Here is a 144,179-nt window from a genome sequence, read left to right as displayed (position 1 = left end):
GGTTATAAGCAAGCATGCTCTCACGTCTATATGTTCTAGACTCTCGAGCCATTCGGTCGGATTATAAATGAGTTTGCTCTCGCGTATATATCTTATTCATATTCCATTCGATTTAACTTTTTGCTCGGCTCGGTTGGGTTGTTGGAAAAGCAGATAAATTATTTCATTCATTACATCAGTGGATTAAATTAGAAGCGAGTTGGTCCACGTGTCTAAATATTGAACTCCTGCTCCATTCAGAATAATTTTTCTGCCTAGTCTTATTATTACTTCCGGCCTGATTATCCTGCTCGATGTAATTATCCTACACAGTCTATTATTCAACCTGGCCTCATTATGATTATGAGCACTTATGCACTTAACTTCTGGATCTCTGAGTTATTGGACCTTTCTTATTGGGAAGCATTCATGCGGATTTTATCTTACAAAGGAGGTATTAACATATTGTGAAAATACACAAGATGGACATGATTTAAAAACGATCAAAGCAAATTTTGCATTTAAATTCCATTAACTCATCTTAGTAATCACAAGGCACTAGGCTAAGTGTGTTACACATTTAATCAAATTTCCCTAAGATGTCTTTCATGAGCTCTTTCAAAAGTCACTATTGATCTATAAATCTTTTCAATGGTTCCGTTGATAAATAGTCACCATCACATAATGTTGGACTGCCCCGTGCTCCCAGAGTGAGCATCCTTATGGTGCATGCGACAACTTTCGCCGAATTCACAAGACTCAAGATAGGCTTTCAGCCTAATCTTAAAACGCTCATCCTCTCCGGTCTTGTAAGCTATCACCTCAGACTTAGCAGACTCTAATTTAGCATGCATTGATTCCGGCCTAGCCTCATGCGTAGCTAAGTTCCATTGTTGCTCCAGGATCAATGTATCCTTAGTCGATAATTCTTTGGTTTGCTTAGTTGATCCTGAGATGTGAGAAATCTTCATTCTTCTTGCAAGGCGGTTTTGTGTGCCAGTCTACTATTACTTTGATTTTAATGCAATTTCTTCTTGGAGTCTAGATTCACCGGTACTTAGCAGAATTTCCAATTTCCTTTTATCTACCTATTGAAAAGCCAGTTGGGACTCTCTCATAGTCTGCTCTATATTTGAGAGTAGCTTGACATGGACGCTCACTTCTTTCTGTAGATTACACACCTCGGTGCTTGGATTGGATGAAGAGAGTTCTAAGTCATCCACGCGCTCTCTTAGGATTTTATTATCTCTTTCCAAGTCCACCATTAGGAGGCTCAAGTTTAGCCTAACAACATAATCCTGAAAGAAAAAGGATTGTATTGAGAGATTTTACTCATTAAAGGAGGGCACTTAAAAATTTACCGCGGTAGCATTTTAGGCATATTCATCCACACGCTCAGAGACTAACAATTCCCTCGGTCGTCATCTAGCACTCGTCTAGAGTTCGACTAGTGATCCCTTTAACTTCACCACCCCGTAAGATTGTGAGGAGGTGGAGATCATCGCCTATTGAGATGGCAAACCAAAGGTGAAATTGAATTGGAAATTTGAGTCAGGAGGAGAGCCTGGCCTGGAAGAAGAGGCGCTTGGAGTAAGGTCGGTTGATGGTGCCGGACAGATATAGGGGAGTCTGTAATTTGACTCGGTCGGGGCTATCAAGCGGATGTAGAGGGCACAAAAGAAAGATCGATCGGTCTTAAAACCAGGGGCCCGGCCGAAGGTCGATCAGTTATAAGTAGGCTTTTTCCTTGAGCAAGGAGAGCCTAGGATGCAGTAATAGTGGATCACTTAGCCCTTGGTGGTTTGGATGATGTCGAGGCGTCCGATCGACGTCTTTTATGCCTAAATGATAGTGGCACATCTGAGTCAGGAGACACATGTGTTGCGCCTGAAGCCCGGGGATGATTGGGCTGTGAAGCTCACTCGGTTTCCCTCGCCTCCAAAATTGCTTTCCCCAGTCGATTCAATATAGCTTTATCTAGCTTGGTGCTCGTCGAAAGAACAGCCTTAAATATAGTCTTTGTTGTAAAGAGAAGCATTAGTTCTCAATTATACTCAACATGAAAAGGGAAGTGGAAGTTTCTTACCAAAAGAGGATTCCAATCCCATCAGGATAGGATTTAGCCCAAACATGTACAGTATACCCTTTTAAAATAAGCTGGGAATGTCAAACTGCAAGAAGGATAATTTGGTGGTAGCTGCACTGAAGGTTTGATCCATGCTAGGGTCACCCAGAGCAGGTGCAGCAGGAAGGCGTGACTACTAGGCGTCAACCAGGAGATTGGAGTGGGAAGTCTAATAAAAAGTACTTGTTCCTTCTATCGTCCCTTGAGAAGAAATCTTATCAAATATGGTAGTGTTAGGACGAGCACGGAAACAAAAAAGACCTTTGATTATTTGTTGAGGGTAAAAAAGATAATAGAACATTCGAGGGCTTAGGGGGACCCCGAATAAGCAAAATACAATAATGATGTCACACAGAAGGCAAACAGAGTCAGGGACTAATTGTTAAAGAGAACTGTGGAAATACCGATTCACTTTAACAAAAAAGGATGGGATACCGATTCACTCCAAGAAGCGAGGCGAAGGTTCGGATGCTAGGTAGCCCCCCTCTTGAAGTTGAGTAATGGCCCCCTCGGCCCCAACAAGGAATGCTTTGTTAATGGAGATGACGTTGGGGAGGTTAATTGGAGGAGGGCCACTTTCCTTGCCTCGAACCGCTCGTCCTCCCCCGCTTGGTAAGCAGTTAATTCCGCCCTAGGAGGCTATCAGCTCAGAGGAGAGTCCCGCCATCTCAGATTTAGAGGTAGTTAGGGTGGTTTGGGTGGCCTCTAATTTCATGAGGAGGGACTATAGTTCAATTTTCTAGGCGCCCAAGTTTTGTTGCTACTCGGATATTAGTTGGGTTTTAGCCAACAGCTCGACTTCTTTAATAGTCACTTCTAATGCATGAGCAACCTTTAGTTCCTCCAGTTGGGTGGAGAAGCTCTGAACCTCAACAATCTTTTTATCTAGATCCTCCACCACTTTAGTCTATCGAGATGTCTCAAATCGCACCTATGCTCCGCTGTTTTTAGGGAAGCCTCTGATTTGTTGGCCGTTGTGCCCTAGCCTTCATTGACGTCTGAGCTTCTTGGAGTTGGTTTTCTAGTTCACTTAGCCAGTCGAGTTGGGCTTGGTTTTCCTATGGTGGATAGGCAGGAACATTCATGGAGCCTACCTCTAACAGACACTCTTTTAAAGCTTCATTTTCCCGAGCTAGATCCATTAACTTTTGAGTCATAGCCATCCTGACTCCCTAGTTCTACAGAACATACATCATCAAAGGTATTCGGAATAAAAGAAATACGGAAAGTTACAACTTACCATGGGTGTGTATTCCTTCGACCTACTCCTTGCTAGCTCCCAAGCCTCCATTAACTAGCCTCTCAGTAATATTCGACCGCAAGCCGATCAAGGGGCCTTGGCAGAAGATATAGTCTGAGCGGAGGGGAGGTCGTAGATTGCTGAGAATTGATAGAGGCATTTTGGCTCCCCGAAGGAAGCTTCAATAGGTTGCGCCTCAGCAAGGGGGGTAACAGAGAGAGCAAACGTTGAATGCGAGATGGAAACTGGAGAGCTGCCTTGCTAAGATGTGAAATCTCAAGCTCGACTATTAGAGGGAAGAGCGAACAAAGTCCCCTCGGAAGATTGGGTCAGGATTTTCTCCCGGACTACTGTGAGACGTGGTGAAGGCACCCCGATTAGAGATGCTCGCCCTTCAGGAACTTGGGTTGAAAGAACGAGTCGGCGCCTCTTGTGCCTCCTCTTTAGTGGTGCCTCTAGATCGGAAGGAGAATCTTTGGAGGTCAAAAGAGGATCGAAGGGTAGCTCCTCTATTGCAGTCGTTGCACTGGATTCAGTCGCCCGACTACTGGATGCCTCGCCAGTAGCGTCGGTCAATTGTTGCATTCATTCAGCCAAAAGCATATGCTCCTGCCGAGCGAACTCTTCATCCTCCAATTGAATGTGCTAAAAGACCAGAGCCTCATAGAGAGTATCCACTGCATAAAAAACACCTTAATAAGTAATAACATAATGAATAAGTTGATAAGGCTTGCCGAAGGAACAACGAAGTGACGCTCAAACTGGGCTTAGTTCGAACAAATAAAGCAGACCCTCTCTTAGCAACTTGGGAGCCTTGAATTGTCAGCCACTCAACTTCCTCGAGTAGGAAACTAAGGCTAGATCTTGTTTAAAGTTCCCAATATCCGAAATGGGTGAAAGGGTGGATTGCCATGCAGTCGGCCAAGAAACGGACTCAGATGTTTGAATAAAAAAGTAACGGGATTTCCATCCCTTATTCGACGAGGGCAGATCCTTAAGGAACGCCGCTTTGAGGTGAGATTGAAACAGAAATACCCCCGGCTCTGATTTTTAGGGGTAAGCAAATAATGGAAGTTATGGGGGATCGGGGGAATGCCATATAGGCGGAACAAAATGAACATCCCGCACATAGTGCAGAATGCGTTCGAGGCAAGCTACCGGAAGAGAAGGTGGAAGTAATGATTTATCTCAGAAAGAAACGAGGGGATGGAAAAGCGTAAGCCGGCTAAGATTTGATTTTTAAAGAAAGTAATATAGCTAGGAGGAAACTAATGAGGGTGATCTTGAGGATTTCATATTGAAGGCGGAGCACCTCTCGATCAAAATTATCAAAATCAGACCGAGTGAAGGTATACCAGGGAGCAAAGATTTCCTGTGCCATGAGGAAGTATAAAGAAAACAGAGGAAGATCAAGAGAGGAACTTACTAGCACCGGAGGTGGAGATTGCCAGAGAGAAGGTTAGAGAAGACGAAATGCAAGTGATTGGTTTCGTCATCACTTAGAGTTTTTTTCGTCATCACTTAGAGTTTTTAAACAAAAGTCATGAGCTACTTTCCAATCTCAACCGTTCAATCAAAACAGTCCACTCACTGGTAATCGTTGGATTGCAAAGAATAGAGTGTCGTTGGTCCGTAAAAAAGGCATATGTCAACTGTCGCTTCAAAGAATAAAGTAGTGGGGCACGTGGCGCTTACCCATAATAGGCATTTATGATGGATAAAACAACCATATCATTGCGCTGAAAAATACCTTCCCGTGTATCGTCAGCGCATTGCTTGTCTTGTCAAATGCCCGACATGTGTCTATCCAAGATAAAAGTTAATCGCAATATTTAAAGGGCGAGTAGGAACATGGTTGAATGGTCAGATCAAAAACACATTCAATTGGTCGGACCAATAAGTTCGGTGATCAAACTAAGATGAGACTCGGGTCCAGTCAGTCGGCTACAAGCCTCCTTCGACTAGACTTGAAGGGGAGGCTAGTGATACGGGATGTTATGAGCGGACCTAGAAGTGACATGGAAGTCAAAGTCAAGGTAAGGTAGCAGATAGGGTGTCACCCTCATCAGGGCTCAGTTGCTCACTTCACATTAAGGCCTTCGATACAAGGACGGCCAGCCTAAAGGTCGGTCGTGTTCAAAGGATCTAGTGCTCCACTTGTGAATAATTGACCGACGTAAAGGTCGATTGAAATCATGACCCACACCACATAACTCTGTTATATACTCGGTCGGCCCAAAGGTCGGACGGGCATATTTAAGCTTAGTGTTCGCTCTCAATATATGACCGAACATCTCTATATCTAGGCGGGCTCAATAGGCCTACCTTTCCATTCAACGCCAAGACATACAGAACAAAGTTGAACAGCTCTGAAGTCGATAGAGCATATGGGGTTCAGTTCTCCACTTCTGCAATATTACTTTCAACTTACAGATGTCATCCTAAGGTGTAGAACAACATTCAGTATATATCAAATCATCACAAGGTCGGTCGTACCTACGAGTCCAAGCGCCTTGTCATCCAACAGTTAGTCTCTCATCATACAGTCAGTCAATCCTAGAGCTAACCGGACCCGCGAGACTTGACTCCTCATTTTTTATCAAATCTTCAGCATGAGCATACGAGCATATTGTCGACTGGACTTATAGTCGATCATATTTATGGGATTCAACTTCCTTTTCAAATGGAAAATTACCAAAGTCGGTCAAACATAGAGATGGTAGAGTTACCCCGTTCGTCCAAGTATTTGTCCGGGTTATATTCCGGGAGACAACATTATCAGGAAATCCTAACAAATTGTCAGAATAACAACTATCCGTCAAAGAGTGTTCTTCAGTTACAACATATACATTCAATGGAACCTTCTTGCGAAGGTTACACAAGATTATTCATACGCATATAACAAAAAATTCCTTGGAAGATAACTGTATAAATTTCAAACTATACACCTTCCTTTACTCAACCAATACTGACACCCAATATTCTCTACCACTTCATGATTACGAAAATTATGAAATGTGGTATATAAAAGAAATTCTCTCCGTTGGCGAGATACACTTGACAAATTATTACGCATCACTCCTTACTATGCCAACTCAATTTTACTATAATTCTTCTTCACTTTTCGCCTAATTATCTATTGATTTGAGCGTCGAAGGATTTACGCCTCTTCCCTAATTTTTTTCCTAATGTTCTGTTCTGTCGGTTCTTTTAAGCGTGCGCAGAGAGATGGAAGGCACTCGCTTTTCAAATCTAGCTTATCATCTTCTTCTCTCGAGCAAAGTCTTCTCCAAGTCAACAACGCCGTCAACTACCCAACGTGCCATCTTCTTCAATTTCAAACCGGATCAATCAAATATCTTATAATATCTTTCGAACAATTATATATAATTGAATATCTAAAATTATAATTTTCAGAGTGACTACACTCATTCACATAAGTGAAAAAAAAAATTGTAGATAGGTGCTTGCTTGTGAATATTGAAACAAAAAATTACTGTGAAAAAAAATTAAAAAGAGGCCGATAAATATTTTAGCATGCTTAATACCATTTCTGGGTGCCAACAAGCTGCAATGCTAGGATCCTACAAAAACAAGTGACCAGATTAGTAACTTAAAACATCGAAATAAACAGGCGCATCAATGGAAACTGAAATCGGTAGCAACACAAACCTACAAATCTTTAAAAATCTCACAGCATAAGGTATCTAACAAACCAATACCAAAAGATTATTCATAGCAGACCACAGTTTAGATATAGTTAAACAGGGAAGCATTGTACGAATCACATAGGGCACGACCCAAAACGTAATCTGAAACTAATTTTCTGTGAAGATATTCAACAGGCATCGATTTTTTTTCCCCTCTTCTACATGAGGAAATCTCTAGGATCAGTGACGTATCCAGACAAAGCCGAAGCTGCAGCTGTATACGGCGAAGCCAAATATATCTGCCCTTCCTTGTGACCCATTCTGCCGGGGAAATTTCTGTTTGTGGTGGATACACAAACCTGCATGAAGCAAAACAAAGAAACAAGTTAGAAATCGTAAGAACCACCTTCCCAGGAATGAATCAACATGAAACTTAAGGTCATTATGCCAACTTACTTGTGGATCGTTCATCCGAGCATATGTATCTCGTGGACCGCCCAAGCAAGCACCACAACTCGGACTAGCTGGGGTATCACAGCCAGCCTCCTCGAATATCTGAGAACAAGTCTTCCCACCAGATCCAGGAACAGGGAGGCTATAAATATCCATCCATACCTGCAGAAGTTTAAACGATAAACAACTAAGTGAGCCTTTGTTAACATGAGTCCTAATCTTGATTGTGGCACTAATACTACCTTTTGTGTGGCAGGAACTAGAAATGTTGGAACTTTAACCCTTTTGCCCTGGTAATAAGCATGACAATGACATAACAGATAAGGTTTTCAAAAAGAATGCAATCCATCTCAGCTGCATGAATTCTGATATCTGATGATATTCGAAGCAGAAAAACTACAAGAGAATTATATGCTGAAAAGTTTTGAAATATTATCCACCTCTAAATCACTATTTTTGAAGCATTTTTCCAGGCAGGCTATCCTTTTTTTGTGGAAAACTTAAACAAGTTATCTCATTACCAAAAACAAAAAAAAAAGTGCTTCAGTTTCAGAGTGGACAATGATTTGTAAGGCAGAAATATTTGATCTTTTTCCAAGCAAAAAATTTATTCACATCAAGGCGATAAATCCTGACTCCAAATAAAAGTATTCATTTAAAACACCATATCCATTGTCATCAATAAAATTTCTGAGGCTCCAACTGAAAAAAAAAAAATATTTTTTTGTGCAAGAGCAATAGAGCTCTGTTTCATATATCCAACAAATGGCAACCCATAGGTGTTAAATGCTATCTATTGTAAATATTACAAATTGGAAGTTGATCAAACATTCCAGCAGACTTAATATTGCTTGCAAGCACATCTCTTGAAATATGGGCCACAGATACAATTCAAACTTTTTGTTTTTTCCATTGCTATCTAGTCCCGTAAAATAAAACCAGAAATTATTACAGGTAACAGATGTAAATATCAAACAAATATCACCATTTTCTTCAGTCATCATGCTTGGTACTTGAAAAGGAACTTCTAGAAAAGGTTGTCCCAATATGTATATTTGTTATTCTATAAGGAAAAAATAAAATATGGTAGAACACTGTGGACAATTAGCCACAACAACAATTCCAAGCGGCTCATTTTAGAACATAAGTTTGTGGTTTATAAACAAATGAAGGCCTTATCTATCCCAAAGTCTGTTTTGCTTTCTCCAATCTACATATTCATGATTCATTGGCTATTAATTAATGATTGGCAATGAGTTAACGACTAACAAACATCCGCAACTGTAGTAATACCAATGGATTTTGATTCCACTATAAAACTTTGGCCATTTTGTAGAGGAAAGATAACAAGCTTTCTAGCTGAAGGAAGATAAATAGATAGTTATGCAGCCGAAGTATTAGTTTAAAATTTTTGAATAAAAAACAGCTCTTTTAACATTATAGTATGACTTTACATGCAAAACAAAAGGAACAGCAAGCAGCTAGCTTGTGCAATTTATTGGTCATCTTTCACACATAGGATAGTTTACTTGAGTTGAGTTCAGAGTTATATAACTGGATTTCTATGAAGTTAATGGAACACAGATATAAGTCATTTTGACTTCCACCCCATCGAAATTCCAAAACAACCATCACATTAAAAAAGTTACACGAATATGTAATCTAAGGCAGGGAGAGTCAACTTTAGCATTTTGTTAAATGGCACTTTTCATGGATCTAAATGAAATAGAGAAGCCAAACACAATATAAAGCGCCTTACTGAAGCTAGGAACACTTTAGCCGCGGCTAGGAAATCCTCTGTCTTTCCGCCTGTGCAAGAACCTATGTAGACTCTATCAATTTTCACATCCTTGCATTCTCTTGCTAAAGCACGATTATCAGGAGAATGTGGCTGGATATTAGCAGCACAAGGTCAAGAATGGTTAGCAGGCCAAGAGAATGATGAATTTTAAAACTATAAAAGTAATAAGATTCTGTTGTGAGAAGATTCAAAATCAACGTCCAAATTAACCATGAGTAACAGACAAAGAAAATGAACAATTCAGTACATTAACTACACACCTTTGCAACCAATGGTTCCAACTTAGAGACATCAATTCTATATTCTTGAATAAATCTGTGAACACATTTGAATGTATCAGCTACCAAATTTTAAATACCTTACAACATCAAACTAATGCAATACATGTTTTAAATTAACCTAAAATACAGAAATCACAGACACAAATTAAGTCACTGGAACCTTTAAGGTCAAGACAGTGCTTATATAAATAAACCAATAAAAGAATATTTCTGGTGATTGGTTTTATAGTAATACAATGCGTGGAAAAAAAGTTATGCAGCGACATGTTTCAAAGGACAAAATAAGACCAATATGTTAACAAACTTAAATTAATAATTACCTGGCATTGTCATCACTGTATACAGGCTCAAAGTTCTTGGAAGTTTTATCCTGTAAAGTTAATAACAAGTGAGTGAAAAATTATCATTCAAGAATTTTGAACTGGCAGAACTTGAATAACATAGCAGTGCTATATATATATATATATATATATATATATATATATCTCAAAGAACAAAATCCAAAAAAACAATTCACAATCAACTCGCTAAGAGCAATTACGTAGTTAACTTGAAACATTGAGCATAAAGAGTAAACTTCAGAACCTCGAGATACTTGAATGTAACTTCATCAGCAGGTACAACCCCGTTCTTTCCGCCAGCTTCAACAACCATGTTGCACAATGTCATCCTTTCCTCCATCTTGACGAGAAAAAAAATCCATCACTTCCACCCAAAATCTGTTAAGACTATGTGAAGTAGGACTTACATTTAGTCCTTGGATAGTAGATCCAACAAATTCCATTGATTTATATGTTGCACCAGCAACAGTTATTTCGCCAATTATCTGGACATCAATAAGAAGATCCAAAAGAACAAACAAGGGGAAAAGGGAAAACATATCTCAACTATTGCTAGGAAGAAAATAACAACAGACATGGACACATCAAGATGAAAAGTAATTTAACTTACTTGTAAAATTAAATCCTTGGCAAGTAAGTAGTTTGGCATTTCTCCATCCAGTACAAACCTCAAAGTAGGAGGAACCTGAAATTAAGTAGTCTATAACAAGCTAATGTCGAGGAATTATCAAGCAATTAATTTGATTGTTAATATAAGGAAAAGTATTATGGCAAGCCAACATTGTCTAGATGAGCAACACTATGCAAGAATTTAACCAAACATAGCATCTATAAAAGAACTCAGCGCTATGTTTGAACACAGCTTGTTTGTATCTATTTTCCATAACAAGGTAGATATAAACATAACCAAGATCATCTCTAACATTTATGCATGGAATTCGTGAACCCCTGGCATTATGTAGGAATCATGCTCGTGACCATACTCACTCATGATAGACCAACAGTGGTGGTTGACCAAGGACAAAGAAATCATAAATCTATGTATCCTTAAAAATATATGCTTATTTATATAATCAATGCTTCCTATTTGAAAATTTATCTTATCTTTATACAGATATAGCCCAATTCGGCTTGACAGAATATTCGCCTATTAACCAAATAACAAATATACTTAAAAGCTTATTAACAAGATAAATACTATGTTTGCAGACACAATATCATCAAATACTAAGTTTATGCGTCTCTTTAAATAAAATGAAGATATCTTACATCAAGTTCGGCTACCATTGAAATTTTAGTGCATACCAATCAGCGTCATGGATCTACAAGAAGCCAGAGGGGGAACAAGGTGGGGATCACACATATGTGCGATGCTATCTCTGAGAGCATGTCGGTGCACAGGGCATCAGCAGCAAGTGCTGTCGTGCAAATGCGGAAGAAATGTCTCGACGACGAGACAAGTTATCCAGAGGGGAACAACAACAGGATTGTGAGCAACGATGCAATGATGAAAACCGAGCAGGATCACACAGGTGCATGATGGCTCAACTAGGATTTGGAGCTGCGGAGGCAGGCCAACTTCAGATGTCAAGCTCCACGTCACATGAGTGGAAGGGATGAAAGGAAAGGGTTTAGGGATGCGAACATAAAGGAGAAACTCACACCAGAGGCCAAACCAAGAATTCAACCCAGATATCAATTTACGCAACATGAATTAAATGTGTGGTCAACAAATTTGAACTCACAAAAATAAAATATTATAAAGATGAACATATATCAATAACATGAGATCCTAACCACTTTTATAAGCTGGAAATAGAACCACCTAACATATTCTTTGTAAAAATATAGGTTGGCTGTCTTAAAATTCGAGCAACTTCCTAATAACTATAAACAATTTTTTTTAATAACAGAAATAAAATAAAACACTACACTATATCATGATGTTGATCCAAAGTAGTAGAATTGTTTGCATAGGTGAGCATTAATACTAAATTCTACTAGCCTATTATCATAGTTCCTATAAGTTGTAGCTTCTATTCAAAGAAAAAGATCAAATTGTTCATATAGAAAATAGATACACTGGTCAACGTTAAATATCTGAATACGCATATGTTCATCTAGTAAAAGAGTTTTGAGACCTTCAGCAGAAGTTTCCCAGTTCCCATCACAAAACCTGCATCAGTATTACCAATTCCAGTAGCAAATTGCCCAAAAGCACCAGCATTACATGTGTGGGAGTCTGTGCCAAGTAAAACCTGTGAATCTAATGATTTTTAGAGCAGAAAGATACATATTGCCAACTGCACATTGGATGAATATCCAAAATTAATACACACCTCTCCAGGCCTGCAATGGCCCTCTTGTGCAAGTGCAATGTGACACACACCCTTATAATCTGGATTAGCCTGCATGTTTAAAGAGAAGTATAAACATAGGAGCAAGCTTAGTGGCAAAGAGTTGAGATCCAACAAATTCAAGATATCTAGACCTTAAAGTTACTTAGATCTATGATATCATAAAAATATTTAATATTCTGCTCCAAGCAAAAGTCCCGCAAGATATCCACATTTCTGTTTGCGCGTTCATCACTAGTAAATATGTAGTGATCTGGTATTATAACGATCTTTTCACGATCCCAAACCTGAGATTGACAATTCAACCAATGTTAAAAAGAGAGAGGATACATGTCGTCACAAATAGGTAAATGAAGAATCAAGTAATGAATACAGTCACCAAGTTACCACCGAACATAAAGTGAAACAAAAAGTTACACTTCCAAAATCTACACTATACATTTTGAGAACCATATAATGAAAAACTCAAGTTTGGAAAATTTAAATCATTATTAGTAGCTACTTAAAGGATTGTATAAAAAAGCAAAAGTTGTAACCTGCAATTCTGCAATTTCTAGTAGTTTGCTGTCATCCACTATTAGCCAATGTATCCATATTTGTTCCAAATCATACACTAGATTATAACAAAGATTGTTAAGAAAAGAAGGATAACATTCCTATGAACTTGATAATAAATAGACAGAATCCTTGTTACCAAGGAATCAATCCTACTGCATGCTGAATGTTTTACAGGCAAAAGATGTTAGGTCAACAAACTCTGTGGCCTCAAGATTTGTTGCTCTAGGTTCTATTTTAAGTATAACAGATTCAATTAAAAAACTATTCATTTTAAAAATAGTACGAAGGTAGGGGTTTCCCTTATGGGCTCTCCTCTCGATGAGATCAAGTGAAAGGAAAAAAAAAAAAGACACCTATGTTAATATCAGGCATCTTATGTAGAGAAAATGGACCAGGGATCCTGCGAGATGAAGGAAATCATTTCTTTGAACCCTTGTAAATAAGATGGGCATAGCCATTCATGTCGATGTCCAAAATCAGCCAAATCCAATAACAACTTTCCTCCCTTGTCAATGTACTACATCCTTTACTGAGGGTGAATAAAGAAAAAGAGCAACCCAGTGCACAAAACTCCCGCCAATGCGGGGTCCTGGAGAAGGGTTTATTATCCGCAGCCTTATCCCGCATTGCAAAAGGTTGTTTCCATGACTCGAACCTGTGACCACGGGTCATATGGCAACAACTTTACTGAGGTGAATGACAACAAAAAAATTCATTAGATCAACTTCTTGACATTTAAATACTTCTATTTATGGTAACTTCGTGTGGGACAATTTTACAATTAGGATAGAATAATATAGTACATATCAGAGACTTTCACAATTTACGAATAATAATAGATTATAAATATTCGGCTCAAAAATGTGCCTCAAAAGAATGTTATACAGTTAGGAAACTAAACGCAACTGCAAGTATAATTTTGGTAGAATGGATACGACTGGTAGTTTCATGGTTTAAAAAAAACAGCATGCCAACAAATTATCATGGATGATATCTTATATTACCATTTCTTTCCCTACCAAAGAACATCCCATTTCTAGTTAGTAACTTCTATTAATATATTTTTGGTTTTCTTCTTCTACAGCTCAAATCAAAAATGGAAGAGTTAAGTCAATACAAAATTCAGAGAGGACTCATGGCTATGGGTAAGGAAGTAAGCATCATAGGTATATTGGAATGCATCAATATAACTATATTAAGGAATTGCGGGATATTACTAGATATTACTCAAAAGAAAGAATCAGCACAGTAAGAGCTATCATCACAAGCATAAGTGCTATTGACATAAGCATACGGTTTAAGGGAAAATTAAGAGAATATAAAATACAAAACAAATTATAAGTCATCTTACCTGTGCATTCTGACCAAATTCTTTCTTAAAGATCCCAATCGTCCCAGGGCCACAGACATCATGAGTCATCAAGACATCAACATTCACCCAAACATTCTCACCAGGTTCCAAATGCGACTTCTCTGATGCTCGCGCAAGGATCTTCTCCGTCATTGTCATTGCATGCTTAACCTGAATAGACGAATGTAACGAAATAAAAAAATCTTAATCACGAAGAAAAAGAGCATCATAAGAACTCAAAGAGTAAGAAACGAATCCCCAACTGAACCGCTGGCCGACGGAGTTCGAGGAGATTGTGCCGGCGCCATAACTGCAAGAACTTTGTTCGAGGCGTGCCTTCGGGAACGATGAGCCATCGAAGAGCACGGCGCAACGCATAATTCCTTCTGTATCAAAGAAAAAGTAATATATCATATACTCAGCAATTCGCACCAGTATGCAACTTAAGCTTATGAACAAAAAAAAAGTACCTTTGCTCCAAAAATCGCAGAGCTGGAAGCATTAAGCAGCGACGCCATCTTCGAAGATCAAAATTTTCTGTTTCCAACAACAATTCAGAAATAAAGACACTTCACCGTGATGATCTCAACCGCGGATTGAATGGATCCTAGCGATGAGCTGCTGAGTACATGAAGGAGAAGGAGATGGAGAAGGGCAGCGAGTAGGTTGCTTGCCACAAATGTGCCCACATGTAAACCCGTTAAATCCGCGCTTAAGTTAGTCAATCGAAACCCTAGAATGATCCACTCAAGTTGACCTATATCCAACCCAATAACCCCTACCCAACCCAATAAGTTCCATGTAAAGTTTGATTTTTTTTTTTTTTTTTGTCTTTTTAAAATTAAAGTGCTTAGGACGGTAAATAAATCAAATGAGTAATCTTTATTGTATTCAAATTTATTTATTTATTAGATAATTAAATTAAACTTAAAATAAATTAAGCTGTTAAAAATTTGATTTGATTTTTTTATAAGATTGAGCTATGTTTAAATTTGACTTAAATTTAATTTATTTAGATGTTATCGGGTTTATTTGATTATTTGAAAAAAAAATAACCTTGAGTTTGATAATACAATTTATTTATTTATTTTAAAATTTTTCTTTTTTTATTTAACATGTTCATCAAAATTTTATTAATAAATTTAAGTCATAAATATTATTTATGAATATTAACCAATTGAATACATGTTCAAACTTATTTCTTAATTTAACAAATAATTTAAATTTATTTATTTAATTAATTTTATATATATATCTATACGTGTTAGATTAATAAAAGTATTCCGCAAGAGTGAAAATGGCAACACGAAAGGCTATATAAAGTTATCTATTAATTAGATTAAAGCATTATTCTGAATGAATATACCAGAATTTTTTTTTAAAAAAATATCTTTTACTTATTTATATCATAAATTTTTAAAAATTATTAAAGAATATTCTATATTTATAATTTTCTATTTAAAATACTCTTTTTGACCCACCTAAAATATGATTAAAGAGACTCTTTATATTCCACAAGTCGATGTTGAGAATAAAAAGTGGATGAGCTTCCCAAATTATATAAATTATTAAAAAAACGTATTTCATTTTTTAAAAAATCAATGCTACATTGAAGATTTTATGTCTAAAATATCTTTTATTCCAATATTGCGGTAGTAGCTGCTCGATAGCTCCTAGCTATGTATCAACTACAAATAAGTATTATAATATAAAAGGTTAATTATTTTATTTAATCAAAATGTATATATATAAAATATTATTATATTAAAATACTCTGTTATCCTCCGTGACAATGATGCTAAGATGCCGATCATGTTCGAAAGTCTAAGAATAGAAAGTCGAAGATGTGGCGCTTCTGCTAATCATCTGTAGATTTCATTCTGACTTACAACACAGATGATGTCAGTATCGAGTTAGGGCAGGGGTCCCCGATGTTAGCCCTTCGACACTCAAGTCAGTCACCGACGATGAAATATAAGGCGGAGCAACAAGAAGACTGTAGCGTAAATAGTGAATATCGCATGTATTGTGTACCTCCGCTGATGCTTGGAACCCTTTTATATAAAGCTCCTGTAGTGCACGTGCACGCTCCCCAAGGCGAGCATGCTTCCCCAAGTTTTCCCTGAAAAGATTTGCCGGCAGAGTGCCCCTAACATAATATCTTAACAGGTCAAGCATATCTATGAAGTAATAGTGGAAGCTTCCGTTGTACAATCTTTTGATCGTCCATGTCCGGTGTCGACGACACTAACTCCCAAAAGGATGTCGTTGGATACCAGAGAGAGTATGCTACTAGGCCGAGCGGGTTGGTCGCTCGACAAGTCCCTTCGCTGTTCCTTGTGTCTCGTCCGCTCGACCAAAAATCCAATTTGCCAATGTGGAGTCCTGCCGCCTGGTCGAGCGGGGTAGCCGCTCGGCCGAAGTTTCGCTATGCCAATGTCGAATCCTGGTGTCTGGCCGAGAGGGGTAACCGCTCAGCCGAAGTTTCGCTACGCCAATGCCAAGTCCTACTCTTCTCGGACCGACTTCTGCACATCGTTTTCTCTTTCGTCCACGTCCCTTACTTCATTGAGCGTCGGGTGTTCGGCACACGTCTAAGTCAGAGGCAGGGTTGGATCGGGCATCCTTTCCTCCCGGTCGGGGCATCTCCGCCCGATCGGTCGATGATATCTGAGCGTTGACCGCTTTGACTTTGACCTCCACCATGACAGTTGTCTTCCGCGGGGTGGAGCCCCTCCTCATCACCGCATGAAACGCCTTCTTAATTTTCAAGTAATCTGAGAAGTGAGTCGTAGTTTCGGTGAATTAATGAATGAATTTCTTTTAATAGATGGCTATTTAAGAACGATGTACTTATAGGTCGTCCTCTATGAGCACTTTCTGATTTACCCCTAATGGTTGATAGGAAATTTTTATAGAGTTGGATCGGTCATCTTAGAATTAGTCAGTATAAGTTAAATATCTAATATCAATCAAAAAATATTCTTTTATCAATTGTTCAAAATTATTTAAATTCTATTAAAATTATTTTAAATGGGTCAAAATTACTTTAATATAGTTATAGAAATTATTAAGTAGCCGATGTTGAGTTCTGTGTTTTAATTCAAACTATTTTTTTTTTGTTTTTGTTGTTGTTCTAGTAATGCATGTGTATGCATTTAGTCTCACATTACTAAACTAAGAAGGTTGGAAGACCTTATATATGGAGCTCTTCCATCCTTGCTTAGCAAAGTTAAGGGGACCTACACGCATGCGCGGGTCAAGCCCAAATCAGGTGGTTTCAGCGGTTCGAGCCGGAAATCCATAAACAGGGCGCAACGCACGCGATCATCGCACGCAAGGAGGGTGCAAATCCCCAGCTCGTGGGCCTCACGCTCACCCTTCTTTTCCGAGAGTTTTCATTGTCCTGAGGCTTGGTGTTCCGCGATCTGAGGTTGGGTCCTGAGTGCGACTTTCATCTTGGAGTGCACCTATGGACGATCGCGAGTGGTTGTCGGATCTTAGGAGAATTTTGCCGGAGAGCCTCTACACCATGGGCGGTAATATATTCTCTAAAGACAGTCGGCACGCCGACGCTTCAACCGGAGGATAACAATTTCTGGACCTTACTTTTATTTACCTGTCTATTGCATGCTTGCTGTTTTTGTGCAAATATATTACTGTGTTAGTGCTCTCAAACAACAACAATTTTAGAGAATATATTGCTAGCATCAATAGACATGATGAATGATAGGATAACGGGGTCTAATGAGGTTAGCGCCAGACCCGAAAGATTTTTCGGGCAAAACTTCAAATATTGGCAACAACGGATGAAATTTTGGCTTACTACGCTAGGGTTATTCTCCGTTATAGAAACAGATCCTCCTTCACCTGATGAAGAGGAACCTGCACATAGCGCTGCTTTACGGAGGTTTAAGCAAAGGGATTATCTCTGCCATGGGAGGATCATGTCTGTCCTCTCAGACGCACTATTTGACGTGTACTGCTCAACATCTTCGGCTAAAGAGCTGTGAAAATCTTTGGATAAAAAATACAACTCCGAAGATTCTGGTTTAGAAAAGTACATTGTGACAAAATTCCTAAACTTCAAAATGGTTGAAGGGAAATCTGTGGTTGAGCAGACACATGAATTCCAAGTTTAAATTCATGGTTTTGCTGAAGGAGATATGTCATTACCCGAAAAATTTCAGGTCTTGTCTATCATCGAAAAATTACCTCCGAGTTGGGAAGATTTTGGCATGACTCTTAAACATAGGAGAGGTAAAATCTCGCTAGAAGATTTGATGATTACCTTAAATATCGAAGAAGAACATCGGAAGCAACATAAAGATGATGATAAAAGAATGCCTATGGATTTTATTCCAAAGGCAAACGTAGTAGTCTCATCTGACAAGAATAGATTCAAAAATCAGAAAATAAAGAATAAGATGAAACATAAATCAAAGGTTCAAAAGAAAAATGGAATCAAGCCGTGCTGGGCATGTGGACAAGTTGGACATTATGCCAAATTCTGCCATAAGCAAAAGGACAAGAAGAAAAACCAAAGCAATACGTCCAACACTAAGGCACAAACAAATGTTGTGACTACTAGTGACGACACCAGCAATAGGTTTGTTACCTTCAAATCCGAACTAAACTTGATCTATCAACCCAATGAATTGTTAGTTGATACAGATGCTAATGTGTACTGTTGTGTTGATCGCTCTACCTTCCTTACTTATCAGGTAATTGAAGGCACTTCCGTGACCATAGGGAATCATTCTGCAGCCAGGGTGTTTGGGATAGGACAAGTCGACCTGAGGTTCACCTCTGGAAAAGTCCTATTATTGCATGAGGTGCATCATGTTCCAGCGGTCCGTTGGAATTTGATTAGCGGGTCAAAGTTAGTCCGCGCTAGTTATGAGTTGAACTTTAAATGTAATAAAGTTGTAATATTACATTTAGAAACATTTATTGGGAAAGGTTACCTTAATGAAGGTTTATTTAAACTCAATGTAGAAAATGCTACCTTAAATAAATTTACTGATATTGGTTGTTCATATAACATTGAGTCTTATGATATATGACATGACAGATTAGAACATGTTAATTTTAATACCGTAAAAAGGATGATGAATCTAGACATGATTCCTAAGCATGCTATAAATGATAAGAAAAAATGTGAAGTTTGTGTGCAATATAAACAACCCCGTAAACCCTTCAAATCAGTTGATAGAAATTCTGATATTTTAGAATTGATTCATACTGACTGTTGTGAGTTTAACGGTGTAATAACGAGAGACCATAAAAGATATTTCATTACCTTCATTGATGATCACTCTCGTTATTGTTATGTTTATTTTGCTGAAAACTATGGATGGAGCTTTAGATAAATTTATGATTTTTAAATATGAAGCTGAGAATCAAACAAATAAATCTATTAAGAGGTTAAGGTCTGATAGGGGTGGAGAGTTTACCTCGAACCTGTTTAAAAATTTTTGTCAAGATACAGGTATAATTCACGAGGTAACTGCTCCATATAGTCCTCAATCCAAGGGTATAGCAGAACGAAAAAATCGAACCTTTGAAGATATGATTAATTCCATGTTAGGCACTGGGTTACCCAACTTCATGTCAGGGGAGGCTCTATACACTGCATGTCATGTGTTAAATAGAGTCTGCATGAAGTTAAGGGATAAAAACTCATATGAGCTTTGGAAAGGTCGGAGGACAAGTTTGAAATACCTTAAAGTGTGGGGATGCCTTGCAAAGGTACTAGTACCTGAACACAGAAGAAAAAAACTTGGTCCAAAGACCGTAAATGATATCTTCTTGGGTTATGCTCAAAATAGTATTGCATATAGGTTTCTGATTATTAAATATGAAATTTCTGGAATAGATGCAAATACTATTGTAGAACTTCGCGATGCTACATTTTTTGAGGATATATTTCCTATGAAGACGAGAACACCTTAGTTTATATATGGTATTCCTACTAGAGATAAGTCTACTATCGCAGAGGTCTCATTATCCGTGGTAGGTACACCTTCCTCAAGTCACTCTAGACTAGATGAATCTAGTGATTATACAGAACTGAGAAGGAGCAAGAGGCAACATGTGTCTATGGATTTAGGCCAGGACTTTATCACCTATAATATAGAAGGTGACCCTGTGACATATAGAGATGTTATGACTTCTCCTGAAGCTAAGCACTGGAAAGAGGCCATTAAAAGTGAAATGAACTCTATTATCTCTAATGCCACTTGAGAGTTGGTAGATTTATCTCCTGGGTATACCACTATAGGATGTAAATGGATGTTTAAGAGAAAACTAAAACCTGATGGTTCAATAGATAAATTCAAAGCCCGCCTAGTTGCTAAGGGATTCAAACAGAAAGAAGGGATTGACTATTTTGACACTTATTCTCCTGTTACCAAAATTACTACAATCCGAGTGTTAATAGCATTGACATCCATATATCATCTTGAGGTCCATCAAATGGATGTCAAAACGACATTCCTTAATGGAGATATTGAAAAAGAGATATATATGGATCAACGTGAGAGATATGTAGTTTCTGGAAATGAGAATAAAGTATGTAGGTTAGTCAAATCTCTTTATGGTTTGAAGCAAGCCCCAAAGTAGTGGCACGAAAAATTTGATAGAGCTATGCTATCGTTTGACTTTAAAATGAATGACTCTGATAAATGTGTGTATGCTAAAATGAAAGGTGATAATTATATTATCTTATGTTTATATGTAGATGATATTCTACTTTTTGGTTCTAACCTTTCTATTATTAATGAGACTAAGGCCCTCTTAAGTGGTAAGTTTGATATGAAGGATATGGGTCATGCTGACATGATTTTAGGGCTGAAGTTGACTCGTTCAACTGATGGAATAACAATTTCTCAGTCACTCTATGTTGAGAGAGTATTAGAGAAATATGGTTATAGCCAAGTTAAATCTGTTGCCACACTCTATAATCCTTCAAAAACTCTCCACAAGAATAAGAGTGGTGTGGCAGTGTCTCAATTAAGATACTTAGAAATAATAGGTAGTCTAATGTATTTAGCAAATTATTCTAGACCTGATATTTCTTTTGTTATAACGAAATTGAGCAGGTTTACCAGCTGTTCGGACAGAACGCATTGGGATGCATTAGACAGAGTACTCAGATACCTAAGAGGCACTATATCCTTGGGCTTGTGGTATGGGAGATTCCCTGCAGTCCTGGAGGGATATAGTGATGCTAGTTGGATAGATGACACTACTGAGTGTAAAGACGTTACTGGTTATGTCTTTACACTTGGAAGCGATGCAGTTGCTTGGAGGTCTGTTAAGCAGACGATTATAACCCATTCTACATCTGAGGCAGAATTGTGTGCTTTGGATACCACAGTAACTGAAGTTGATTGATTTAAGGGTCTTCTTTATGAAATTTCTTTGATGATGAAGTCAATACCTTCTATTTCAGTACACTGTGATAATCAAACAACAATAGCTTAGATTATAAGCTTCAAGTATAACCAAAAACAGAAGAGACATGTACGAATAAGATTAAAGTCTATTCGTGAGCTAGTGTCTCTTGGAGTGGTGTCATTGGACTTTGTAAGTTCAAAGGACAATATTGGTGATCCACTTACTAAAGGACTTGATTCTGAGAAAATCAAGAGATCCAGTAAGGGAATGGGATTGAGGCCTATCCTGGTTTCATCTATAGCGGCAACCCAACCTATCTGATCCCAAGAAGTAGGTTCAATGTGCTATAAACAAGTTATAAGGGTGAACCGTAAGCATCAAATTGATTGAGATGTAATCTCATAGTCTCTTCCCTGGATAGATGCTTGACTGCTAGTAAGGATGAGCTTAGGAGCTCTTAATGAGTTCAAGGTCTTAATGACAGGATTCTTGCAGTACATCCTTGGAGAACTCACCTATGTAAGTGTAACTGTGGGGCCGTAGTGTGGGGGGTATAGGCAACTCTCCTTAGCACTTATGAAACAAGATTCAGTGGCATAACCGTAATGCACCAACCCAGAAGGATTCAACCGTCGCCCATGATGTGTTGTTACCAATTAATTTTCACATATAAAAAGTTTAAGTTCAAGTCTGAGTTCTCTTCAAATCTATGTGAATAAGATTGGTGTACTCAGGTGAAAATTCAAACTGGAAGGTATTTTCACTAAAAGCTCATTGCAACCAAGCCTCAGAACATATCTTTGCTTTCAATCAAAATAATTTGAATTAGTGGGGGATTGTTGAGTTCTGTGTTTTAATTCAAACTATTTTTCTTGGTTTTTGTTGTTGTTCTAGTAATGCACATGTGTATGCATTTAGTCCCACATTGCTAAGCTAAGAAGGTTGGAAGACCTTATATATGGAGCCCTTCCATCCTTACTTAGCAAAGTTAAGGGGGCCTACACACATGCGCGGGTCGAGCCCAAATCAGGTGGTTTCGGGGGTTCAAGCTGGAAATCCATAAATCGGGTGCGACACACGCCATCATCGCGTAGGGGGGGTGTAGATCCCTAGCTCGTGGGCCTCACGCTCACAGGCGGCCTGATTTGTTTTTGCCAGTCTTTGGTTCACTGGCAAAAGTAGTAGCATTAGTTCTGAACCGACTCTTTGGAAAGCAGTAGCATTGGTTCTGTCCCGCGTGTGAGGGAGGGAACCGACGCTTTGGTTCGCTGGCGAAGCAGTGCTACTGCTTCAGGTTGAATAAATGCCTATGCACTCAAGCAGTCTGTTTCATACTCTCCTTCCCTCTCTGTGCGTGCGCTGCCTTCTTTTCCGAGAGTTTTCCTTGTCCTGAGGCTTGGTGTTCCGTGATCTGAGGTTGGGTCCTGAGTGCGACGTCGTCTTGGAGTGCACCTACGGACGATCGCGAATGGTTGTCGGATCTTGGGAGAATTTTGTCGGAGAGCCTCTGCACTGTGGGCGGCAATATATTCTCTAAAGACAGTCGGCACGCCGACGCTTCAACCGGAGGATAACGATTTCTGGACCTTACTTTTATTTACCTGTCTATTGCATGCTTGCTGTTTTTGTGCAAATATATTACTATGTTAGTGCTCTCAAACAACAACAGTCGGTATAAAGTATAACTTAATCATAAACCCTAAAATTAATCTTAAATTTTAAATACTATTATATCAAGGGAAACTTTGTATGTAGTCCCCAATCATAACTTAAACTTTGTATTTAGTCCTCATGTCAATTTTTTTTTTTTTTTCACTTCCTAACCAAACATAATGGATACCAATTTACCTAATTATCCCTCATATTTTCAGGTATAAAAAGTAAAAAATAAGTATATATTTTTTTTAAATTCAACACACTAAACTAGAATCTAATATATTTTCTATCAAATTGAGCACGATTCTTTTTCCACCTCAATTGGATGGGAAAAAAAAATACTAGATTCACTTTAAATGATGCTCAATTGAATAGAAAATATACTAGATTCTCTTTAAATGATGTTGAATTTAGGAGAAATTATATTAAGTGGGAAAAGAGTCGTGCTCAATTTGATAGAAAATACACTTAATTATAGTTTAAAGTATTAAATTTAACAAAAATTATATTTATTTTTGGATTTTTTGTACCTAAAAAATATTAGGAGTAATTTTGATAGAAAATATACTCGATTCTAGTTTAAAGTGTTGAATTTAAGAGGACTTATACTCATTTTGGGCTTTTTATACCTATATGAGGGGTAATTAGGTAACGATGTTTACATGAGAAAGTTGAAACAAATAAAACTTTACATGCATAAAATGGAAATAAAATTTTTTTTGGACCTAGGGACTTCATGTAGAGTTAAAGTTGTGATTGAATTTTTTTTTCCAATTAATTGTTATATGAATATAAATTTATCAACTTAATCAAAATTATTTAAGTTTTATTAAAATCATTTTAAAACAGCTATAGTTATAAGTTACTTAGTTAAACATCTAGCGATTATAATATTAAAAGTTAAAATATTTTCAAAATAACAATTTAAAAAAACTCACTCATTTTTTTCACTATTAAAAAAAAATCTCTTAATATTTTTGTTATGGATCTAACTCTTTATTTATGACATATTAACACAATGCTTAAGCTTCCATTGTTGATGCTCTGAGTAGTACAAAGTTAAATATTATAGTTGAATTAGTTGTTAGAGCATTTACAACGCCATTAACGCGTCACGCGTTAATGACAATATATATATATATATATATATATATATATATAATTTTTCAGCGCTGTATCCATTTTAACGCGTTGAATTCGTTCAACGCGTTAATGCTACAGTGCGTGAATAGTACAACCACGTAATGTTACAATATGTGGACAGTACAACCACGTAAATATTAACGTTGAAACTTCAACAGCGTTACAGATGCTCTTAGAGGTTATAGTAGTTACATGTACTCCTTATAAGTAAGGATATTATCAATATTTCTTTTTTTAAAAAATAAAGAGATTTCTATACATCTTTATCTATACACCCTTAATATTCTTCCAAATATGTGAGGGGTGTTTAGAAGTGTGCAAGATAAGGATGTGTAAGTTATCAAAAATATAGATTACACATCTTCATATATTTGGACATCCAAATATTTGCGTCGGCACCCGACATGTGAGGGCGGTCAAAAGTATACAAAATAAAGATTATCGGATACCAAACGAGATCCTTTTATCTGCATTTTACGGATCAAAGAATGGACCATAAAAATAATTAATTAATTTAGATAGATCTTATCTATTTAATAAATGAGATCTATTCAAATTAATCAATTAATACAGTGATCTATTTTCTACACTGCATTTTGGGTATAGAGAAGATGCTCTCGTTGGGTACTTGCGTGGGTATCTAGACATCCGCCTGGAAATGTGCAGGATAAGTTCGTGCATGCTAAAATTACTCTATTAGTATATATTCGAAAACCCTAGCTTAAGTGGCAGTGAACGCTTTCTCCCGATTTCGTAGCTGTCAAACTCTCGTCCCTTGGGATAATCCTAAAAGTTCGGTTTAGATGTTTTCCCCTTCTTCTCCTTTCATCTCGATCTCACCCGATTCCGTATTGTTAAACTTGGATTTGGCCGTCAGTTCTGGCCTTACAACCATCTGCAAATTAACTTTTTTTTTTATTTGTATTTTTTTTTTTTGGCTATATTTTCACAATGTGACGCTCCAATTCCTTGAAATTCTAAGATTCCTGGCGTGCTTCTTTCAGACAGAGTGAAGTTTAATCGAGAACGATGGCTCAGATGCATGCAGTCGGAAGTTCTTCATCTCCCAATATTGCTCACCATGGTAAACCAAAATTTCCATGAAAATTTATAATATTATGCTTTTCAACTGGTTTTGGTCGTGTCACCATTCACCTTTTGCTATGCGGAGTGCGATTAACGACTGGAATTTAATTATCTTGCTTGTTGAAGATATGTATCTCGCAGAGGAAAATTTTGCCATTTATGTGATGCTGGGATTCATGAAAATTTATAATATTATGCTTTTCAACTTGTTTTGGTCGTGTCACCATTCACCTTTTACTATGCGGAGTGCGATTAACGACTGGAATTTAATTATCTTGCTTGTTGAAGATATGTATCTCGCAGAGGAAAATTTTGCCATTTATGCGATTCTGGGATTCAAAAAGATAAATTAAAGTTCAAGGATTTGAGACCAAGTTGTAAGTTGAGCCCTAATGGCAAAGGGATTTAAGAAAGATTTTAGACAGCCTAAACTCAAATGTATGTAGTGTATGTTTAGCTACATACGGGATTGATGGTGGCCAATTTTATTCAGCAGTAGGCAGCAAGAAAAAAAAACGTAGAATATATGTTTACACAATAAGGATACTGAGACAGATGCATGACATTAGGTGTTTCACCAACACAAAAAGTGAAGGGAAACTAATTGCAATGAAGTTGACATGTCAAAGAAGACGTAATTCCTTTGAAAAATGAAATCATTATAAAGAGTAAATTCTATATAGTGAACTGGTAATAATCTTTCTTTGAAAAGAAATTTCACTTTTCTCTAATTTTTCGGATTCAAAATTGTTGTTGCATTCATCTAGTTACTTGTTGATTTTATACTTAATTTTCAAGTAGTGATATTGCACTAAACATGGTTTGATGGCTTAAAAATTTGAAGTTGGTGGCTTCTTGTTGTTCCAACTTGTACAATCAATGAACGTGATGTGGTACATGCCCCTTCTAAATTTTCTATAACTGCAATGCTACCAGTTCTTTCACTTTGATAGCCATAAAGAAAGTCAGTTAACGAATCATGGAGTAAACTCTGATAGCTATAAATAAAGCAAGTTAATGAATCATGGAGTAAACTCTAATAGCCATAAATAAAGCAAGTTAATGAATCATGGAGTAAACTTTAATAAGTATCAGACCTCCTGCCACCACTTGTGTTTTGAATTTTCAAAATTATAATCCTTGAAGGGTTTTCAGTTCGTCAAGGTAATTGTGGCTGCCAGAGGAAGCGCTGCTTCTACAAGGAGGTATTAGGACCATTTATATTAATGCTTCATTTTCTGTTTCTTAGATTTATATTTTTTGCTATTAGAGTAACATGCTAATAGTTAAGATAATATGTTGGTAGATCAATGCAAGAGTGATAGGATTCTGTGGTAAAATATCCAGTCACTATGACTTTCAACAAAAATGTGCAGTTAGGTGCCAAGGTATCGGGGATGCCTTGAGCTTTTTCTTGCATTTGATCTGAAAAGCTAACACCATGTCTGTTCTGTAATCATCTCAAGTGTGTTATTCTCTAAATCCTTTTCTATTATGTTTGCAAGTGCAGGTACTCTAAATGTTATGGGCGGTGGCACACAGGAAGATGTAGTGAATTCCAAGAGGACTGATGTCATGGGTAGCAACAATGGTGGACTGCGTGGTAAGCTGAACAAAGTTGTTTTAGCTTATAGTGGTGGTTTGGACACCTCGGTAATAGTCCCTTGGCTAAGGTATGATGCTTTTCTTACATGAAAATGGATTTTGGTGTTGTTCTTGCTTTCTTGCTTTTATATATTCCATAAGTACATTTGGCTTCTTGAAGTATAATTTTTTTCTTTCCTGATTCTTTCATTACTATCAATCAGTCATAAACAATCAAAGGACTGCTTTGCCAAGTATTAATATTAGTTTACTGTGCCATGTATGTTTATCTCATTGTTGATGCAGCATGAATGGGATGGAAAGTTTATCTTCCTCGGCATTCACTGTAGATCAAAGGAAACGGGAGATAATTGGTTGTCTGTTAGGAGATTAATTAATTGAAAGAAATATGATGGGGTGTTCTTTAGATGGCAGGATGTTTGTATGATGGATTTCTATTGATCAACAGAAGATATCTATGGAAGTGGGCAGAAGATGATAGATTTCTAGGTTATTTTAGATCGTCTATAGTAACCCGAATAGGACAACACACATCATCAAGGGAAGGGTGGAGAGATCATGTGGTTGTGAGCATTTTATTTAAAAAAAATATCTGCTTTTTTGGATATGTAAAGGGAAAGAGAGGTAGAGAAGTACGGTGAGGCTTAGGAGTGATAATATTCTCTCTCTCTTAATTAATTAATTTATTTTGGTTGAGAGTGGAAGGTAATGGTATGAGTGTTAGAGTGTATACTAAAAGCCTAGCTTTTGGTATAAACATTTATCTAGAAATAAGAATCACATTGGTCAAATGTCTACATTTGTGATAAATGTAGTTGTTCAATTAATTTATATTGTAGATAACATGGTGTGTGGTGTCACACATAGAGGATCATGTTATCAGTACCTTATAAATTATAAACAGTAGCTCACGACCAAAATGGAAAGGAACAAACCATTAGAAGGTCGTAGTGTAATTAGGTATCAGTTTATCTTGACTGTATAATTACACTAGTACACTTAGAGTGTATTGAGTAGGACCATTTGAGGTCGTTTCTTTTATACTGATTTCATAAAGAAACAAAGACCTCGGTTATTATGGAAGTGTGTGCTCTTAATCCTAATATAATAACAATACATATATTTGATATTTATTTCTTTAATTTATCAATGGGTGAGATTTAGTTCGATGAATCAATAAGCCCGATAAGTTGGGAAATGGTATCACTTATAGTGTGTGTTGTTGATTATAGAAGAAGCGTGTCCTAGAGATACTAGGTTGATAATGTCCTCGAGAGGAGCTCATAAGGATTGTCGTGTTAAACCCCGCAGGTGGACTTAGTCCGACGTGATGATAAGGTTGAGTGGTACTACTCTTGGATTAAGATATTAATTAAGTGAGTTGTCGGTAACTTACTTAATTAGTGGACATTGTTATCTTAAACACGGGGAGACTAACACACTAATAAGAAGGAGCCCAAATGTAATTTGGGATTGGTGCGATAATTGATAATAGTTCTCTAGTGGAATGAATTATTGATAAAATTAAGTTGTGTGTTAGGGCGAACACGGATGCTTAATTTTATCGGAGACCAAACCAATTCCTCCTCTCGGTCCCTATCGTAGCCTCTAGTATATAGAGATTTATACCCACCGCATACCCACCTTCTTACCCATCGACCAAGGTAGCTTGGAACCCAAGCTAGGCCGGCCAAGACCAAGTGGATGAGTGGCTGGCCAAAGCTTGGGTCCCAAGCTTAGGTGGCCACCACTAGAATATTAAAAGGATTTTATTAAAATTATTTCTTATGTGGATATCATGTTTTTAAAGAGAGTTAAAAAATTAAAAATTTCCTTTTATAACTTTCTACAAAGATTAAGAGAAGAGATTAATCTCTTTCCTTGTTTGTAGTTTAAAAGGATGGTTTTAATTTTTGGTAAAACTTTCCTTATTTGTAAATCATCTACATGATTAAAGAGAGTTTAAAATTTGAAATCTTTCCTTATTTGTTGATTAAAGGAGGATTTTAAATTTCAAGAAAACTTTCCTTTTAAACATGTTCATGATTTAAAGAGAGTTTAAAAATTAAATATTCTCTTTTATAAGTTTCTAAAAGATTAAGAAAGATTTGATATCTTTCCTTATTTGTAGATTGAAAGAGATTTTAATTTTAGAGATAACTTTCTTTTATCCACATGTTTAAAGAAAGATTTTAATTTATTAAATTTCCTTTTATAAACCAATCATGGGGATAGAATTATTGGAGAAATTTTTATAAATTTCGGAACAAATTAGGAAGTTTTAATTCTTGTTTAATTAAAACTCTCCTTGATGAAATAAGTGGCCGGCTATGTTTTAGTGAGAAGAAAATTATTTTAATTAAAATAAAATTTTCCTTTTCATGGCAAAAGAATTAAGGAAGTTTTATTAAAATTTCCTTATTTGCCAAGACCAAGGATTATAAAGAGGAGGTGGCTTCAGGTGAACGACCTCTATTATTTTCTCCTCTTTTCTTCCTTGGTGTGGCGGCCTCCTTCCTTTCTCTTCTCTCCATCTTGTGGCCGGACCTCTCTTCCTCCTTGAAGATCAGTGGTGGCGGATTAGCTTGGAGAAGAAGGGAGAAAGCTTACATCCCTTGGAGCTTGATTGATGGAAAAGATCTTCATCTCTTGGGCATAGTGCTTGGCGAAACTTGAAGAAAGGAGAAGAAGGTGCTTTGGTGGTTTCTCATCTCTAAGATCGTTGCCCACACAACGTCAGAGGTTAGAAGAGGAATACGGTAGAAGATCAAGGGAGTTTTCTATAAGGAATAAAGAGTAATTTATCTTTCTGCATCATGCTAGTTAGTTATGGAACTAATACTAAATACAAGAGGCTTACGATTCTAGTATTTCGAATATGTTTTCAAGTTGTGTTCTTTTATTTTTCTTTTCCTTGTGATTTGATTGTTCCTTTTGGTTGACCTAAAGTTATTTTAGGAAATTAAATATTAGCTTTCCATAAAAGGTTTTGTCTAGTCGGTGGTGGTTGTTCCCATATCCAAGAAGGCCATGTGCCTCGCCACGTCAGTACTGGGAACCAATTATGGAAATTAATATTTAATGGAATTAATAACTTAGGTGATTTGGATCAAACGTGTTAAGTTCCGCAGGAGATCCAAGTCTAAACCTTAAAGAACAAATAGATTAAGTTTTGGATCAAACGTGTTAAGTTCCGCAGGCGATCCAAAATTTAATTTAAAAGAACACATGGTAGCTAGGAAAAGGTTCAGACCTTTGTACAAAATTTTTGTACAGTGGAACCTCTAGGTTTTCCGAGTAGCAACCAACAATGAGGACATTTTCAAAACACAAAATTCTTTGTTGGGTTTACAGGAAGGAAGTGGGTTTTGATGGTCCTTTGGTTGTTGTAAAAGGGGTGGGCAATTAATTAAGTGTTGGATTAAATGAGTGATGAAATGATTGGGATTAGAAGGTCGTTCCATACAATTTTACAAAGGAAAAAGATGAGTAACAGTGTAGGATGATGGAAAGGAATTGGATCACAAGTAAAAAAGATGGTTGGACTTTGATACTACTTGATGTAACATGAGTGGGATGAGATAACTTTTTGTGCTAAGCTAATCTCAAGGGGTTGTTCCTCAATCAGCAATCTTGCAAGAGAGGGAATAGTTTTAGAGCAATTAATACTTTAATAAAAAATTTGAACAATGAAAAAAAGGAGTTGAATATCTTATATACAATAGCCATTATATAGACCTAATAATAGCTTAATCTTCTAAGATCCAGTGCAACACAGACTAGGTAAGCTATGAAAAATAAAAATAATAAAAATGCTAGTTTTTAAGTAAGAGCAAAATAATATGGAAATTAGACCAGGACCCTGCTTATTTTGCACTGGTTTGTTTTCAATTGACCCATAATTTTGCATCACTTGTACTTCTAAGTGCCTTTGTCTTGGATGTTTAAGATAAAACCAAGGTTACTGCACTCTTGTTATTCCAAATCCATATCTTGCACTGATTTTTTTGATCTCTTTGATATAATTGCCCCACAATCATTTGACTGTTTACCATCCCTGACTTGCAGGGAGAACTATGGATGTGAAGTTGTATGTTTCACCGCTGACGTTGGTCAAGTATGTGATCAACATTCCTTATTCTGTTTCTTGTTATAGTAGATTAATGTGCACTTTTTGTTCTTCACTTCAAGCTAACAATTGATTGCTCAGTTCTTGATTCATACATTTTTATTGGTCGTTTGTGTATATGAGTTGAATGTATTTACTAATGTCAAACTGACTGATTTTCTTTCATCTTATCTGCTAATTCTTCTCTCCACCAGGGTGATTTAGAGTTGGATGGTTTGGAGGAGAAGGCTAAGGCTAGCGGTGCAAGTCAACTTGTTGTGAAGGATTTAAAAGAGGAATTTGTCAGGGAGTACATATTTCCTTGTTTGCGGGCTGGTGCAATTTATGAAAGAAAATATTTGCTTGGAACATCAATGGCACGACCTGTTATTGCTAAGGTGGTGCTTATACAGATACTTACAGTTTGAGTGCTAGTAATAATAGTTTTCTCTCAAGCATCAATTTCTTTAATCACCTGCTGGATATTTATCATTTTTCACTACAGATTCTTTATTTTTCATTAATTGTGCCTCAATGTTATGTTATTTTTCATGTTAGCTAAATGGTGTTTGAATTTCAAGGCTGGTGATGTTTGGTATGAAGAACTTGGCATCTATATGGCTGAAATTATTAAATTTAGAAATATGTTCCTATAGGATGATTTTATTAACCTCTCTCTCTCTCTCTCTCTCTCTCTACATTTAGGGAGACTAATGCCAAGAATCTGTATGACCAAACTATTCATACATAGAAGCAACAATGATATCAAGCAGGGAAAATAATTTGTCTTATGTATTCTCTAATAGTTCTGTATTTTTCTTGTGCCCAATTGGTGGTGCTATGACATTATGAGCTTGGAGTAATACAATCGGACTTAAACCAAACTGCCTCTATATTTGGTTAGACGATGATATCAGAGAAAGTAAGTTTATGAAATATGAAGGTAGGAACCATATTTGCTGATGATGAAGAATCTACTTAAATTCACAAGATGGCAGATAATTTCTGGTGCTGTTGTTAAGAAAAAAAATACTTAAACTTATATTTTTGCGATGAACTCTACATTGATTGTGGATTAGGCAAATAATGTTATTTATAACAATAGGCAATGGTTGATGTTGCTAAAGAAGTTGGCGCTGATGCTGTTTCACATGGATGCACAGGAAAAGGAAATGATCAGGTAAATGCTCACTAATTTTAATCTTTGTGTTTCTGTAAATGTATGCCTACAACATCTTTTCCAAATAACTTTGCAGGTTCGTTTTGAGCTTACTTTCTTTGCTTTAAACCCTGAACTTCAAGTTGTTGCACCTTGGAGGGAATGGAACATAACAGGGCGTGAGGATGCTATTGAGTATTCAAAGAAACATAATGTTCCTGTTCCAGTTTCAAAAAAGTCTATTTATAGCCGAGATCGGAATCTTTGGCACCTTAGCCATGAGGTACATAACTTCTAGTGTATTTTTTTCACTTGTTAACTGGAATGGCATTGAGGATTTTTCTACAATGATCTGAGTTTCTGGTCAACACTGTTTTTACTAGTTGGAGACAAGTGGTGTGATACAGTGATAGTATAATCTTTATTTTTTATAGTTTCTTTCTTTGATTGAGACTACAACTTAAATGAACAGCTCTTTTCATATTCATATCTGATTTTTTTTTTTACTGATATATAATTGCGTTCTGTTTGCTGTTACATTTGTTGTATGTTCAGTTGTTAGCATCTTCTGAAAATAAAATGAGGTTGGAATTTTGATAATTATGTAGGGTTGTGTGATTCAAGCAGCTCACTTCTTAGTCATATTGTATATAGCTGAAGTTCTTAATTCTTAGCTCTCCTAAGAACTAAGAGTTTCACACGAGCATCTCAATCCTTGTAATAGTAGTTAGCATCTGAAATTGAACTGCTATTTAGATAAAAATTTCTAGATTTTATAGTAATCTACTATCATCATCCCGTTTAGTTCAATATTTTTTGTCATTAAGAATGTCAATGGAAGCCATCCACAAGTTTACAGCCTTCTTATAACATGTAATTTACTTGAATATTTTTTTGCTCCAAAGGGTCATTTGTTATGTTTTATCTTTAAACAGGCTTATATTTTAAATACCTTTGAATATGTAAAAAAACATAAAAACATGTATTTGTGTGTTCATTCAACTATCTCCATGTGAAATTTTGTTTATGGTTGGAAAGGGCGACATTCTTGAAGACCCAGCAAATGAGCCAAAGAAGGATATGTACATGATGACTGTTGATCCAGAAGATGCACCTAATCATCCTGAGTAAGCATGCCCTTCTCTATATGTGCACACCTTTTCACTTCCTGTTTATATTGCAACTATTTACTTTTATTGTGCATAGCAGTTTCCTTTTAAATCATTTGTGATTAAATTAGATATCAAGAAATAAAATCTGTACTGCTAACTCTTGCTTTTGAATTTATAAAAAATATCAAAGCATTTCGGAGATCTCTTTTAGACTCTGAAGATATCTCCACCTTGCAGTCAGATGTTCATTCAACACTTTGGTGTTAAAATCTTATGAAACTGTGTTTTCTTCAAGCTAATTGTTAGATTTTCTTTGCTTAACATTTTACATTGTTCCTATGATCTATTTGCAATCTGATGGCACCCAACTTTTAAAGTAAGTTCCTGCAAATGGGAAATTTAGAATTTTTTTTATTTTTATTTTTACAATATTGAACTCCTCCATGGCCCCCCTAAAGTTACTCATCTTTGTATCATACTGTGAAATATAGTAGGAAATTTAGCAGCCACGAGCCTCATTTCAAGTTATGAATGAAATTATGTTTGATGTTCTGCTGACTAATTATCTACACAATTAAAAATCAAAGAGTTCCTCATACATGGGCCTCGTTTGAGCTGCAGAATCAAAATGTCCGCATGAGAAGAATGTTAAAATACCAATTTCAACTTGTATATCATATATTTGGCTGCTAGTTTACTATGGTGTTCGTATGCAACACTTATTTTCAGTTTTACTGACAAAAAAGGAAATTTGGTAATATAGTTGAAGTTTCATAATCTTCAGTTTCTAATGTAGTCGCCTCTGCCATCCGTGTTTTCTGTCATCCTTGAATTTGTGTCATAACTTATGGCTGAATTTTATTGTTCTTGCTCTTCACCAGCTGGTTCAATGACGGCATAAGCCAAACCAAATAGTTAAGACTGCTACTAGTTTATTGTTCAATCTGCACCAGTCAAATGTTTACTTCTCTAGCGGATTAAAGTTTTGGAGATGTAGAAGGAATTGGAGATATTTCATCCAACATTTTCACTCAACAATCATGAATATTTTATTTGTTTTAGATATATTTGCTGCTAGACTTATTACAGAAAATAACTAATATCAATAAAACCTACACTAATTAGCCTGCAAGCCTTGATTTCATTCCTCAGTGCTATTAGCTTTGTTTCTAAAACATGCAACTGATTTTCACATTTCATGTACCTTTGGTGTTCATCTAATTTCATTTTCAGATATTTGGTGATTGGAATTGAATCTGGCCTACCGGTTTCCATCAATGGAAGAAAGCTTTCCCCTGCATCCCTCCTTTCAGAACTTAACAAGGTTGGCGGGCAGCATGGCATCGGACGAGTAGACATGGTCGAGAATCGCCTAGTTGGCATGAAGTCCAGGGGTGTCTACGAAACCCCTGGCGGAACAATCCTTTGGGCAGCTGCTCGTGAGCTTGAATCCTTGACTCTAGACAGGGAAACCATTCAGATGAAGGACTTGCTAGCACTCAAGTACGCTGAACTGGTGTACGCTGGCCGTTGGTTCGACCCTCTCCGCTACGCCATGGACGCCTTCATGGAGAGGATCACAGAGACCACGACTGGATCTGTCACGCTCAAGCTGTACAAGGGATCTGTCACTGTTACATCGCGGACAAGCCCGCATAGCTTGTACAGGGAGGACATCTCTTCTTTTGAGACTGGAGCAATCTACAACCAGGCAGATGCTGCTGGGTTCATTCGTCTCTATGGACTTCCTACTAGGGTGCGGGCAATGCTCGAGAAGGGCCTATGATGTTTTTATCTCCTCTGCTGGTAGCGAATAGCAGTGCATCAAATATTCAAATGCTCAAAAAGTTTAGATGTGGCAGTGTGTTTGCAATCTCCTAAGTGATAGCCTGAAGGCAGATTATGATAAGTTATGGTTTAATCGCTTGTTTCATTCCTGTGCCGACTCTATCGAAGCAGTTTGTGAACTCTTTGTTTGTCTTTGATGCAGCGAGTATAGTTAGTTTGGCTTAACCTGTGTTGCCTGATTTTTGAGCTACGGAGAGCTCTTGTTTACTCAAAGGAGTCTATGCTTTCATTGCTACTGCTACAAACAAATTTAGAATTGACAAAAAGATTAATTTCTAAAATAAGAAATGGATCTTTTTTATAAAATACAGTATCTAAATAATAAGGTTATTTGAAAAATAATTTTATAAAAATTTTTAAAAAAATTTTGAGAATTTTTCGGAGTTCGTATGCTGAATTTAAGGGGATAAGTTTTTGTAGGACCGTTGCGGCCGGCTAGAAGGGGGGTTGGATAGCCTGTAAAAAATAAGACAACCCTTTCTCGAACTCTCAACAGTACACTTGTATAAAATTAAAACAGTAAATAAAAGCAGAAAGAAAGAGGCAGAAGGTTTTTACTTGGTTACAACCCACGAGGTTGTTAATCCAAGAAAGCGTAGCACTAGTATCTCCTTCAGGTGGAGAAGCCTCTTACAGCAGTGAAAGCATAAAATAAAGAAGCTAATCTAGAACAGTGTGATGGAAATGGAATGCACTGAGTTGATGAAAAGCTTCTGGACCAAGGCTATATTTATAGCCTTGGTCGGGGCGCCTGGAAGGGTTCCGGGCACCCTGGGGGAATAAAACTTTATCCCCCAACGTTCAGAACGCATTGGACGTGTTCTAGTCAAAACTCACTCCCGGGCGCCCGGAAGGGTTCCGGGCACCCCGGGCTAGTCCGAGCGCCCCAGAAGCTTGGTCAACTCCAGTTGACTTTCGTCTGGGTCCTCTGCTCCGGATCCGCTTGATTGGGTGATCTCTGATATCCGGAATAGGGCTCACCCGAACCCAGAACCCTTCCGGGCGCCCCGGGCTGGTCCGGGCGCCTCGGATGCTTGGTCAACTCCAGTTGACTTTCGTCCGGGTCCTCTGCTCCGGATCCGCTTGATTGGGTGATCTCTGATATCCAGAATATGGCTCACCCGAACCCAAGTTCTGGTCTTCTCGAGCGGACTTCTCTCTGGCTTCTCGTCCCTCGGAATCGCCGTGTGTTTCCTTCTCGTCCGCCGGCGTACTCATCCGCAGTCTTCGTCCCTTGGACGCACCGCGTGCCGTCCTTCGCGCTAGCTGTGTCTCTTGCTCCCCGAGCAATCTTCCGCTCCGGCTTTCGTCCCTCGGAACTACCGCACGCTTCCTTCTCGTCCGCCCGGTGTACTCTTCTGCAGCACCTCGTCCCTCGGACAGCCGTCCTTCTCGCTAGCTGCGTCTTCCGCTCAACTACCTGTGCTCCTAAGCTCCTGCACACTTAGACACAAGGTTAGAAACACACAGGACCTAACCTAACTTGTTGATCACACCAAAACAACCTTGGAGTTCCAACAATCTCTCCCTTTTTGGTGTGATCAACCCAAGTTAAGCTAGGGTTAAAATAGACATAAAAGTAAATGAACTTAATTTACAATTTAAGTGCAAAAAGATAGAAAAGATATAAAAAATTAAATCTATCTACCTCCCCCTAGACTTATACTTTCCCTTCTCCCCCTTTGATCACAAAAAAATGGGGTTCCAAGAAAAACAATCTAAGGGTTAAAGACTTAGAAAAATTTTCTAAATTTTTTCTAAGTAATTTTAAGCTGAGATTTCTAGTTTCAGGAAAAAGTTTTTAACTTAGGAAAAAAATTCTAAGTAAAATATTTTTGGAAAAAAATTCTAACTTAAATTTTTGAGAATTTTTAAGCACATTTTTTTTTTTAAAAATGACTTAGGCAATAAAAAAATTTTCTAAGTAAGTAAATTTATACATTGAAATAAAATGTTTTGAATAACCTTTTTAAAGCACTAATTAATTATTGCATTAATGCTTTATTAGTAAGTTAATTAAACATTTATTTCAATATTTTGACTTCCAGGTCGTGGCGAGACACTAGACCTTCTTGGTTATTGGAGCAACAACCACTTCCTTGACAAAGCCTCATAAAGAAATTCTTTGTTTAATTTTCTCACTTAAAGCGCTAATTTTAATTTTAAAATTAATTTAAACATGATTTAGGAACCCAATATAGGTTCCAACCCACTGGATTAATTAAAAAGTTTTTAGGGACATATTTTCTTGAAATGTTCTTAATTTGTCCAGGGTGATATTTAAAGTACCAATTTAAATTATTGGATCTTCGAAAATTGGTTTTAGATGGACATGTATGGTTTTTTAAGTTTTCTACTTGAATTTTCAAATTTTGAATTTCTAACTTCAAATTTTCATTTTCTAGTTTTGATTTGTCTAACATTTCTAACGGGCAAGATTCAACTAATATTCCTTTTAAAGTTTTAATTTTTTTTCTAACTTGCAGCAGTCTTTAGTTAGTAATTTAATAAATTTAAAAAGTTTGTCGGGAGGAAGTGAACGTACCTGACTTACCTTGATTTCGTTGTCCGAGTCTCCCCCTGAGCTGCTGCTTTCTTCCGACGAAGCTCCCACTTCATCGATGCTTTCGATGCTTATCTCGGAGGAACTTGAATCACAGTCGTCGTCTTGATGACTCGCCATCAGTGCGAGTCTGGAGAATGCTTCGACTTCCGATTCGGACGATGTATCGCCCCACATTGCTTTTAGGGCCTTGCGCTTTTGAACATGCTTTTTACCTTTATCTTTATCCTTGTTCTTTAGCTTGGGGCAGTTGTCCTTGACGTGCCCTTCTTCGTCGCAATGGTAGCAGCGGATCGTTCTTTTCTTTCTACCATGTGGATAGTTAGTTTTTCTAGAATTGTATAACTTCTTAAATCGTCTTACCATCATTACCATTTCCTCGTCGTCGAGAGAAGATTCTGACTCAGGTTCGTCTCTCAAAGCTTTGAGGGCGACGTTATTCTTGGGCTCCTTTATTCCTGCACATCTTGACTCATGCACTTCAAATGTTGAAAAGAATTCGTCTAATGAAATTTTTTCTAGATCTTTCGAAATGTAAAAGACATCTACTAGTGATGCCCATTTTGAGTTTCTAGGGAAGGAATTTAAAGCGTACCTGAGCGAATCTCGGTTACTTACCTCTTCTCCGAGATTCGAAAGTCCGGTGATGAGCTCCTGTATCCTCGAGTGTAGATGTGCAATTGTTTCACCTTCTTAAAGACGGAGGTTGGTGAGTTGGTTGCGAAGTAAGTCCCATCTCGCAAGCTTGGCTTCGGATGTTCCTTCGTGTAATTCAAGGAACTTCTCCCAAAGCTCCTTTGCCGAGTTGTAGGTGTCGACACGGTTGACTTCTTGTGGCGGGAGTACGGTTAACAGATGGAATTCTGCTTTCTTGTTTGCCACGTATTCAGCTTGCTCTTTCTTTGTCCATTGACTTTTCGCTTTGCCCTCGGGAGCTTCAAAACCGAGTTCCATTGTTAGTAATAAATCGAAATCGGTATCGAAAAATACTTCCATGTGCTTCTTCCAGCTTGCAAAGTCCCCCTCAAATTTTGGCGGGTGGATGTTAGATCCGGCCATCTCGTTGCTTCGTTCGGCGGTTAGTCCTCCTGAAGCATCTCGACTTTGATACCACTTGTAGGACCGTTGCGGCCGGCTAGAAGGGGGGTTGGATAGCCTGAAAAAAAATAAGACAACCATTTCTCGAACTCTCAACAGTACACTTGTATAAAATTAAAGCAGTAAATAAAAGCAGAAAGAAAGAGGTAGAAGGTTTTTACTTGGTTACAACCCAGGAGGTTGTTAATTTAAGAAAGCGTAGCACTAGTATCTCCTTCAGGCGGAGAAGCTTCTTACAGCAGTGAAAGCGTAAAATAAAGAAGCTAATCTAGAACAGTAGCGTACAAGTGATGGAAATGGAATGCACTGAGTTGATGAAAAGCTTCTGGACCAAGGCTATATTTATAGCCTTGGTCGGGGCGCCTGGAAGGGTTCCGGGCACCCTGGGGGGGGATAAAACTTTATCCCCCAACGTTCAGAATGCATTGGACGCGTTCTAGTCAAAAACTCACTCCTGGGCGCCCGGAAGGGTTCCGGGCGCCTCGAGCTGGTCCGGGCGCCTCGGACTGGTCCAGGCGCCCCGGGCTGGTCCGGGCGCCCCGGGCTGGTCCGGGCGCCCCAGATAGTTCCAGGTGCCCCGGATGCTTGGTCAACTCCAGTTGACTTTCGTCCGGGTCCTCTGCTTCGGATCCGCTTGATTGGGTGATCTCTGATATCCGGAATAGGGCTCACCCGAACCCAAGTTCTGGTCTTCTCGAGCGGGCTTCCCTTCGGCTTCTCGTCTCTCGGAATTGCAGCGTGTTTCCTTCTCGTCCGCTGGCGTACTCATCCGCAGTCTTCGTCCCTCGGACGCACCGCGTGCCGTCCTTCACGCTAGATGCGTCTCTTGCTCCCTGAGCAATCTTCCGCTCCGACTTTCGTCCCTCGGAACCACCGCACGCTTCCTTCTTGTCCGCCCGGTGTACTCTTCCGCACCACCTCGTCCCTCATACTGCCGTCCTTCTCGCTAGCTGCGTCTTCCGCTCGACTACCTATGCTCTTAAGCTCCTGCACGCTTAGACACAAGGTTAGAAACACACAGGACCTAACCTAACTTGTTGATCACACTAAAACAACCTTGGGGTTCCAATAAATTTTAGGTTAAGTGAAAGTCCATTTGTAATGTCCCTAATGTGGGAGTTGATTGAGTTAATAAAGCCTAAGTTTCAATTAAAACCTAGGTTTTTGTTTTTAATTTCATTTCCTTTCTTCTCCTTTTATCTTCTCCCTCGATCTCGATCTTCTCTCGAACCCATCTTTGTCGATTCCCTTCTCCCTTCTCCTCTCTGCGCCGCCACCGACCACCATGACCCGACGCTCGAACGACCATCCCTGACGCCAGTTCTCGAGAGCCTCCGAGTGCCACACGAGTGCTGCCTCTCGGAGCAACGTCGTCATCTTCTCTGAGCGAAGATCACTCGACTATGTAGCAGATCTGTCACCAAGATTTCATCGACACAACTTTTCGATCGCGCTAGTGTCGTACGACCGCCGCCGGTTGAGCCGCCTCCTCCTTTGAACATTGAGTTGCTGCCGGTCGTTTCCCTCTTTGAGTTGTCGCCCCGAGTAGATTTCCGGACAAGAGGGGGAGATCCAACCCTAGCCTCGATCTCCTATTGCCGCACCTCTGCGTATCATGTCTCTGATTGTCAAATTACGCTTCTCCAGTCGATCCTTGCCTTAGTCCGAGCCTTACGTTCGATTAGTTGGGAGTCGACCGAGCAATGCCTTACCCAGAGTCTTTTTGCTATCACACTTGAGGTAATCAGCTAACCCTAGTTCGATGTGAGGGATTGATTTATACCTACTACTAATTTGTAGTGTTTATGTTAGGGATCAACAACTCAACTGTGGATCCGAGCAACACTATTTGAGGATGATCCACAGCTTCGACCACAATTTCTAGCAGCAAGATCTTTGGTCATGAGTTGACAGAAGGATACTTAGATTTAGGTAAGTTGTGTTCTTGCTTTTATGATTTCAATACCTTAATGGCTCTACTGATTTGTATCTAGAAACAACTCATGGATATGGTTGATTGATTTCTAGGTTTTGGTATCTATAGGATTAAGCTATTGCTGAAGTTGTGGAATTCGATCCTTGTTCATACACTCAGGTGAGTTTGTTTCAGTGACTTGTTCTTTGAAATTCCTACTGAGGATGATATGTACTATATAGATTTCATTTGAGTTATTAGTTTACTTCTAGACTAATTCAATTGGAGTATGTGATAGAATGATGGGATCTGATATTGTTGAGGTAAATGGAAACTGAGGTGATTCAATTGGAATTCTTAATTGAAATTAAGTCTGGTTGTAAATGAATTATTAAATATGAATGTGAATTAGAGAAGGAAATGATTGTGTTGATTGTGGATGAATTTGGTGAGTATATGGATATATCGTTATTAATTGGATTTGGATCATTAGGTGGAATCAAACATGGTTACTTAGTCAATTAGGATTGGGTTTTTGGGTTTAGTTAATTGTTGTTTATATGATATGTTAAATCGTACATCATGTGATTTGCAGGACTTTGATTCTAAGCGAGCGTCTCGACGTGTGATTGTCGGATGCGATCTTCATTTTTGAGGTGGGTACCTTAGCTTATCTTTTTGATATTATCATTTGATATGCGTAATAGATTATAACGAGTAGTAATGATTATGTCTATATATGCATTGGTAGATCAGGTCTTTACTTGATACCTGTATCATGCTTTATTTGTCGTTGTAGGTGCAACGGGACCGACAAGAGGGGAGCGGTGAATTGCCTGCAAATAAAATATACACTCCTCAAATCTTTCAACTCAAAAATAGTAGCAACAATAAGAAAATAAAATAAAGCAGAATAACAGAAAGGAAAAGAAGACTCAACGATTTTGACTTGGTTACAAATAAGAAGGTTGTTAATCCAAGACGGTTAAAAAAGCGTACTAGGAAAGTCTCCTTCACTGTAGGCGGAAAAGCCTTTTTACACACTAAGAAAGTACATAAGTTGTTAGGAATTTAATACTGAGTTGAATGAATAATTCCTAGGTCTAGGGGTCCTTTTATAGCCCCTGGAAACTCTATCTCTAAGGTTGAGGGTGCCTCCAAAGACCATCTGAGGGGCCTCCAATGTGAAGACCGGATAGAGTTCTATCCGGTTGTAAACGGTCACGTAGACTGTGTCTGAGGCGCCTCAAATGCTCTTGAAGGCGCCTCGGACAAGTTGAGGGTGCCTTCAACGTAATGAAGGCGCCTCTAGCACTGCAATCAGCGCAGGCACCTTCAACACTTGTTGAAGGCGCCTTCGGCTAGCTTCTTTAGCTCCTTTTGACTTCTTTTCTCCTTCCGAAGCTCCGATTGATTGGGTGATTACGGCGAACCGAAATAGGGCTCACTCGAACCCAATTTCCGGCCTTCTCCTTGAGCAAGCTTTCGACCCTGCTTCTCGTCCCTCGAATGTCGCGCACGTTTTTCTCATCCACCGGTGTACTCTTCTGCAGCTCTCTCATCATTCGGACGCACCAAGCCCATCGGCTCCCTTCTTGTGCCGTCCTTCTCGCTAGCTGCGTCTTCCGCTCGACTTCCTGCGCTCCTAAGCTCCTGCACATTTAGACACAGAGATCAAATAACAAGCAGGACCTAACCTAACTTGGTTGATCACACCAAAACAACCACGGGGTCCAACAATCTCCCCCTTTTGATGTGCATCAACCCAAGTTCAAGTTAGGGGAAAAAACAGACAAGTAGTAATTTAAAGAAATTACTAAACTAACATTTTAAGTAAAAAGGTTGCAATAAAAGAATTTGCAACACTAAGAAAAAGAAATTTTTAATTTTTAACTCTCCCTAACTTGTTACTATCTCTCTCCCTTTGATCACAGTAAAAAATGGGGTCATAATTATCAAGTAGAAGTTTTCTAAAGAAAAGTTCAAGTTTTAAAAGAAATTATTTTCAAAATAATTTCTAAGTTAAAAACAATTTTAAATAAAATTTAAAATAAATCAGTTTCAAAACAATTGCCAATTTTTTTTTAAAGAATTTACAAAAATAAATATTTATGAAAATTTTCTAGGTAGAATTTTTTTTTAACTTAGGCAATTTTTAAACAATTTTGAGAATTTATTTTGAAAATTTTCTAAATTAAACTTAGGTAAGATAATTTTCAAAAAAAATTTAGGCAAAAATTTCTAGTTTCAAAAGAAATTTTAACTTAGGAAATATTAGTTTAGAATTTTTCTAAGTAAAAATTTTATTCATGAAATATTTTTCTAAGTATAAAAATATTTTTGACAAAATTGTTTGAAAAATGTTTGAAATTTTTTTTAAAGTATTATTTAATTCTAATTTTAATGCTTTATCAGAAAGTTAATTAAACATTTTATTTCAATATTTTGGCTTCCAGGTCGTGGCGAGGCACTAGACCTTCTTGGTTATTGGAGCAACAACCACTTCCTTAGACAAAGCCTCATAAAGAAATTTTAACATTTAATTTTCTCACTGAAAGCTTTAACTAAAAAAAATTTAGTCTAGAAAAGATTTTGGAATCCAGTAAAGGTTCCTGTTGGTGCATGAAGCATCAATGATCGAATCTATGTTTTGATTATGTCAAAGGGTTCAAAGTTAAGGTGTTTTGTTATCTGATATCTTGAATGAGCATTGCAGGAAAGTCTTAAGTTTACTTAAGCAAAAGTCCTAGCTGCGGTTAGACAAAGGGAAAACCCTAGGGGCGGTAACCCTAGGTCATAGGGGCGGTAACCCTATGCGGAAAGTCTTGGCGGGTCGGAGCTTCGGGCAAAAATCCTAAGGGGCGGTAACCCTAGGTTAAAATCCTGGTGTCGCGAATCGGGTAGAAGTCTGGATGGGTTGAGGACCGGATGTCCAGCATGAAGACCCGAAGCATCTGATGCTGAGCAAAAGTCCAGTCAGTCTGGAGGACCGAACTGGCAAAAGGTAACTCTCCTGAGTGGAGTAGGTGAGGACGCGTTCCCCGGTAGAGGGAACAATAGGCGTCGGTTCGACCTAGGGTTTCCGGTTGGAAATATGAAGTCAAAATCGGACATTCCGGCGACTATCAAGTATTCAATTTATCATATTTATGGTATGTTGTGCTAACTTTGTGTTGCAGTGTATTGTTTGGGACTAATGTATCTTGCAGGTGTAAAGGAGCAACCTTAAGCCTCGGATGAATAGTATCCGAGGTGCCTCCATAGAGCTTGGAGGCGCCTCGGGTGCAAGGCAGGAGATGGCTGTGCAAAGGAGCTGGAGGCGCCTTAGAGGACATCCGAGGCGCCTTGAAAGCTACCTTTAAGGCACCTCAGAGTGATGATTGAGGCGCCTCAAGGTGGATAAGAGGCAGCGACACAAGGCTCATCTTAGCATTCAATCCGGGATAAGTGTTGGGGTTTAAGGCGCCTTGACTGGCATTGGAGGCGCCTTCAACGTCCAATAAAAGGACATCTCGACCAGTAGTACAGATCATCACCTTCCAAACAACCTTCGAGCAACGAGCTGCTAACGAGACGTTCCGGCCAAGCTACGACAAGCCCCCGACAATCTGGCACTCTGATCTCCTTAATTTTTGTTGTCGGTATTACTTAAAATTCTTGTTGTACTCAATTCAAATTTGTACTTTTACGCGATTATAGTGATTGCCCAAAGTAAACGCTCAACGAGCGTGGGCCTTGGAGTAAGAGTCGCACAAGACTCCGAACCAAGTAAAAACACTTGGGTCTGCTGTGCATGTTTTTTATTCCGCTGCTTTAATTTTCTATCACTTTACGAATTTGAAACAAGTGAAAGCCATGAGCGTTATTCACCCCCTCTAGCGCTTCTCGATCCAACAATTGGTATCAGAGCGGAGTCACTTCAATTTGGTGCAACCACCAGTCAAGCAAATTTTTTCGTGGTCTTTTCAATTTTTCGAAGTCTATCGGAATTAGTATAATTGCTATATTCCGATATGCTTTTACGTTCGAATCGATTTTTGCTCGAAGTTGGTGCAACACCACTCGAGTTCGTGTTCTTTTTATTATACATCTCGCACCGCTAATCCAGGATCAAGTCCTGGGATTTGTTTTTCTTTTTATTGTGTGCTAGATTCTTGAATGGCCCTCCAAGAAAGCTTTAGCACAGTTCGACCCCCACTTTTAACCGGAGACGATTTTGGCTATTGGAAGAACCGGATGGAATACCACCTTAAGACGCAAATCGAGATGTTGATCATTATCCAGACCGGTCTCGAGCTTCCACGTGACAACACTGGAGAATTAGTTTCATGCATCAACTGGGACACCAGCATAAAGAAAAAGGTTGAAGCAGATGCCAAAGCAACCTGCATGCTACAATACATACTTACAAAAGAAGAACTAAACAGAGTCGGTCCCTTCTCCAGCGCCAAAGAACTATGGGAAAAGCTGATCGAGCTACACAAGGGCACTTCCGACCCTAAGGTAAGCAAAAGAGACTTAATAGTTAATAAATTATATAATATTAAATTGCAGGAAGGTGAGACGACCACTCAACTCCATGCTCGGATACAAGACCTACTAAACGGGCTTCATGCGATCGGACAAAAGGTAGACAACTGAGACATAATCAGGTATTCTTTGAACGTTTTCCCGAGGACCACTTTGTGGACATCCATAGTTGATGCCTACAAAGTTTCCAAGGATTTATCATTAATTAAATTAGATGAATTCCTTTCTGAATTAGAATTGCATGAGCAGACTAATGCATGCCCGGTCGAGAAGGGTATGACTTTGGTTGCAGGTGCTAGCAGAACGCGTGAACCGAGATCGAGGCGCAAAACCAACCCCGAGTCAAGAGATGAATTGGAGGATGACGACGAAATTATTTCCGAGCTATTGAGGCTTGTGTGAAAGATTTGCAGAAATAAAAAGGTGACTCAAACAAACCTGAAGGACAAATTTGGAGTCACCTGCTACGGCTATAATCAGAAGGGGCACTACAAGCCGGATTACCCAAACAAAAAGCAACGAAGAAAGAAGGCATTGAAGGCAATCTGGTCCGAGTCGTCAGATGAATCTGAGATTGACGAAGAAGAACTGGTAAGCTTCCTTGCGTTACCAGTACAAGCAAATATCGTCGAAACCGAGTCCGAGTTCGAATCTGAAATCGAGAGCGAGTCAGAGACCGAGTCTAAGCGAAGCCATGGATCCACATCCTTTTCCGAAGGCTCGAACCCCACTGTAAGTTTTCTACTCGCCGAGACTCAATTTAATGACTTGCAAAAACTAGTACCTTACTTATTAAAGAAGTTGGCAAAATCGAACGTCCGGGTCAAGTCGCTCCAAAAGGAGGTAACATCCCTTAAGGAGGTGACTGACTTGAGTTCTTTAAATGAGCTAGTTCAAATTAGAAATTCAACTCAAGTCCAACAACTTGAGGAAGAAAATTTCAATTTGAAAATTCAAATTAAAGAACTCAAGAACACGTTGGAATGGTTCACGTTGGGTTCCAAGAATCTGGATCTGATTCTTGGAAAACAGCGAGCCGTTTACATCAAATCTGGACTTGAATTTAAAACCAAAAGAAAATATAAATCATATCTATCCCTAGTTAATAGAAACATAGTCCAAGCATGAGTCCCCAAGTCAAACTTGGTTAATCAAGTTGGACTTGGAGTATATTGGGTCCCCAAGGATCAGATCCATTACCTTGATAGACCATATCGAGACTATGATCCAGGGGGAGCCAATAAAAAGGCTATTTTTATCATAAAATGAATTGTTTGATACTTGAACTTTCTACTTTTTAATATGCATATTTAGATTAGGATAGTTTAAGGACCTAGGCGTAATTTACACTTGCCCAGTTAAACCTCGGGGTTTCAAAAAGTAAATTAAATACATAATTTCTTTGAGCGGCTCTGTCTAAGAAGTGGCGGATGATCTTATACCCAAGAAGACCTAGTGTCTCGCCACGACCTGGGAACCAATCCTTGAAATGTGTGTTTAATTGACTAATTGAAAACCCTAAGTTTCACTCAAATGTAAATTAAACCTTAGAAATAACCAAAATTAAAAGATAATCATCTCACAAAATTACTTAAGATTACCTGATTGATAACCTAGAATCGGGTGAGATGGATCTAGGTTGAACTTAGTCTCAAATAATGTTAATAAATTTGATTAAGTCATCTTAAATAAATTTAATTTAATTAACTCAATTAACTCAATTTAAATAATTAACAATCTTAACTTAATTAATCAAATTTATTTAACTGAATCAAATAAATTAAATTTATTTAATTTAAAAATTTTTTATTTTAAAAGTTATTTGAAAAATCTTAAAAATTATTTGAAAAAATTTTAAAATTATTTGAAAAATCTTTTAAAAAATATTTAAAAAATCTTTTAAAGTTTTTTTGAAAATCTTTAAAATTATTTGAAAAATCCTTCAAAAAGTATTTCAAAATTTTTTGAAAAATTATTTGAAAAATTATTTAAAAAACCTTTTAAAAATTATTTGAAAAATTCTATAAAAAATCTTTTTCAAAATCATTTGAAAAATTATTTAGAAAATACTTTAAAAATTATTTCAAAATCATTTGAAAAATTATTTAAAAATACTTTGAAAATTATTTCAAATTCATCTAAAAAGCTTTCAAAAGAATTTAGCATAGTGTTTCTCAAAACAATTATTTAAAGAAGCTAAGTTTTTGTTGACAGGACTAAGGTTTTTCAAAACACTTTCAAAAATAACTAAGTGTTTTTTAAACAGTTTTTCAAATTTAGCTACTCTTCAGGGGAGCTAAAAATTACATGAAAAATAGAATCCTTCTCTCTAAGTAATTTCTTTTTGATTTATGTCAAAGGGGAAGAGAGATCAAAGTTAAGTAAGGAGGGAATATAAGGAATTTTTTCTTTTCTTATCTCATTTATTCCTTTGCTGTAAATTCCTAATATTACTGTTATATTTTCTTAACTTTGAACTATATTGTCATAATCAAAAAGGGGGAGATTGTTGGTGCATGAAGCATTAATGATCGAACCTATGTTTTGATTATGTCAAAGGGTTCAAAGTTAAGGTGTTTTGTTATCTGATATCTTGAATGAGCATTGCAGGAAAGTCCTAAGTTTACTTAGGCAAAAGTCCTAGCTACGGTTAGGCAAAGGGAAAACCCTAGGGGGCGGTAACCCTAGGTCATAGGGGGCAGTAACCCTATGAAAAAAAAGATTAATTTCTAAAATAAGAAATGTATCTTTTATTTTGATCCGTGAAAAAAAAGAATATGATTCTATAAAAGTCGAGTAGTTTTTACAATACCGATAAATTTAGAGTTTAAAGATAAATTACTAATCCTTTTCCCATCCTAGTCCTCTAAATTTTAAATTTAGAGTAAAAAATAGTAAAGTCATACTTTAATTAATAATGGTAAACCCAAATAATATTATTGGCTAGTCCTGGATGATGAGTCTAGCCTCATAAAATTTTTTCACTTGCCACAAGGATAAATGAGGAAGTGCTCGCGACGGACAGTCCAAAAATATCGCATTTAGAAAAAAAATTTTCTACAAATATATTATAATTGAAAATTGAATTGTGAATACTTGAATAACAACTTAGATACCCTAATATTATACCATAGCCCGGGCATACTTTAATTAATAATGAAAGGTGGATTGATAATCATATTATTGATTATTCGTCTGATCCCGTCCGGAAGCTGAGTCGGATGAAGGCGGGCCTTGTTGTGCTAAAAGTTGACGGAGAGTCGTTGAGATGATGAATCAGCGAGGTACCCCCCTGGAAAGGTTTGTACGGGAAATCCTATGGAGAGAGACGACCAGAATGATGAAGCTACTGCTCTGCACACACGCAGACTAAGCCCCCGGTCATCAGAGACCAGAAACCAGGGAAAAAGTCCCCGGGTCAGGCCCTCCGACACTCAAGTCAGGTACTTTTTCCCCAGAAATTACAGAGAAAGCACGAAAAGTAAAAGACTGGTAAGAAATGACGAGTGAGCGTACCTACGTAAGGGACAAAGCATCCCTTTTTATACTGCAACTGAGGGTTCTGGAACCTGGCGAATGTTAGGGAATGTCGGATGTCAGGCTCTGTCTGGCGGTGGTTGACACGTGGCCTTTTCTTATAGGCTGGCGGAGAAACCAAGAGGAGTATGAGCCTCCCACCATTAGAATATTCCCTGACATGTGATGATTGTTCTCTGACAGGTGGTTACGATTCCTAGCAGGTCTGTTTGTCACGTAGTGTCTGGCCTCCTGACCCACCTTTGTCTGCGTCATTTGAAGCATGTACATCCCGACGACCTGCTGATTCCCGACCGCCTCTGCTTATTGCTATCCAAGGCAAGTATGTTCCGACCTACACGCTGGTTCTAATTCTCGATCTGCACCTGTCCGCTGTTATCCATGGTATGAACGTCCCAACTGTTAGGACCAAAAGTAGCTAGAGGGGGGGGGGGGTGAATAGCTCGTAGCGTTCGCTCGGTGCTCGGCGGTGCTTGTTCCTTCAAAGATGTGCAGCAGAAATACAAAGAAACAATCACACAACGCTAACACGGTTGGTTTACTTGGTATCCACCCCACAAGAGGTGACTAATCCAAGGATCCACACCAACACACACACCCTCCACTATGAATAACACTCCTTTATGGTAATTACCAAAGGCGGAGAAGCCCTACAATCCTCTCAATACAAGAAGAAGAAAGGGAAATACAAGATAAGCAAAAGCTTACAAGATGTGCAATAAAAACCTTAACCCTAACTTCTTCCTCTTGCAATAGATCCGCCTCTTGACTTGGAGAACTTCCAAGATCCTTCAAGAACTGGTGATCTCGAGCTTGGAGAGAGCTGTGGAGGAGCTGGTGAAGATCTGAGTTGAATCGGTGAAGAGATGCTGAAGGAATCGCACGCCAACAGCTATAAACGACCGGTCGAATCCCAATCGATCGGATTGCTCCATCGATCGGGAGGCTTTGGATCGATCCACGGATCGATCCAGAGCGCCTCCGGAAAAATGCGGATCGATCCACGGATCGATCCGGCGCTTATCGCGCGAAGCAGCATCGATCCATCGATCGATTGGGACCTCTAGATCGATCGGAGGGTTCTGTTCATGGGGACTCACCGGATCGATCGGCGGATCGATCCGGATCTTCGGATCGATCCACCGATCGATCGGTCTGCTGGATCGATCCACGGATCAATCCAAACTCTTGGATCAATCCACGGATCAATCCAATCTTGGTTTTGTCCAAACCAAGTCTAAAGCCCCTAAAATAACATCTAGTCAACCATGACTTGTTGGTACATAAGACCTAGCATCCGGTCACCCTTGACCTGCTAGGACTCTCTCACCAAGTGTCCGGTCAATCCCTTCGACCACTTGGACTTTTCTCTTCTTGCCAAGCATCCGGTCCTCGACCTACTTGGACTTTCTTTCTCGTGCAATCCGGTCAATCCCTTTGACCTACTTGGATTCTCACCAAATGTCGATCAACCTTGACCCATTGGATTTCTCTTGCTGGCTTCACTCACCGGGACTTTCCAACTTGCTAGCTTCACTCACTAGGTCTTTCACCTGGCTTCACTCACCGGACTTTCCCAATCGCCTAGCTTCACTCACTAGGTCTCTCACCGGCTTCACTCACCGAGATTTTCCTCTACGCTTCACTCACTAGGACTTCGCATCAGTATCCGGTCATCCTCGACCTACTTGACTCTTCTTCAATCAACCTTGCATTGTCAAACATCGAAACCCAAACCAAGACTCAAGCTTGGTCAACCAGTCAACCTTGACCACGGGGAATTGCACCAACAATCTCCCTTTTGATGTTTGACAATACCAACACTATCACTTACAATACCACATGTAAGTTAGACTAATCCCATAGCCTAAACCTTCTTCATGCCACTAGGTAATGAATACATAAGTTAAGCCCTTCATTCCCCCTAAGAGGGCAAACTCCCTCTAGGTAATGAAAGCCTAACTTACTCCTTTCATTCTCCCCTATTGGCACACATCAAACCATCTTTGAGCACACATCAACCCGTGCCTCAATTTTGGGCACTCTTCAACAAATGCCCCATTGTTGAAAACTCTCCCCGAAGAGTTGCTCATCGTTGTTCACAACTTCACTCGTTATGACCAACACGATAATGAAGGTCCCATACCCTTCATTAACCTTAACCCTACATTCTCCCCAGTAGGCAAATGCCCATGAGCATTATCCACTCAAGCTACAAGAACGAGGATCTCACTCCCATTAAAGTTCAAACGCTCAACCTCGAGCATTTCTAAGCAAGGTTGACCACCTTCCAGGTTCAAAAAATAGTTTTCATGTCTTTAAAGTCCCTCCCCTAAAGATATGGTGGTAACACATTGCACCAACAATGACTTGGAATCCCAAAACCTTTAGGAAACCCAATTTAGAAGTTTTGAGGTTCAAATATTCAAAATTTGAAACAAACCTCAACCTAAACTTCAACTTAGCCTTCCTTAACCAATCCATCCTTGTTTTCACATGAAAACACCCTTTTTATGTATACACATGTATTTTTAGGGGTTTGGAAAGGTTATCTAGACTAAATTAGGTTTAAAGATGCTGAAATCAGGCTTTCCCAGCCAAAATCAGCAACTGATCGATTGGAGTTGGGTTCGATCGATTGACTTCGAATCGATCCACCGATCGATTCAGACTCTGGATCGATCGGTCGATCGATCCGGTGACTTCTTCGCCGGGAGACTTAGATCGATCCACAGATCGATTCAGGCACTCCAATCGATCCATGGATCGATCGGAGCTCTGATAGTAGCTGAATTTTAAAATCAGCCAACTTCAAAAACCCCTAGAAAATTCTACAAAAATCCAAAAATCATGAAATTTCGTGTAGGCATTATTTAGGGCATACGTTATCATGGAAAAATAGTTTTCTATGAAAATACATCATATTTTCAAAGATTGACACAAACTTGAGAACTTGCAAAAACTTTAGTGTTTTCTTTAAGTTTGTGTATAACTATTCAATGGTGATTACTATAAAAAAAATAGCCTTCACCAAGGTTTTCCAAAATTATTTTTTTAAAAACATTTTCAAAACCAATATCCCACCATGTTCCTTGGGCTTAATGCACATGACTTGTACATTAGCTTTCCCAATGATGGGAAAACACATAACTATGTGTTTTGATGAACCTAAGACTCAGAAGAATGCACTAAATCAACATCTTGAGTTTTGTTCATCTTCCTAACATCTTACTTGTATCTAATGTGCACTTAAACACATACAAGTCACCTTATAGTCCTTGTGAGATGTGAGATTTTGATTTTACCCTATTCTAGGGATCATGCATATCTATCTAGGCATTTTAAAGATATTAAATATCCACCTAGGATGTCACTTGTTAATAAGTGATGTTAAATGCCATTTGTCCTTAATTTCAAGGAATTTAAACTTAATGCATGATTATGTTATGGCATACATCAAGATGAAATAATTTTCAAAAGAAAATATCCTATAACTACTTGATGCATGTGTGTCATGACATGGTATTTTTTTTTTGGATTTTTCATAGTAAGATATGAATGCAACAATAAATATGATGTCATGGCATATGATGGGCAAGCAATCATGGCAAGTTTTAACATAAATAAAAATATACCTAGATTCCCTATCTAAGTATCCTTAACCACTTATCTACCTTAAAAGGTTAAACCTAGATTGCCCTAAATGCTTCAAGAAAATGCCAAAACCTAAATTGACATTTATATTTCTCTTGATTTGTTTATGTCAATTGAAATTAAGCTTATTTCTCAAATGTTGGCATATTTCGTTCTTCCACAAGAGTAGCATTTTAAATTAAGGCTTAGATTGACCTTAAGTTTCCTAAGAACATACCAAAATTCCAACTTGGTAGTTCTTATGATTTTCCCAATTTGTGTCACTTAAAATATCATCCAATTTATCAAATTGTGACACATTTTACTCTTCTCAAGAGTAAACATAAATCCATTTCATTTTCAAAGGTTAATAATAACATTGAAAATGCTCCTTGAGTGTCAATTTCTTCAAAATTGGGTTAACTACCCTTCTTCTTAGAGTTGACACTCTCTAGCCCATCTATGGGGTAGAGAAGATGCTCCTAGGAACCCAAAATCTATTGGTGCTCCTTGGATGCTCTAGGTATTCATTAGGGATAACTTCCCTAGATACCTTTCTAGTGACCTTGTTTGGCTTCTTAGAAGCCTTGGTCACTTTTTCTAGGTCAACTCTAGGGATTGCTTCCCTTGTGACCTTGTTTGTGACTTTCTTAGACTTCTTCGAAGCCTTAGTCATATTTATTGCAAAAATACTCTTAGGGATGACCTCCCTAGTATTTTTGGCTCGCCCACTAGGCTTAGGGTTGGTTCCATAGCTATATGGAACCCTATGGTAAGAGGGCACATCCTTCTTAGCCTTGGGTTTGTATCCCAAACCTCTATGACCATTGGATGACCTTTGTGCTCCTAGACCTAGGCTATGCTCATTTTGCCCATTTAGGATATTTTCCATTCTTTTTAGGGTCTTTTCCATTTTATCAAGCCTTGACCTCAAGACTTGATTTTCTATCATTAAATCCTTAGATTTTGATTTTTCATTACACCCATGAGCATTTTTGTTTTTGGGCTTGTATCTATTATCCTTAGTGTTCTTGCCCAAGTGCCCATCTACCTTCCTAACCTTAGGTTGGGTAGTTTTGGCATGTAGGGCCACATGCTTTTCCTTAAAGCCCTCATGCTTCCTATTCTTATGGTAAATTGCATTAAAATGATAAAAATTAGAACTATCATGCTTTTTATCATAATGTAAAGGAGTATGCTCAATAAATGTTACCTTCTTCTTTACCTTGGAGGCTCCCCCTTGACTAATGCCTCCTTGAGCCTTGACCATCTTCTTCCCATTGAGGCATTGACTCCGGTAATGCCCCTTTTGATTGCAAGAGAAGCATATGATATGCTCCTTGCTTTTCTTTGTTCCGGGAATGGTCTCCTTGGGCTTCACCTTGCCCTTTTGTGCCACTTGGCCCTTCTTCTTGGACAAGTTGGGACACTTGCTCTTGTAGTGTCCATTTTCCCTACACTCAAAACATATTATATGATTTTTATTTTTAATTGAAACATTTATACCTTTGTGTGTAGGGGTGACATCTTTTCCTTTAGATCTGGAGGTAGAAGCTTCCTCTTGATCGGACCTTGATTCTCCTCCATTTGATTTTTCTTGACTTGTAGAGGTAGTTGCTTCTTCCTCCTCTTCTTCTCTCGACCCGGATGTAGAAGCTTCTCCTTCTTCTTGATCCGGCGTCACCAAGGATTGCCCCCCCTCAATCCTAGAGGTGGAGGCTTCATCATCTTGAATATGAAACAAGGAGTATGCTCCCTCCTTGTTCCCTCCGGTGCATTCCCTTGAGGATGAAGCTTCTTGGATTTCCTCTTCTTCGGAGGTTGAGCATCTCTCAACCTCGGAGTCCTCCTCTTGGTCTTGCTCCAAAGAGTCACCCTCTCTGGATTCTTTTTGCTCTTGTACAGTGGAGGGGATCTCTTCATGAAGCTTGGCCAATTTGCTCCATAGTTCCTTTGCATCTTCAAATTCTCCAATTTTGCAAAGGATGGTGCTTGGCAATAAATTGACCAAGAGCTTGGTCACTTTGTCATTGGCCTCGCACCTTCGGACTTGCTCTTGGCTCCACTTGCTCCTCTTGAAAACTTTGCCCTTTGAATTTCTTGGAGCCTCGAAGCCTTCCATTAGAGCAAACCATTGCTCTATCTCCATCATAAGGAAATTTTCGATTCTTGATTTCCAAGAATCGAAACTCATGGAAGTGTATGGTGGAGCCACCCTTGTGTCAAATCCAAGTCCATCTTGGAATTGCATCTTGAAGTTGAGCTTGATAAAGTCTTGAACTTGAAGAATTTGCTCCAACTTCTTCACCCTCTAGTTTTTCTTGTTATACTTGACCCTTCCGGCGATGATTCCGGTGAAGAGCGGCCTCGCTCTGATACCACTTGTTAGGACCAAAAGTAGCTAGAGGGGGGGGGTGAATAGCTCGTCGCGTTCGCTCGGTGCTCGGCGGTGCTTGTTCCTTCAAAGATGTGCAGCAGAAATACAAAACGCTAACACGGTTGGTTTACTTGGTATCCACCCCACAAGAGGTGACTAATCCAAGGATCCACACCAACACACACACCCTCCACTATGAATAACACTCCTTTATGGTAACTACCAAAGGCGGAGAAGCCCTACAACCCTCTCAATACAAGAAGAAGAAAGGGAAATACAAGATAAACAAAAGCTTACAAGATATGCAATAAAAACCTTAACCCTAACTTTTTCCTCTTGCAATAGATCCGCCTCTTGACTTGGGGAACTTCCAAGATCCTTCAAGAACTGGTGATCTCGAGCTTGGAGAGAGCTGTGGAGGAGCTGGTGAAGATCTGAGTTGAATCGGTGAAGAGATGTCAAGGAATTGAACGCCTGCGACGCCAACGGTCGAATCCCAATCGATTGGATTGCTCCCGATCGATCGGGAGGCTTTGGATCGATCCACGGATCGATCCAGCGCCTGGAAAAATGCCGATCGATCCACGGATCGATCCGGCGCTTATCGCGCGACCCCCAATCGATCCATCGATCGATCGGACCTCTGATCGAGCGGAGTTTCATGGGGACTCACCGGATCGATCGGCGATCGATCCGGATCCCGGATCGATCCATCGATCGATCCAGATCCCGATCGATCCACCGATCGATCAAGATCTCCGGATCGATCGATCCAAACTGGATCAATCCACGATCAATCCAAACTCTGGATCAATCCACGGATCATCCAAATCTTGGTTTTGTCCAAAACCAAGTCTAAAGCCCCTAAAATAACATCTAGTCAACCATGACTTGTTGGTACATAAGACCTAGCATCCGGTCACCCAGCGAGGACTCTCTCACCAAGTGTCCGGTCAATCCTTTGACCCACTTAGATTTTCTCTTTGCCAAGATCCCATCAGTCCCTCGACCTACTTGGACTTTTCTTTCTCGTGCAAGTATCCCAACAATTCTTCGACCTACTTGATTCTCACCAAATGTGTCAACCTCGACCCATTTGGATTTCTCTTGCTTCACTCACCAGGGACTTTCCCACTGCCTAGCTTCACCACTAGGTCTTTCACCCGCTCACCAGGACTTTCCCATTGCCTAGCTTCACTCACTAGGTCTCTCACCTGGCTTCACTCACCAGGATTTTCCTCCTGCCTAGCTTCACTCACTAGGACTTCCCAGTCAAGTATCCGGTCATCCTTGACCTACTTGACTCTTCTTCAATCAACCTTGCATTGTCAAACATCGAAACCCAAACCAAGACTCAAGCTTGGTCAACCAGGTCAACCTTGACCTGAGGGATGTTACACCAACACCAACCTGCACGCTGGGTTGAATCCCTGACCTGCATCTGTCCACTGATCCATGGTATGAACGTCCCGACCTGCTCGCTGGGTTGGTTCCCTGACCTGCATTTGTCCGCTGTTATCCATGGTATGAACGTCCCGACCTGCACGCTGGGTCGGTTCCCTGACCTGCATCTGTCCGTTGTTATCCATGGTATGAACGTCCCGACCTGCACGTTGGGTCGGTTCCCTGACCTACATCTGTCCGCTGTTATCCATGGTATGAACATCCCGACCTGCACGCTGGGTCAGCTTCCCGACCTGTATCGCTTCATCGAAAGTTTTATTCGGTATACCCATCCAATCAATAAGCTGGCTCCCTAGTCGCACTCAATCCCTGATTATATCTGACCCATGAGTCTGATCCTCAATTGACTTTGGTCCTGTGGGTCGGGTCCATTTTCGATTCCCTTCGAGGTCAGATCCGACCCACCTCGTAAATACTGTCCTTTAACCAGTCCTTCAACTGAAGCTTTGACTTTAGCCACGTGTGCCGGAATCTTGACCTCCTTGTAATTCTGATTCTTGACCTCCACGATGGCGTTGTCACGGAGGCTAGACTTTTGACCTCTAGGCTGGTGTAACTTTTGACTAGCCACGAGGGCTAGACTTCTGACCTCCAGGCTAGCGTGACTTTTGACCCTTCTGTGGCTTTGACTCCGTGCTAGATTATCTCACAGACCCCACATTCATACACCGTTTCACAAGCCTCCTCCTCAAGTCTAGTCGAAGGAAGACCCAAGTCTGACTGACTAGACCCATACACACCTCTGTGCTCTCTACCTCCTTCCCTACATACCGTACCAACCTTTATGTTCTGTCGCCTGGGATACCCTATCTGTATAATTGCTTTAGTGGTTGCTTGTGGTACAGCGCCTGCGTAATTGCTTTAGTGGTTGCCTGGGGTACGGTGCCTGCGTAATTGCTTTAGTGGTTGCTTGGAGTACAGTGCCTGCGTAATTGCTTTAGTGGTTGCCTGGAGTACGGTGTCTGCGTAATTACTTTGTCTCAAGTACTCAATCTCCTCTTTAAAAAGACCTCAAGACGCTCCCTTCTCGTATCCTTCTTTTCCCCTGTTTTCTTCCTGCTTTTCGTCATTCTGCCTTCTCCCGGTTTCTCCTTGGCACAATGCATTCGCCCTCTTTCGACGAGGTTGATCAGCCATCCCCCCAAGTGCGGCTAAATCAACTCACTCTACAGCTTGCAGAGAAGGAGCACGAACTGAAAAATATGTCCATGGATCGAGATCGTCAACTCGCTCCTTGGCGGGACGCAGACGCCTTGTATCGCCTTGCTAAATCTCGTGTTCACGCTAAAAAGAAGATGAAAGAGAAATACCAGTCTGACCTGCAACCCTAACTTAGCCTCCAGGAGCATCTAAAAAGAGAGCATGAGACCGAGTTATCCCTCCTCCGTACATGCCTTAATGATAAACAAGACACCATCTCTTGGCAACAGACAGTCATCAGATCCCTTCAAGCTGAGTTGGCCCGAGCTTCAAACATCCCAGTGGTTTCTGACCCTCAGGATGTTCCTTCTAGTGGCAGTGCCTACATCCCTTAACTAACTCCTGTAGCTCCTGTCTGGGCTTTAGTTGTTTCAGTGACTCCTGTCCAGGCTCTAGTTGCCTCAGTGACTCATGTCCGGGCTCTAGTTGTCTCAGTGGCTCCTGTCCGGGCCCTAGTTGTCTCAGTGGCTCCTGTCCGGGCTCTAGTTGTCTCAGTGGCTCCTGTCCGGGCCCTAGTTGTCTCAGTGGCTCCTGTCCGGGCTCTAGTTGTCTCAGTGGCTCCTGACTTGTAGGACATTCCTTCCTATAGAACGTTCCTTCCTGTGGCAGCGCCTGTATCCCTTACTTGTCTTATGTAATTCATAAACAGTAATTCAACTATTGAGCTCGTATAGTGGGTGCTGGCTTTGTAATGAATGTTTTGTACGCTCACTGAACTATGCTGCTATACTTGCCTGTGACCCTGAGATTTATTAGTTGGAGAGGCTCATCCTCCTGGGCAGTCCATCCCGCTCGATTCTATTTGCCCATTTGGTCTGTTGTGAGAGTCAATTTGCTGCTTGACCTATAAATGTGATATTACTGCTATTTTCACACCTAGCAAACATTCTTATAAACCGGCTTATGCTTATGAAATAGGAATTTTACCATGAATTATCTTTACGAACTTAGATAGTCAGACCAGTATAATACTTGAAAATTAATACTGTAATGAATGGGCGAACCTGATTTTCCAGTTAATATTGCTGCTCTGTTGTAGATAACCTCTCATATTTGGTAAAAACTCATCCATCGCATATTTGCATAAGGGAGCTAAAATAGGATTATATGAAGCTGACCTGATCACTTGAAGATGCTTCGATCAGCGTGAGACATGCCAGCCAGACTGAAAGGTCATTGGGCGTGAGCACAGGGCTCACTTTTAATTCTCTCATGGGAGCCGACCTGCATGGGAGCCGACCTGAAAGGTCGTTGGGCGTGAGAGCAAAGCTCACTTATAACTCGCCCTGAGGCGAGAGTCTGGAATAGTCGACCGAGCAACTCGGTCGTTGGGCGTGAGAGCAGAGCTCACTTATAACTTGCACTGGGGCAAGAGTCTGGAATAGCCGACCGAGCAGCTCGGTCGTTGGGCGTGAGAGCAGAGCTCACTTATAACTCAGACCGAGGCAAGAGTTCAGCACCTCGGCGAGCTCACTTATAACTTACATCGAGGCAAGATTCAGACTGGCCGTCACGGAGAGCGAGCTCACTTATAACACCGAGGCAAGAGTTCAGGACCGCACGTCGTAGCTCACTTATAACTTGCAGTGAGGCAAGAGACAGCTCGAGAGTCTGGCTTGGGCGTGAGAGTAGAGCTCACTTATAACTTGCATTGAGGCAAGAGTCTGGGACAACCGACCGAGCAGCTCGGTCATTGGGCGTGAGAACAGAGCTCACTTATAACTTGCACTGAGGCAAGAGTCTGGGACAGCCGACCGAGCAGGAACTTTCCTGGTCCAGATAAATGTTGCCAACCTGCGGATCGATCCACCATCCAGGACACATGCAGCCGACCTGGGGGTCTAACTTCCAATCCGGATGTAGGTTGCCGATCTGGGGGTCGAACTCCTGACCCAGAATCGTTCGAAGAGCTTCCACTTCGTCTGTCATCAAGAAACATATTATTAGTGGTGTTGAGGGGATAGTCATATTAACACTTTACTTAGCCTTGGCCTTATTGTGTTTGAATTTCTTTCCCGCTACATTTCTTTCACGGTTCTCCAGAAAAGCGTGTGGTAAGCGTTTCCGTACGCTTGCTTCATATCATGATTTCCTTATCACGTCTATCATTAATACGGCTCCTCGGAGGTCGACACCTGTCCTATGCCTTTATTGCTTATGCAGAGTGACGCCGCCCACGCCACTCCTTTTTGTATACGCTTTCCCATAAGGGTATGTTCTTCGACGATCGGACGATTTTAAGCGCTTCACCCAAAAAGATACTCTTCTTTTCGATATTCCCTAGGAACACTCCCTTTATAAACCCTAAAGGCCGTCCGTAGTCATTGCCTTGCGCGTTTTGACTGCTCGCTTCCTGTCGCTTCGACTTCACCGGAGTCCGCACCTTTCCTCTTCTAAGCTCCTCCGTCTAGCGTTCTTCTCATCTTTGACTAATCTCCTCCTCAACCCCCTTTACCTTGATAATGGCTGATGGTAAGACCACTCTTTGGTATTCCTGCTTCATTTTAGATATGGATGACCACGACCTATCTGTGATTCGCTCGGACCTGCATCTTGATGACGCTTATGAACTCCGAGTTCCCACACCGCAAGAGCATCCTGCTAGCCCTCTGGAAGGTTTCGTGACCATTTTTAGAGACCAGATTTTAGGAGGTCTTCATTTTCCCATCCATCCATTCATTTCTTCCCTGAGTGAATATTTTGGTATTTGTATCTCTCAGTTTGCCCCTAACTTCTTTAGGGCAGTCTGCGGCACCGTGATTCTTTGTCGCGTATATCAACTTCCTTTGACTGTTCATCTTTTTCACCACTTCTATTCTTTTAAACGCTCGGAGCCCGGAGTGTTTATGGTACAAGCTAGACCCGGCTACAAGTTCTTCTTAGACATGCCTTCTTTAAACAAAGGGTGGAAATCTCATTTTTTCTTTGTTCGACTACCTCAACCACTGGTCGGGCCCATACAATGGCGCCCAGACCTTCCTGCCGACCTTCCTACACATCAGCACCAGCCTGCTTGTATCCCTGCCTCCGAAGCACTCCAAGGCGTACTTGTTAACTTTTCTGTGTTGTTGTTGGACGGCTTTCTATAATTATTTGGGCTCAGCCCTGTTCAGAAGGACATCGGGGCTCCGTTTGGTAAGACCCCGTTTTCCTTTCATCTATTATTCGCTAACTGAGGTATCTTTCCTCTTTATCGTAGAGGCTGCCATGTACCGAGCCTACTCCTCCGATGTTAAGCGCCGGTCCTCCTCTTATTTGAAAAATCTAGGTGAGGAGCTTAGACGGGGTGTAGTAGCTTCCTCTCGATATGATCCTTCTGCTTCGCAATCCGCTCCTTCTGTTCCACCACTCATTCAGCCAGCGACGACCCAGGAAGTACCTTTCATAGCGCTTCCCTTGGAGGTGGTTCCCGCAGAAGGCCCGGTTGCTATAGAACAGGCTGAGCTGTCCACGACTGGGTAAGTTGAGGAAGCCTCTGAAGGACAGGTTGGGGAGGCCGCTGGAGAGCAGGTTGAGGAGAGGCAAGTGGCATTTCCCCGACCGGCTGAACACCTAAAACTCCAACGTAAGAGGAAAAGAATGACTCCAGCTATTCAGGCGTCACCCCCACCTCTCCTTTCCAGCCGTCGCTCTTCTGCCGCTCATCGCCCTTTAGAAATCCCAGCTGCATCTCTGGCCCGAGAGAGCACTATGGGGCCTGAGGTTCCTGTCGTGTCCCCCCGCATATCAGTCCTGGCTCCCGGTCAAGATATAGCTCATGAGCACGCTTCTTCGCAAGCGCCAGCCTCTTCTACTGGTCAGCCACCTTTACCCTTAGCGGACTAGCCCGGGAGCTCTGACACTCCATCTACCCCCCTTCCCTTAGATGCTCCCGCATCTACTTCGAGATCCCGAAGGAAAACTTGCAAGAAATATTCCTTCACTGATTTTTGGCGCGTGCCTTCCTCCACAGGCTCAGGGGTCGCCGCAGGAACTACTGATGGGGCTCCTCCCCTTACGAGAATGCTCCGTTGGGGGGGGGGGGCTAGATCAAACAGCTTGTCATATGGTTGCTGTAAATCTCTCTACCTTTATGTTCCTCTGCTGCAATCTTTTATAACCTTTCTGTTTATATCCGAGACAGGCCTGCTCTGCCAATCTAAGTGCCGTTAAGTATGCTCGCAGCCTACAGAGAGAAAATGAAGTGCTGAAGGCTCAGCTGGAGGAAATAGAACTGCCCTTGACTCCCCGCGATCCGCTCAACCCTACTCCTGGAGATCTGGCGCATTATCTTCGCTTAATTGGAGAGTCTGCCGAATCGGCCCGCGATATTTCTCACGCAGTTTTTGACAAGATAAAGGCCTTGGAAATAGCTTTGCAGACAAGTGAGTCGGAACTGGCCTCCTTGGCAGAAAAGCGCCAAGAGCTAGAGGCTGAGCTGGAGAAGAAGGATGCCCAATTGGCTGGCTTACAAGAAACCCAGGAGAGTCTTCAAAAGACCCTAGCAGAAGTCCAAAGTCACCTGGCTTCTAGCGCCGACCGGGAAAAGGCTCTTCAAAGCCAGTGGGAGACCAGCCAGGCGACTCTCAAAGCTGTATAGGTCGACCTTCTGAAAATTCAAGAGGATGCCTCCCAAAGTCAAGAAGCCCTGACTCAAGCCCGCGCTGACACGGAAAAAGCAGAGACCAAGCTGGCCGATTATCTGGCAGGCGAAGTGGGTCGGCTGAGGGCTTATAGGCAAGCATATGTTACCTCCCCCTTGTTCATGAAGAAAATGGGAGATTTAATGAACTTCATGGTATGCTGCGGCGTGGGCGGAGGAGCTCGTCAAATGCTTGAACAGAATATGATTCTAGCTGTCCCTTCAGAAGATTTTTTAGATATAGGTCGCATCACGGATGAGATTCCTGATGGGTCCTTCCCCTCTTTTAAGGATGATGACAACCTCTTCCTTTTGCCCGAGCCTCCGACTGACCCTGCTCCCTACCCGCCTGAACCTCCTGCGGACCCTACTATTGATGACTCGGCTCCCGCAGACAACCATCCCTAGAATGACACCATGTATTGCATGTCTTGATGTGAAATTGTAATTAACCAACTTTACTTCTATTTCAGCGACTTTCTAGACTTATCTTTCTTTTGGCATGCTTGTGCTTCTAATGATATGCTTTAGTAGCGGGCCCTTGACTTTTATCATAGTAATCGGTTGATATTGTGTTGATCTACTATTGTTGATAATCAATCCTTCTCCTGTTCATGCTTCGGCCCCTTTGTTTTATGTTTCACTTACCCCTGGTCAGGGATCCTTCTAATTTTCTGACCTGCTTCGTTACCTTTCCCCGCTGATTCTGCCTTATTCTTGCTTCTCGATCTTTCCTTGGCCTCTTTTGCAGGTCGGTCTAAGTTTGAAGACCGAGAAATTAAAAATTATGTATAGGCCAAGATCCGTCCGGCTCCAGGTCTGTGTTGAGGCTGACCAGGAAATTAGATGTAGACCAGGACCCCTCGTTATTCAGGTCTGCTCAAATACAGGTCGTTATTTAAGAGATAAGCCAGCTCGGGGAAGCGCGATTACTTTTTCGGGTACACGGTATGCCCTTAGGCGTTATTTCCGAGGCTGATCCTGCGGCTCTCGTTGCTCCCGCCCATTATTTTGCGCCGACGGCTGATAATCTGACGAAAATACCCCTTGGCTAGGCGCCTATAAATATTCTCCTCGCTTTCGACTTGCAACGTTTGACGTCCTTTTCTTCTGCCTTTTACTTGCATCCTTCCTGCTCTTGCTACTTTCGACTCAATCCTTTTCGCTTAATCCTACCTCTTTTCGTTTCCGCTTCTTATGGCGTCCCCTTCTTCTCTCTCTTCTTTGGCATCGATACTTTACCCCGGCTCTTTCTCTTTCGATGAATGTGCTAGAGATGACTTACGTTACACTTATGGGGTCGAAGATGACGTGCAAGTGATCATCCCAACTGGAATACATCAATTCTTCAATCCCCCTGTTAGCTCCGACACCTTTTTTAGAGAACAATTCGTGGCCGGCCTTCGTCTTCCTATCCATCCTTTCTTTACCGACATAGGCCGCTATTTCCAGATTCCTCTGGGACACCCAAGAGGAAGGCACATTTCGTTTTCAGCCCTGTCTCCGAACTAATTTTTTCTCATCCTTACCGCCTTCCGACCCGAGCTGGAGGGACCAATTTTTCTTCATTGCCTTTCCCCGTGACGTGGAGTGGCCCCTGCGATGGCAACAGTTACTTCCTTCCTCTCCTGAACTGGGAGAGTTTCATCTAGACGCTTCTTATTTGGAAGCCTCGTCTCGCCTGGCCGACTGGCGCATTAACTTAATGCGTCTACTATTTGAGGAATTGTTGTCCTACTTTTGCCTGAGCAATCTAACCCAAGAGACGCCTCGCTCCCTGGGTAAGCTTTTCTTTCTGCTCTGTCATCACTGCATGAGTATTTTATTTCTTCTGGGGATCTAGGGAAAGTAATTCCACACTTTACCCGGTGCAGCTGAAGTCTTGACCTATGCTTCGAAGGTTCATCCCCTCCCTCTAAGTGACATGGAGATAATGAGGCGAGGGCGAGTTATCCTGGAGAGAAGAGCACTTCCCCACTCGTCTTCGACCTTAATCGGTGGGGTTTCATCAACCAATCCTCCGCTCAGACCCGTTCGGCGAGGGTCTCCTGCTGCCCTACCTTCTTTACTGGCCCCTCCTACTAGTTCTCGGACTGCTCGTGCCCCTCGACCAGCCACTCCCGCTCGCCCCCGGGCTGCCCGTCCACCTCGGTCGGCTACTACCGCTCGCCCTCGGGCTCCCGCTCACCCCCGCGCCCCACGTACGACCCGACCTCCTTCCCCAGCACCACTACCCTCGGTTAATCCTCCTCGAGCAGCTTACATCCCCGGTCAGGGCCTTGGTGAAAGACTTATGGGCCTCGGCGGAATAACAGGCAATGCCCCCCTTGCCCGTCCCGCTTTCAGAGAGGTTTCTCAGGCGGCTCGCAGGGTTCATGCCACACTTGAACGCCTGAGCCAAAACGCCCCAACTCCCTCCAGACGCCGGGCTCGGTCGTCCTCCGATGATTCTGACCATGACGATCATCCGCTATCTTAAAGACGTCGGCGCCGAGCCCCTCGCCCTATGTCAGACTCCGGCCCATCATCTATCCCATCTCCTCTTCCAAATACAGCTGTCGCTCCTCCAGCCCCTCAGGTGACTCCACCTCCAATCCTGAGCCATGTAGCTGATCCCCCTACTCCATCCAACTATCAGGCCGAGCCCTCATTGGCTCATCCTTCCACCTCATAGCACGCTCATGACGATGAAGCTGGCCCCTCAGAACGACCTTCCACTATCCCGCCTGCCGTACCTCCTCAGGGACCTTCTTCAGCCCCTTCTGGTGCAACCGTCGAGCCTTCAACTACTCCAGGCTCAGCCGCGGGTCCCTCAAGACCCCCTCCGCTTATTTATCAAAATTATTGCATTACCCTTCCTTCTAAAGAGTAATTATGGTCTCAGACAGATGTTCCCACCAGCTCCCTAAAGATAAAAGGTCGTCTGACCACTATATGGAAAGAAAGCCTGCGGCATATAGATTCCTTGCCTTCCCCGGTCCAGATGGACCAATTTGCAGATTTATATATCAAGGTAACCTTTAAAGATTTCTCAACTGTTGTTTTTCTCCCTCTTATCAGATACTTCTTGTATGTCTCAGGCCTGTGCAGAATCTCTGATAATGAACCATTCCTTCCATGCTACTCATCATCAAAACAAGATGTTGCGAGACCATGTTGCTGAACTAGAATTACAACTGAATGATCCTGCCCAGGCCAGCTATGCTTTGCGAGCAGAAATAAAAGCTTTGACCAGCAGGAAGAATAGTCTAGAAGTGTCCCTGGCCCTAACCGAGCACGAACTTGAAGAGCTCCAGGAAAAGCAAAGTCAGGCTGATAATGTACACCAACAGAGTATGAATCAGCAGGCTTTAGAGCATCAAAGAGCTATGGACCAGTTGGTTCAAAAACTGCGTGCGACCGAAACTCTAGTACAAGATCAGGACCAAAAATTAAAATCGTAGGAGGCCCTTTTGAAATCTTAAGAGACCCAACTGACTTCCCAAGCAACAGAATTGGCCACTGCCAGAAGTGAACTAGCTCAGGCTAGGGCCACCATAGAGGGCGTGTCAACAGCTCTGGCACTTTACAGAGAAGGGGAGAACGATCGCTGCTTGCAAAACCGTGCCATGTATCTGCGTTCTCCAGAATTTTGTGCACAGGTGGGACATCATTTTTCCACATCTGCTATCTACGGGGAGGGCGGGGCTCTGCAACAACTTCACGAGCAGGACTATTTAAAGTCCCTTCCGCCTCCTGAATTCTTAGACCATAATCGGATCATCAAAGAGATACCGGATGAGATATTTGCTCCTTTCGAATGACATTTTTTGACTTTTTATACATAATGATTCGAGAATTGCTTGTAAACTACTTTGCTGTTTCTTTGTTTACCTTCCAATGCTTGCTTTAAATTGCTTAGCTTTGTCATAAAGTTTTACATATAATCTGCTTTCACATTTCTCATTTTTTCCGATCTGCTTTTCCTCGGTCTGCTAACCCAATCAGTGAGATAAGTCACAGCTCAACTTATCGCTCGATCTGCACTTCTCGACCTGTCTCTTCAAACTCGATAAGGTCATAGGTAATTAGCGCTCCAGGGCCGATCTAGCTTCTTGCCTCGCTCATCTTGTAAATAATAGGCTCCGGAGGCCAACTTTTTAATGACTTTATAAGGTCCATCCCATTGTGGTGCTAGCTTAGTCATGCCCCCTACTGGCTTGATTTGCTTCCAGACCAGATCTCCTTCTCCAAAGAATTGAGGAATTACTCTTCTGTTGTAATTTTATCTCATTCTTTGTCGATAAGCCTCCAGCCGAGCCACCGTTCGGTCGCGGGTCTCGCTAATAAGATCCAGCTCAGCTAGCCGCTGCTCCGTATTTCTTTCATCGTATAGTGTCCTTCTGACCGAAGGTACTCCAATTTCTATAGGTACCACTGCCTCATTGCCATAAACTAAGTGAAATGACATCAGACCTGTGCTTTTCCGAGGTGTTGTACGATAGGCCCACAGAATGCTTGGCAGCTCTTCCACCCAATTGCCTCCGACATGATCTAGCTTGACCTTCAAACCTCGAACTATTTCTCTGTTAATTACCTCGGTTTGACCATTGCTTTGAGGATAAGCTACTGAAGTGAAAGCTTGCGTTATGTCAAATCCCTTGCACCAGACCTGTATTCTTTATCCTTGAAATTGCCTTCCATTGTCAGACACCAGCTTATGAGGAATACCAAATCTACAAAGGATGTTCTTGTTGGTGCAACATCCCTCAGGTCAAGGTTGACCTGGTTGACCAAGCTTGAGTCTTGGTTTGGGTTTCGATGTTTGACAATGCAAGGTTGATTGAAGAAGAGTCAAGTAGGTCAAGGATGACGTGGAAGTCCTAGTGAGTGAAGCTAGGCGGGAGGAAAATCTCGTGAGTGAAGCCGGTGAAGACCTAGTGAGTGAAGCTAGGCAATTGGGAAGTCCTAGTGAGTGAAGCTGGCAGGAGAAAATCCCGGTGAGTGAAGCCGTGAAGACCAGTGAGTGAAGCTAGGCAATTGGAAAAGTCCCGTGAGTGAAGCTAGGCAGAGAGAAATCCAGATGGGTCAGGTTGACCGGACATCCGGTGAGAGTCCAAGTAGGTCGAAGGGATTGAGGATACTTGCACGAGGAAGAAAAGTCCAAGTAGGTCTTAGGGAGTGACCTGATACTTGGCAAGAAGAAAAAGTCCAAGTGGGTCAAAGTTGACCGGACACTTGGTGAGAGAGTCTAGCTGGTCAAGGGTGACCGGATGCTAGGTCTTATGTACCAACAAGTCATGGTTGATTAGATGTTGGTTTAGGGGCTTTGGACTTGGTTTTGGGTAAAACCAAGGTTTGGATGATCCGTGGATTGATCCGGCGAGTTTGGATTGATCCGTGGATTGATCCGAGAGGTTTAGATTGATCCGTGGATCGATCAGAGATCTGATCGATCGGTGGATCGATCCAGGGATCGATCCGCCGATCGATCCGGTGACAGCGCAGAATCCCCTGGATCGATCCGTGGATCGATTCAGAGGTCCCAATCGATCGGTGGATCGATTGGGAGAAGCCAGCCGATTGACAGCGGCGGATCGATCCGTGGATCGATCTGGCGTTTCCAGCCTGGATCGATCCGTGGATCGATCCAAAGCCTCCCCGATCGATTGGGAGCAATCCAATCGATTGGGATTCGACCGTTGGCGTCGTTTATAGCTGTTGGCGTGCGATTCCTTCGGTATCACTTCACAGATTCATTTCAGATCTTTACCAGCTCCTCCACAACTCTTCTCAAGCTCGAGATCGCCAGTTCTTGAAAGTTCTTGGAGGCTCTTCCAAGTCAAGAGGCGGATCAAAGCAAGAAGAAGAAACTAGGGTTAGGGTTTGTGCACTCATTGTAAGCCTGTAAGCTTGTATTTCTTTACTACCCTTTCTTCTTCTTGTATTGAGTCTTGTAGGGCTTCTCCGCCCTTGGTAGTTATCATAAAGGAGAGTTTCATTAGTGGAGGGTGCGTGCGTTGTGTGGATCCTTGGATTAGTCACCTCCCTTGGAGGTGGATACCAAGTAAAATCCAAGTGTTAGCGTGTTTGTATTTGTTTCTTTGTATTTCAGCTGAAGAAACAAGCAACGCTGAGCAACGAGCACGCGAAGAGCTATTCACCCCCCCTCTAGCTACTTTTCGGTCCTAACAAGTGGTATCAGAGCGAGGCCGCTCTTCACCGGAATCATCGCCGGAAGGGTCAAGCATAACAAGAAGAGCTAGAGGGTGAAGAAGTTGAAGCAAATTCATCAAAAGTCAAAGATTTCAAGAAGCTCAACTTCAAGATGCAATTCCAAGATGGACTTGGATTTGACACAAGGGTGGCTCCTCCATACACTTCCACGAGCTTCGATTCTTGGAAATCAAGAATCGAAAATTTTCTTATGATGGAGATAGAGCAATGGTTTGCTCTAATGGAAGGCTTCAAAGCTCCAACAAACTCCAAGGGCAAGCTTCTCAAGAAAAGCAAATGGAGCTTGGAGCAAATTCAAAGGAGCGAGGCAAATGATAAAGTGACCAAGCTTTTGGTCAACTTATTGCCTAGCCACATTTTGGCTCAAATCGAAGAATTCAACGATGCCAAGGAGCTTTGGAGCAAATTGGCAACAATCCATGAAGAACCCTCCACTGTACCGAATCAAGAGGAATCCAAAGAGGGAGACTCATTGGAGCGAGATCAAGAGGAGGACTCCGAGGTTGAGAGATGCTCAACCTCCGAAGAAGAAGTCCAAGAAGAAGCTTCATCTTCAAGGGAGTGCAATGAAGAGAACAAGGAGGGAGCATACTCCTTGTTCCATGTACAAGATGATGAAGCCTCCACCTCTAGGATTGAGGGGGAGCAATCTTCATTGACACCGGATCAAGAGCAAGAAGAATCGTCTACATCCGGGTCAAGAAGAGAAGAGGATGAAGAAGCTTCCACCTCCACAAGTCAAGAAAAATCAAATGGAGGAGTATCACTATCGGATCAAGAGGAAGCCTCTACATCCACATCACATGGAGGAGAAAGCACCACCCCTACACAAGAAGGTACAAATGTTTCAATTAAAAATAAAAATCATATAATATATTTTGAGTGTAGGGAAAGTGGGCACTACAAGAGCAAGTGTCCCAACTTGGCCAAGAAGAAGGGCAAGGAGAAGCCCAAGGAGACCACCCCCGGGACAAAGAAGAGCAAGGAGCACATTGTGTGCTTCTTGTGTCAACAAAAAGGGCATTACCGAAGTCAATGCCCCAAGGGGAAGAAGATGGTCAAGGCTCAAGGAGGCACCAGTCAAGGGGGAGCCTCCAAGGTAAAGAAGAAGGTAACATTTATTGAGCCTACCCCTTTATGTTATGGTAAAAAGCATGATAGTTCAAATTTTTATCATTTTAATGCAATTTACCATAAGAATAGAAAGCATGTGGCTCTACATGCCAAGACTACCCAACCTAAGGTTAGGAAGGTAGATAGACATTTGGGCAAAAACACTAAGGATAATAGATACAAGCCCAAGAATAAAAATGCTCATGGATCAAATGAAAAATCAAATACTAAGGACTTAGTAAGGGAAAATCAAGTCTTGAGGTCAAGACTTGATAAATTAGAAAAGACCCTAAAAAGATTGGAAAATATCCTATTAGGGCAAAATGAGCATAACCTAGGTTTAGGGGTACAAAAGTCATCCAATGACCATAGAGGTTTGGGATACAAACCCAAAGCTAAAAAGGATGTGCCTAGTTATCATAGGGTTCCATATAGTTATGGAACAAACCCTAAGTCTAGAGGTCAAGTCAAGGATACAAGGGAAGATATCCCTAGAAGTATCTTTGCAACCAAAGTGACTAAGACTTCTAAGAAGTCTAAGAAAGTCACCAACAAGGTCACAAGGGAGGCTATCCCTAGAGTTGACCTAGAAAAGGTGACCAAGGCTTCTAAGAAGCCAAACAAGGTCACTAGAAAGGTATATAGGGAAGTTATCCCTAGTGAATACCTAGAGCATCCAAGGAGCACCAATAGGTGTTGGGTTCCTAGGAGCATTTTCTCTACCCCATAAATGGGTTAGAGAGTGTCAACTCTAAGTGAAAGGGTAGTTAACCCAATCATGAAGAAATTGACACTCAAGGAGCATTTTCAAGGTTTTTGTTAACCTTTGAAAATGAAATTTAATTATTATTTATTCCTTGAAAGAGTAAAATGTGCCTAATGGTGAAAAATTGATTTTATCTTAAAATGACATAAATTGGGAAAACCTAGAGAAATACCAAGTTGGGATTTTGGTATTCTCTTAGAAATTTAAGGCAATCCGGGCCTTGATTTATGTGATTATTCTTGAGGAAAAATGGAATATGCCAACATTTGAGGATATGCTTAATTTTTAAGTGGCATATTTAAATCAAGAGATTAAAGAAATGTCAATTTAGGTTTTGGCATTTTCTTAAGGAAATTGGGCAATCTAGGGTTTATGCTTTAGGATTAGCTAAGGGTTAAGGATATTTAGATAGATAATCTAGGTATATTTTAATTATGCAAAATCTTGCCATGTTTGGTTGCCCATTATATGCCATGACATCATGTTTTATTTGTGCATTCATGACTTATTATGAAAATACAAAAATACCATGTCATGTCATACATACATCATGTAATTATAGGAATCTTTCCTTTGAAAGTTAATTCATTTTGATGTATGCCATAGCATAATCATGCATTAAGTTTAATTCCTTGTAATTAAGGACAAATGACATTTAACAACACTTATTAACAAGTGACATCCTGGGTGGATGTCTAATATCTCTAAAATGCTTAGATAGATATGCATGATCCCTAGAATAGGGCAAAACCAAATTTTACATCTCACAAAGACCAATAAGATGACTTGTATGCGTTTTGTCCACAATAGATATAAGTGAGATGTTAGGATGATGAACAAAACTTAACATGTTGATTTAGTGCATTCTTTTGAGTTTTAGGTTCATCAAAACACATAGTTATGTGTTTTCCCATCATTGGGAAAGCTAATGTACAAGTCATGTGCATTAAGCCCAAGGAACATGGTGGGATATTGGTTTTGAAAATGTTTTTAAAAATGATTTTGGAAAACCTTGGTGAAGGCTATCTTTTGATAGTAATCACCATTGAATAGTTAGACACAAACTTGAAGAAAACACTAAAGTTTTTGTAAGTTCTCAAGTTTGTGTCAATCTTTGAAAATATGATGTATTTTCATAGAAAACTATTTTTCCATGATAAATTATACCCTAAATAATGTCTACACAAATTTTTACGATTTTTGAAATTTTGTAGAATTTTCTAGGGTTTCAAATGGCTGAAATTGAATTTCAGCAATTTCGAACCTCAATCGATCGGTGGATCGATTGGGTGCCTCAATCGATCGGCGATCGATTGAGAAGGCATTCTCGCGAGCTCACTGGATCGATCACCGATCGATCTAGAAAACCAATCGATCGATGGATCGATTGGGTTCAATCGATTGGAACCCAACTCCAATCGATTGAAGATGCCGATTTTGGCTGGGAAAGCTTATTTTTGAACCTATTTTAGTCTAGGAAACCATTCCAAACCCCTGAAAATACATTTGTATACATAAAAAGGGTGTTTTCGTGTGGAAAACAAGGATGGATTGGTTAAGGAAGGCTAAGTTGAAGTTTAGGTTGAGGTTTGTTTCAAATTTTGAATATTTGAACCTCAAAACTTCTAAAATTGGGTTTCCTAAAGTTTTAGGGATTCCAAGTCATTGTTGGTGCAATGACAGAAGTTACCACCATGTCTTTAGGGGGAACCTTGGAAGGTGGTTACCCTTCCGTTAAGAACATGCTCAAGGTTGAGCGTTTGAACTTTAAAGGGGGATGGATATCCTCATTGTTCAAGTGACTTCAAGTGGATAATGCTCAAGGATGGGCATTTGCCTACATTGGGGGAGAATGTAGGGTTACGGATAATGAAGGGTATGGGACCTTCATTATTGTATTGATCACAACGAGTGAAGTTGTGAACAACGATGAGCAACTCTTCAGGGGGAGAGTTTTCAACAAGTGAATTTGTTTATGTGTGCCCAAAAATGGGGCATGGTTTGATGTGTGCCAATAGGGAGAGAATGAAAGGGAGTAAGTTAGGCTTTTATCACCTAGAGGGAGTTTGCCCTCTTAGGGGGAGAATGAAGGGCTTAACTTATGTATTCATTACCTAGTGGCATGAAGAAGGTCTAGGCTATGGGATTAGCCTAACTTACATGTGGTATTGTAAGTAATAGTGTTGGTATTGTCAAACATTAAAAAGGGGGAGATTGTTGGTGCAACATCCCTCAGGTCAAGGTTGACCTGGTTGACCAAGCTTGAGTCTTGATTTGGGTTTCGATGTTTGACAATGCAAGGTTGATTGAAGAAGAGTCAAGTAGGTCAAGGATGACCGGATACTTGGCAAGTAGTGAGTGAAGCTAGGCGGGAGGAAAATCCTGGTGAGTGAAGCCGGGTGAAAGACCTAGTGAGTGAAGCTAGGCAATTGGGAAGTCCTAGTGGTGAAGCTAGGCGGGAGGAAAATCCCGGTGAGTGAAGCCGGTGAAAGACCTAGTGAGTGAAGCTAGGCAATTGGAAAAGTCCCGGTGAGTGAAGGACAAGAGAAATCCAGATGGGTCAAGGTTGACCATATCTGGTGAGAGTCCAAGTAGGTCGAAGGATTGACTGGATACTTGGCACGAGGAAGAAAAGTCCAAGTAGGTCTTAGGGAGTGCCGGATACTTGGTAAGAAGAGAAAAGTCTAAGTGGGTCAAAGGGATTGACCAGACACTTGGTGAGAGAGTCCTAGCTGGTCGAGGGTGACCGGATGCTAGGTCTTATGTACCAACAAGTCATGGTTGATTAGATGTTGGTTTAGGGGGCTTTGGACTTGGTTTTGGGCAAAACCAAGGTTTGGATTGATCCGTGGATTGATCCAGCAGGTTTGGATTGATCCGTGGATTGATCCAGCGATTTGGATTGATCCGTGGATCGATCCAGCGATCTGGATCGATCGTCGGATCGATCGGAAATGGATCGATCCGCCGATCGATCGGGAGTCCATGATCGATCCTCGGATCGATCCGTGGATCGATCCAGAGGTCTATCGATCGGTGGATCGATTGGGGCCGCCGAGCGCAATAGCGGCTGGATCGATCCGTGGATCGATCCAGCGTGTTTCGAGCAGAGCCTCCGGATCGATCCGTGGATCGATCCAAAGCCTCCCGATCGATTGGGAGCAATCCATCGATTGGGATTCGACCGATTAGCGTCGTTTATAGGCATTGGCGTCGATTCCCGGTATCACTTCACATTCATTTCGATCTTTACCAGCTCCTCCACAACTCTTCTCAAGCTCGAGATCGCCAGTTCTTGAAGGTTCTTGGAGGCTCTTCCAAGTCAAGAGGCGGATCAAAGCAAGAAGAAGAAACTAGGGTTAGGGTTTGTGCACTCATTATAAGCCTGTAAGCTTGTATTTCTTTACTACCCTTTCTTCTTCTTGTATTGAGTCTTGTAGGGCTTCTCCGCCCTTGGTAGTTATCATAAAGGAGAGTTTCATTAGTGGAGGGTGCGTGCGTTGTGTGGATCCTTGGATTAGTCACCTCCCTTGGAGGTGGATACCAAGTAAAATCCAAGTGTTAGCGTGTTTGTATTTGTTTCTTTGTATTTCCGCTGTGCATCCTTGAAGAAACAAGCAACGCCGAGCAACGAGCACGCGAAGAGGTATTCATCCCCCCTCTAGCTACTTTTCGGTCCTAACAGTTCTTCCACAAGAATTGAATGACCACATCTTCTGTAATCCTGGCCAGGGCTTCTGCTTCTACCCACTTAGAAAAATAGTCCACGACCACCAATAAGAAGCGTCTCTGACCTGGTGCCATCGGAAATGATCCCACGATATCCATGCCCCATTGATCAAAAGGGCAGGACACTATGGACGTTCTCAACAGGGCCGTAGGTCGATGTGTCAGGTTTTGATGCTTCTGGCAGGACAAGCATGTGTTCACCAACTTGTGAGCATCCCTCTGTAAAGTAGGCCAGAAATATCCGGCCAGGAGCACCTTGCGAGATAATGTTCACCCTCCTACATGATTGCCACAGCATCCCAAATGTATTTCTCGCAAGGCCTGATTGGCTTCCTCCATACTCAAGCATTTAAGTAAGGGTCGAGAGAAGGACCTTTTGTAGAGCTGGTCCCCAATCATGATATAAGCATGAGCCTGCCTCCTTATCAATCGAGATTCTTCCGGGTCGGTCGGTAAGATACCTTGCCTGAGATAACTGGTCACGGGTGCCTGCCAATCAATAGTTGCTTCTGCGTTACTTTGCAAATCTATCTGGGCTATCAGAAAGGTTTGTGCCGTTGACCGATCCAGCACCCAAGTAGTTAAGGAATTGCCCATCTTTGCTAACTCATCTGCCCGCTCATTCTCCGACCTGGGTATCTTTGTCACAATGACCTCTGTAAATTCTGCCTTCATCTTCTCATAAGCTTCCCGATACATTTGCAATTTATCACAATTTATAACGAAGTTGCCAGTAACCTGTTGAGTCACCAATTGGGAATCTGAATAGATGATTACCCGAGCTGCCCCGACATGCCGGGCTGCTTGCAGTCCAGCCAACAAAGCCTCGTACTCTGCTTCATTGTTCGTGGCCCGGAAATTTAATCGCACTGCTAACTGGAGTATATCTCCTTGAGGAGATATTACTAATACCCCGACCCTGCTTCCATGATGATTAGCAGACCCATCCACATAGATCTTCCACGTTTCTTCAGGGCTGACTTGATGTACCTCTGTTAAGAAATCTGCCAAGGCTTGTGCCTTAAGAGCGGTGCGAGGCTGATACTGTATGTCATATTCTCCCAACTCTGTGGCCCATTTAATAAGCCGGCCTGCTACTTCTACATTGGTCAGTGCTCTTCCCATGGTGCTATTGGTTAAGACTGTGATTGGATGTGATAAAAAGTAAGGTCGTAACCGCCGATCCATAAGAACCAATCCGTAAACCAACTTTTCAAGTGTCGTGTATCGGGACTTGGCTCCTTTCAACAAATGGTTGAAGAAATACACTGGTCGTTATACATTGTCATGCTCTTTAACGAGCACGACCCCCACAACCTCAGGGGTGACTGACAAGTAAACCCATAAGGGTTCTCCTACAACTAGCTTAAAAAGGGAGGGAAGAGTCTTCAGATACTTCTTCAGCTCTTTAAAAGCCTTAGTACATTCTTCATCCCACTGGAACTTGGAGGCCTTCCTTAGCATCTTGAAAAAAGGAGCGGCCCGGTCCGCAGATCTGGAAATGAATCTTGACAGGGTTGTTATCCTGCCGACCAGCTTCTGGGTTTCTTTTAAATTCTGAGGAGGCTGCATATCCTTGAGCACTTGAACTTTGTCAAGATTGATCTCTATTCCTCGCTCGGTCACCAAGTAACCCAAGAATTTTCCTCCTTTAGCCCCGAATAAGCATTTCAAGGGATTGAGTTTCAGCCCATACTATCGGAGAGTCCTGCATGTTTCTTCCACATCTTTGATCAAGTTTTCGGCCAGCGGGGATTTGATGAGTATGTCATCTACATAGACCTCCACATTTCGCCCGATCTGCTCCCAGAAGATTTTATCCATCATTCGCTGGTATGTGGCTCCGGCGTTCCTGAGGCCAAAGGGCATGACAGTATAACAGAAAGTACCGTCAGCCGTAATAAAACTAACCTTCTCTTGATCTTCCCGGGCTAGAGGTATCTGATGATACCCCTGGTAGGCGTCCAACATACATATTCTTTCACATCCGACTGTGGAATCTACCATTTGATCAATCCGGGGCAGAGGATAGCAGTCTTTGGGGCTGGCCTGGTTGAGGTTCCGGAAGTCTATACATACTCTCCACTTATTGTTGGGCTTCTTTACCAAGACTACATTGGAGAGCCAGGATGAGAACTGAACCTCCCGAACATGCCCTGATTTTTTGAGCTGATCTACCTCGGCTCTTATTATTTTATTCTGGTCAGCTGAGAAATTTCTTTTCTTTTGCTTCACGGGCCGGGAGTCAGGTAACAGATGCAACTTGTGCTCAGCCACCTCTGGCTTGACTCCAAGAAGTTCTTCAATAGACCAGGCAAAGACATCCCGATTGCGGATTAAACACTGAACTATTTCTTCTTTGAGGGGAGAAGGAAGGTCGCTCGGGTCGATCAGCGTGTAGTTGTACTTCTTCCCAAGGGATGGGCTCCTCAGCTATAGGAAGAGGCTCTTCTTGAATGACATGAACACCTCCGTCCTGCATCCTTTGATGTTTCCGAGCTTCAACTCGGACCATGTCAATATAGCACCACCGAGAAATCTTCTGTTCTCCTCTAACTTCCTCGACCTGCTCGCCCACAGGAAACTTGATTTTTTGGTGAAAGGTCGAGACAGCAGCCCTAAATTCATGCAGGGCGGGTCTCCCTAGGATAACATTATAAGAAGAAGGGGAGTCTACTACTATAAACGCGCGTGCTCCTCCTTGTGCGCACCAGTGGCTCGGTACCCAAAGATATAGCCGGCTTAATCTGACCCATAGGCTTTACTTCATTGCCGATAAATCCATATAAAGATGTAGCCACTGACTGGAGTTCAGCAGCATCAATCTGCATCTCTTCAAATGCAGTCCTGAATAGAATGTTGACCAAGCTCCCGGTATCAACAAAAACCCGAGCCACTCGGCTATTGGCAATAATGGCTTTGATGATGAGCGCATCGTCATGAGGCAACTCCAGACCCTCCAGGTCTGCCGACCCGAAACTAAGAACAGGGCCAGCAGCTTGCTCCTGACTGCATCCGACAGCATGAACCTCCAATCGCCGAACATGAGACTTACGTGCTCTCCCTGAATCTCCGTCAGTCGGCCCTCCAGAGATCATGCCGATCTCTCTAACAGCTGCGTTACCTCTATTTTCGACCTCCCGTGATCCTTCTGGCTCTTTTCCCCGGCCAGGCTGATGAGTGCTAGGTCCTGCAAGGTCAGGATGAGATGGTCCGACCTGTCCTGCCACCCTTTGTTCTTCCATCATCTTGATCAACTGAGGAGCTAGCTTAGGCAGGGGCAAACCCATCTCGGCGGCTCGTTTAGAGTCTCGAGCAAACTGAAAACATCGGTTAGTATCATGTGTACGGGATCTATGATAGGTACAGTACCGATTACTCCCTGGCCCTGGTCGGGGGATATGTACAGCAGCAACTCGAGGGGCAGGTCGATTTTCTGGCCCGGGATGAAAGGCAGGTCTGGCTTCCCGGACTCGCGGTAGAGGTTGAGGGGGTGGTTGAGGCGCTCTTCTTTCTTGCTTGTTGGTGGAAGGAAGTGGTCTTTCGGCCTTCCTTCGAGCTGCTTATGCTTCTTCCACCTTAATGTAGGAAGCAGCTTTTTCCACCATCTCATCAAAATTCTGAGCAGGATTTTTGATGAGATATCTGAAGAACTCTCCCTCTCCCAATCCATGAGAGAAAGCACTCATCAGAATCTCCGAAGTGGCAGTAGGGACATCTTGAGTCACTTGATTAAAACGGTTGATATAACTTCTCAGGGGCTCAGTTGGCCCCCTGCTTTAGAGCGAAAAGGCAATGATTTGTCTTCTGATATTTCTTACTGCTAGCAAATCGGCACAGAAAAGCCGTTTTGAAGTCCAGAAAACAAGTGATGGACCCTTGAGGCAACCCATCGAACCATTTTAAGGCTGAACCAGATAAAGTATTCAGGAAAACTCTGCATTTGACAGCATCGCTATATTGGGGCAGCAGGGCTGCATTTTTGAATTTTCGCAAGTGCTCTTCTGGATCCTTGCTCCCGTCATATTCTCCGATTGACGGGGCTCTATAACCTTTAGGCAGTCTTTCATTTAGAATCCTGGCCGAGAAAGGTACTTTCTCGTCTGGATCTTCGGGGAACACTTCATGTATGACAAGGGCCTTTCCCTTCTTCGAATCCTGCGGCTGTGAACTCTTAGCCACAGATGCTTGAGGTTGCTCCTTCTTAAGGCTTTGTGCTTGTGGCTCTGGCTGATAATATCCTATGTTAGGCTCACGATAAGGATGTTGAGGAAATACCTCAGGCTGCTTTCTTTTGGAACCCCGATCTGAAACAGGGAGGGGCTCCTTAAAAGCTTCAACAGGGGCTTGTCGCGGTCGTGAAACAGTTGCATGTCTCTCCGAGGCTGCCAACCTTTTGGCCTCCTTGAATAGCTCGTACTCTCCAGCGGTCATAGTGACGTGAATGCGGCCAGACTCCTCCATCATCACGTTCCGGATCAGGTTGTTGTGTTCCCACAGACGACGCCAAATTTGATCCCGTCCGGAAGCTGAGTCGGATGAAGGCGGGACTTGTTGTGCTATGTAACGACTCGACCCTCTTGGCCCATTTGGCCTCTTGGGCGACCCTTGTGGCTGCCCTTATGTTGTCGGCCCATTTGGCGACCTCTCATGTCGTCGACCCATTTGGCGACTTCTCATGTCGTCGATCGTCGGCCCTTATGTCGTCGGCCCATTTGGCGATCTCTAATGTCGTCGACCGACGACCCTTGGCCGTGCCGTTACTCACTAGGACTTTCCACCCCTGGAAGTGGATTTTTGCCTCCCCCAGGATTCGAACTCTAAACCTCCAGGCTTAAGTATTAGAGTTTACCAGGATTCATAAACTCTAATACTTAAGCCTGGAGGTTTAGAGTTCGAATCCTGGGGGAGGCAAAAATCCACTTCCAGGGGTGGAAAGTCCTAGTGAGTAACGACACGGCCAAGGGTCGTCGGTCGACGACATTAGAGGTCGCCAAATGGGCCGACGACATAAGGGCCGATGGTCGACGACATGAGAGGTCGCCAAATGGGCCGACGACATAAGGGCCGCCACAAGGGTCGCCTAAGAGGCCAAATGGGCCAAGAGGGCCGGGTCGTTACAATAAAAGGCGCCTTTTTATTGTAAAGACCCGACCCATTTGGCTGTGCCGTTACTCACTAGAACTTTCCACCCCTGGCAGTGGATTTTTGCCTCCCCCAGGATTCGAACTCTAAACCTCCAGGCTTAAGTATTAGAGTTTATGAATCCTGGTAACCAAGTGAGATGATCTCACTTAAGCCTGGAGGTTTAGAGTTCGAATCCTGGGGAAGGCAAAAATCCACTTCCAGGGGTGGAAAGTCCTAGTGAGTAACAACACGACCAAGGGTTATCGGTCGACGACATTAGAGGTCGCCAAATGGGCCGACGACATAAGGGCCGACGGTCGACGACATGAGAGGTCGCCAAATGGGCCAAGAGGGCCGGGTCGTTACATGCTAAAAGTTGACGGAGAGTCGTTGAGATGATGAATCAGCGAGGTACCCCCCTGGAAAGGTTTGTACGGGCAATCCTATGGAGAGAGACGACCAGAATGATGAAGCTACTGCTCTGCACACACGCAGACTAAGCCCCCGATCGTCAGAGACCAGAAACCAGGGAAAAAGTCCCCAGGTCAGGCCCTCCGACGCTCAAGTCAGGTACTTTTTCCCCAGAAATCACAGAGAAAGCACGAAAAGTAAAAGACTGGTAAGAAATGACGAGTGAGCGTACCTGCGTAAGGGACAAAGCATCCCTTTTTATACTGTAACTGAGGGTTATGGAACCTAGCGAATGTCAGGGAATGTCAGATGTCAGGCTCTGTCTGGCGGTGGTTGACACGTGGCTTTTTCTTATAGGCTGGCGGAGAAACCAAGAGGAGTATGAGCCTTCCACCGTTAGAATATTCCCTGACATGTGATGATTGTTCTCTGATAGGTGGTTACGATTCCTTGCAGGTCTGTTTGTCACGTAGTGTCTGGCCTCCTAACCCACCTTTGTCTGCGTCATTCGAAGCATGTACATCCTGACGACCTGCTGATTCCCGACCGCCTCTGCTTATTGCTATCCAAGGCAAGTATGTTCCGACCTGCACGTTGGGTCTAATTCCCGACCCGCACCTGTCCGCTATTATCCATGGTATGAACATCCCGACCTGCATGCTGGGTCGGATCCCTGACCTGCATTTGCCCACTGATCCATGGTATGAACATCCCGACCTGCATGTTGGGTCGGTTCCCTGACCTGCATCTGTCCGCTGTTATCCATGGTATGAACGTCCCGACCTGCACACTGGGTTGGTTCCCTGACCTGCATCTGTCCGCTGTTATCCATGGTATGAACGTCCCGACCTGTACGCTGGGTCAGCTTCCCGACCTGTATCGCTTCATCGAAAGTTTTATTTGGTATACCCATCCAATCAATAAGTTGGCTCCCTAGTCGCACTCAATCCCTGATTATATCTGACCCATGGGTCTGATCCTCAATTGACTTTGGTCCTGTGGGTCGGGTCCATTTTCGATTCCCTTCGTGGTCAGATCCGGCCCACCTCGTAAATACTGTCCTTTGATCAGTTCTTCAACTGAAGCTTTGACTTTAGCCATGTGTGCCGGAATCTTGACCTCCTTGTAATTCTGATTCTTGACCTCCACGATGGCGTTGTCACGGAGGCTAGACTTTTGACCTCCAGGCTGGTGTAACTTTTGACTAGCCACGAGGGCTAGACTTCTGACCTCCAGGCTGACGTGACTTTTGACCCTTCTATGACTTTGACTCCGTACCAGATTATTTTACAGATCCCATATTCATACACCGTATCATCGTCCATTATCAAGAGTGTGTGTATGCTGATGTCGTAACAAGATTTGCTTATACAAAGATGTTGCAATGTATATCTAATAACTACAGATTGTGCAGGCATGACAACATTGTCAGCGTTCTATTTTAAATTAGTTAGCATTATAACCAAGGTAAGCAGTAGGTTCAAATCGAATCCCATTTTCTTTTAATAAATTAAAATCAATTGATACTGCGGTAAAGTGGAGAAAAATCCCCAATCTCATTCTTAATTTTGCATATAGTCCCTCTATCCAAAAAACTTTATTTCCACTCCCTGCATACAAAGTTTCCTTTGCTTCAACTCCCTTCATGTAAATATCATGACCTAATTGTCCTCAGATTTTTTACGTATAAAAAATCCAAGAATGAGTATAATGCTTCTTAAAGTCAATATTTTATAATAGAATCGAGTATATTTTCTATCAAAATTATCTCTCATATTTTTTAGGTATTGAAAATCTAAAAACGAGTATAATTCCGGTTAAATTTAGTATTTAACATTAGAATCAAGTATATTTTCTATTAAATTGAGCATGATTTTTTCCCTGCTTAATATAATTTCTCATAAATTCAGTACCATTTAAACAAAATTTAGTATATTTTAATCCAATTGAGTACCATTTAAAGAAAATCGTGTATATTTTCTATCAAAATTAACTCTCATATTTTTTTAGGTACAAATAGTCTAAAAACGAGTATAATTCCTATTAAATTCAGCACTTTAAACTAGAATCGAGTATATTTTCTATTAAATTGAGCACAACTTTTTTCTTAATATAATTCATCCTAAATTCAGCACTATTTATCATTTAAAGAAAATTTAGTATATTTTCATCTAATTGAGTACCATTTAAAGAAAATCTAATATATTTTCCATCCAATTAAGATGAAAAAAGAATCGTACTCAATTTAATAAAAAATATACTAGATTCTAAATTTAATGAACTGAATTTAAGATGAATTATACTGATTTTTGAACTTTTTATATCTAAAAATATCATGGGTAATTAGGTAATTATGTTTGACTAGGGAGTGAAAACAAAGAATTTGGAAAGTAGGGACTACATGTAAAGTTATGTTTGCCAATGGGGACTGCATACTGCATAGTTGAGTCTATCAATCGACCATTAAGAGTTAAGAGTTAGAACCAAAATTTAATGAGATGGTTAAGATAAAAGATATTTTCATATAAAATTTTGAGGTCAAAATTCGGTACATTCGAGTATATTTTTTTTCATGTCTTGTCTACTTGTATTAATATCTAGTAGTCACCTATCATTTATCTTTTTTCACGAGAGTTGAATCAAAATTCAAAATTTATCGAACTAAACTTCCGCTCTCAACATTTTATAAACAAATAACACAAGAATAATATAAACAAAAATATACAAAATCAGAAACTAAACCTGAATTTTCTTCCATATTATATATATGTGAGTACTTGTTGCCTCATGCATGCATCATTCGTTTAATTAATCAATTAAGTGCATGCGTGAACAAAAACTGCAATATGATCACAGAGTTAATTATTTTATTTAAAATTTCAAAGTCAATTATCTGTGGCTTCCTATGTATTCTTGTGATAGATGTGGTCAGAAATAAAATTAAAACAAAGGCTAGCAGTTAGCACACAAATAAATAAGAAGGGAGATTAAGGATAAAATTAATTGTGAAGGTCAGTAATTAAATTATATTAGTTTTCCCTTCAAGTTGTTGATCAAGGTTTACGCAATCTAATAAGTTAAAGTTAAAACCATTTAAAATATTATTTTTAATGATCTTGAATTTCTAAAAAACTCATGAGTAATAGTTATTATGAGATAGGGATACCACATAAAAACTATATCCTAATTAATCAGGTTTACCACATAATTAGATCTATAAATATTAACTTTCAAAACCACACCAATGTATTCATTTATAAAATTAAAATCTATTTTATTAAATTTATTATAACTCGCTAATATTATATTTTATTTAAACAAATCCATTAAATACGTCCCATATATTTAAATTGGCAAAGCAAAATTATTAGCGCTTTTTCAAACAAATTTGGATGGCATTTCTTTTATTTCCATTTTTGAATGAATATTATTGTTAAGAAACAAAACCCAATCAATTTGAATATTTTTTAAGTGATAAGGAAATATTTATGTGAAAATTTGATTAGAATTTGGATCGTTAATAGACACATTCAAACTATATATTTTCTATATTTTTATTCAAATAAATAATTGACTAAATCTAAATTGTTGTAATTACTAATCTAAACTAAAATACAATGTTCCAATAGAAAAATTTGTAAATATCTAGAATTTATACAAAATTGGAGTAATAATTATGGGATTAGGAAGTTTGAATATTATTTTTAAGAAATAAAACATGGTCACTTTGAATAAGTTTTAAGTATAAGTAAATAATTATACGAAGATTTGCTCAGAATATGAATAATAAATCTTTTGATGACAAATATTTTAGAAAATAAAATTATATAAATAATTGACTTGATCTAAATTGTTATGTTACTCTCTCTCTCTATATATATCTACTTGTTGATGCCTTCTGAATCCATCTTTAGAGGTCGGCTCCTCTCTGCTTTTCCGTCTTTGATTTGGATCTCTTCTTCCAATGGCTAGCGGGAAGGACCTCATCGTGAGCTTCGGCGAGATGCTCATCGACTTCGTGCCCACGGTCTCCGGCGTGTCATTGGCGGAGGCGCCTGGGTTCATCAAGGCCCCAGGCGGCGCCCCGGCCAACGTGGCCATCGCCGTGGCTCGCCTCGGAGGGCGCGCCGCCTTTCTCGGAAAACTCGGAGACGATGAGTTCGGCCGCATGCTGGCCGGCATCCTGCGCTCCAACGGCGTCGACGACGCCGGAGTTCTGTTCGACACCGGCGCACGAACGGCGCTCGCTTTCGTCACTCTCCGCGCCGACGGCGAGCGCGAGTTCATGTTCTATCGAAACCCTAGCGCCGACATGCTCCTCGAGGAAGGCGAGCTCAACCTCGACGTCATCAAGAGCGTAAGTTTGCGCAAGCAAGCGCATTGAATCTGGCCATTTCTTCCGGTTGATGACCTAAAGCCCTATTTCCCGATTTCTTTGCAGGCTGCGGTTTTCCACTACGGATCTATAAGTTTGATCACGGAGCCGTGCAGATCGGCTCATCTGAAGGCCATGCAGGTGGCGAGGGATGCAGGGGCGTTGCTCTCCTACGACCCCAACCTCCGATTGCCGCTGTGGCCTTCGGCGGAGTCGGCGCGGGAGCAGATCATGAGCATCTGGGACCAAGCGGACATCATCAAGGTCAGCGACGTCGAGCTCGAGTTCCTCACGGGGACGGATTCGGTGCAGGATGACGTTGTTTTGACCCTCTGGCGCCCGGAGTTCAAGCTTTTGCTGGTCACCCTGGGGGAGAAGGGATGCAAATACTACACCAAGGTATACTCTTTCACTGGAATTTGGATTCCAGATGACTTCCAATTTGGGGGTTCTTAACAACCCCCTAAAAAGGTTGCATCTTTATATTCCACTCACTTTCTATTCGTTAGCCCCTTTTTGCCCATTACCAGTATCTGATGAACTACTGAATTGATAGCGGTTTTCGGGAATTCGTGCTAGAAATTTGTAGAGAATTAATGGAAGTTTCATTGATTTCACTAACCGCAGGACTTCCGAGGGAGTTTGGACGGCTTCTCCGTTAACACAGTGGACACCACCGGAGCCGGAGATGCATTTGTCGGCGCCATGCTCACCAAGATCGTCGCGGACCAATCTGTGCTACAGGTGAATGAATCGACCTTGGAGTTTTCATTTGAACTAAAATCTTTGCTGCGACAATCATTAATCTCTTCTCCTTTGTTGCAAAAGGTGGGTCCCGCCGCCCAGCGGCCCCCTCACCCCTGCCCCACGAGTATGAGAGGGAGTAAATCACGGTGAATACGGGCCCGGCGATGACATGGCGGTCGAAGGTGTTTAGCACGGACAGATATTGATGTTATCGCAATTGCTGCCGCAGACCTTCGACCTCCCGACCCATGTTGCAAGAATACCATGTCATAACCGGTTGATCCCGCCCGTGGGGGCATTAATCTCTTCTCCTTTGTGTCTATTGCGGGTGGATTCAGAGCGAGGAAAAGCTTAGAGAAGTTCTCAGATTTGCCAATGCGTGCGGAGCCATCACCACCACTAAGAAGGGAGCCATTCCTGCCCTGCCAAACAAAACTGAAGCTCTGGAGCTTTTGAAGAGAGATTGAAGAGTTTGGATCCCTCCCACTGCGTTGCTATTTTAGTTTTTGTTTTTGTTGGAGTTAAATTTGTCTAGGCGATTTGGAGTTTCTGATGTTTTATTTTCTCTTTTTCATATTTTTCACATGATAAAGCATTTAGAGAAGTGTTTTTAATCTTTTAATTTCCTTGATATCTATTACAATTTATCAAAACTATACGGAATAAAATCCTTAAATGATGGTACAAAAACGAATACGGATTACTAATCTTTGAAATAGTGACTGACACATAAAGGAGATATTTATTTCGACTTTGTCGAGATTTAAATCCCAGATCTCATGATGATAACACAACTACTCAAAGAGGGGACGAATAATTGTATATGAACAATTATCAAAAATACTTATTATTTCCCAAACTAATTCTCCTACGAAATATACAAGGATCACTTTTCCTTATGAACCAATCCAATAATTTAGTTGGATTTGATTTGAAACATCTTGGTTTAAATTTAATTTTTTATAAAATATTTATTTCAATTCGACCTGAATCTATTAACTCTAACGGAATTAACGTCCCTACGTTTGAATATACAAGGATCGTTTGATTAAATTTTTATACAAGTTAAAATATTATAACACATCACAAATGGTTTATTTCCCCCCATTTCAATAAATTAGAGAAAAATCTCCAAATTTATCATTATTTTATCATCGTTAGTCACAAAATTCCTAATATTATTTTATTAGTTCCTCGTGTTCATTGACGAACAACAGGGCCAATCATAATAATAATAAGTAGCAAATAATTTTTATTAATAGATGATACTATCCGAAAGTCGAATAGATAGAAAGTTGAGAATATGACCCTCTTTTTAATCATTTGTAGATTTTATTTGGATCTGCAACATAAACTATGTTAGTATCGAGTCAGAAAAGGGGTCCCCGGTGTTGACCCTCCGACGCTCAAGTCAGTTACCGACGATGAAGTAGAAGGTGGAGCAAAAATGAACAGTAGAGAGCACAGTGTCTCGCGTATTACGTACCTCCGTCGATGCTTGGACCTTCCTTTATATAGAGTTCCTGTAGCGCGCGTGCACGTTTCCCAAGGTGAGCACGCTTTTCAAAGTTTCTCCTGAAAAGATTTGTTAGTAAAATATCCCTGACACAGTACTTTAACGGACCAAGCATATCTCTGAAGTGACAGTGGAAGCTTCCGTCATACGATCTTCTGACTGTCCATGGCCAGCGTCGGTGACATCAATTCCCAAAAGGATGTCGATGGATATCAGAGAGAGTGTACTGCTAGACCGAGCGAGTTGGCCGCTCGGTCGGGATTTCGCCGCTCTGATTTTCCGTCCGATCGGCCAGAACCTCGCTACTCTTGTGCGTGTGTCCGCTCGACCGAAGTTCCACTCTGCCACTGCCGAGACATGCTGCCGATCGAGCGGGGTAGCCACTCAACTCGGCTTCTGCACCTCATTTCCTCCTCCGTTTGACGTCCAATAATTCATTGAGCATCGGTCGTTTGACTCCTCCCCACGTCGACGGAGGCGGCGGATCGGGGCCTTCTCGCCTGGTTGGGAACATGTTTCACCTGATCGGCTAATGCTATATACGTGTTAATCATCTTGACTTTGATCTTCACCGTGATTATAAAATGAAATTTCTCATCATCATCACATCAATAGTCAATTAATTTTTTTATCCAATTAATTATCATAATGGATTTAGAAGTCTACTATCAACGATTACACGATGAGAACTTTCTTTAAAAAGGTAAAATTCCTTTTAAATTTTATAATTGAATCGATTAAAGTCTACTGTAAATCGATAAGGATAAAGATGGAGCTGAAGCTTTCTGTAAATTTTTGTAAGCTGAATGCAATCGATTTAAGTTTATTCGAAATCGATTAAAGTCTATAATTAATTGATTCATGTAATGCAATTAATCGATTCACATGGACGCATATTATTTAATCGATTCAGAAAATCCATAAATCGATTCATATGAATGCCACTGCCATGCAGTGTAGCACGCAAAAAAAAAAAAAAAAACAAAAACAAAAAAAAAAACAATCACGTTTAATCGATTCAGTAAATCGATTCATCGATTCATGCATGTGTTTCGTGTTGACAAGGCAATTTGATAGATTAAGGGGCTGCTTGGTTCAAAAAAAAAAAAAAAAAAAAAAAAAATGGAAATAAGAATGATATTAGTGGAGAATGATAATGGGTATCATTAATTTAATTGGGTTGCTTGGTTTAGCAAGAAGAACGAGTATCATTAATAATGGGAGGTTATTTCAAGGAATACGTTTCAAACCACTGATTTTAATGGGGAATGAATGATTGCTAACAAATAAGGAATGAAACCCTTGTGAAAAAATAAAACCCTCAAACCAAGCACCTATATTTCATTCCTTTCGCATTCCCCATTTATCAAACCCTCTAAACAAGCAGCCCGTAAGGAATCAGTCGCTACTTTAAGCGGTTGATTGATTGAATTTTAATTATTTTTATTTAAAATTTTAGACTCGATAATTAATTATTCGATTAAAGTAATTAATTGAATCATAATTTTATTTAAAATTAGATTAAACAAGTCTATCATAATTTTCTCTTATATGATTTTCAATGATAAAAAATTGTATTAACTAGAAAAACTTGAACTAGCATACAAATATTAAATCGATGAAAAATTTAAACTTTATTGTCACTCTATATCAATTGATAGTTCTTATAAAACCTAAACCGCATGAATTCTAGACAATTAAAATAAGAATTCGAATAGAAAAAACAAGAATATGTGAGCATGGATCTTCATTTTATCGAAAACAGAACATAAAGCTCTGTCAAAAGGGCTTAGGGGTGACGACGTCAAAAAACTTTAGGCCAATGGGGAACCAAAAGCTCTGTCAAAAATTCCACCCTAAATCCTTGGGGACCTAACCCTATATATAGTGGAAATCTATTATCAGCCTATAGATAATAATAGATGCGGGACTATTATAAAGAACTATAGCGCTAAACACGCCGAAAAACGTAGCGAAAAAATAAGTTCCTATCAAGAAGATCCATGCAAAAGGAAACCATATACTAAGTACTAATTTTTTACATGAGAAAGTTATACCTTTGTTGCGTGCCCTTCGCAATCCCGACAACAACGTTTTTTTAGGATGTAGATCTCAGCGCGATCAACACGTCTGCGCCTCTATGGTATCCACACGAACACGTTCTCCGTCCGTCTCACGAACTCACGAAATGGAGAAAGAAACAACCAAAGGTTGTGCTAGTATCCTCTCGTGGAAGTTTTGGCCAAGAGTGGAAGAAGGAAGAAGAGCAAAAGCCAAGAAGAGCACACCCACCCAAAAGGTCACTTCATCAATATAAGGTGACTTCACAAAAGGGTTACTTTACCAAATAGGTTACTTTACCAAAAAGATTACTTTACCAAAAAGATTACTTCACCTAAATGTTACTTTTACAAATGACTTTTGTATTCATCTAATGAATACTAAATATTTTTGTTTCTTAATCTTCCTTTTGATTAATGATATATTAATCTCTATTAATATTCATTAATCTTAATGGGTTGGATTTAGAATATTGGATTAATCATTAACCCAATAAATCATTAACCCAATAAACCAATGAGTCTAACCCATTACTCAATAAGTCTAATCCAAATTCATTCGATTCTAACTCAATGTGTATAATTTGAATTAAATTTAACCCCATAATCCATCTCCAAATCAACATGTTCTTTGTGTGTGGCCCAATAGGCTCTCGTAACGTTGGCAATGTATCTAAAATCATTTTAGAAACATAAGCAATGAGTGACATCTAGAAATGTATCATTACTACCCAAGTGACGAGAATGTTGAGATCCGACCTAACCTTTTCATGTCTATTATCTTGTATGACTCAATCCTTCTATCCTTGATATCTAGATTGATCAATAAGGCATAGAACGTGTCATCCTCTTATCAATCTTTGTGTTTCTTGATCTCTAAGTAGACACACTCAATCAAATAAGCTCAATATCGTATATTAACTCATTTGAGCATAGTCATGCATTCTTGTGTCCTACTAATCAGGGGCCCACAGATATCGCTTCCATCATATGGAAGGGATAAATCCCATCTACATCACTCACATCCCTCCGCATAATTCATTGCATACCCAGTGATCGACTTTATTGTCCACCTTATTACAGGTGACATTTGCCGATACCAAAGTACACAACTCCTTATGTAGGGAATTGTAGTGACTTCAGGTCTAAGGACTATTCATACCAATAGTCACATGAGAATGTTTATGACATTCATATAACGATCCATGAAATATTTTCATGGCGGGCCATTCATTATATATTCTCTAATATATACCCATGTGTCAACCTGATATCTTATATCCATGACTTGTGAGATTAAGTCATCCGTTGACCTATATGCTAGTCTCAACGCATTAATATTGTCCTTGTATATTAATGCTTGATTAGGAATAGTTAAGGATAGTGTTCTATGTATATCTATAGTTAAGTGTAGTGTTCTATGTATATCTACAATATCTCACTATCAATTCAACCAATTGATATGTTGTAGATAAGAATCTACTACCCAAGGACATTATTATACTTATTCAATTGGCACTGAACTGAAATAAATATAATAACCAACTTTATCTTTTATTAATAATGATATAAAATGAACCTTTTACAATCATCTCATAATTGACACTAGGGCTAATACTAACAATCTCCCACTAACACTAGTGTTAATCACTAAGATATCGAATACCCATTGACCTAGTGTGACCATCATGCTTTCTCTGTGCCAAAGCCTTAGTCAAAGGATCTGCAATGTTAGCATCGGTCGGGACTCTACATATCCTCACATCTCCTCTTTCGATGATCTCTCGAATGAGATGGAATCGCAGTAATATGTGTTTGGATCTCTGATGAGAGCGAGGTTCCTTAGCCTGTGCAATAGCCCCATTGTTATCACAATAGAGGTCTATTGGGTTCGTTAGACTAGGAACAATACCAAGCTCTGTGATGAACTTCCTGATCCAAACAACCTCCTTTGCTACAGCTGAAGCAGCAATGTACTCGGCCTCTGTTGTAGAATCAGCTACTATGTCCTGCTTTGAACTCTTCCAGCTCATAGCACCACCATTGAAGCAAAACACATACCTTGACTGCGATCTGTAATCATCCTTGTCAGTTTGGAAGCTAGCATCAGTGTAACCCTTTACAACAAGCTCTTCATCGCCTCCAAAGATCAAGAAATAATCTTGAATCCTTCTCAAGTACTTAAGAATATTTTTGACTGTTGTCCAGTGATCTTCACCTGGATCTGACTGGTATCTGCTCATTATGCTTAAAGCATACGAGACATATGGGCGAGAACAAAGCATAGCATGCATGATAGACCCTATAGCAGATGCATAAGGAATCCGATCCATACGGTCCCTTTCTTTCTTAAAAGAGGGGCATTGAGTATTCGAAAGACTCACACCATGTGACATCGACAAGAATCCTTTCTTGGAATTCTCCATGGCAAAATGTTTAAGCACCTTGTCAATGTATGTACTCTGGCTTAGGCCAAGCAATCTTTTAGATCTATCTCTATAGATCTTAAGGCCTAAAATGTAGGTTGCTTCACCTAAGTCTTTCATTGAAAAATAATTCTCAAGCCAAGTCTTCACTGACTGAAGAGTAGGGATATCATTTCCAATGAGAAGTATGTCATCTACATACAATATGAGAAAGATGACTATGCTTCCACTAACTTTCTTGTAGACACAAGGTTCATTTTCATTCTTAATGAAACCAAACGTTTTGATTGTATCATCGAATCGAAGATTCTAGCTTCTAGAAGCTTGCTTTAATCCATAAATGGATCTTCGCAGCTTACAAACCTTTCCAGCATTCTTTGGATCTACAAAACCCTCAGGTTGTGTCATATACACATCTTCGAGTAGATTTCCATTAAGAAATGTAATTTTGACATGCATATGCCAAATCTCGTAGTTATAGTAAGCTGCAATAGTAAGTAAAATCCGAATAGACTTGAGCATCACAACTGGTGAAAAAGTTTCATCATAGTCTATACCATGAATTTGCTTGAAACCTTTAGCTACCAATCTACCTTTATAGGTATGCATATGCCCATCCATGTCAGTCTTCACTTTGAAGACCCACTTACACCCAATGGGTTTGATCCCTTCAGGTGGATCAACCAAAGTCCATACTTGGTTAGTGAACATGGATTCCATTTCAGATCTCATGGACTCTAGCCACTTCTCAGAATCTGGGCATTGTACAGCTTCCTGATAAGATGTAGGCTCGTTGAGACCAACTAGCACTACATCACCGTTGTCAGACAAGAGAAAAGAATATCTCTCAGGTTGACGACGGGCCCTTTCAGATCTGCGTAGAGCTTATACTACGTGAATAGGTTGTTGCTCCACAATTTCTTATGGTGTAATAAAATCATGATCGACAATATCTTGTGGTACCTGTTCAATTTCCATTAAGGCTTCGGTGCTAGTTTGTGTATCTTGAATTTGTTCAAGATCGACTTGACTCCCACTAGTTTTTCTAGAAAGACACCAGTTCTGGCAATAAACACTTTGCCTTGTGTGGAATTATAGAAGTAATATCCCTTTGTTTCCTTGGGATATCCTACAAAGTAGCACTTTTCTGATTTGGGTCCTAGTTTATCTGAGACTTGCCATCGAACGTAAGCCTCACAACCCCAAGTCTTTATGAAAGACATCTTGGGGATCTTCCCAGTCCATATTGTATATGGTGTCTTTATGACAGCCTTAGCTGAAACGCGGTTAAGTGTAAAAGCGGCTGTCTATAGAGCATATCCCCAGAAGGAAGTAGGAAGTTCTATTTGACTCATCATCGAACGTACCATATCTAATAAAGTACGATTTCTCCTTTCTGATACATCATTCCATTGTAGTGTGCCAGGTGGAGTAAGTTGAGATATGATCCCACACTCAATGAGATGGTCATGAAATTCTTAGCTAAGGTATTCCCCACCTCGATCTGATCGAAGTATCTTAATACGCTTTACCAAGTTAGTTTTATACTTCATTCTTGAATTCTTTGAACTTTTCAAAGGATTCTGACTTGTGTCTCATTAGATACACATAGTCATATATACTAATATCATCAGTGAAAGTAATGAAGTAATGATAGCCTCCTCTAGCTGTTATCCTGAAAGGGCCACATACATCAGTATGTATGAGTCCTAACAAGTCATTAGCTCTTTTGCTATGTCCACTAAATGGAGTTTTTGTCATCTTGCCTTAAAGACAAGATTCACATACTTCATATGATTCAAAATCAAATGAGTCCAAAAGTCCATCCTTATGGAGTTGGGATATGCGACTTTCATTTATGTGACCTAAGCGACAATGCCAGAGATATGTTTAGTTCAAATCATTAGACTTGAACTGTTTGGTATTTATGTTATAGATAGGGTTGTCAAAGTATAGAACATAGAGTCCATTCACGAGATGTGCACTATAATAGAATATTTCATTGAAATAAACGGAACAAGATTTGTCCTTTATTACAAATGAGAATCCTTTCTTGTCCAAACAAGAAACAGAGATGATGTTCTTAGTTAAGGCAGACACATAACAACACTCTTCAAGTTCTAAAACAAGCTCAGTGGACAAAGATAAGGAATATATTCCTACAGCTATAGCAGCAACTCTTGCACCATTGCCTACTCGTAGGTCCACTTCGCCCTTTGTCAAAGATATACTATTTCTCAACCCTGCACATTAGTACAAATGTAAGATGCACACCCGATATCTAATACCCATGAAGAAGAAATAGATAGATTGACTTCTATAACATTTACACTTGAGGCAGAAGTCTCACTTTTCTTCCATTTCACTTCCTCTAGGTACAACTTGCAGTTCCGCTTACAATGTCCTTTTTCACCACAGTAGAAGCAGGTTCCTTCCTTAGCTACCCCGCCTTTAGGTTTCAGTGCATGAGTCTTGCCTTTGCCTTTGGCTTGGGTCTTACCCTTACCTTTATGCTTCCACTTGCCTTTTCCCTTTGGCACCATCAAAATGGTACTAGGCTTTACCTTCTTAAGGTTGAGTTTAGCAGTTCTCAACATGTTCAACATCTCAGACAATGACTTGTCAATTTCATTTATGTTATAATTCATGACAAATTGACTATAGCTTTTAGGCAATAATTGCAAAATAAGGTTAGTGGCCAATTCTTGGCCTAGTGGAAATCCCAATCATTGTAGGTTCTCCACATACCCTATCATTTTGAGCACATAATGCCCTATGAGACTTCCTTCTTGCATTCTGCATTGAAATAGAGCCTTGGAGATCTCAAATCTCTCATACCTTGTTTGTCCATGATATAGTTGTCTAAGATGTTCAACCATATCATAAGCATCTATGTTCTCATGTTGCTTCTGAAGCTCAGAGTTCATGGTGGCGAGCATAAGGCATGATACATCTAATACATCATCATGATGCTTTTTATAAGTATCCTTATCAGCTCTAGTAGCAGTCGTGGGGGTGCTTAAGGAATGGGTTGCTCTAAGACGTACAATTTTCTTTCTTGTTTGAGAACTATTCTAAGGTTTCTATACCAGTCCAAGAAGTTAGCTCCATTGAGCTTGTTCTTATCAAGGACAGATCGCAAAGAGAGAGAGTATTTGACGTATTTGATGATATGGTGATCTACAATAATAAAATGCATAAATAAGTATCATATTTTGATCATTTAACTAAGAATTTAATTAAATGATTCTCCCACTAAATTACAAAGCTTTGGTAGAAGCAAGTCATGGATGTGGTTTTACCCACACTACTAGCTTTAAATCCAATTGCGATAACATTCATGTGGGACAAGATCCATATTATACCTCATCTTGAATTAGCTTTGGCTAATCACCCAAGACTTAGTATAATTTAGGTAGGCAATATGTACCAATTGGACAAGATCCATATTATACATTTTCTTGAGCTAGCTTTGGCTAATCACCCAAGATTTGTATAACTTAGGTAGACAACGTTTACCAATTACATCCTATGTAACTCTTGTATCATTAGGTGAACAAGACTATTTGTCCATCTTATGAAATCTACATTATAACACATCTTGAGTTAGCTTTGGCTAATCGCCCAAGACTAGTATAATTGAATTACATTGTATGGGATATGCCTCTAAGTTCTCAACTTAGTTAAGTCACACCCAAAGTTCAATAGTCGGACATCATTATTGTCCTATCGCACTCTACCAAGATAAAATGAGTCACTTTGCTTTGGCAAACCTGACTACAAATGATCGAGGTAGTAGTGAGTATCAAACTTTGGTAGGCATATTTAAAAAGACCTAATCATGATTAAACTACACATGCATCGCATACAAAATTAGCATATCATGGCATACAATACATATATGTATAAAATAAACGCGACATGGTTATGACCCCATTTTCTATGATCTTCTCAAGCCAATGAGAAGATTGTAAGGTCAACCTAGGTCAAAGCATCTTCTTCAAGTGCTTCCTCGGTCGTTATGTGTTGTTGTCCTCCTCCCTTTTCACTATTGTCCAGTAGACTTGTTCTTCTTTAATTTGTACATTATAAAATCCAAAGAAACCTCGATTTACATTCGAGGGTAGTCTAAATTTACAACAGGAGTGAAAGAGGAGAGGCACGACACACAGGCCGTATTACAAATTACAACACACATCCAATCACATCGGGGTAAAGGGTCATAACCATGCACCATGTCACATAACATTCACAATATTTTATGACATAAAATCTACTATGATTTAAATAAAGACTTATGAGTTGCAACGCCACAACGGTCCCGCTAGCCAGTTAGCGGGCAGGTTCAAGGAGGCAGTGCCCCTTGCGGGGTGAAGGGGCAGCGCCCCCAGAGTTGCATGCTCATTGTATGAGTTACTGCCATACCCGAGACCCCGCTACCCATAAAACTTTAGTTGAGACCGTTGGCCTAAATCTTACTCATAATCATCTAAATCATAGTAAAATCTCATGCATTTCTATATCACATATCAAAATCTACTACAACATAGTATATGCCTTTGCAAGTGGCTCTGATACCACTGTAAGAAACTATAGCGCTAAACACACCGAAAAATGCAGCGGAAAAATAAGTTCCTATCCAGAAAATCCATGCAAAAGGAAACCATATACTAAGTACTAATTTTCTACATGAGAAAGTTATACCTTTGTTATGTGCCCTTCGTAATCCCGACAACAACGTTTCTTTAGAATGTAGATCTCAGCACGATCAACACGTCTGCGCCTCTATGGTATCCACACGAACACGTTCTCCGTCCGTCTCACGAACTCACGAAATGGAGAAAGAAATAACCAAAGGTTGTGTTAGCAACCTCTTGTGGAAGTTTTGGCCAAGAGTGGAAGAAGGAAGAACAATAAAAGCCAAGAAGAGCACACCCACCCAAAAGGTCACTTCATCTATATAAGGTGACTTCACAAAAGGGTTACTTTACCAAATAGGTTACTTCACCAAAAAGGTTATTTTACCAAAAAGGTTACTTCACCTAAATGTTACTTTTACAAATGACTTTTGTATTCATCCAATGAATACAAAATATTTTTGTCTCTTGATCTTCCTTTTTATTAATGATATATTAATCTCTATTAATATTCATTAATCTTAATGGGTTGGATTTATAATATTGGATTAACCATTAACCCAATAAGCCATTAACCCAATAAACCAATGAGTCTAACCCATTACTTAATAAGTTTAATCTGAATTCATTCGAGAATAACTCAATGTATATAATTTGAATTAAACTTAACCCCATAATCCATCTCCAAATCAACATGTTCTTTGTGTGTGACCTAATAGACTCTCGTAACGTTGGCAATGTATCTAAAATCATTTTAGAAACATAAGTAATGAGTAACATCTAGCAATGCATCATTACTACCCAAGTGACGAGAATGTCGAGATCCGACCTAACCTTTCCGTGTCTATTATCTTGTATGACTCAATTCTTCTAATCTTGATATCTAGATTGATAAATAAGGCATAGAACGTGTCATCCTTTTATCAATCTTTGTGTTTCTTGATCTCTAAGTAGACACACTCAATCAAATAAGCTCAATATCGCATATTGACTCATTTGAGCATGGCCATGCATTCTTATGTCCTACTAATCAAGGGACCCACAGATATCGCTTCCGTCATATGGAAGGGATAGATCTCATCTACATCACTCACATTCCTCCACATAATTCATTATATACCCAGTGATCGACTTTATTGTCCACCTTGTTACAGGTGACGTTTGCCGATACCAAAGTACACAACTCCTTATGTAGGGAACTGTAGTGACTTCAGATCTAAGGACTATTCATACCAATAGTCACATGAGAAAGTTTATGACACTCATATAACAATCTATGAAACATTCTCATAGTGGGTCATTCAGTATATATTCTCTAATATATACTCATGTGTCAACCTGATATCTCATATCCATGACTTGTGAGATTAAGTCATCTGTTGACCTACATGCTAGTCTTAATGCATTAATATTATCCTTGCATATTAATGCTTGACTAGAAATAGTTAAGAATAGTGTTCCATGTATATCTACAATATCTCACTATCAATTCAACCAATTGATATGTTGTAGATAATAATCTAATACCCAAGGACATTATTATACTTATTCAATTGGCAGTGAACTGAAATAAATATAATAACCAACTTTGCCTTTTATTAATAATGATATATGATACAAAATGAACCTTTTACAATCATCTCATAATTGGTACTAGGGTTAATACTAACAACTATAAGTCCATATATATACTGAACATCTATTATCAACATATAGATAATAATAGATGCGGGACTATAAGTCCATATATATACTGAACATCTATTATTAATGTAACACCCACGAATTTCTTAAGCTAAGTATGTGAAGATTTTCTCTTAGAATAAAAGAAGACAAGATGGAACCAAAAAAATATATATATATAAAAAAGAGAATTGGTCAAGGATTGAACCTTGAGCCATTTTAAGCTAAGGATTTTGGAATTACCACTAGACCATCATGAGTTATTGTTGAATAGAGAATGGATATTGTAGATATAGATAAAACCATGATTAAGAGAAGGAAGCAAGAAACATCAAGTAACTTTCTTCCTCCCTCTCTTGATTAAGAAGCAAGACAAGTTGTCTTTTCCTTCCTCACTCTTTCCCATTTTCGTGAAGATCCAAGAGGGAAGGAGAGGAGAGGGAGTAAGAGGATGAATGAAGACATTTCTTCATCATTAAGAGAATAAAAGATGAGTTAAGAAGAGGGGAAAGCAAAGTCTCTTTTTGCTTCTTACTTCCACCTAGCATAAGAGGAAAAACCAAGAAGGGATTTCATTTTTCTTCCCTTCCCTCACCATTGCCGTGACCTAGAGCATCCTCTCTTCTTTCCCGAAAATCAAACTAAGGTTTTCTACCTAAGAAAACCAAACCAACAAGAAGGAACCCTCAAGATCTACCTCTCACAAGCAAGAGAAGCACAAAGGAGCACTAGGAGGAGAAGCCCTCTTCTTTCTCTTCACAAAGGGTACCTTCTCTTAGGAAAAGACCAAGCAAGAGGATGTGAGTATCCCCTCACCTGTGGTACAAGTTGTTATATGGTTTTTATTCGAGTTTAGATGAATTTACAACCTAGAGTTTCCTTTAGAAATTTCGGTCATGATACTTGTAAAGTTTATGGAAGCTTAAAATCAAAACCAATATGTTTAAGTTTTTCCTCATGATATGCTATGAATATGACCTTGATATTTCATGCTTGTACAAGGCTTGGAGTTAGGTAATACCCTACCTTAGGGTTCGGCCATGAAGAGGCTTAAAAACCTAGGGAAGCTCAATTTAAAAACTAACATGCCTATGATCTATTCTATGATGATATATGAATATTTTCCTTGATGTTTATACTTGTATGTTGCTTAGAACTAGTAGGACCCTACCTTAAGGTTTCGGCCATGAAGGGATTTAATACCTTAAGGAGGCTCAACCTCAAATCTAGCTTGCTTATGTTTTACCTTATGAAAAGATATGAGAATACCATAATGCACTTAAGATTTCATGTTGCTTAGGGTTAGGTTTCACATGATAAACTTTCGGCCAACATAAAATGTAAGGCTTAGGCAAGCCTAAACTCAACCCTAACATGTTTATGTTCCTCCCCATGATATGCTATGAAATTCATAAGGTACTCACATGCTTGTAAATTCTAGAAGAAGTATCAAGTATAAAGTTTTCCATAATATGTTGTGAATGTTCTCTTGATGTTTTATACTTGCATGTTGCTTAGAACTAGTAGGATCTTACCTTAAGGTTTCGGCCATTAAGGGATTAAATACCTTAAGGATGCTCAACCTCAAATCTAGCTTGTTTATGTTTTACCCTATGAAAAGATATGAAGATAACATAATGCACTTGAGATTTCATGTTGCTTAAGGTTAGTTTTTTTTCCATGATGAACTTTCGGCCAACATGAAATGTAGGGCTTAGGCAAGCCTAAATTCAACCCTAACATGTTTATGTTTTTCTCTATGATATGCTATGAAATTTATAGGGTACTCTTGTGCTTAGAACTTATGCTTTTGTAGCATTCGGCCACTTACAATTGGTGAACTTAGGAAGCTTGAACTTTAACCTAATATGCTTATGTGAATGCCTATGATAAATGCATGGAAATTGATTAGGATTCACATGTTTACATGCTATTTGTAACCAAGTTTTGGACCTTGTATATTTCGGCCAAGATGGATTTTAAAACCTAGGAAGCATAGAACCTAGATCAAATATGCTTATGATGTTCCTTATGATAAATGTTATAGGAATGAATGTGGGTTCATATGCTTGTATGATTTCATGTAACCTAAATGAGCCTATGCATGTTTCGGCCACCCTTAGTGGGTTGTGAATTTAGACTAAATTGTGACCCAATATGTACTTTCCTTGCCATGATATGAATTAGAAGAAGTTAACTTGTGATCCATGCATGATTATGTTTTTTTTCTTTCCATGATGTATTATATTGCTCGTTTAAATATGCTTATGAACCATGCATGAGAATGATATCTAAAATGGCTATGTGCCCAAAATATGATGGCTATGTTCCCAAGACAAGTATGATGGCTATGTGCCCAAGTATGCATGGCTATGTGCTCATTTATGCATACCTTATGAATGACATGAATGACATGAACATGATATGCTATGAATGACATGAACGAAATATGCTATGAATGACATGAACATGATATGCTATGAATGACATGAATATGATATGCTATGAATGACATGAACATGATATGCTATGAATGACATGAATATGATATGCTATGAATGACATGAATATGTTATGAAATGATAGAGATATGATATGGCATGTATTTTACTTTGAATGGCTTGTACCAAAAGGGTGGGCTCCTTAGGCGCCCCTAGGTCGAATTACGAGCCTAGTAAAGGGTGGGCTCCTTACGTGCCCCTAGGCCGAGCTACGGGCCTAGTTTCCTAGTAGGTTCAAGACTAGCTACCTTGGGTCTACTTAGGATGCGCGCATTATGTATGTATGTGGTACTAAGCCGGGCCCCTTCATGTTGAGATTATTTTCAAGTACTATATGATATTGTTTTAAGACATCTCACCCATGACATAAACCATGTTTTGAAAGGCATATTGCACATGACATTACCCATGTTTTAAAGGACATCTTGCAATCCATGCTTACGAAATGATGTGAAAGGATGCTTACTGTTATGCTATGATATGATGTCTTGATGTTATGAAAAGAAATGTCATGATGTTTCCACTTATGCTATGATATACACTTATGTTATAATATGATCTATACCATGATATGATGATTTCCCATGTTATGATATGACCTATGCCATGATATGATGATTTCTTATGTTATGACATGATTTATGCTATGATATGATGTTACTTATGCCATGATATGATGATTACTTATGTTATGACATGATTTATGCTACGATATGATGTTACTTATACCATGATATGATGATTACTTATGTTATGATATGAGTTATGCTATGATATGATGTTACTTATACCATGATAAGATTTATGCCATGATATGATATGTTTTAATTATATGATATGAGTGTCATCTATTCCATGATGTATGATATGATGATTTTAAATGATATATTGGTTTTTGAGAGTAGGAAAGGATCTCACTAAGCCTTGAGTGCTTACAGATACTTTTCCTTGTACCACAGATAAAGGTAAAGGATAGATAAACTAGAGGAGCAGGAGGAAGGGGCAAGAGATGTGTGATGGTGACTTGGCAAAAGAAATAAAATGACCTGCTGAAGTGAACTTAGAATAATATGTTATGTTATGTGATGTCTTTTATGATTCCCTATGCATGTGTTAGAAATGAATACTATGACTATTTAAGTTGAACCATGTATTTCATACTCATATGCTTAGTATGTTATTCTATGCTTAGTATGATTCTAGGCAAACATAGATATGCTTCCGCTGTATGTATGTATGAATGTTTAAGTTTACTAAGTCTAAGGGTAAGAAAGTAACCCCGCCCTCACTAGGCAGGAGTGTAGTAAAGGGGCGGGCGTTACAGGTTGGTATCAGAGCCAAGTTAGCCATCTCACTACACACATCAAGCCTCCATCCTGCCGCTCCAAGTAAGAATTTTCTATGCTTACTTTATTTTATGCCTGATATGTTTATTTCATGCCTACTTATTATTAGGATTATTTTTAGTCTAGGGATATATGATGGTAGGATAGGATCGACGATAACATATGCTAGGTTGTATTAAGAATGATAACTACCTTATGTTATTCTAGTTGGGAACTATGATGACTTATGATAGCATCGTTGTTATTTATGAAGATAATCATGGCTACTAGAAGACGCGGTGGTAGACCTGATGAGACAGTAACTCCACCAGACCTGACTCAGGTAGTCACAGACCTCCAGCGCCAGATCACCGAACAACAACAATTGATTACTACTCTGATGGGTCAGCACGGAAATCCGGTCACCCTGCCAGTAAACCAAAACAATATGCCCGTCATACCTACAGCTGCCCCAGTGCCACCGGTAGCCCCTGTTCTAGTAGTCCGATAGGAAACTTATCTGATACAGTGGCTGAGATTAAAGCCGGAGAATTTTACGGGTACATGTGAGCCATGGGACGCCCAGGCCTGGTTCAAGACGGTGGAAAACATCGTAGACCTTCTGGATTGGCCCATACCGGAAAAGATCAAGTGCGTGTCTTTCTGTTTTTCTGAAGACGCAAGGATGTGGTGGGAAAGAGTTAAGGCCAAGAGACAAGTCAATCTGATGAACTGGGCAGATTTCGAAGCAGAGTTTCTGGAGGAATATTTTCATATGTGGGTGACCAATCGACATTATGACGAGTTCACCGAATTCCGGCAAGGCGATTTATCAGTTAGTGATGCTGTGAAGCGCTTCAACCGCCTCGCACGCCTATGCCCAGAGTTGGTCAGCACGGAAAGAGAACGGGTCAGATTAATGTTGAAAATGCTCCGACCTAAAATAGCTTTGAATGTGGCCAGCGGAGTTAATAGACCGCAAACCACGGAAGAGCTGGTCAGCAGTGCTTTGATCACCGAACATTATCAAAAGGCGATGAACGAAGGAAAGAGTCCGGCACAGACGGAAGGACAGAAATCGCAGAATACCAAGACGAACTGGAAAGGAAATTCCGCTGGAAAAAGAAAACAATGGAACAACAGTAAAAGTGGTCCAGCAAATATCAGCCGAGGTACCCTCTGTGTGTCACTTGTGGAAAGCAGCATTCCGGAGTGTGCCATCAGGGTACGAGGAAGTGCTACAATTGTGGACAGGAAGGACATATGGTCAGAGATTGCCCTACTCGGTTCCAGGTACCATCTCAGCAGCATGACCAGAATAGGAGTACCCCCGCACAGCTACATCAGATGCAAGCGGCTCTAGAAGGGACTCTGATTAGCCAAGGGAGATTAGAAGCCCCACCAGTGACGACGAATGCCAGGGTTTTCTCTCTCACCAAGGAAGACGTGGCGATGTCTCTACTGTGGTCACAGGTCAGCTATCTATTTTTAGTCAGTATGCTACTGTATTATTTGATACTGGAGCAACCCACTCGTTTGTCTTCGTACCCTTCATGAAAAAGTTAGAAGTACCACCACAAGTCATAAAAGGCAAATTCTTAACAACCTTACCTTCGGGACAAGTGATGCCTTCCGATCAGATGCTGCGAGCCGTGCCTATCCGAATCGCAGACCGAGAACTCTACTGCGATCTGATACTACTCGACATGCAAGATTTTGATATTATACTAGGCATGGATTTCCTGAGCAAGTACGACGCTTCAATCGAGTGCCGTAAAAGAAAGGTAGTCTTCCAACCGGAAGCCGAATTGCAGTTCGAGTTTATTGGGGAGCAACGGGAAAAGATGTGTTACGGGATCGGAATCATTTCAGAAAGGCTCTCTACTATGATGATAGCACCAACGCTGTTTGACGACATATTAGAGAAGCAAGGTCGAGACCCAAGCACCCAAAGGATCAAGCAAGAGGTTCTAGAAGGAAAGGATAACGGATTTCGTATCGCTGATAATGGAGTACTCTATCTCCGAGATCGGTTGTGTATACCCGATGACCCAGAGTTGCGGAAAAGTATATTTGCGGAATCTCACACAACACCTTATGCGATGCATCCAGGATCCACCAAAATGTACCAAGATTTGAAGAAGAAATTCTGGTGGTTCGGCATGAAAAGAGATGTGGCTCAATATGTCAGTTCTTGCCTGAATTGCCAAAAGGTCAAAGCAGAACATTAGAGACCTGGAGGGTTACTGCAGCCAATTCAGATTCCCAAATGGAAATGGGAAGACATTTCTATGGATTTCATCTCGGGACTACCCAAGACAACAAATGGGTATGATGCTATATGGGTAATCGTGGATAGATTGACGAAGTCCGCACACTTTTTAGCAATCAAGATAACATATTCAACAGAGCAATTAGCCCAATTATATGTTAAGGAAGTTATCAGATTACATGGGATTCCTAAGACCATTATTTCTGACAGATATGGTCGCTTTATCTTACATTTTTGGGAATGTGTTCAGAAGGCTCTTGGCACAAGGCTATTGTTCAGTACTGCCTTCCACCCTCAGACTGACGGGCAAACAGAAAGGGTGAACCAAGTACTAGAGGACATGTTACGAGCTTGCGCTTTAGACTTCAAGGGAAGTTGGTGCCGATATTTATGTTTGGCGGAATTCACTTATAATAATAGCTACCAGACTACCATTGGAATGGCGCCTTACGAAGCTCTGTATGGAAGGAAATGTAGGTCACCTATATGATGGTACGAAGGTGGAGAAAAGAAAGAAATGGGGCTCCGAATGGATTTCATCGATGACACCACCCGAGCTATACAGAATATTCGTCAGAGAATAGAAACTGCTCAGAGCTGACAAAAGAGCTATGCCGATAAACGGCATAGGCCGTTAGAGTTCAGTATCGGAGACTCGGTATTTCTCAAGGTAGCTCCGATGAAAGGAATAATGAGATTTGGGAAGAAAGGCAAGCTAAGTCCACGATATGTAGGACCATATCGGATACGGAAAAGAGTGGGTCAAGTGGCGTACGAACTAGAGCTGCCCCAGGAGATGGCAGCTATTCACAACGTATTTCACGTCTCAATGCTCAAGAAGTGTATTTCCAGTACAGATCAAGTGATTGAGCCACAGACAGTGCAAGTTCAAGAGGACCTAAGTTATGAAAGTAAACCCATTCAGATATTGGATAAAGGAGTCAAAAGGTTAAGGAACAAAGAAGTACCTTTAGTAAAAGTCCTATGGCAAAACCAACGGTTCGAGGAGGCAACTTGGGAACGTGAGGACGATATGAAGCAAAAGTACCCGGAGCTGTTTTAAAGTTCGAGGACGAACTTTCTATGAGGTATGGGGTATTGTAACACCCACGAATTTCTTAAGCTAAGTATGTGAAGATTTTCTCTTAGAATAAAAGAAGACAAGATGGAACCAAATATATATATATATATATATATATATATATAAAGAGAATTGGTCAAGGATTGAACCTTGAATCTTTTTAAGCTAAGGATTTTGAAATTACCACTAGACCATCATGAGTTATTGTTGAATAGAGAATGGATATTGTAGATATAGATAAAACCATGATTAAGAGAAGGAAGCAAGAAACATCAAATAACTTTCTTCCTCCCTCTCTTGATTAAGAAGCAAGACAAGTTGTCTTTTCCTTCCTCACTCTTTCCCATTTTCGTGAAGATTCAAGAGGGAAGGAGAGGAGAGGGAGTAAGAGGATGAATGAAGACATTTCTTCATCATTAAGAGAATAAAAGATGAGTTAAGAAGAGGGGAAAGCAAAGTCTCTTTTTGCTTCTTACTTCCACCTAGCATAAGAGGAAAAACCAAGAAGGGATTTCATTTTTCTTCCCTTCCCTCACCATTGCCGTGACCTAGAGCATCCTCTCTTCTTTCCCGAAAATCAAACTAAGGTTTTCTACCTAAGAAAACCAAACCAACAAGAAGGAACCCTCAAGATCTACCTCTCACAAGCAAGAGAAGCACAAATGAGCACTAGGAGGAGAAGCCCTCTTCTTTCTCTTCACAAAGGGTACCTTCTCTTAGGAAAAGACCAAGCAAGAGGATGTGAGTATCCCCTCACCTGTGGTACAAGTTGTTATATGATTTTTATTCGAGTTTAGATGAATTTACAACCTAGAGTTTCCTTTAGAAATTTCGGTCATGATACTTGTAAAGTTTATGGAAGCTTAAAATCAAAACCAATATGTTTAAGTTTTTCCTCATGATATGCTATGAATATGACCTTGATATTTCATGCTTGTACAAGGCTTGGAGTTAGGTAATACCCTACCTTAGGGTTCGTCCATGAAGAGGCTTAAAAACCTAGGGAAGCTCAATTTAAAAACTAACATGCCTATGATCTATTCTATGATGATATATGAATATTTTCCTTGATGTTTATACTTGTATGTTTCTTAGAACTAGTAGGACCCTACCTTAAGGTTTCGGCCATGAAGGGATTTAATACCTTAAGGAGGCTCAACCTCAAATCTAGCTTGCTTATGTTTTACCTTATGAAAAGATATGAGAATACCATAATGCACTTAAGATTTCATGTTGCTTAGGGTTAGGTTTCACATGATAAACTTTCGGCCAACATAAAATGTAAGGCTTAGGCAAGCCTAAACTCAACCCTAACATGTTTATGTTCCTCCCCATGATATGCTATGAAATTCATAAGGTACTCACATGCTTGTAAATTCTAGAAGAAGTATCAAGTATAAAGTTTTCCATAATATGTTGTGAATGTTCTCTTGATGTTTTATACTTGCATGTTGCTTAGAACTAGTAGGATCTTACCTTAAGGTTTCGGCCATTAAGGGATTAAATACCTTAAGGATGCTCAACCTCAAATCTAGCTTGTTTATGTTTTACCCTATGAAAAGATATGAAGATAACATAATGCACTTGAGATTTCATGTTGCTTAAGGTTAGTTTTTTTCCTTGATGAACTTTCGGCCAACATGAAATGTAGGGCTTAGGCAAGCCTAAATTCAACCCTAACATGTTTATGTTTTTCTCTATGATATGCTAAGAAATTTATAGGGTACTCTTGTGCTTAGAACTTATGCTTTTGTAGCATTCGGCCACTTACACTTGGTGAACTTAGGAAGCTTGAACTTTAACCTAATATGCTCATGTGAATGCCTATGATAAATGCATGGAAATTGATTAGGATTCACATGTTTACATGCTATTTGTAACCAAGTTTTGGACCTTGTATATTTCGGCCAAGATGGATTTTAAAACCTAGGAAGCATAGAACCTAGATCAAATATGCTTATGATGTTCCTTATGATAAATGTTATAGGAATGAATGTGGGTTCATATGCTTGTATGATTTCATGTAACCTAAATGAGCCTATGCATGTTTCGGCCACCCTTAGTGGGTTGTGGATTTAGACTAAATTGTGACCCAATATGTACTTTCCTTGCCATGATATGAATTAGAAGAAGTTAACTTATGATCCATGCATGATTATGTTTTTTTTTTCTTTCCATGATGTATTATATTGATCGTTTAAATATGCTTATGAACCATGCATGAGAATGATATCTAAAATGGCTGTGTGCCCAAAATATGGTGGCTATGTGCCCAAGACAAGTATGATGGCTATGTGCCCAAGTATGCATGGCTATGTGCCCATTTATGCATACCTTATGAATGACATGAATGACATGAACATGATATGCTATGAATGACATGAACGAAATATGCTATGAATGACATGAACATGATATGCTATGAATGACATGAATATGATATGCTATGAATGACATGAACATGATATGCTATGAATGACATGAATAAGATATGCTATGAATGACATGAATATGTTATGAAATGATAGAGTTATGATATGGCATGTATTTTACTTTGAATGGCTTGTACCAAAAGGGTGGGCTCCTTATGCGCCCCTAGGTCGAATAAAGGGTGGGCTCCTTACGTGCCCCTAGGCCGAGCTACGGGCCTAGTTTCCTAGTAGGTTCAAGACTAGCTACCTTGGGTCTACTTAGGATGCGCGCATTATGTATGTATGTGGTACTAAGCCGGGCCCCTTCATGTTGAGATTATTTTCAAGTACTATATGATATTGTTTTAAGACATCTCACCCATGACATAAACCATGTTTTGAAAGGCATATTGCACATGACATTACCCATGTTTTAAAGGACATCTTGCAATCCATGCTTACGAAATGATGTGAAAGGATGCTTACTGTTATGCTATGATATGATGTCTTGATGTTATGAAAAGAAATGTCATGATGTTTCCACTTATGTTATGATGTACACTTATGTTATAATATGATCTATACCATGATATGATGATTTCCCATGTTATGATATGACCTATGCCATGATATGATGATTTCTTATGTTATGACATGATTTATGCTATGATATGATGTTACTTATGCCAAGATATGATGATTACTTATGTTATGACATGATTTATGCTACGATATGATGTTACTTATACCATGATATGATGATTACTTATGTTATGATATGAGTTATGCTATGATATGATGTTACTTATACCATGATAAGATTTATGCCATGATATGATATGTTTTAATTATATGATATGAGTGTCATCTATTCCATGATATATGATATGATGATTTTAAATGATATATTGGTTTTTGTGAGTAGGAAAGGATCTCACTAAGCCTTGAGTGCTTACAGATACTTTTCCTTGTACCATAGATAAAGGTAAAGGATGGATAAACTAGAGGAGCAGGAGGAAGGGGCAAGAGATGTGTGATGGTGACTTGGCTAAAGAAATAAAATGACTTGCTGAAGTGAACTTAGAATAATATGTTATGTTATGTGATGTCTTTTATGATTCCCTATGCATGTGTTAGAAATGAATACTATGACTATTTAAGTTGAACCATGTATTTCATACTCATATGCTTAGTATGTTATTCTATGCTTAGTATGATTCTAGGCAAACATAGATATACTTCCGCTGTATGTATGTATGAATGTTTAAGTTTACTAAGTCTAAGGGTAAGAAAGTAACCCCGCCCTCACTAGGCAGGAGTGTAGTAAAGGGGCGGACGTTACAATTAACATATAGATAATAATAGATGCATGACTATAGGTTCTACACATACAAGGTTTACATCCAACAACTAAAATCCAATAAGCCTAAGTTAGATCATTTTAATGGGTTCGATTTGTACTCATATGCACAACTTACAATTAAGCCCACCAATTAGAGATAATAACCAACATGCGGTGCCTGGAGGTGGTCCTGAAGGTGACAGCCGGTGGTGGCGCCCCGAGGCAGAGGCCGACGGTGGGGCCCAATTGCGACGGCTGGTTGTGACGCCCGGAGGCAGTGGCAACGGTGCCCGGAGGCGACGGCGGTGACCAGTTGATGCCGAAAATGGACTAGGGGTATATTTGACATTTAAATTTTAGTTAAATGGTAATCTCATAATATAATCGGATTACATGGTGTTGGCCTTGTAATCCAGATTACAAAATTTTATTACCTTTTATAATTTATATTACATTACACAACAACTTTAAAATTGTACCAAATAAAATAATCAATATAATAATGTAATCTTGATTACATTGCAAGCGAACTACCTCCTACCAAATGTTAAATACTATTATATCAAAATATTTTTATCAACTTGATCAAAATTATTTAAATTTTATTAAAATCATTTTAAAACTGTTATATAAAAGTTACTAAGAGCATCTTGTATAGTGAGAACTTTTGAGAGATTTTTTTATGGTTCTTTGTCTCTAAGTCTTAGGGCTTTGTTTTCTTTATCTCTCAATCAAAAGTTCTTAGTCCTTATCAGAGTATACCTTTGTAGAAACGTAACTAGCTAAGAGAGATGATGGAATTGTAGACCTTTGTTTTTGTAAAACTTGTGCTGACTAAGTAAGGCAATTAGCAGGAGGCTTCCGTAAGACCTGAAGATGGCCAAGGTTACAAACTAAAGGACTACTAAACCATTCTAGAGGCTCTCTAGTATGTGAGACTCATTGGTGAGATTGAAAGAAAAGAAACAAAAACCTGAGGTTTAGAGTAATACTACCTAGATCCAAAAAACCCAAAACCCAAGATATACCGAGCATTACTACCCAGATCCAAAAAACCCAAAATGCAAGCGGAATGGAATCCCCACTTTGTATCAGAGCTAGTTCTTTTGTGGTTCACCACTTTGTATGAATACACCTTCAACTCCTAAACAATTTGATTATTTAGATCTTGTTATCCACCCTAGAACTATAATAACCTTGGATAATAAGAAACATACTTGTTATATCAAAAGAAAATTAGTAGTTTATAGTTTACATTTTGAACAACCACACTTAAATTATATAATCGACTTACTCTTAAGCCTAGGTTTAGCTTTAGAATCTCACTATCAATTATTAGAACATAAAGTAGAAAATGTACTTACAAATCAACTTCAACAACAAAAACTTTTATCAAAAAATATTACGAAATCTTGACTACTTAAAAGCATCCCAAAACTTGAAGTACTTCAAGTGATTGGTAATTCATCAATTTTTATGGAACCGATAGTAAGTCAGTATCAAGTTTGGCATGAAGTGTTGCTACCATTACGTAAGTTTTATCTTCTTAGATTTTCCTATCTGTATGAAGTAATGGGCTTATAAAAAAGTTTGGGCCTAAAGTAGTTCTCAGTAAGTCAGACTTCTTCTATTGAATAAAAACTTTTATAAGAACGCTTATTGTCTTCTAGTAATAGTACCTTGACCTCGTCCCAAGTGGCATATAGGTCAACATAAGGGCCTGTCAAAATAGTATAATCGGAGAACTTTTTATCCAAAAGTTTTTGTAAGATAATTAAGAAGTAATTTGATAGAGCATTAATAATAGCTATCTTCTGACGGGATATTCCTGAAAAAGTGGGTATGTTGCAAACATTATCAATAAGACATTATTGTATTGGATCAAGTTGTGTTCTCATAGAGAACTTAAAAATATCCTCTTTTATGGAGAAATGAGGAAGTTCATGTATACCAAATTTCATGGTTTTGAAACTAAAAGTATGAACTTTCTTTTGTTTATCCATCCTACGAAACAGATGTTAAGTTAGTAAACAAGATAAAGTATCAGCTAAGGAATTATTAGTTCCTTTGATATGTTCCCTTTTGATTTTCAATCCTTTTTGTAGGATAGCATCAGTAAATTTGATCCAACGTTTAGATCCAAGTCTTTTTCTAGTGTCTTTTGTTTACTGACTATATTTTACTATAGCTTCACAATTAGTTCTAAGAGTAATCTCTGGTTTACTACAGATAAAAAGTATAAAAGCATCTAAACAGTAAATTACCACTAAAAGTTCATAGTCTAATAAAGTAAGATGACCTTTTTCCTTGTATTTTTTTGAAGCATAGCGACAAAGTGATTTTGAAGTTTTTAGGGCATACTTAGATGATTTTCTAAATAAAGCTCCACCCCATCCATTTTCACATCCATCAATTTCTATGACTAAATAGTCTATATCTAAAGGCAGTGTTAACATGAGTAATGTTAGTATTAGCCCTAGTACCAATTATGAGATGATTGTAAAAGGTTCATTTTGTATCATATATCATTATTAATAAAAGGTAAAGTTGGTTATTATATTTATTTCAGTTCAGTGCTAATTGAATAAGTATAATAATGTCCTTGGGTAGTATGTTCTTATCTACAGTATATCAATTGGTTGAATTGATAGTGAGATATTGTAGAGAACAGTACTCTTAACTATTCCTAGTCGAGCATTAATATACAAGGATAATATTAATGCGTTGAGACTAGCATGTATGCCAACGGATGACTTGATCTCACAAGTCATGGATATGAGATATCAGGTGACACATGAGTATATATTAGAGAATATATACTGAATGACCCGCCATGAAAATGTTTCATGGATCATTATATGAGTGTCATAAACATTTTCATGTGACTATTGGTATGAATAGTCCTTAGACCTGAAGTCACTACAGTCCCCTACATAAGGGGTTGTGTACTTTGGTATCGACAAACGTCACCTGTAACAAGGTGGACAATAAAGTCGATACTGGGTATACAATGAATTATGCGGAGGGATGTGAGTGATGTAGATGGGATTTATCCCTTCCATATGACGAAAGCGATATCTTTGGGCCCCTTGATTAGTAGGACACAAAGAAAGTATGACCATGATCAAATGAGTCAATATGAGATATTGAGCTCATTTGATTGAGTGTATCTACTTAGAGATCAAGAAACACAAAGATTGATAAGAGGATGACACGGTCTATGCCTCATTGATCAATGTAGATATCAAGGATAGAGAGACCAAGTCATACAAGATAATAACCACGGAAAGGTTAGGTCGGATCTCGACTTTCTCGTCACTTGGGTAGCAATGATGCCTTGCTAGATGTCACTCATTTCTTATGTATCTAAATATTGATTTAGGTACATTGCCAACATTACGAGAACCTATTGGGTGACACACAAAGAACAAGTAGATTTGGAGATGTATTCATATGATGAAGAATTGGATTAAGTCTAATCTGAATTGGGCTTATTGAGTTAGACTCAATTGGATCTAATTATTGGATCAAGTCCAATTCAAACTAGACTCGAGGAAGTCAATTCAAATTAATGAAATAGTGATTCATTGAATTTGAATTAATTGAGTAAGACTCGATTGAATTAGACTTGAGTTAGACTCGAGTGAATTAGACTTGAGTTAGACTCAAGTGAGCTAAACTTGAGTTAGACTCAAGTGAATATGAAATGAGAGAGTATTCATTAAATTTTTGAAATTCAATGAATCATAATATTCAATTTTTGAAATTGAATATGAAGGAGGAGTTTTCAAAATGGTCCTTAATGAAGAGTGAATACTAATTAAGGCTCATTAATGAGATTAATGAGCATTAAGTGTTTTTCATTAGATAAAAATACTTAAACCATTTTTCTCTCATTTTTCCTCACTTCTTTATTCTCTTTTCTTCTCTTCTTCCTCCCTTGGCCGAAATCACTCTTGGTTGCTAGCACAACCATATGTGATTTTTCTTCTCCATATTTGAGAATTTGTAAGACAAACGGAGGAGTACTTGTTCGTGTGGATACCGAAAGAGGCACGGACGCTTTGATCGTGCTGAGATCCAAGCAGTCGGGAGATCGAGTGCACACTACAAAGATATAATCTCATGCTCTTTAGATCTAACTTAGGATAAGTTTTGTTTCCCTTCACATGGATCTTCTTGAGGAAATAGGTTTTTCTGTTGCGCGTTTGCGTGTTTAGCAACATATTCCCTAACAACCTCTCTGACTGTGAGTCGATGGAGGAGAAATCCAATTTGGGTAAGTTGTGCTATGGATTGATTACATTATGTATTGGATTAGATTAAGGAATAAATTGAGATGTGGATTTATTTGGAGTTGTGTTAGATTTGGAATTTTAATAATCTATTGATGATAGAGATGTAATTTGATTAATGGATGATCTAAATTGATTTAATCAATTGGATGAATTAGGTATTTTAAATTTATGTTGAGTTGATTTATTAGTAATTTGATTACTACATGGATGAATCAAGGAGTTGATAATGTTGGGTTAAACCTAATTCAATCAAGGAATTGATATTAGTTGGAATTAATCATTAATTAGGGTTAAACTAGTTTAACTCTAGTTTAGGCGGTTAATCAATGATCATATTTTGATTGGGGCTACCCTTAATGGGCTTGGGGATTTGATTTAGCCAATTAATTCATATATAATTAGCTAAATCTATAAATTATGTATTGTAGGACTTTGTTTCGAGACGAGCATCTCGACGTGGGATTTGTTTATCACGATCAATAGATAAAGGTGGGTAATTCTTCTTTGGCCTCTTTAATTTTTGAACTTAGTGCATGGTTATTTTTAATTGATGGATTATGTTGCTTTACCTTACATCTATCCGTATTGTTATCCTGCTTGATACTTGTGCTTGACCTTTGAGATGATCTATTTATTTCATATACAGTCTTAGCTTTTGGATATCTATACTCTGTTGTGTATATACATGTAGAGTATGTATGATAGGGGACATCTTGTTGACTGAGTTAACATACTAATTATGCATTTGATGTTAAGTTACACTTGTTGGGTATGAATTATAAAAGTCACCTTGTTGACTGTCTATTTGCATGTTGTGTGTACACATATTCGGTGTTTACTATTGGAGAAACCATATTGATTGTATTTATGTTGCGTGTACATGTGTCTAACTATTGGGGATATTATGTCGATAATAATTATGCTGGTGACTTTGTGTCTGGTGTGATATTGGAGGTATCATGTTGATTATACCTATGTTGTAAGATGCGTTCGTGTGTGGTGTGTATCTGTCTGGTGTTGCATTAGATGGATCGTTGTACTAGAGGTATTTATGGTGGATTGAGATGTTATATTGATGATGATCGTGTTTGTATCATTATTATTACATCATGCTCATCATTTGCACTGCATGCTGACAATCAAATGTCTCCCTTGTGGTTGAGTGGGTTGTCAGTCATTTTTAGCGCCGCACACTCGACCACTCATGGGTAGTGGTAGCTGGAGCAGTTGTCGCTTATCTTGTCATGCCACTCAGACACTAGGCATTGTGATATCCGACGTTGTGAGCAGTCAAGGATCCCATCACTATGTAGTTAGATAACTACTTAGCACATTGTCACCTCGGCCAGTCGAGAGTAGTGTTTGCTAGAGGGTTATACAATTGTCATTATCCCGACCCCTCAGCCACACAGGGGTCGTGGCAAGTGGAAGGATGGGCGGGAGTAACACCATGTGGCATGCATGCGCATTTGCATATGATACATAGTGCATCTTACAGAGATATATTTACATGCATGTCTAGTAGATACTAGTTACATGTGATTGTGATATGTTGCACTTGTTTGAGCTATGATTATTACATATGGTTGTCATGCTTCATGCATGTCATTTATTATACATGTATATGTTGTCAATTATATTGCTCAGGTGTTACGAGCAGGTTTGTTGATGATCTCTAGTGAGTTTACTATTTATTACACCATGTGTATTCCACTGGTTCGGGTATGTACTTTTATTATGTCATTTACGATCTTGACCTTATATGTTAGTTCTAGATTGGGTAGGTTCATTTACTATGACATTATAATCATGATATTATGTGTTGGATCTAGATTGAGTATGTATATTCATTATGTCAGTTATAATCATGTTCTTATTTCCCTAATGAGACTATATACTTTGATCTCCATATTTTATTTTGACCATGCGCTGTCTTATCTATTACCCGCTGAGTGACCCACACTGACCACCACATTTGTATATTGTCTTTTTCCTCATGTAGCAGGTAGATGATTGTGGAATTGCTTGGAGTATCTTGTCTATCTATCCCACATCACATCAGAAGATGATTTTTATTTCGCTCTTGTTTTCTTACACATTTTTCTTATGGTATTGATATTGTATTGGTGTTTAGTCGTGTGGCTACTTTATCATTTTTGGTATTTTGTTGTGTTTAAGTCATGCCGGTATGCATTGTATCTTTTTGGTTTATGGGTTTTCCTTTTATTTTCTGCTATGCTTTTAGTACAGCCGTGTGACTTGTTTTATAATATAACTGTGTGGTTGTGATTATTTTGTTCCAGTCAAGTGGGTTGTGATATAACTATGTGATTGTGTATGTTCTAGCCGTGTGGGCTGTTGATTATAGCTTGTGAGTAGCCTTGTGACATTGTATATATGATTCATATTGCCACAATTACAGGGGAGATGTTGTCCGTTTGTCGGGCAGGGACTCCTCTGAGGCGTGACAAATCTAAACTGGGTCACATTCGGTACACATTATCCCCCAAACAATATGAATAGATCATATTGAGCGTGATATACTAATAAAGATCACCAAATGATAGATCTCTAGGGGGTAGTGCAAAAAAGGGACATGCAGAGGGTCTTAATCCTAAAATGTCTCTAATGATAGTAGGAGATAACGTAATGTCCATACCGATGACCGTAGAGGTGTAGGTAACATCATTAACTATAACTAAGTTATTATATAGTTCGGCACACAAACCTATGTTTATGAAACTAGAACAGTACACTAAACTCTATAACCTATAATAGTCAATGACCTCTACACAGGAAATGCATGATCGCACAAAGAAACTCCTTTCTAGATATCTAGAATGAAATGGAACATATGTAATGGAAGAAAATCTAATCTTAAGTTCTTCTGTTGGAAACCAATGGCTCGTATTAGGAGTTGAAGGACCAGTATCAGTATTTGGCTTTTCCTAATTAATAATAAAAAATTCTAAGAAAGAAATTCTAAATAAAAACTAAAGTTTAAGTATAAAATATTACCAACACATCATGAATATTTATAAAAGAAGTGACGACCTCAGTTGAATCATAACAACGTGGCTTGAGAACCGACCGAAAAAAGTTATGGAAATATGTTTAAAATTTTTCTCTTTATGTATTTCTTGTAGAGGCTCGGTTATGAACCTTTGAAGAAAAAGAGAGCTTGGTCTAACCACGCCTTCATTAGAGTAACCACGCCTTCAAAATTTTTCAAATAGTCCTATCCACTGAACTTAATACAAAATTTTGATCTAACCAGTTAGGATTAGTAAGGGATAGCTTCAGTTAGTTTCACTAAGTCAAATGCACTAGGTCAAAGCTATATCTTCCTAGACATGCATAGACATAGTTTCCCTAACCTACTATCATCCAAAACTTCTTCAGTGCTATTTGTTAGATTAATTTTTTGTCTCTTTTTAAGCTAGTCCTAATTATCCAACTGGGAAACTATTGTGTTGGAGGTGCTAACTAATTTAGAGTTTCCCCTTGAATTATTGAACTTTGGGGTTTAGGTTTTAGTTTTGTGTTGATTTACTTTATAGTTATAATAGACTTGGTTATAGTTTGAATTTAGATTAATTTTATATTTATTTAATTTAGATTTAGTTTTTTATTTTATTTTATTCTTTAGTTTGGATTTTATCTTTGAAGGTTTATTTTGGTTTAGTTTTAGATAGTGTATTTTATTTTTAGGCACATAGAATTGATTGAGTCCTACTTGAGTGGTTATGCACGCTTTCGGAACCCAAACTTTGGTTTGGTTCTTATTTGAGTGACTAGAGATATAAAGGTTTTGTTAGTTGAGCTAGACTTGTATCCAAGTCTGAACTTATTGTACCAACTTTTTGTGATCCATATATCATATCTAGGTACTTGGATCTAGTTATGAATTTTTCTAATAAATCTTTTAAATTAGTTATTTTAGTTTTCAATTTAGAGTTTTCTTCTTCAAGTCTTTCGACTTGAGTTGAGTTAGTGTTTTCTGTTTAGGAGTTTAATTATTTCTTATGGTATTGGTTTTCCTTAAGGAGTGAGTTATTTTATTTTTCTAATTTTATTAATTTTTTATTTAGGCATGCAATTATTTTTAAAAACTTAGCAGTTAAGATAGACGGTACCTCATTTAAATCTTCAGAAATGAGTGTGGACTCGTGGCTTGATTTGTCATCAAACTTGTCATCTTATTCCATCTCATTTCTAATTCTGGTCCGGTTGCCATCAGTGCGAGATAGTTGTGATGCTTCCAATCTTCGGCATCCAACTCTTCATCCCAAGTCACCTTATCTTCTTCCCGTATTTTAATGTTAAACAAATTATTTAATAATAAGTCATGCTTCGTTACCTTTGCATTACTCGTGCAATTCGATCAATTTGTCCCAGAGCTCTTTGGCGTTCTTGAATGGGCCAACACGATTCAGTTCTTCCTTAATAAGTCCGCACTAGATTGTGTACATTGCCTTCGAGTCGATCTGGGTCATTTTCTTGTCTTTCGGATTTCGTCTTTCTGAGTTGACTAGTACTTTTGTTACTTCGTTTATTGACGCCCTATATCCTCGTCGGATGGTGAACCATTGATCAATGTCGGTCTTCAAGTACACCTCCATCCACTTCTTCCGATATGAAAAGTCATCCCCATTGAAGGGGGGGGGGGGGGGCGAACAGTGTTGAATCCCTCATTTTGGGTCATTAAGATAAAACCTTGCGCACAAAGAAAAAAGGAGAAAGAAATACCAAGACTAGGTCTTGTTGGTGCAATCAACCTAGGTTTTGATGTGTGTGTCAAAGAGTTTAAGTTAGACTTTCATATGTATTTGATATGTGTTTGAGTCCTGCAGGACTTGGTGGAACACATGAGAACTTGGTGCGGCCAAGTGTGGGAAGCACATCCAAGGGCTCGGATCATTGAGTCGGTGAAGGGTGGTGTGGAAGACATCCGAGGGACCGCAAGACGAGGAGCAATGGAGTGGAGCCAAGGGAAGTGGACTTCAAGGCAGCGTGAAGGATGACACGAAGAGGAGTCGCGGGCTCGGGTGCATCTGAGGGATGAAGGCCGAGGAAGAGGACTTCAAAGGCAACTCCGGAAAGGATGAGAGGAGTGAATGTACTGGGACCAGTCGACTGATCCAGCTTCACAGAATGCACAGAAGCATTCTGTGCTTATCGGCTACGGGGACCAGTCGACTGGTCCTGAGACTAGTCGACTGGTACATAGCCGTTTGGCTTTCTACAGAGAGCCATTGGCTGGGTCCAACGGCACACCAGTCGACTGGTGCTTGGACCAGTTGATTGGTGTCGGGGTTTGAGTTGATTTTTGATCAAGTCTCTCCTCTTATTTAAGGAGAGCTTTGGGGCTTGAAGAAGGTTACTGGTGCTAGTTGTAAACCTTCTTAGTCTTGCCCAAAGTTTCCAAGTTAAACTCTCTTCCTCTCCAACCCTAAGTTTCATCTTGTAAAGAGGAAGAGAACTTTGTGAGAGGTTTGCTCCACCGAGAAGGAGAAGCTTTAGCCGGAGATTGCCGGGGACTGATCCACCGAAGGATCAAGGGCTCATCCACCTCAAGGACACGTCGTGGAGTAGGAGCATCATCTCCGAACCACATTACATCGAGCGTGTTAGCGTTTGTATTCTTGTTTATGTTTCATTGTTTTAATTGCTATATTTTCGCTTGCGCAAACTAACGTATTGTAGAGAAGAAATCGATTTGGGGGTGGCCTAACTATCCAACCCCCCTTCAAGCCGGCCACCGATCCTCCAACAATTGGTATCAGAGCAAGGACGCTCTTCAACGGACTAATCGCCAAGAAGAACAACATCATCAAATGGCCGACTCAAACATTCATCCGCCCAAATTCGAAGGGGACTTCTCTTGGTGGAAGAAGAGAATGGAGGTATTCTTCGAAACCGATTTTGATATTATGCTAATCATGGAAAATGGTTTCGAAGTGCCTAGGGATCAAGACAATAAAATACTTGAGAAAACAAGGTGGAGCAAGAAGCAAAGGGAAGAACATTTAGTGAATTCGAAAGTCATCCATCATCTACTAAATGTTCTTCCCCAACAAGAAGTAACAAGGGTGGGAACCTACTCAAGCGTCAAGGAGTTATGGGAAAAGCTAGTGGAGCTTCATGAAGGCACATCCGAGGCTGAATTGGCAAGAAGAGATCTTCTCCGAACTCAACTCAACAATGTAAAGCTTGAGAAGGGAGATAAGGTATCTACACTTCATGCTAAAATTAAAGAAATTTTAAGTGGACTAACAAGTGTAGGTGAGAAACTCTCCAACCGAGACATCATAATGAAAGCCATCAATGCTTTCCCAAGAAACTCGACATGGAGCTCCATTGTAGATTCATTCTACATTTCAAAGGATCTAGAGAAGAGCTCTCTAAATGAATTCTTCTCAACAATGGAGCTTCACAAAACAAGGGTTGAAGGTTTAGAAGGAGAAGCAAATAGATCAAGAGGAGTAGCCCTTGTGGCAAACAAGGGAAAGGGTAAGAAGAAGAAGTCTTCATCCCCACCATCCTCAGACTCCGAAGAATCAAGCGCCTCAATGGATAGCGACCAAGAGGCGTATATGGTAAGAAAAATGAGAAGAGCTTTTAAAAAATTTTCATCTAACAAATCCCATGCTAAGAAAAGCTCAAGAAGCAAAAGTAGGACAAGGAAGATCATTTGCTACAATTGCCAAGGAGAAGGACACATAAGAGATGATTGTCTTCTCTTGAAGAAGAAGGAAGGGAAGAAGAGGGAGGAGAAGAAGACAAAAGAAAAGGGGAAGAAGGCTCAAAACCTAAAAGCAACATGGGATGATCCTTCATCATCATCGGAGGAAGAAGAGCACCATGTAGTCAATTTCGCGCTAATGGGAATTGATGACATAGCCTCCACCTCATCCGAAAATGAAGAGGGAAAGAGCTCAAGTGAAGATGAAGAGGGGAGCTCAAGTGAAGGGGGAGGTCAAACTTCGGATTCGGACTTCTCGGTAAGTGAGGTATATAATCTTCCTCCCCATGTTTTAATTAAGATTATTAAAAGTACAAATGAGGATTTGTTCAAGGCAAAAAGGAAAAATAAGTCTTTGAAAAATGATATTGGTTGCCTTGAAGAAAAATTAAAATCCATGTCTTCTAAGGACAATGATATGCATGCTTCTTATTCTTCAAGTTCAAATGTATCATGTTTAGAAGAAGAAAATAGGGAATTAAGGGAAAAGATAGAATATCTTACCAATGCCCTTAGAAAATTTGAAATTGGCTCTAAAACCCTAAATATGATCATTGGGAGCCAAAGGGCAAGTTTTAAGAAAAATGGGATAGGATACAATGAACCAAACAATGAAAAGACCTATCATTGTCTACTTGCTAGGGGCAATCCAAGACAAAGACCATAGATAGGAAATGGATCCCCAAAGAGTACTTAATTAACCCAATTAGAAATAATTTCTATTGGGTACCAAAATCAATCCTCAAGGGTTATAGGATTTTGAGTTTAGTCAACAAATGATATCATAACTCATATCTTTGAAAAATGGTTGACTTGAAACCTTAAGGGGGAGCACTTAGCCTTGATAGAGATTTATGATCAAGAGGGCTAAGTAGAGGTTACCTTTATCTCACAATGATTTGCATTATTTTCTAACCATAAATGTGAGATATTAGGATGATACAAATAATTCACTTATGCTTATGGCATTTTTGATGAGTTATGATATGTATTAAATTGTTAGTAATCATAGACCAACTATGGGGAAAGCAAATGTTTAATTAATGGACATCTTGCCCATAGATCATAGTTGGACATTTCAAATGTTTTTGAAAACAATTATATGTTGTATTTACTATGGAATAGCTATGTTGAAACATATGATTGCAAAACTAAGGTTTAACTTGATACAAACTTGCATGATTTTGAGATTTTTGAGATTTGGTCAACATTTCAAAAATACTTTGACTTTTCATGAAAATATATTTTTCCTTGTTAAAGGACATTTCAAGAAATATGTGTTCAAAATTTCATGATTTTTTGAATTTTCTAGAATTTTCTATACATTTCTGAAGTTGGCCTCAAAAGGCTGAAATTTGGGTTCAGCATGTACCAGTCAACTGTGACAGGTACCAGTCGACTGGTACCAGCCTTTCAGCACTCTGAGGGTTTCTGAAATCAAGTTTTTGGTCCAAAATTGGATGGAATTAATATCATAGTATGTGTACGTGTCTGGTACAATATTTTTGATGGTGTCAAAGGGGGAGAAAAAGGGAAGGTTAAGTTAGTAACCTACTTGGTTTACTTGTGTGCAAATCTTTGAAAATTAAGGTTGAGAGCATGTGTTAAGGGGGAGCTTGGGTTTTATGCTTCATGTTTACATATTGCTTTAAATTTTCAAAGTTGTAATTTATGCCTAACTTAAACATATTGCCACACATCAAAAAGGGGGAGATTGTTTGTGCAATCGACCTAGGTTTTGATGTGTGTGTCAAAGAGTTTAAGTTAGGCTTTCATATGTATTTGATATGTATTTGAGTCCTGCAGGACTTGGTGGAACACATGAGTGTTGGTGCGGTTAGCACTAACGGTCTAACTCAGGTTTTGATGAATGACAAATCAGGTTAAGTTAGGTTTGTTGTTGTCTGAGACTTTTATCAAGTGTGCAGGAAAAGTCCAGCTAGGTCGACGGGCTGACCGGATAGCTGGCGAGAAGTCCAAGCGGGTCGACGGGCTGACCGGACGCTTGGCGAGAAGTCCAGCTAGGTCGACGGGCTGACCGGATAGCTGGCGAGAAGTCCAGCTAGGTCGACGGGCTGACCGGATAGCTGGCGAGAAGTCCAAGCGGGTCGACGGGCTGACCGGACGCTTGGCGAGAAGTCCAGACGGGTCGACGGGCTGACCGGAGTAGGGAGGGGAGTGACTGTGAGGACGCGTTCCCGGGAAGGGGACATTAGGCGTCGATCCGGCTTAGATCCATTTCGGATATCTAAGTCGAGATCGTGACTAGATTCCGGTCTCGGAAAGACGGAATCTAAGTCATACTTTTTCTCATCTATAAAACTGTGCTAACATTCTTTTGCTGCAGGGTACATTTGCCTCGGACTAACCTTTTCTTGCAGGAGAAGGACTTTCCGGAGAAGAGGGGTCCGGGCGCCCGGAGGGGATCCGGGCGCCCGGAGGTCCGGGCGCCCGGAAGGGATCCGGGCGCCCGGAAGGCGAATTTTATCCAGCCGAGTCGTCGCCACGTGGAGCATCATGGTTTGTACAGTTACGTCACATTCCAGGCGCCCGGAAGGGATCCAGGCGCCCGGGACAGCATATAAAAGAAGCCTCAGGCAGAAGCTTCAGAATCAATCATCGACTGAGAACTTTCGACTGCTGGTCCCGCTGCTCTACGTTCCTGCGACGCTAACAAAGCTCCGACAAAGTGCTTCTTCGTTTTTGGTTAATTTTCTTGTCGGTATTACTTTGTTTCATTAAGCATTTCCTGTATTCATTTTGTAATTATTATCGAATTGCTAGTGATTGCCCAACGAAAGTGGTCAAGGACCACGGGCCTTCGAGTAGGAGTCGTCACAGGCTCCGAACGAAGTAAAAAACAACTGTGTCTACTTTACTTTTCCGCTGCGCTAATACTCTATATTTTCGAATCGATATTCACCCCCTCTATCGAACCTATCGGTCTTACAAGTGGTATCAGAGCAGGTACCGCTCTGATTTGGTGCAACCACCAATCAGACAGGGGGTGAAATATTTTCTAACTCCAAACTGATATTATTATCGTTTTGGAAGATTTTTTTCGTTACACTTAGAGTTTCTATTTTTCCCGCACTACTAATCCAAGACGAAGTCTTGGAATTTTTTCTAGTTAATTTAGTGTGTGCAGGATAAGATGTCTCAACAAGAAGGCTTCAGCACAGTTCGTCCTCCCCTATTCAACGGGGATGATTTTTCGTACTGGAAGAGAAGAATGGAGGTCTACATGAAGACAGACTACGACCAATGGATGAGCGTCACAAAGGCTTATAAAATTCCAGTAGACAACTCCGGGAAAATAATAGACCCTGAAGAATGGACAAATGATTTAAAGAAAAAGGCATCAATTGAAAACAAAGCCATCAACACTCTACACTGCGGACTAACACGAGAAGAACTGAACCGGGTCGGACCGCATGAAAACGCTAAGGAGCTCTGGGATAAACTGATCGAGCTGCACGAAGGAACAAGCGACGCGAAGGTAACAAAAAGAGATTTGCTGTTAAATAAAATTTTTAATATAAAAATGCAGGAAGGAGAAACGGCAAGTCAGCTCCACGCGAGGATCAAAGATATCCTCAACGGTCTCCACGCGATAGGACACCAAATGGAGAACCGAGACTTAATAAGGTACGCGTTAAATGCTTTTCCACGAAATAATTTGTGGGCATCAATTGTAGATGCCTACAAAATTTCAAAAAATTTATCTAAATTAAAATTGGATGAACTCTTTTGTGAATTAGAACTTCATGAGCAAACTAACGCCGGGGTCGAGAAAGGTGTAGCTTTAATTGCAGGTTCCTCTAAAGAAAAGAAAAACAAACCCGAATCTGAAGAAGACTCCGATCAAGACTCTGAAGACGAAGAACACCTGGTGAACCTGGTAAGGAAAATGTTCACCAGGAAAAAGAGAAACTTCAGCAAACAGGATCTTCAGAAGATCAGTTCGCCAGCCGACTCAAGAAATGTCACATGTTTCGGATGTAACAAAAAGGGGCACTACAAGAACGAATGCCCAAGATTGAAACTTGACAAAACAAAGTCAACAAAGAAGAAAGCCCTCAAAGCAACATGGGACGATTCCTCCTCAGACGAATCGGAGGGAGAAAGGCAAAAGCACCAAAGTCACCTCGCGCTGATGGCTCGCGAAGCTGAAACGGAAGACGAATCAGAGGAATCGGAAGACGGGTCAGAACCCGAATCGAGCCACGAGTCCGCACTCGTTTCCGAAGGTTCCGAAGAGGTATACCGAAACTTAAATCATAAATTCTTTAGAATTATCTCGTGTTTAAATAAAAAATTAGTTAAATTGGAAAATGAAAATAAATCGCTTCTTGAGGAAAATCAAAACCTCGAGGAACAATTAAAAAATTCGAATTCAACTCAAGACCGAACACTTGAGGAGGAGAATTTATCATTAAAAAGTGAAATTAATAAGTTAAAAGAATTGTTGGAAAAATTCACAACAAGATCTAAAAATTTAGATTTAATTCTAAATAACCAAAAGGCATGCTATAATAAAACCGGGCTTGGATATAAGTCAAAATCAAACAAAACCTTTAAATCATTATTAACCCAACACAAAGCAACTAAACAAGCTTGGGTCCCGAAAGCGTGCTTAACCACGCAAGTAGGACTTAATCAATTCTATATACCTAAAGATAAAATACATTATATAAACTTGAATAAATCAGATCAAAACTAAAAATAAATTTAACTTAAAATCAAAATTCAAAACTCAACAAAATTTAGACTATCACCAAGTTGATTATAACTATAAAAAGAATCGACACAAACCCAAAATCTAAATTAATGGCCAATAATTCAGGGGGAGGCTCCAGAATAGCTGGCACCTCCAAAACTAACCTACCCGACAGGGTAACCCAAAACAAACTAACCCGACAGGGTAATCGGGATTAGTTAAAAAGAGACCAAGGTTAACTTGACTCATGGTACTGGTGAAGTTTTTGGATGATAGTACGTTAGGGAAGCTTGGGCATCGCATGTCTAGAAAGATATGGCTTCGATCTGGTGCATTTGGCCAAGTGGAACTGACCGAAGCTACCCTTAAACGAATCCTAACCAGTTAGACCAAGATTTAGTACTAAGTTCCGTGGATAGGACTATTCGGAAAACTTGAAAGGTTGGTTACTTCTAATGATGTCCTGTGACTCACCAAGTTTAGAAGTTTATCCGAAGAATGCCTATTTGTGGAAACCAAAACTAAATCTGAATCTAACACAAGTTAAACCAAAAGTCTGTAATCAAACCAATTTCATCTCACAAAATCATAAGATTCCCTGATTGATAATATAGATCGGGTGAGATGAATTAGGCTAATTTTAAGTTTAAAACTTAAAAATTATTTTCAAAATTCTTAAACTTAAAAGTTATTTTCAAAATTCTTAAACTTAAAAATTAATTTCAAAAATTTTAAGTTTAAAACTTAAAAATTATTTTCAAAATTCTTAAACTTAAAAGTTATTTTCAAAATTCTTAAACTTAAAAATTAATTTCAAAAATTTTAATTTTAAAACTTAAAAATTATTTTCAAAATTCTTAAACTTAAAAGTTATTTTCAAAATTCTTAAACTTAAAAATTAATTTCAAAAATTTTAATTTTAAAACTTAAAAATTATTTTCAAAATTCTTAAACTTAAAAGTTATTTTCAAAATTCTTAAACTTAAAAATTAATTTCAAAAATTTTAATTTTAAAACTTAAAAATTATTTTCAAAATTCTTAAACTTAAAAGTTATTTTCAAAATTCTTAAACTTAAAAATTAATTTCAAAAATTTTAATTTTAAAACTTAAAAATTATTTTCAAAATTCTTAAACTTAAAAGTTATTTTCAAAATTCTTAAACTTAAAAATTAATTTCAAAAATTTTAATTTTAAACTTAAAAATTATTTTCAAAATTTTAAACTTAAAAATTAATTTCAAAAATTTTAAAACTTAAAAGTTATTTTCAAAATTCTTAAACTTAAAAATTAATTTCAAAAATTTTAATTTTAAAACTTAAAAATTATTTTCAAAATTCTTAAACTTAAAAATTAATTTCAAAAATTTTAATTTTAAAACTTAAAAATTATTTTCAAAAATTTTAAAACTTAAAAATTATTTTCAAAATTTTAAACTTAAAAATTAATTTCAAAAATTTTAATTTTAAACTTAATTTCAAAAATTTTAATTTTAAACTTAAAAATTAATTTCAAAATTTTTAATTTTAAACTTAATTTCAAAAATTTTAATTTTAAACTTAATTTCAAAAATCTCAATTTTAATTTCAAAAATTAATTTTAATTTTAAACTTAAAAATCATTTTCAAAAATTTTAACTTAACTTAAGTAATGATTGATTAAAAAATTGATAAACTAACATAAATCCTACTTGTTGTAGGAAACCAAGTGGATTTTGGACAGTGGTTGCTCCAAACATATGACTGGAGATCACACCAAGTTCACTCAATTAACCTACAAAAGCCTAGGAACAGTTGCCTTTGGAAACAACGGTAAACTCAAGGTAATTGGTATAGGTAATATTGAATTAAACATAGATTTCATAATTTCAAATGTTCTACTTGTTGAAAATTTTAAATACAATCTTCTGAGTATAAGTCAATTGTGTGACACTAGGTATAAGGTAAAATTTCTATCCACAGAATGTTTAATCAAACATCTAGATAATCCAACTATAAGCCTAAAAGGCTTTAGGAAAGACAATATCTATGCCATCAACTTAACCACTTCTTCAGTCAAGTGTTATTTAACACAAAAAGAAGAAACCTGGTTATGGCACAGAAGAATGTCACACACCCATTTCAGAAACATAAGTAAATTAAACGGTCTAGTTAGAGGCTTACCGAAATTACCTAACTTAGATTCAACAATATGTAATGCTTGTCAACAAGGCAAACAAACAAAATCTACCCACAAACCAATTAATGAATCCCAAACCAACTCAGTCCTAGAGCTTTTACACTTAGATTTATTTGACTCCCACGGGGTCAAATCAATAAATGGAAGTCTGTACTGTTTAGTTATAATAGACGACTATTCTAGGTTCACTTGGGTCAAATTCTTAAAACATAAAGATGAAACCTTTGAAATTTTTACGAATTTCTGCAAACAAATTGAAAATGAAAAAGGCATAAAAATTAAAAGAATCAGAAGTGATAATGGAGGAGAATTCAAAAATCATAATTTTGATAAATTTTGCCTTGAAAATGGCTACCATCATGAATTTTCTTGCCCTAAAACTCCTCAACAAAATGGAATTGTAGAAAGAAAAAATAGAACCTTACTTGAAGCATCTAGAACTATGCTAAATGAATACAACTTACCTAAATATTTTTGGGCAGAAGCTGTGAGCACAGCATGCTATGTACAAAACCGAATAACACTAAACAAAAACCACAATAAAACATTTTTTGAAATATTTTACAACAAGCGACCTAATATAAAATACTTTAGGGTATTTGGTTGCCCAGCCTTCATCCTAAATACTAGAGAACACTTAGGCAAATTCACTTCCAAAATAGAAAATGGAATTTTTCTAGGTTACTCTCTAAATAGCAGGGGCTACAGAATTTATAATAAAGTCACTTTAAGAATTGAAGAAACCACCAATGTAAAATTCAAAGAATCCAATCAAAACCTAGAACAAGTCCAACTACAACCAGTTGACTCTGTTCACGAACATATCAATTCCGAGGGAACAAACCAAACCCAAATTCATGAAGAAGAAGAACAACTACAAGAAAGTCAACCGCCTAGAACCATAAGAGTCAACCCAAGCCATCCTACCAATCAAATAATTGGTGACCCAGACCTGAGGGTTCAAACTAGGTCATCTTTCAGAAACCTAAGTCAAATCTCGTTAATCTCAAATATTGAACCCAAAACTGTAGCTGAATCTCTACTTGACCCAGACTGGATCATAGCTATGCAAGAAGAATTAGCTCAATTTGAGCGCAATGAAATTTGGGACCTAGTACCTCCACCTACCGATAAGAAAATAATAGAAACCAAATGGGTATTTCGAAACAAATTAAGTGAAACTGGAGAAATTACTAGGAATAAGGCCAGGTTAGTTGCCAAAGGGTTCAGTCAAGTTGAAGGTCTTGACTACGATGAAACTTATGCCCCGGTAGCTAGACTAGAGTCCATTAGAATGTTACTAAGCTATGCAGCCCATAAAGGATTCAAACTATACCAAATGGATGTCAAGTCTGCCTTTCTTAATGGATTGATAAAAGAAGAAGTATATGTAGGTCAGCCGCCAGGTTATGAAAGCCTAGAACACCCTGATTATGTCTACAAATTAAAAAAGGCATTATACGGACTTAAACAGGCACCTAGGGCATGGTATGAAAGACTAACCTCTTACTTAACTTCTAAAGGGTTCAATCAAGGTCAAATTGACCCAACACTATTTGTGAAATCAATAAAAGAAGATATTTTTATAGCTCAAATTTATGTAGATGATATCATCTTTGGTTCAACCAATTCAGAATTTTTAGACGAATTTACAAACCTAATGGAACACGAATTCGAAATGAGTCTGGTAGGAAAATTAACTTATTTTCTAGGGTTACAAGTCAAACAAACAAATGAAGGAAATTATATTTATCAACAAAAATATACTAAGGACTTACTTAGAAAATTTGGAATGGAAAATACTAAAGAAATAAAAACACCTATGGCCGTAAACACAATCCTAGATGAGGATCCTAATGGAAAATCAGTAGACTTAAAACATTATCGGAGCGCGATAGGTAGTCTACTTTACTTAACTGCAAGCAGACCTGACATTTTATTTGCGGTTAGTATGTGTGCTCGATACCAAACCTGTGCTAAAGAATCTCATTTGACTCAAGTCAAAAGAATCTTTAGATACCTAAAGGGAACCACAAATGTAGGTATTTGGTATCCTAGGACCAACAACTTTGAATTAATAGGATATTCTGATTCAGATTATGCTGGATGCAAATTAGACCGCAAAAGCACAAGTGGTGGATGCCAACTACTTGGTCCATCCCTTGTCAGCTGGTTCAGTAGAAAGCAACACTGTGTTGCACTATCTACAACTGAGTCAGAATACATAGCTATAGGCGAGTGTGTTGCACAAATATTATGGATGATGCATACTCTAAAAGATTTCAACTTAAATATCACAAATGTAAATGTATTAATTGATAATATAAGTTCGATTAACTTAACCAAGAATCCTGTGCATCATTCAAGAACCAAACATATTGAAGTTAGGCATCACTTCATCAGGGATCATGTTACTAAAGGTGATATTGAACTCAAGTACATTGAGTCTAAATCAAATTTAGCTGACATTTTTACAAAACCACTCCCTGAAAGTGAATTTAGCAACTTACGACGATAATTAGGGATGTGCTCAATAGACTAGGAAATTTCAAAAATCCTTTCAAAAAATGATTTTATCAACTTATAGGCTAAACTTGTGTGCTTTCAAAATCTCCATTTTTTAGACTTTCAAAAACAGTTTTGGCCTTAGACTAGGTTTACATCCTTAGAAAGCATGTACCCATAGGTTGAGTTCTTGAGCATCTCACCAACACCCTAGGATTACCTTGCTTGTGTTTGACAAACATAGAAAGGGGTGAGATGCATAGGCCATCTGTCTGGACTTAAGATGCTTATTTCAGTGCATCAGTATAAGTCTGGACGTTAAATACAAATCAAATATTAATCAGATTAAAAGTTCATCAGTCAAGTCAAACACTGACTGATTACAATTAACTTAATCTGACTAACCTAGTGAAAACTACTGTCTTATGATAGTTAGTTAGTACCTAATTGGTTAGACAGCTGGTTGAAGATAGGTATCAAATTCAGGGGGAGAAATATAACTATTTAGTTTTACAAATTAAGTTTTAAACTTAATTTTGAAAATCAAAGTTTAATAATCTGTTTAAAATTGTGAAAATTTTAAACTCACAAAATTTGTTTAACCTTTCAAGTATTTTAAACCATGATTTTGAATCTAATATTTTTTAAACTTTGAAAAATTTGATTTTGAAAAACATATTTTAATACACCCTTGAAAACTAAAAGTAAAGATTTAAACTTAATCTTACTTAATTTGAAAGATAAATTGAGCTTTCTCAATATTAGTTTCCTTGATTTTGAAAATTGAATCTTAAACACCTAGTGTTGAAAAATAAATTTCAATTAGTTTTGAAAAATAGACCTTTCAAACTTAGTTTTGGAATTTCGGTTTTGAAAACTTATGTTTAAGTAGCATTTCAAAGTTAATCTGATCTTTTCTTGGATTTAAAAACTCAGTTATTTTTCAAAGTCTTATTGTTTTCAGTAACTCTCACTATGTTTGTTTACCCTCGGTTTTTGATGTATGCCAAAGGGGGAGGGTTAGGTTGGTTAAGTTAGAGCAACTTAATGCAAACTTAAAAAAAAACTAACTTAAACCTTAAAAATCATGCTTGATTCTTGCATATTTTTTTCACTAACTTAACCAGGTTGTCATTCCATCAAAAAGGGGGAGATTGTTGGTGCGGTTAGCACTAACGGTCTAACTCAGGTTTTGATGAATGACAAATCAGGTTAAGTTAGGTTTGTTGTTGTCTGAGACTTTTATCAAGTGTGCAGGAAAAGTCCAGCTAGGTCGACGGGCTGACCGGATAGCTGGCGAGAAGTCCAAGCGGGTCGACGGGCTGACCGGACGCTTGGCGAGAAGTCCAGCCAGGTCGACGGGCTGACCGGACGGCTGGCGGGAAGGCCAGGCGGGTCGACGGGCTGACCGGACGCTTGGCGAGAAGTCCAGCTAGGCCGACGGGCTGACCGGATAGCTGGCGAGAAGTCTAGACGGGTTGAAGGGCTGATCGGACGTCTGGCAGGTAAGTAAAGGTAAGTCACTGGAAGGGAGTGACTGTGAGGACGCGTTCCCAGGAAGGGAACATTAGGCGTCGATCCGGCTTAGATCCATTTCAGATATCTAAGTCGAGATCGTGACTATATTCCGGTCTCGGAAAGACGGGATCTAAGTCATACTTCTTATACTGAACTCATAAACTGTGCTAACACTTCATTTTGCAGGATCTATTTGTGTCGGACTAACCTTGTTTTGCAGGAAAGTTGTTCACTGGAAAAAGGTTGTCCGGGCACCTGGAGGGGATCCGAGCGCCCTGGAGGCACCCGGGCACCCTGGAGGCAAAAATTATCCAGACCAGTCGTCGCCACGTGGAGCATCATGGTTTGTGCAGCTACGTCACATTCCAGGCGCCCGGAAGGGATCCAGGCGCCCGGGACAGCATATAAAAGAAGCCTCAGGCAGAAGCTTCAGAATCAATCATCGACTGAGAACTTTCGACTGCTGGTCCCGCTGCTCTACGTTCCTGCGACGCTAACAAAGCTCCGACAAAGTGCTTCTTCATTTTTGGTTAATTTTCTTGTCGGTATTACTTTGTTTCATTAAGCATTTCCTGTATTCATTTTGTAATTATTATCGAATTGCTAGTGATTGCCCAACGAAAGTGGTCAAGGACCACGGGCCTTCGAGTAGGAGTCGTCACAGGCTCCGAACGAAGTAAAAAACAACTGTGTCTACTTTACTTTTCCGCTGCGCTAATACTCTATATTTTCGAATCGATATTCACCCCCCCTCTATCGAACCTATCGGTCTTACAATGAGAACTTGGTGCGGCCAAGTGTGGGAAGCTCATCCAAGGGCTCGGATCGTTGAGTCGGTGAGGGTGGTGTGGAAGACATCCTAGGGACCGCAAGACGAGGAGCAATGGAGTGGAGCCGAGGGAAGTGGACTTCAAGGCAGCGTGAAGGATGGCACGGAGAGGAGCTGCGGGCTCGGGTGCATCTTAGGGACGAAGGCCGAGGAAGAGGACTTCAAAGGCAACTCCGGAAAGGATGAGAGTAGTGAATGTACTAGGACCAGTCGACTGGTCATGGGACCAGTCGACTGATCCAGCTTCACAGAATGCACAGAAGCATTCTGTGCTTATCGGCTACGGGGACCAGTCGACTGGTCCTGAGACCAGTCGACTGGTACATAGCCGTTGGTAGAATTTGGCTTTCTGCAGAGAGCCGTTGGCTGGGTCCAACGGCACACCAGTCGACTGGTGCTTGGACCAGTTGACTGGTGTCGGGGTTTGAGTTGATTTTTGATCAAGTCTCTCCTCTTATTTAAGGAGAGCTTTGGGGCTTAAAGAAGGTTACTGGTGCTAGTTGTAAACCTTCTTAGTCTTGCCCAAAGTTTCCAAGTTAAACTCTCTTCCTCTCCAACCCTAAGTTTCATCTTGTAAAGAGGAAGAGAACTTTATGAGAGGTTTTCTCCACCGAGAAGGAGAAGCTTTAGCCGGAGATTACCGGGGACTGATCCACCGAAGGATCAAGGGCTCGTCCACCTCAAGGACACGTCGTGGAGTAGGAGCATCATCTCCGAACCACATTATATCGAGCGTGTTAGTGTTTGTATTCTTGTTTGTGTTTCATTGTTTTAATTGCTATATTTCCGCTTGTGCAAACTAACGTATTGTAGAGAAGAAATCGATTTGGGGGTGACCTAACTATCCAACCCCCCTTCAAGCCGGCCACCGATCCTCCAACAGGTCTTGGATTAGCAGTGTGGAAGATAATAAAAGTATTAAAACTTGATTGGTGTTACACCAATTCAGAGTATTTTACAATGAAAAAACTTGTCCAAAGAGGTAATTGCACCAATTTGGACTATATCGAAAATCTTTAAAACTGAAAAGAAATATTAAAAGAAATTTTGAAAATCACCCCTTGCCTGATTGGTGGTTGCACCAATTCAGAGCCAACCGAACTCTGATACCACTTATTGGATTATTAAAACGCTAGAGGGGGTGAATAGCGTTCGTCGAAAATCGTGATTTAAAACAAGTTACGCATCGAAAATTAAACTAGAAGGAATAAGACAAGCATGCGCTAACACAAGTAATTTTTTATTTAGTTCGGAGCTTTCGACGACTCCTACTCCAAGGTCCACACTCTTTGAGTGCTTTTGTTGGGCAATCACTATCAGTTCGAATAATGAGTTACAGAGATTGAGTACAAGAACTAAAATTAATTGTTATTGATAAACATAAAGGAAATTTAAAATCTTTCATTCTTCGAACTTCGGAGCAGCCTTTCAATGTCGTCGGAGCCTTTTCGGAGTAGCACATAAGAATGAAACTTATAGCAGATGTTGTTTTAAAGCAACTGGTCGAAGGTCTTTATATAGGCCTATTCCGGGCACCTAAAACCCCTCCTGGCGCCTAGACCGTTACTGACGTGGCGATCTCTCATCGAAACTTGATCCGTCAAGTTTACCCATTTTTGGGCACCCGGACCCCCTCTGAGCGCCCGGACCCCCTCCGAGCGTCTAGACCATTGACGTGAGTTCGGCCAGTCGTTGTGCTCCAACTCAACTTCTGGATGAAATTTGTGGTTCAGGCACCTGGACTAACCCCGAGCGTCCGGAACGCCCGAGCGCCCGAACCAGCTCCTGGCGAGGTTGGTCTGAGCGATTGAACCAGCTCTGGACACTTGGACTCCCTTTTTTCAACAACTCCTTCCTTGCAAAAAAGGGTTAGTCTAGGCAATAAAAAAATATATTTATCCTGTAAAATAAAGTTAGTACAACACAGCAGGATAGTAGTAGTAATTAGATTTTGTCTCCTCGAGATTAGGATCTAGTCAAGATTTCAACTTAACCTTTCTAAATAGACATAAGTTGGATTAATGCCTATAGTTCCCTCAACGAGAAATGCATCCTCACTGGATCTCTCCTCTAGTTGCTTACCTCCACTTACCAACTGCAATCGCTTGACTTGTCTTTGACCTACCAAGTATTTCTGTCAGTTGTCAGGTCCCACGGACACAACAGGACTTCAGTCTGTCGTCAGGTCCCATGGACCCAACCGGACTTTTCACCAAATATCAGATCCCATACCTATCTAGAATTCATACCAACTATCGGGTCCCGTGTGTTGGTTGCTATGCGGAATATCATACCAGTTCCCCTGTACAAAAATTTTATACAAGTCTTGAACCTTTACTAACAACATATTGTGTTCTTTAGAAATTAAATTAGGAATCGCAAACGAAACTTAACATTATTGATTCCAAATTTAACTTATCTGTTCTTAATGGTTTAAACTTGGATCGCAAACGATGCTTAACATTACTGATCCAAATCCACTCATGTTACAAATTCAATTAAATATTAATTTCTAAAATTGGCTTCCAGGACTACATGGCGAGGCACTAGGCCTTCTTGGGTATGAGATCATCCACCACCGCCTAGACAAAGCCTTTTAAAGAAATTTAATATTTAATTTCCTTATATAACCCTAGGTTTAACCAAAAGGAACAATCAAATCACAAATTCGAAAAACAAAAAAAATACAAACTCGAATCACAAATTCGAAACTAGAATCATATATGCCTCTTGTGTTTGGTATTTCAAAAACTATACAAAGAAAACTAGTATGATGCAGAAAACAATTACTAGTTATACCTTTCTTTGTAAGCAACAACATCTTGATCTTCTATCATATTCCTCTTCTTATCTCGGACGTTGTGTGGGCAATGATCTACCGAGATGAGAATCCACCAAGTCTCCTTCTTCCTTCCTCCAAGTTTCGGCCAAGCACCTTTCTCCAAGAGATAGCAATTCTCGGCCACCAACCAAGCTCCAAGGGATGCAAGAGTAAAGCCTCCTTTCTCTCCTTCTTCTCCTAGCAAGAACCGGTCAACACAAGAACTCCAAGAAGGGGATGCACCGACCACTAAAGAAGAAGAGAAGAGGAGAAGAATAGGGCCGACCACACACCAAGGAAGAGAGGAGAAACTATAGAAAATATGTTGTGAGGTGAGGCACCTCTACCCCCTATTTTATAGTCCTTGGTCTTGACATATAAGGAAATTTAATTATAATTAAAATTCCCTTATTCTCCTTGCCATTTGTTTATAAGGAAAATTTAATTAAAAATTCCTTTTAACCCATGCTATGGCCGGCCACATCACATGCTCCAAATAAGGCAAGTTTTAAATACAAAATTAAAACTTCTTTATTTATTTGCTGAAATTTTTAAAATAAAAATTCCTCTGATAATATTTCCCTTCATGGTTGGTTATAAAAAGAAATTTTATGAATTAAAATCTCTTTATTAAAACACGTGGATGATTTCCAAAAAAGAAAGTTATCTTTAAAATTAAAATCTTCCACTCAATCTACAAATAAGGAAAGATATCAAATCTTTTCTTAATCTTTTATAGAAACTATAATAGGAAAGATTTAATTTTAAAACTCTCTTTTATATCATCAAGATGGTTAAAAAAGGAAAGTTTTATCAAAAATTAAAATCTTCCTTTTAACTACAAATAAGGAAAGATATCAAACCTTTCAGTTAATCTTTTGTAGAAAACTATAAAAGAAAAGATTTAAATTTTAAATTATCTTTTAAAACCATGATATCCACATAAGAAAAGATTTTAAAAAATAAAATCCTTTTTAATTTTACATGGCCGGCCACACCAAACTTGGGCTCCAAGCTAGGGTCGGCCACCTATACTTGGCTCAACCTATGGCTTGACCAGCCCAAGCTTGGACTCCAAGCTTGCTTGGCTGGCCACCTAATGGTTGGGTAAGAAGGTGGGTATAGGTGGGTATAACACTTTATAAATAAGAGGTTACGATAGGGATCGAGAGGAGGAATTGGTTTTGGTCTCCCGATGAAATTAAGTTTCCCGTGTTCGCCCCGAACACCCAACTTAATTTCATCAATAATAATTCATACCACTAAAGAATTATTATTGAACTACCGCACCAATCCCAAATTACATTTTGGGCTCCTTCTTCTTATGAGTGTGTTAGTCTCACTGTGTTTAAGATACAGAATGCCCACTAATTAAATGAGTTACTGACAACTCACTTAATTAATATCTAGCTCCAAAAGTAGTACCACTCAACCTTATCGTCATGTCGGACTAAGGCCACCTGCAGGGTTTACATGACAATCCTTATGAGCTCCTCTTGGAGACATCATCAACCTAGATTATTAGGACACAGTTTCCTTCTATAATCAACAACACACACTATAAATAATATCATTTCCCAACTTATCGGACCTATTGATTTATTGAACTAAATCACATCCTTTGATAAGTCAAAGAAATAAATACTAGATATATGTGATTGTTATTATATCAGGATTAAGAGCACACACTTCCATAATAACAAAGGTCTTGTCTTTTATTCAGTCAGTATAAAAAGAACTTACCTTAAATGGTCATGCTCAATATACTCAGAGTGTATTAGTTTAATTTTATAGTTAAGATAAACTAATATCAAATTACACTACGACTATTCCAATGGTTTGTTCCTTTCCATCTTAGTCGTGAGCTACTGTTTATAATTTATAAGGAATTGATAACATGATCTTCTGTGTGTGACACCACACACCATGTTATCTATAATATAAATTAATTGAACAACTACACTTAGTATATAAATGTAGACATTTGACCAATGTGATTCTTTATTTATAAAATAAATGTTTATACAAAAGTTAGGCTTTTAGTATACACTCTAACAATCTCCCACTTATACTAAAAGACTATGCTGCCATAAATACTGTCACACATCTGATTCCCATTCCTTCATCATGCCCATCAAAAGCTCTTTCCTTAAGGGCCTTAGAGAAAGGATCTTCCGGTTATTATCTGATGCAATCTAGGTGACAACAACTTCTCCTCGTTATACAATGTCTCGTATTGGGTGGTACTTGCGCTCTTATGTGTTTACTTGCTTTATGGGCTCGTGGTTCCTTCGAGTTTGCTACTGCACCATTTATTATTACAATATGCTGTAATAATTTTGGGCAAACCAGGAATCACATCTAAGCCCATCATGAATTTTCTAAGTCATACAGCTTTTATGACCGTCTTAGAGGCTTCCACATACTTAGCTTCTATGGTGGAGTCTGAAAAAACATCTCTGCTTAACATTATGGCTTTACCTTCTAAAGTAAACACAAAACCCCTGAGGTTGACTTACTATTTGCCCCTTTCTGATTGGAAGTCAAAATCCGTGTAACCCACAGGAAGCAAATCATCTGCTTGGTAAACTAGCATAAAATCTCTAGTCTTTCTCAGGTACTTTAATATATGTTTTACAGTAGTCCAATGTCCTTGTCCAGGGTTACTTGGATATCTGCTAACCATGCCCATAGAAAAACAGATATTTGGTCTCGTGCATAGCATATATTAGGCTTCCGACAGCCGAAGTATAAGGAACTGCCTTCATGTCCTCTATCTCCTTTGATGTCTTCGGAGACATCTCTTTAGATAAAGTTACTCTATGCCTAAAAGGCAGAAAACCTTTCATGGAGTCTTGTATGCTAAACGAGCTAGGATAGTATCGATATACGAAGCTCGGGATAAGCACAACATTCTATTCTTGTGATCCCTTATTACTTTGATCCTGAGAATATGTGCGCATTCACCGAAGTCCTTTATATTGAATTGCTTGGACAACCATACCCTTACTTCTGACAACACTTTGATATTGTTTCCAACTATCAAAAATGTCATCTACGTATAGTACAAGAAATACCACAACATTTTTATCACACTTCTTATCAACACAAGACTCATCCGGACACTGAATAAATCCATACGATTGGATTACTTCATTAAACCGGATGTTCCAAGACCTTGAAGCTTGCTTCAGTCCATAGACCGATTTAGCATGCACACTAGATGCTCTTTTCTCTTTTTCAATGAACCCCTCTGGTTGCTTCATATGGATATTTTCTTCAAGACTTTCGTTAAGAAAAACTGTCTTGACATCCATTTGCCAAGCCTCATAATCCATATGAGCAACAATAGATAAGAGTATCCGGATAGACTTAAGCATAGCTATTGGCGAAAAGGTTTTCTCATAATTGATTTCCTTTTTCTGAGTATACTCCTTCGTAACAAGCCTTGCTTTGAAGGTTTCCACCTTCCCGTCTATCCCTCTTTTCCTTTTGTAGATCCATCCAATAGCTTTTACACTATTTGATGGTTCTACTAGCTCCCAGACTTTGTTAGAATACATAGATTCTATTTATGAATTCATTGCTCTTTACCAAGATTCTGCATCTATATCTTGGAGTGTTTCGTCATATGTTTGGGGATCAGGTTCATGTTTACCTGGGACCAAGTCCGACGACTCTTCCAAAAACATGAATCTCTCAGGTTGCCTTACAACCCTCCCACTACGACGAGACACTGTTTGTGGTTGTGTATCATTTGTGATACGTGTTGCAATTTCTTGTGATATTTTATCTTGCACTATTGGTACTAAAGTAGGCGTGCCCTCTCGCATTTCTTCTAGAATAATTTCACTCATAGGTTTATAGTTTATTACATAATCTTCCTCTAAAAATCGAGCAATGGTGCTAACAATGATCTTCTGATTTTTAGGATTATAAAACAAACTACCTTTCGTTCCCTTAGGATATCCTATAAACAGACAAACTTCTGTACATGATTCCAACTTGTTAGTATCTCCCTTCATCATATGTGCTAGACAACACCATATTTGAATATGACTCAGACTAAGCTTACGCCCATTCCATAATTCTATGGGAGTAGAGGGTACTGACTTAGAAGGTACCATATTCAGAATGTGCACTGTTGTTTTCAGAGCATATCCCTAAAATGAATTTGGTAATTCTGAATAACTCATCATTTATCTAACTATTTCCATAAGAGTCCTATACCTTCGTTCTGCCACACCTTTCTGTTGGGGTGTATCAGGTGCAGTCAGTTGGGATTGAATCCCAACTTCTGATAAGTGATTCCTAAACTCTCCTAAGAGGTACTTGCCACTACGATCTCACTGTAGAGTCTTGATACTTTTACCTTGAGGTTTCTCCACATCAGTCTTGTACTCTTTGAACTTATCAAAGCACTTAGACTTGTGGCATATCAAGTAAATGTACCCATATCTCAAATAGTTATCTATAAAAGAGACAAAATATTCGAAACCACCTCTTGCCTGGATAGACATAGGACCACATAAATCAGTCTTGTACTCTTTGAACTTATCAAAGCACTTAGACTTGTGGCATATCAAGTAAATGTACCCATATCTCAAATAGTTATCTATAAAAGAGACAAAATATTCGAAACCACCTCTTGCCTGGATAGACATAGGACCACATAAATTAGAATGAACTAGTTTCAACACATCTTTGCCTCCATACCCCTTCAACTTAAAATCTTCTTGGTTATTTTTTCCTTCCAAGTAAGACTCGTAGGTTGGAAAGTTTTCCACTACCAATGAACCCAAAAGTTCATCGACTATTATCCTTTGAATCCTACTCAAATTAATATAACCTAGCCTTAGATGCCAAAGATATGATTGGTTCATTTCCGAAGGTTGCTTTCTCTTAATAGAGTTACAAGATGTGCTATTAATTTCCATTTGTTGCATCGTAGGAGTTATTGGATTTAGAGTATACAAATTGCCAACGAATGTATCAGAACATATAACTTCCCTATTTATCTTGATAGCACCTTTGTTATCATAAATAGACAGAATATCTATCCTTGTATTGTTTAGAAATTGAAATCAAGTTCTTTCTAAAACTTGGTACGTAAAGACAATTTCTTAAAACCAATATTTTATTCCTATAAACATCTCCCACTACAACAGCAGCTACTTCTGTAGCATTGCCCATGTAAACAGTGATTTCTTCTTCGTGTAGTTGTCGGGTTTCCTGGAACCCCTGCAATGATTTGCAGACATGATCAGTGGTTATCATATCTACATGCCAGGTACCGGTAGATACCACCACTAATCATGTTTCAACTACTAGAGAATAAGATATACCTATATTGTTCTCTTCCTACGAGGGCAATCTGCCTACAAATATCTAGACTGCTTGCAAATGAAGCACTTGCCTTTCGGCTTCTTCATTCTTGCTTTTAGTCCAGTACCTAGAGATCATACAGTCTTGCTTGTCAGCCCAATTCTAGTGTCCGAAGAGTTCCTTGAGATTGTACATCATGTCTTGGCCAATAGGCATGGTATGATGCTAATGTTACAGCACATTTGATATAAAAGCCAAATGTAACTCCGCGCCATCTCATCTGCCTTGACCCATTTCCTATGATACTCAATCTCCTCTTCACTAGAATCGTTATTAGGCACATTAGAGCAGACCTCTAACAGTACAAACTAATAGCCTTCAGCAGTTAGGACAATGTCTAGGTTTCTTTTCCAATTTATATAGTTTGAACCAGTAAGTTTGTTCTCTTTCAGTATAATGGCCAATGGGTTGAAAGTCATCCTAATAATCACAAAATAAACTTTAGTCAAGACTCTAAATTTAGAATAATATTGATTCCTCAAACAAATTTATTTAAATTTACCAACACCTCAAACACCATGAATTTTGTATGCCACGATAGTGTGGACGCATACAAAATCAAACATTTGTAAGAAGAGGTTTTACCCATTAATTTTATTCTTGTCAACCTAACTTTATGACAAATAAAATTAATAGTTGGTTTTTCCTTCGGTCGCACAAATAATAGTAGTGACTCCGATGGGGAGGATACTATTAAATGTATCTAAGTGTATACCATTACTTGATACTTAGTCCATTAAATAGGATTGTGCCCCTTCAGATGGAGAAGATCACACGTTCCTAAATAATTTCCTATAACCATCCATAAAGGAAGTTTGATCTAGTGATCTACAAACAAACTCATCTGATGGGGAGGGAGGCACTCAGAGCCAACACGCAAGTTTGTCGCATCACTTACAAACCAGTAATGGAGACCATGGAATTTATTTACTAATCACTCTCCCACTTAGTTATTTAAGGTGAGGAATTTTAACCATGTAAGCACACATCACATGCACACACACATCACAGTAAATAAAAGCAATAAATATGGAAATTAATTTTTCAACTATTATGGCTTCTTCCATCATTGTCCTCCGTGTGCTGCCAACCCTAGCTGCTGCCATCTTTAGCCACCGCAATCGGGTCTAGTCGTCGCATCTATTTTGTTTTTTTTTCCGCTGTGCCTATGGCCCACAAATAGTACCACGCCTCGCAAAGATACGATCCGCGACAAAAATAGAATTTTACATATTTCGATCCTATATTTCACAAAGGAATGTACAAGTAATCTAGATCGAAACAAAAATATAAAATCCTAAAACTAATACAGCTCCGCTGTATTTAATACATACAATCATGCACACACAAAAATACCCTTGGCATGTCCAAGGGTTCAATCACACACAATATCTATAAGTCAAAATAGCTGGAGCCTGCAATCACAGAGTTAGCACATCCTACTATTATCTTGCCTAAATTATGTATGACATGTGCATAATTAAACTGAAAACCAAACACACAGAGGCAAACCCTAGCTCTGATACCAATTGTTGGTTGCTATGCGGAATATCATACCGGTTCCCCTGTACAAAAATTTTATATAAGTCCTGAACCTTTACTAACAACCAAATTTAACTTATCTGTTCTTAGTGGTTTAAACTTGGATCGCAAACGATGCTTAACATTATTGATCCAAATCCACCCATGTTACAAATTCAATTAAATATTAATTTCTAAAATTAACTTCCAGGACTACATGGCAAGACACTAGACCTTCTTGGGTATGGGATCATCCGCCACCGCCTAGACAAAGCCTTTTAAAGAAATTTAATATTTAATTTCCTTATATAACCCTAGGTTTAACCAAAAATAACAATCTAATCACAAATTCAAAAAACAAAAAAAACACAAACTCGAATCACAAATTCGAAACTAGAATCATATGCCTCTTGTGTTTGGTATTTCAAAAACTATACAAAGAAAACTAGTATGATGCGGAAAACAATTACTAGTTATACCTTTCTTTGTAAGCAACAACCTCTTGATCTTCTATCGTATTCTTCTTCTTATCTCGGACGTTGTGTGGGCAACGATCTACCGAGATGAGAATCCACCAAGCCTCCTTCTTTCTTCCTCCAAGTTTCGGCCAAGCACCTTTCTCCAAGAGATAGCAATTCTTGGCCACCAACCAAGCTCCAAGGGATACAAGAGCAAAGCCTCCTTTCTCTCCTTCTTCTCCTAGCAAGAATTGGCCACCACAAGAACTCCAAGAAGGGGATGCACCGAACACTAAAGGAGAAGAGAAGAGGAGAAGAATAGTGCCGACCACACACCAAGGAAGAGAGGAGAAACTATAGAAGATATGTTGTGAGGTGAGACACCTCTACCCCCTATTTTATATTCCTTGGTCTTGGCATATAAGGAAATTTAATTATAATTAAAATTCTCTTATTCTCCTTGCCATTTGTTAATAAGAAAAATTTAATTAAAAATTCCTTTTAACACATGCTATGGCCGACCACATCACATGCTCCAAATAAGGCAAGTTTTAAATATAAAATTAAAACTTCTTTATTTATTTGCAGAAATTTTTAAAATAAAAATTTCTCTGATAATATTTCCCTTCATGATTGGTTATAAAAAGAAATTTTATGAATTAAAATCTCTCTATTAAAATATGTGGATGATTTCCAAAAAGAAAAGTTATCTTTAAAATTAAAATCTTCCAGTCAATCTACAAATAAGGAAAGATATCAAATCTTTTCTTAATCTTTTGTAGAAACTATAATAGGAAAGATTTAATTTTAAAACTCTTTTTTATATCATCAAGATGGTTAAAAAAAGAAAGTTTTATCAAAAATTAAAATCTTCCTTTTAACTACAAATAATGAAAGATATCAAACATTTCACTTAATCTTTTGTAGAAAGCTATAAAAGGAAAGCTTTTAATTTTAAACTATCTTTTAAAACCATGGTATCCACATAAGAAAAGATTTTAAAAAATAAAATCCTATTTAATTTTACATGGCCGGCCACACCAAGCTTGGGATCCAAGCTATGGTCGACCACCTATACTTGGCTCAACCAATGGCTTGGCCCGCCCAAGCTTGGACTCCAAGCTTGCTTGGCCGGCCACCTAATGGTTGGGTAAGAAGGTGGGTATAGGTGGGTATAACACTTTATAAATAAGAGGCTACGATAGGGATCGAGAGGAGGAATTGGTTTTGATCTCCCGATGAAATTAAGCTTCCCGGGTTCGCCCCGAACACCCAACTTAATTTCATCAATAATAATTCATACCACTAAAGAATTATTATTGAACTACCGCACCAATCCCAAATTACATTTTGAGCTCCTTCTTATGAGTGTGTTAGTCTCACCGTGTTTAAGATACAGAATGTCCACTAATTAAATGAGTTACTGACAACTCACTTAATTAATATCTAGCTCCAAGAGTAGTACCACTCAACCTTATCATCATGTCGGACTAAGTCCACCTGCAGGGTTTACATGACAATCCTTATGAGCTCCTCTTGGGGACATCATCAACCTAGATTACTAGGACACAATTTCCTTCTATAATCAACAACACATACTATAAATAATATTATTTCCCAACTTATCAGACCTATTGATTTATCGAACTAAATCACACCCTTTGATAAGTCAAAGAAATAAATACTAGATATATGTGATTGTTATTATATCAGGATTAAGAGCACACACTTCCATAATAACAAAGGTCTTGTTCTTTTATTCAGTTAGTATAAAAAGAACTTACCTTAAATGGTTCTACTCAATACACTCAGAGTATATTAGTGTAATTTTATAGTTAAGATAAACTAATATCAAATTACACTATGACTATTCCAATGGTTTGTTCCTTTCCATCTTAGTCGTGAACTACTATTTATAATTTATAAGGAATTGATAACATGATCTTCTGTGTGTGACACCACACACCATGTTATCTACAATATAAATTAATTGAACAACTACACTTAGCATATAAATGTAGACATTTGACCAATGCGATTCTTTATTTATAAAATAAATGTTTATACAAAAGCTAGGCTTTTAGTATACGCTCTAACACCGTGGACCTAGCTGGATTTCAGTCTAGTGTCAGGTCCTTCAAACTCGTCAACTCTTGCACACTTCGTAAAGCAATTAGACCACAAACACTCTAACTTTAAACCACTTGTCATTCATCAAAACATGAGTTAGATCATTATTGTAAATTGCACCAACATAATGGTCAGACGGAGGTCACCAGTAGAGAAATCATTAGGGGGCTCAAAATCAAGTTTGATCATGTAGAAGGAAGTTGGGTCGAGGAATTGTCTAGTGTATTGTGGGCTTACCGCACTACTCCACGAGAAGTAACGAGTATAACCCCTTTTAACCTTGTTTATAGAGAAGAAGCGTTCATCCCAGTGGAAGTGGGAGTGGAGTTTGATTGGAGGTAATTATATATGACGAGGACAATGTTGGTCGGCACCTCATGGAGCGCTATCTAATAGATGAAGTCAGAGATAAGGCTGTTGGTTGCTACTCGGAATACTGTCCTAGTTCCGCTGTATAAAAATTTGTATAAGCATAGAACTATCCTAGCTACCCATGTGTTCTACTAAAGTTAAATTTGGATTGCAAACGATGCTTAACATTATTAATCCAAAATTTTTCTTTAGAAGTTAAACTTGAATTGGGAACGAAACTTAACATTCTTACTTCAAGTTCAACCGATGTGATCTTCCTAAGTTAAACCATATTACAGAAGTTGATCAAATATCTATTTCAAGGATCGGCTTCCAGGTCAAACGTGGTGAGGCACTAGGCCTTCTTGGGTATGAGATCATCCATCACTGCCTAGACAAAGCCTTTCAAAGAAATCGGATATTTAAACTTCTCATAGTAAACAAGGTTTAACAATAGAGACCACAATAGAAACACATTATCGAAACATGAAATCAAAACAAACATCGAAAACAAAAATGATAATTAAAATCGATAACCTCTTGTGTTTGGTTTTACAAGATCTATACAAAAGGATGCACCAGTTATGATGCGAAAAGTTATAACTAGTTATACCTCTTGTATCTTATAGATCTCTTGATCTTCTATTGTATTCCTCTTCTTATCTCGGACATCGTGTGGGCGACGATCTACCAAGACGAGAATCCACCCAAGCCTTCTTCTTCCTTCCAAGTTTCGGCCACCAACTTTCTCCAAGGGATGCTAGACAAGAGAACCTCCTTCTCTTCTTCTT

At 39.3% G+C, this 144,179-nt stretch overlaps 3 protein-coding genes across 6 annotated transcripts; 2 read left to right on the top strand and 1 right to left on the bottom strand.

Moving 5' to 3' along the window:
* Nucleotides 1-7,052: 7,052 nt before the first annotated feature.
* Nucleotides 7,053-14,854, bottom strand: LOC121980277 (3-isopropylmalate dehydratase large subunit, chloroplastic-like). Its single transcript, XM_042532255.1, has 15 exons — nucleotides 14,607-14,854; nucleotides 14,400-14,522; nucleotides 14,137-14,307; nucleotides 12,362-12,514; nucleotides 12,210-12,278; nucleotides 12,012-12,128; nucleotides 10,481-10,555; nucleotides 10,278-10,355; nucleotides 10,115-10,210; nucleotides 9,850-9,899; nucleotides 9,509-9,563; nucleotides 9,207-9,338; nucleotides 7,690-7,737; nucleotides 7,451-7,609; nucleotides 7,053-7,353 (listed from the first exon to the last, which is right to left on the bottom strand). The coding sequence occupies exons 1-15, from the start codon at nucleotides 14,652-14,654 to the stop codon at nucleotides 7,213-7,215; spliced, it is 1,515 nt and encodes a 504-aa protein (XP_042388189.1). The 5' UTR covers nucleotides 14,655-14,854; the 3' UTR covers nucleotides 7,053-7,212.
* Nucleotides 14,855-24,968: 10,114 nt separating this feature from the next.
* On the top strand, nucleotides 24,969-35,419 carry LOC121980276 (argininosuccinate synthase, chloroplastic-like). Of its 3 annotated transcripts, none has more exons than XM_042532254.1 (9): nucleotides 24,969-25,007; nucleotides 25,341-25,420; nucleotides 26,933-27,095; nucleotides 31,096-31,144; nucleotides 31,351-31,533; nucleotides 32,241-32,315; nucleotides 32,392-32,577; nucleotides 33,333-33,421; nucleotides 34,640-35,419. In XM_042532254.1, exons 2-9 carry the CDS (start codon nucleotides 25,366-25,368, stop codon nucleotides 35,190-35,192), a joined length of 1,353 nt encoding a protein of 450 aa, XP_042388188.1. In that variant the 5' UTR covers nucleotides 24,969-25,007; nucleotides 25,341-25,365; the 3' UTR covers nucleotides 35,193-35,419. The 3 variants fall into 3 exon arrangements, with proteins under 3 accessions (XP_042388188.1, XP_042388186.1, XP_042388187.1); XM_042532252.1 differs by having other exon boundaries at nucleotides 24,989-25,128; XM_042532253.1 differs by lacking the exon at nucleotides 24,969-25,007 and adding an exon at nucleotides 25,072-25,208.
* Nucleotides 35,420-40,111: 4,692 nt separating this feature from the next.
* Nucleotides 40,112-85,298, top strand: LOC121980275 (probable fructokinase-1). 2 transcript variants are annotated; one of them, XM_042532251.1, is made up of 8 exons: nucleotides 40,112-40,655; nucleotides 40,728-40,847; nucleotides 40,960-41,010; nucleotides 41,426-41,486; nucleotides 83,527-83,911; nucleotides 83,996-84,328; nucleotides 84,557-84,673; nucleotides 85,015-85,298. In XM_042532251.1, exons 4-8 carry the CDS (start codon nucleotides 41,467-41,469, stop codon nucleotides 85,141-85,143), a joined length of 984 nt encoding a protein of 327 aa, XP_042388185.1. In that variant the 5' UTR covers nucleotides 40,112-40,655; nucleotides 40,728-40,847; nucleotides 40,960-41,010; nucleotides 41,426-41,466; the 3' UTR covers nucleotides 85,144-85,298. The 2 variants fall into 2 exon arrangements, with proteins under 2 accessions (XP_042388185.1, XP_042388184.1); XM_042532250.1 differs by having other exon boundaries at nucleotides 40,944-41,010.
* The last annotated feature ends 58,881 nt before the right edge of the window (nucleotides 85,299-144,179 follow it).

The sequence above is a fragment of the Zingiber officinale genome, chromosome 5A (assembly GCF_018446385.1).
Source record: "Zingiber officinale cultivar Zhangliang chromosome 5A, Zo_v1.1, whole genome shotgun sequence".
In the NCBI taxonomy this organism is placed as follows: Eukaryota; Viridiplantae; Streptophyta; class Magnoliopsida; order Zingiberales; family Zingiberaceae; genus Zingiber; species Zingiber officinale.
This window is presented reverse-complemented; position numbering and strand designations above follow the sequence as displayed.

Excerpts from the sequence above, each read along its gene's own strand:
- LOC121980277 (XM_042532255.1), bottom strand. The coding sequence starts at position 14,654 with ATGGCGTCGCTGCTTAATGCTTCCAGCTCTGCGATTTTTGGAGCAAAG. Across the intron at positions 14,523-14,606 it reads CTGCGATTTTTGGAGCAAAG|AAGGAATTATGCGTTGCGCC; the intron begins GTACTTTTTTTT and ends TCTTTGATACAG. Across the intron at positions 9,900-10,114 it reads TTACATTCAAGTATCTCGAG|GATAAAACTTCCAAGAACTT; the intron begins GTTCTGAAGTTT and ends TTAACTTTACAG.
- LOC121980276 (XM_042532254.1), top strand. The coding sequence starts at position 25,366 with ATGGCTCAGATGCATGCAGTCGGAAGTTCTTCATCTCCCAATATTGCT. Across the intron at positions 31,145-31,350 it reads TCACCGCTGACGTTGGTCAA|GGTGATTTAGAGTTGGATGG; the intron begins GTATGTGATCAA and ends TCTCTCCACCAG. Across the intron at positions 31,534-32,240 it reads CACGACCTGTTATTGCTAAG|GCAATGGTTGATGTTGCTAA; the intron begins GTGGTGCTTATA and ends TTATAACAATAG.
- LOC121980275 (XM_042532251.1), top strand. The coding sequence starts at position 41,467 with ATGCGATCTTCATTTTTGAG. Across the intron at positions 41,487-83,526 it reads ATGCGATCTTCATTTTTGAG|CGGGAAGGACCTCATCGTGA; the intron begins GTGGGTACCTTA and ends TCCAATGGCTAG. Across the intron at positions 83,912-83,995 it reads ACCTCGACGTCATCAAGAGC|GCTGCGGTTTTCCACTACGG; the intron begins GTAAGTTTGCGC and ends ATTTCTTTGCAG.